This window comes from Eurosta solidaginis, chromosome 1 (genome assembly GCF_040869045.1).
Source record: "Eurosta solidaginis isolate ZX-2024a chromosome 1, ASM4086904v1, whole genome shotgun sequence".
NCBI classification, from domain to species: Eukaryota; Metazoa; Arthropoda; class Insecta; order Diptera; family Tephritidae; genus Eurosta; species Eurosta solidaginis.
Genome location: NC_090319.1, coordinates 167,605,378 through 167,714,056, shown reverse-complemented (window position 1 = coordinate 167,714,056; position 108,679 = coordinate 167,605,378). Strand labels below are relative to the sequence as shown.

General features: G+C 37.8%; 1 protein-coding gene and 1 pseudogene across 1 annotated transcript; one reads left to right on the top strand and one right to left on the bottom strand.

Moving 5' to 3' along the window:
• Positions 1 to 53,987: 53,987 nt before the first annotated feature.
• LOC137238705 (rho GTPase-activating protein gacZ-like) lies at positions 53,988 to 81,583 on the top strand (annotated as a pseudogene).
• Positions 81,584 to 83,928: 2,345 nt separating this feature from the next.
• Positions 83,929 to 98,052, bottom strand: LOC137238703 (cysteine desulfurase, mitochondrial-like). The gene is given in 4 exon segments (XM_067763799.1): positions 83,929 to 84,206; positions 84,288 to 84,655; positions 97,803 to 97,955; positions 98,012 to 98,052. Coding segments are annotated over 4 exon segments (840 nt in total).
• Between the last annotated feature and the right edge of the window lie 10,627 nt (positions 98,053 to 108,679).

Sequence of the window (108,679 nt, the reverse complement as noted above, 5' to 3'; positions counted from 1 at the left end):
TGATAAATGTATCAATTGTAGCCTCCTTTCGAATTAGATTTTGTAAATATCGGCATTTAATATAACATTTAATGTGATCTTGAGTACTTTCGTGTGCTGGCAGTTTATCGTATAGCTTCTTCCATACCTGGAATTTGAATATCCGCAGAAAAAATTTTAGGTCGACTTAAAGTATCAGTGCTTAATAGACGACATGGTAGGCAATAAAAAGCATTGCTACTGGCACTCCACACTAACCAGTCACGCTCCACGTTCTCTCCATTTGGCAAGATTCTGTTTAACAACTAGGTAGAAAATGCCTCGTCATGACAATCACGTGGAAAAATAACAGGATACTTTTGATGACCTCAACGAATTATTTCGTTGACTTCTTCAGATCGCAAAAACTCATTATTCACGGTACCGATATCGAAGTCGTTTAAATAATCTGGACTTTGATACAGAGTTCGTGGTATTGTTGGAAGACCTTTTGAAGATAAACCTTCATCAGTGTCACCACGAAAACTTTACGATTTCGGATTCATGTAAACATAAATTTTTGTTTAATGTTTTTATTGTCTCCTCAGGCCCAGGCAAAAAATCATTATCAATATTCGTTAAAATTTGCACATGGAACAACTAAAGACTCTCCTGAAAAAAAAAATGTCTTTATCCCCAAATCGCGGGCCCCCTGAGAAACACATATTTGTTTGATGTTTTTATTGTCTCCTCAGGCCCAGGCAAAAAATCATTATCAATATTCGTTGCTTTTGAAATTCGGCTTAAAATTTGCACATGGAACAACTAAAGACTCTCCTGAATTAAAAAAAACGTTTTAGTACCTCTGAATCACGGGCCCCCTGAGAAACACTTTTTTGTTTGATGTTTTTATTGTCTCCTCAGGCCCAGGCAAAAAATCATTATCAATATCCGTTGCTTTCGAAATTCGGCTTAAATTTGCACATGGAACAACTAAAGAATAAAAAAAATGTCTTAGTACCTCTAAATCGCGGGCCCCCTGAGAAACACATTTTTGTTTTATGTTTTTATTGTCTCCTCAGGCCCAGGCAAAAAATCATTATCAATATCCGTTGCTTTCGAAATTCGGCTTAAAATTTGCACATGGAACAACTAAAGACTCTCCTGAAAAAAAAAAATTTCTTTATCCCCCAAATCGCGGGCCCCCTGAGAAACACATATTTGTTTGATGTTTTTATTGTCTCCTCAGGCCCAGGCAAAAAATCATTATCAATATTCGTTGCTTTCGAAATTCGGCTTAAAATTTGCACATGGAACAACTAAAGACTAAAAAAATGGCTAAGTACCTCTAAATCGCGGGTCCTGAGAAACCCCGGGGCCGGGGGAATCCCGGGGAGCTTCCATGAGCCATATTGACGCGCTTAGCAGACGAAAAATTGCCTATGCTATAAATGCAGACGACGTTGAGTTCCAACTACAGATTGCCCAAAAGCGCGACAAAGTAATTGAATCAATAAGAAGTCGCCTAGATATGGAAGATTTGAAAGACTACGATTTAGTGGACGGACTTATATATAAGAAAAATTCAGATGGCAAGAGAACACTGTACGCACCTTACGAAATGGAGAATAACGTTATACAACTGATACATGAGAAGTTGGGTCATCTATCAGTTGAGAAAACACTGAATCAACTATGCCTATGTTACTGGTTTCCGAACATACGAACGAAAACAGAAAAATCTATCAGAAACTGCCTAAAATGCATCATGTATGCTACACCTCCGCAAGCTAGGGAAAGAACCTTACATACCATCCATAAAACTCCACTACCATTCGACATTATCCACATAGACCACTTCGGACCACTACCATCGATTAGATCAAAACGAAAACATATTTTAGTAGTAGTTGACGCCTTTACGAAATTCGTCAAACTTTACCCAACCAACTCCACCAGTACTCGAGAAGATATAGCCGCCCTTGAGAAATACTTCAGCTATTACAGTCGACCGAGACGGATCATAAGTGACAGAGGGACCTGTTTCACGTCTATGGAGTTCGGTGCTTTCTTTACGAAGTGGAAAGAGTAAAGAGAATATTAAAATCCATGATAGGGAAGTTAACAAACGAAATAAACCACGATGACTGGGTTAAAAGACTACTTGAATTTGAGTATGCTATAAACAACTCAACCCATAGCACCTGCCGGGATACACCCAGTCGCCTTTTGTTCGGTGTTGAGCAGAGAGGAGTCGTCGTAGACAAATTCACTGAATTCTTTCAGTACAAAATCTGTCCGGATGATGGACGGGATTTAGAAAAGATACGCAAAAACGCATCGAATTCCATAAAAGCTAAGCAGGAATATGATATCAAACGTTTCGGCCATGGCCATTCCGGGTAAGACATACAGTATAGGTGACTACGTTGTCGTTAGAAATGTCGATAAAACAGTCGGGAGTAATAAGAAACTTTTACCATAATATAAGGACCACTATGTGGTCCATAAAATATTGGAAAATGATAGATATGTCATTAGAGACATAAATAATTGCCAACTAACCCAACTACCTTACGACGGGGTGATTGAAGCTCACCGGATAAGGCGATGGCGGCAAGTACCCCGAGGGTGTACTGACGAACCAGAGCATGATCCCCTGCGGATTGACTAGTCTCTTTAAATCTTCTTTGATCGAGGTCGATCCGTTGTCAGAATTGGCCGAGTTGTAAAGATAGCAAATTGTAAACGTACTGTAAACATATGGTAGCTCTAACAAAAGCTAAATATTGTATTACATTCATAGATAATAAGTATCGATAACCACAGCCTACTTGACAAATGATGAGGATGAGCAATAAAAGAAAAGAGGAAGAGTCACTTCCGGTTGAACATTTAACAGAGTAACACGTCTTTCATTTAAGATAGGAATAATATCCCTCATAATCCACGTTGAATACACATAAATTTGGAGATTTTATAATATATATAACGCAAAACGACGCGAGAAGTCACTTTCCTTAAGTGAAACAAAATTCTTATCATATTTTACGTTGTTTCGTGATATAGATTTAAGGGCCTATTAATGGTGACTTATAACCATATAACCAAAACCATATAAAACAGCTGATCAAACCTACCTTATGGAAATCAATGTAATCGATTAATGGTGCCATACAATAACGCTAACGCCATAACCATACCATAGCCAACTAATTGGTTTTTGGTTTCTCGCCATATGAATAACCTAAAAATATTTGAGTTGGTGAATTTAATAACTTTTTGTAGATTTTATTCATTGTTTTGGATATGTTATGACTAAGAGGCTTATTTTTTTTGTGGAATATATTTGTAATTTTTTACGTTTTCTTCATTTTTATGAAATTTTCACGATTTTTAGTAAAGGCATCATTAATCGATCACATTGGAGATGGTTATGGATACGGGATAATGGGATATGGATAAAATAAGTTTCTGAATTTTACTATTAACCATGGATTTTTTTGAAAAACCTGAAAAACAAAAAATGTGCACGATTCTTCATGAAAATGAATGGTGACTTTAACGTTAATATATTATATCGTGACATGTATAGCTCCCATCTGTTGGAGATGTGTCTGCTGTTGGCCTTTCTTTAGTTAACTCATCAATACCAACAAGGATGGCGAATAACTGTTGTCATAGTCTGTTTGATTATTTCCTTGTCTCCCATCCGTCCTCTGTGTTAAAATTTGACCAAATATCATTTATCTCTGACCCTAACTTAATTTTGTGTTCGTTTGATTTTGATTTTGACCAGCATAATTCATTCACTGTTACATGTAGCTTCCCTGACTATCGCTCGCTTAACCTTAACAGCTTGACTACTGACCTATCTCGTGTTTACTGGGCTGATTGCTGGAGTTTATCTGATGTGAACGATAAATAAACTCAAATTTTTAAATGAAGCGGTACTCACTCTTTACTATGCCCATGTAACAATGTGTTGTTTTCAAAGAAAACCGTCTTCGTGCCAATGGTTCAACCCAACTCTTCGTACTATGATTAAAAAACGCAACAAAGCCTATGCAGTGTGGAAAAAGAATCGGATAGATTTGAACTGGCGTAGCTATAAGAATGTTCGAAATGAAACTACTGCTGTTATCAAATGTGAAAAACACAAGTATTTTGGTAAAATGTTAAATTCTGAGCTGCCAAATAATGTCCTGTGGCGTAATTTAAAACACTTTCATGTGTATGTTAAAGAGAATCCAATTTGTTCCCTTAACCCTGATAAGCTTAATGATGTATTTGTAAGTCGTACTTTTTCACCCAGTGCCACCATTTCCCAGCACATACCCTCTCCACCTGCATCGGTTCAGCAATTTGAATTTTGTCCTGTATCGGAGCTTGATGTTGTAAGATGTATATGTAAGATTCACTCAAATGCGATTAGTGCTGATGGAATCCCCGTAAAATTTCTAAAAAAAATTCTTCCTCATATTTTGCCAACCCTAACACATATCATCAACCACTGTATTGCAACTTCGTGCTTCCCTGATGCATGGAAGCTTGCAACCATTCTTCCGGTAGCTAAAAATAAAATTGCTAGTAGTCCATCTGATTTTAGTCCCATAAGCATTTTTCCCGCTCTATCTAAGACCCTGTTATCTGAGCAAATCTTCTCACACATCTGCACTACTGCTGTTATAAAAATTCTGGATGACATACGTCTATCCCATGACAAAAATTAATTAACATTGTTGTGTATGCTCAACTTTTCAGAGGCATTTGAATCAATTAACCATAGTTTGCTATGTCTGAAGCTGAAAGCCTACTTCGGATATAGGGACTCTGCAGTAAAATTAGTGATGAGCTATTTGGGTGGTAGAGGTTAAGGTAGTATTTTTATCAAAGCTAGGGAAAAACGAACAACTGCCCACCTCGTATCGACCAATAAGCCTGAGCTCGTTTCTCATTAAAGGTATGAAGAAAATCTTAGATCAGAATATCAGGGAGGTCAATCTAAATAAACGCCCTCTGTCTAGGAATCAGTTCACCTAACAGTCAGGGAAATCCACGGAGACGGCTATTCATAGTCTCACGGTAAAAATCGAAAAGGCTCTAGAGTCTAAAAATATAGCCCTCTGCGCTTTTATTGATATATCAGGGGCTTTCGATAACACAACACAGCAAGCTATCGAACAAGCTATGATTGACAAGGACATAAGCCCTATAATAATTCGATGGGTGCTGTCCATGTTAAAGAGTAGAAAAATCCATTTATAAAAGGGGAGGGACAACTGAATCAATTGCGACCACAAGAGGATGCCCACAAGGAGGTGTGCTCTCCCCTGTCCTGTAGACCCAGGTCATAGATGACCTCCTTCGGTTAATGAAAACCACGGGATTTGATACATTTGACATGACCTAGTTACTTCCATCACAGGGATGCACGAGGATACAATATCAGATCGCATGCAACAAGCCCTTTGCATCATAGAGACGTGGTGCGATATCAAGGGATTGTCTATCAATCCTAACAAAACTGTTATAGTTCCTTTCACCCGGAGAGGGAAAGTATCCATCACAGAACTATCCCTGGGGGGTAAAAATACAATTCTCAATGGAGGCTAAATATATAGGGGTCACGCTGGATAGAACCCTCATGTAGAATGATCATTTGTGTGCTTTCCTAAACAAGGCAACAACAGCTTTCTTCGTCTGTATTCGTTTCTACGGGAAAACATGGGATAAGTTCAAAAATGGTATATTGGATATTTAACCCTTAAATGCACGAGGTCAGCCCCAATTATGGAGACCCAGTTTCGCCTATGTAAAACAACCCCCTGAACACGAAATGGATCACCATTTTAAAAATAAATGAGCCTTTTTCCGGAAAAGGCGGAAAATGCGTTTTTTTTATTTGTACCTTATATGGTACGCTATGCATTGTGAATATTTTTTATAGGCAAATTATATTTCAGTGTATTCAAATCAAAGGAAATACGTGTACATATTTACATAAATAAAGTCAATTAGTGAAAATACTTTATAAATTTACTTCGTATAATTATTTTGTTTTTTTATTCTTTATGATAAGCAACAAAACACCCTTCAAGACGGAGGTGACTAGTTCACCCACACATTCAAACCTTTTTTCGCTCTCCACTAACACATCCACGTTTCATGCTGTCATCGAAGTGACATTGTCTTCTTTAATGACAATTTATTAATTATTCCGGGAAAACATTGAAACGAATAAAAAATATAATTGTGATAATAGAACTCTTACAAGTTCTCGCTTAACCTGGTGTGTAAAAAGAAAAAAATCTTGTGCTACGGGCATTTAAGTTGTGACATGTGTTAGCTGTTTAGGCACTTCTAAATTAACCTGGTGCTTTAACTAGAGGCAACCAAGTCCTCTTGCCACCAATTGGAATTGGAAGATTCGATTTCCAAAGCCAAAAAAGGTAACCTTCTACAAGACAGTGCACAACCTAAACAAAGGTGGTTTTCAAAAGACGCGTGTCGAGCTCCATTTTTAGAATTCGAAAGCGGAAATAAAAAATTTTGTTGCACAGAACACCTTTTTGCGTAGGTGGCCTTCGCCCAAAATAATATTAAGCGTAACGTTTTACAAGACGGTGCACCACCTAATTTAAAAATTATCAAAATTATGTTTTTACAGAAATAAAAATTTATATTTTCTTTTCGGATTCTAAAAACGGAGCTCGAGGCGCGTCTTTTGATTCCACCTTTGATAATTTTTGATAAATATTAGGTGCTGCACCGTCTTGTAAAACGTTACCATATTAAGTTGTATAGAATCGACGGGATGGCCTAGAAGGTTTTATGTCATGCTAAATCGCTCCCGAGATAGTCGGGCTAGTACTTTAATGGTTCCCGGAACGTACCCGATCTGCATCCGACAAAGGACCAACAAAGTCGATAACGGGAGTGTCCTTATCGCTACAACAACAGCAACAACATTATTTACTTTCTGCTTTTCATTCATACGTATGTGCATTTTTAAATAATAAAAAAGAAAATGTTATATTATTCTAATAGACAGCATCTCTGCCGGGGTGCGATTCAGCTCAGAATATGCCAAAACCAGAGGAAACCTACACTTAAATGCAGATTCACGTGTCATTTACCGGTATTTACCGGTAAACAAGGTACTTTACACAACCAACATGCTTTGGAATACGGTACCAAACTGGTTAGATGTATTTCCCTAAAAAAGAGTGGAACTACGCATCTTGGTTTGCCAGTATTTGTTCGGTAATTTATATTGATTTGTATTGATTAAAAATTGCAATACTAGATAATGTAATGTGAATTAAAATTGAATTTGAAGGTAGCCGGAGCAAAAAAGGCAACTGATCCGCATGCAACTGTTATTTATGTGGCGCAACCGGGAGCTGCTGCTGCTATCCTAGAAGCATTAGAAGCAGAAATTTCTTTGATTGTTTGCATCACCCAAGGTGTCCCATAACATGATATGGTTCGCGTTAAGCACGCTCTTTTAAAGCAAAAAAATCGCGTCTAGTCAGGTGCAATTGTCCAGGAATCATCGCACCAGAAAGGGTAAGTAAATTGCCTACCATATTAAATATATAAACAACATGTAAGAATTTGTTAGTGATAATTTGTCATGCTTTTGTTGATAATCAACTGAAGAATGCAAATACCACAGAGTTCGAAGTTCATGTAAATACCAACTGATTTTTTGAATTAGCGTTTGGAGAGCAAAATACATATGTATGTGTGCATAGAACTGCATAGAAAGGGAGGAATTAATTAATTATCATCAGTAGATTTACAAGATGTTTGTCATTTTCCCTGCGTCGCAGTTGTCATGACACTGCGTTAAGAGAGGACATGAAAACCTTATTACCCACAGCCAGTTAAAATTTTAGTAAATTTTGCTCTTTTAATCACTGATTCAATACGTGGAAAGTTATATATAGAGCATTCCATGGAGAATGGTAAATTTTAACAGACTTTCGCATTGCGGTCATTATTAGTATTCAATCCCTAGAAGCTTTAATGTATTCATATCAATATTTTCCGAGATGATCGGGCTAGTACCTCAATGGTGCATGTTACCGGAACGTAGATAGATAGATAATTAATTGAGGATTGCACAGTGACTTGCACATCTCCTTCACAGCACCTCATTTTAGCCGAATTCCTTGATGAACCAGTGTTCTTGGTTTGAGGGATTAAATGTGGGTATGCTCTGGCCATGGTGAGCCCATAAACTTAGCCCTACGTCTTGAGATTGCTTAGCATTCTAAGAGGATATGGTCCACCGTCTGCTGATCGATCACAAAATCGGCATATGTTGTTCGATATTATACCCAGCTTTTGCATGTGACTGTTCAGTCTACAGTGTCCTGTCAGAATAGCCGTTAGGATTCTTAGGTTATCTCTCGAGAGGCCTATTAATGCCCTATGTCGAGTTGTGCTGTAACCCACTAACAGTGACTTAGATTATCCCAGGCCTGGCATATTGCGCCAGTGTTCTTCTCTCTTTTCCCTCCCTTCTACTAATAAATGCCCGTGTGAGCCAACTGGCAGGAACGGCTCGGGATCGATGGGTCATGCAGTTGTTGCCTCTCTTTTTGGGTTGTCCGCCTGCTGTTGTTGTTGTAGCAGGCGATCCGAACGATCACAAATTGTCATCAATGTCCTCTAACGGGAGTCCAAGGAAACTTTCTGTTTCAACAGGGGCGGACCATAATGAAAGGAGTGTTAGAGGCGTTGGTTCCACAATACAGCTAAAGAGATGGTTGGTGTCATGTGGGGACACATTACAAGCAGGGCAACGTTTTGTGTATCGGCGTTGATTCTGGATAGGTAAGAGTTTAACCTGTTACGGTATCCAGATCGGAGTTGAGCTAGTGTGACTCGCGTTTCCCTAGAGAGAGTGCGTTCCTCCTGTTGTTGTTGTAGCGATAAGGTTGCTCCCCGAAAGCTTTGGGGAGTGTTATCGATGTGATGGTCCTTTGCCGGATACAGATCCGGTACGCTCCGGTAACACAGCAGCGTTAAGGTACTAGCCCGACCATCTCGGGAACGATTTATATGGCCACATTAAACCTTCAGGCCACCCTCCCTCCCCACCCCCAAGTTCCTCGCCAGAGACTCGTCTATATTCTGACCCTCGGGTATATTCTGACCCCCTAACCCGCTGGGGGATTGCGTTTGCTGCGTTCCTCCTGTACTAGTTTTGTTCTTTGAGTACAGGATTAACCGGCATAGAGGTCCCATGCCTGTTTGTGGAGTTCACTGAAGATATGCTTGTGTTTCTTGTCTTCATACGGCTGTGTTCTCAGGTGGCGTATTTCCTCATAATGTAATGAGGGCGTGAACAACAAGAAGCCACAAAAGATTTATAAAAGTTACGAGGACGCCGGAATTTGGGATCTAGCCCAGAACAACCTGTCCGATGCAACCATCCCTTGCACGTGAAACACTGAAAAGAGTATGACCGTCCTAAAAAGATTATTTTCCGGCAAACGCAGCAAACCCATTTCTCAGGACCGGGGTCAGGAAAAGGGCCCGTATTGGGGTCGATACCTTCCCGAAAGAGGAAAGTATGGCGGAGACCCGCTGCAAGGATCTGCTGGGAGGATGAAAATTAAGTGGGAGGGACGCAACAAATTAAACACTGACTCCGCCTGCTCATTATCCTCTACTCCCCTGTGGCCTGGGACCTAGGGCAACAGCACTACGTTGTGTGCTCCTAATAGATTCAGCTTTTCTACGCACTCAAGGACCAGTGCTGACTTTATTTCGAACGCCGCAATTGCCTTTAGCGGGGCCTGACTGTCTGACTGAGTATGGCAATTGTTTCATTGGGGTATTAGCGCTGAAGGTTCAGCTTAGCGCACTAACTTATGGCGAATACTTCCGCTTAAAAAATGCTCGGATGTGCTTTTAGAGGTACTGATATTTTGGCTCTGGGTCCGAAAACTCTGGCTCCAATCCCCTCTGGCGTCTTCGAGCCATCTATGTACCATACGATCTTGAGTAGACTAGTAATACATTGCACCCGTCCGTACTTATACAGCCGTACCAAGAGACGGAACAGCCCATTACATATTGGCACAATCGGAGCACTGCTGGACATCCAATCTATATTAAAGCTATGCATTCAAAAGTGTTTGTACCAGTAGCTAGTGCACACCGAACTGGACCAATGCATGCTATATTGATGCCTGCACAAATACCAAGCAATGTTACTGTAAATAATGTTACTGCTAATGTTAATTTGCACGATTGAGCACATACAGTACCTACGTTTATACAAGGTGGAACACCACACTACCTACATGGCGATGTAGCCCCCGATCAGGTTGTTGTAAGAGATTAATTTAAATATGTTTTTCATAAGCACTGATCCTTATATTTTCATTATCATTAAACTGTAGACTGTAGACTCATGATGGGTATTCTGACTGGTACACTGCCTTCTGGCATCACATGCCTTTAAATTAGGCTTGGTCAGTGATAGAAGATGTAGGAAGTGCGGATTGGAGAAGGAAACGATCGATCACGTTCTTTGCTCGTGCCCTGCGCTTGCTAGGCTAAGACCCCAGCTATTAGGAGTGATACAGCTGTCAGATCTAGAAGCAGCAAGTGGTTTAAGTCCTAGGAAGCTTTTAGTATTTGTGAAGAGGACGGAGTTATTTTATAACATAGGCCCTGGTTGTTGATAGGGTTTCCAGCTTGGTCGTTAAAACAAACTTTTGGTAACCCTATGGACTCATTCAGTCTATGTGAGGTCCTCATGAACCGGCCAGTTCAACCTAACTTATATTTTGTTTTGGTTTTTACTTTAGAATCAACCGGTTAAGTAAGCCATGTCAGCTAACTAAACGCCTTCAAATGTAGATCCATAAGGAACATGAGGTCGCCAGAGCCTCGTTAAAGAAAGAGGATTCGCCACGGGTAGGTGAGGTTGACAATTGGGTTGGAGAAGCTATATATTGTGCTGGCAACCCATTGAAAGGGTTGCGATACACAACCCCTTGAACCAATTTGGTATTTTAGTCGCCTCTTACGACAGGCATACCTACCGCGGGTATACTCTAAGCCCCCTTGCTAAAGAAGTCATATCAATTCGTTCCCGGGTTATTCGGGGAAAGCAATTTTAGCAGTACTTTGCCCTTTTCAATTTGCGCATCCATTCAAGAAATTTTCATAATGGATCAAACAGTCATCTGCATTTATTTGTTTTTGTTTTTGTAGCGAGCCTAATTTACTTCATAACATCAATTAACCCTTGTTATAAAATTATGCTTTCTATAAATGCAACAGCAAAGTATCTTTGGGTACCCCTGCCATCGGAAGATACCTTGGCATGGTGGAGGTTCACTTGAAGGTACTTTACAAGGGCCTGATTCAGGTTACCTGAAATCTAATTGACTCCCTTGAGCCTTTGGCCTCTCAGGAAAGAGCTAATCGTGGATTCCTATTTATAGAGCACTTTTCCGATTATATTAAAAACTTTTAATCTATCCTTACTGATATTAGTTTCTTTTTCATTCTAGGTAATTTAATTTTGACGATGTGCGCATAGCAATATTCCAAATATTTCAGCTGTGGATGTAAGAAGAACACACATTTGCTCAAATAACAGGAAAACTGCGACAACTATCCCTCCGCCTTTTTATTACCACATATATGACCCTACCAAGCATATTATGGGAAAGGGTCAAGGCCAAATGCTCAACATCACCTGTAAATTGACTTTGAAAGCACGAATTGGGACTGCCTATAGTCCGGTATTTTACCTACAAAACTCATATGGCTCTGAAAACTGATGTTGAACAACACCAGCACAGGAAAAATTGAGCAGCATCACTCTGAGCTTCGAAATAAGGTTGCAGAATGGGCACGACTATGAATGGACGTTAAAGTATTTATGTAGCTAGTACATATCAATATTTTATTTATTTATTTATATGTTTATAAATTATAAATATGAATTATATAATTATATTATTAAATCAAAAAGGACGCGTTTCATTCATGGAAAAAGCAAATTGGCAGAAGGTAACCGGTACGGGCAACCGGCTAGCCAGTTACCGGTGTTGTTGTTGTTGCATATGTTTTGGTTAGCGATAACGAAAACATACCTAATGAAGTAACTTCAAAATGTAAATAACATCGAGCGAGAAAGCGAGTCACACGTGCATTACTTTTTTCACGACATCAATGTAAAAGTGATTAACCTTCACAAAACGCGAGTACTGCATAAATAATGTAAGGATTACTCCTTTGGGAGTATAGGAGTGTTCCAAAACTAATCTGTATTCATACGAAAAATGTGCTCCAATTAACATTGCGATGTCATAGGAGAGGAGTAGGTGATCCCTCTCTCGCTTTGTTTGTGAGTATTCCATAGAGTACATACGTGAGAGTACTTTCCAAAGTACTTTCACTGTAGTACTCCATGGAGCACCCACAGATGATCATATGCCAAAGTACAAAAGAGAGTTTTTGTCGGAAAGAATTATCGGAGTGAATTTAATTTAAAATGAAAGTAAATGAAGAGGGGCAATACAAATTTTATATTTTTTACTACGAATAGTCTTATGTTAGTTAGCATTTGCGTGAATAAAGAAATTAATATTTCTTTATACTATAGTATGTATACATAAAACCAGTGCGCGATTGCATTTTATCAGAGTTGCATTAGTAAAATTTTATTATCAGTTATTTGTATGCAATATTTTACTTTTGCCAACTCTGTTCGATCGTCATCGTGTCGTGATCACGGTCGTTAAAAAACGAGCAATGATCGGCTGATGGTGGTCCGCAAACGCAATGCAAAGGAGTATTGTTAGATTACTCCAACATGAAGAAAATGGAACACGTAATCCAACAATTTTTGCAGGATAAGACGATAATTGGTGACCAAGTTATCGGTGACGATTAGGTAATCGATTAGGTAACTAGTACCTGTCTTGTAGGACAATTACGTTTATCATTCAACCAGAGATGTACGTTACACTTTTCACATTGGAATATTGATCGATTTTTCACGTTCTTATCACCAATATTACTAGTCTCGTTTTTGCATCTGGCACGACCTTCAACTACGGGATAATGATGGATGCCGTCGAAACGTAAATTGTGTGGGGGTCCACGTTCATCTTGCGCACGAGAGGCTGTTGTGTGTACACCAGACCGGTTTTTGTTTGTTCCCATATTCGTCAGCACTTAACATATTTCCTGACGGAACGCCTTTTGAGTCATTGGAGTACTAGCATTTGATTTTTAAAAAGTAGCCAAGCATTTACCATGCATATATCCAATAGGTGATAAGATATTCTAAGATACCATTTTTGGATTTTCAATACAATTTTTAAGCGACCAAGGTAGGAATTCATAGATCCACACCTCCCATATGCAAATTGTACTATTGTGGATTTAACACCGGTTTCATCCCAACGAAAGTGGAAACAAGGTTGACTACCCGATTACCCTTCCATGATATAGATGTTTTTGGTATAACATGTATTGTGGTTAAGAACTCTGCTGATACTCCTAGATTCATTTTCAACATATCCTTCGTCTCTGGAAATTTGCAATTTTTGATCCTATTTCGGTTGATGGTACCAATACTCTGTACACATTGGGTTCGTAAATAAATCAATAACGGTATGGAGGTATAATAATTATCCATAATTATCCATGTAATCCACGTGTCATGCGCACAACAATATTAGCCGAGGCCTTGAAATCTGGTTCTCCACGCATTAAACAATGAGCTTCGCCAGTATAAATTGCAAACTTGTATATAAAGCCGGATACGTCACAAAGCGCATAGAACTTCAACCCCCATTTTATTGGGTTTGTTGGGGAGATATTGCTTCATAAAATTACGTTCACAACGTCATCGTTAATTTTTTTTTTTTTAATGAATAACTAATCGAATCTTCATCAAACATTTCATAATCGGTTTCGGCTTGATTTCTAATTCGCTTTGGTCCATTAGATCATCGATTGCATCTTCGGACTCATCTTCATACGACCGTGACAGGACTGTACAGTGAAGTCCTAGTTTTTATAAAGAAAATACAAAGTGAAAGTGCCGTGCTTTAATAAAAACAAAAACAATAAATTGTTAAGATTTATATGAATTATTTCAGGCTTGGCTGATCCATTTTTTTTGGTGCAAATGAAAGAATTCAATTCACCATTCTGCCCAACGTTTCGCTGACAAATTTCAGCATCATCAGGGGCAACTCTGTTTATTTTTAAAAAACAAAAGACATGTATCAATTATACATTCGCACAAACAGAAGAAATAAATGCACTTGAATTTTCGCAATACTCACTACAATATTAAACAATTATATTAGAGCTTAAAACTAGTACCATCAGTACCACTTCTTGTGGTAGTCTTGTCTAAACTAAATTGCTGTTCATTTTTATATGCATAATAAGTAAGCTGAAGCTATATTATCGGTGTCCTCTTTTTTGTTTATCGTCTCCTCCCTTCTTTGTAATATTCTTAGACTCTCTAATGTGTATCGCGTTATTTCTCTCTTTTCTTTGTCGATGATTCTGGTGTTGGTAAAGTCAGCTGCGTGGCCACTACTTAAAATGTGTTGAGCTAAGGCTGTGCTTTGTTTTTGCTTCTTTATATCCGATTCATGTTCGGCTAAGCGGACGCCTAATGCTCCTTTTTTTTGTTCCGATATACACTTTATCACAGCGTTCGTCGTCGTTGCCTTTGTATTTTATTTCATAAACAACGTTGCTTTGTTGTTGTTTTTCTATTGGGCTTTTCATTTTCGTATAAATGCTGGATATTGTTGCATTCGATTTGTATGCAAGCGTAATATTTTGTTGCTTTAATATTTTCTGATCAAAGTTCTCGCTGAGTTTTGGTATGTATGTGCGCTATAATATTTTTTTGACGCATTAGATGTTTCTGGGTTTTGTTGCTTCGTTTTCTGTTCTCCTGTTATTATTTTCTCTTGTGTGATCAGTTCGCGTATCAATTGCACTGGGTAGTTGTTGCTTTTTAATATGTTGTATATTTTTTCTATGTTAGCTTCGTGGAATTTTCTATGGCTTATTGTCAATATTTTACTAATTAAATTTTTCGCTGTGTTGATTTTATATTTCCTAGGTTGGGAAGAGGAATAGTTGATCAGACGTCCAGAGGAGGTGGGTTTAGAGTACCAGTTCAGAATTATATTGTTTTTGTCTCTATGTATACGGACATCAATAAAGGGGATGCTTTCGTTTTCCTCCATTTCTATTGTAAACTTGAGTTTTGGATGATATTTGTTAAGTGTCTCTAGAATCTTGTTCGTGTCGCTTCGTTTTGTTATTTCAAAAATGTCGTCTACATATTTGTTGATAAATTTGATGTCAATATTGTAGTGTTGTTTCAGCTCCGAGATGGTGTTGTTAAGTAGTTCGTCCATAACAATGTCCGCAATGGTTGGGGAGAGGGGATTGCCCATTGGCATTCCAAATGTTTGGAAGTATAACTTGTTATTGCACTTAAAATAATTGTTGTCTTTGAGACAAAAGTCCAGGATTTCTTGAAATCTTTTCTTTGGGATTTTTGTTGTTTCTTGTATTCTGTCCCATTTGTTCATTATAATCTTGGTTGCAAGTATTGTCGGTATATTTGTGAACAGGGAAATGACATCGAATGAGACAAACATTTCATCATCGGACAAACATATATTAGTTAGTCTATCTTTCAATTCATATGCATTTTTCACATTAAATCTTTCTGAAATAAGTGGCTTAAAAATTTCTCCAACATATTTTGACAAATTATAACAGGGGACCAGGACAGACGAGGCGATGGGACGTAAAGGAACTTGAGGTTTATGAACTTTTGGTAGTCCATAAAGCCTTGGCGCGATGGCTGCTGTGCATGTGAGAAGTTGTTTTCTCTTCTCGTTATGTGTTGTGATTTGTAAAGCTCATCTACTATTTTATTGTTTTTTCTCTGTAGAGTGTTCGTTGGGTCTACCCGTATGGTTTTGTATGTGTTTTTGTCTTCTAGTAATTCGTTTATCTTGTTTGTGTATTCCGATTCGTACATTGCTACCGTTTCTTTGCCTTTATCAGCATCTGTTATGACAATGTTTTTGTGGGATTTCAAAAACTCCTTTGTGTGGGCGAATGATGCTAAAATGAATTTTTCCGCAGCGTTATGTTTTATGTTTCTTTTAAAGAGTGTAATTCTGTTACTTAGCATATTTCTTGCCGATTCTTTCTCTCTTTCGTCTTTTATAGCTGTGAAGACAAAAACACATACAAAACCATACGGGTAGACCCAACGAACACTCTACAGAGAAAAAACAATAAAATAGTAGATGAGCTTTACAAAGCACAACACATAACGAGAAGAGAAAAATAACTTCTCACATGCACAGCAGCCATCGCGCCAAGGCTTTATGGACTACCAAAAGTTCATAAACCTCAAGTTCCTTTACGTCCCATCGCCTCGTCTGTCCTGGTCCCCTGCTATAATTTGTCAAAATATGTTGGAGAAATTCTCAAGCCACTTATTTCAGAAGGATTTAATGTGAAAAATGCATATGAATTGAAAGATAGACTAACAAATATATTTTTGTCCGATGATGAAGTGTTTGCCTCATTCGATGTCATTTCCCTGTTCACAAATATACCGACAATGCTTGCAACCAAGATTATAATGAACAAATGGGACAGAATACAAGAAACAACAAAAATCCCAAAGAAAAGATTTCAAGAAATCCTGGACTTTTGTCTCAAAGACAACAATTATTTTAAGTGCAATAACAAATTATACTTCCAAACATTTGGAATGCCAATGGGCAATCCCCTCTCCCCAACCATTGCGGACATTGTTATGGACGAACTACTTGACAACACCATCTCGGAGCTGAAACAACACTACAATATTGACATCAAATTTATCAACAAATATGTAGACGACATTTTTGCAATAACAAAACGAAGCGACACGAACAAGATTCTAGAGACACTTAACAAATATCATCCAAACTCAAGTTTACAATAGAAATGTAGGAAAACGAAAGCATCCCCTTTATTGATGTCCGTATACATAGAGACAAAAACAATATAATTCTGAACTGGTACTCTAAACCCACCTCCTCTGGACGTCTGATCAACTATTCCTCTTCCCAACCTAGGAAATATAAAATCAACACAGCGAAAAATTTAATTAGTAAAATATTGACAATAAGCCATAGAAAATTCCACGAAGCTAACATAGAAAAAATATACAACATATTAAAAAGCAACAACTACCCAGTGCAATTGATACGCGAACTGATCACACAAGAGAAAATAATAACAGGAGAACAGAAAACGAAGCAACAAAACCCAGAAACATCTAATGCGTCAAAAAAATATTATAGCGTCACATACATACCAAAACTCAGCGAGAACTTTGATCAGAAAATATTAAAGCAACAAAATATTACGCTTGCATACAAATCGAATGCAACAATATCCAGCATTTATACGAAAATGAAAAGCGCAATAGAAAAACAACAACAAAGCAACGTTGTTTATGAAATAAAATGCAAAGGCAACGACGACGAACGCTGTGATAAAGTGTATATCGGAACAACAAAAAGAGCATTAGGCGTCCGCTTAGCCGAACATGAATCGGATACAAAGAAGCAAAAACAAAGCACAGCCTTAGCTCAACACATTTTAAGTAGTGGCCACGCAGCTGACTTTACCAACACCAGAATCATCGACAAAGAAAAGAGAGAAATAACGCGATACACATTAGAGAGTCTAAGAATATTACAAAGAAGGGAGGAGACGATAAACAAAAAAGAGGACACCGATAATATAGCTTCAGCTTACTTGTTATGCATAAAAAAATGAACAGCAATTTAGTTTAGACAAGACTACCACAAGAAGTGGTACTGATGGTACTAGTTTTAAGCTCTAATATAATTGTTTAATATTGTAGTGAGTATTGCGAAAATTCAAGTGCATTTATTTCTTCTGTTTGTGCGAATGTATAATTGATACATGTCTTTTGTTTTTTAAAAATAAACAGAGTTGCCCCTGATGATGCTGAAATTTGTCAGCGAAACGTTGGGCAGAATGGTGAATTGAATTCTTTCATTTGCACCAAAATAAATGGATCAGCCAAGCCTGAAATAATTCATATAAATCTTAATTTGAACTGATCGAAAAAATTACAAGAATAAATTGTTAAATTTATACGCATTGCTGCGGCAAAAACAAAATTATTAAATTTCTAATCACTGCTGCGTGGGTGTAACAAATAAATAAATAAAACATATAATAGTGATACTGTTGCTGGTTGCGGTGAAAAATAGATGCAGATTTGGTGGTACATGTGGAGTTGTTGTTGATTGCCTGGTAGACTCCTGCTGCTGAAGACAATTGAGTTGGGTTCTCGCTGGTTGATACGGCTGTTGCTGATTGCTGGGATTGGTAATCCGAATTGGCTGATGTGGTGGCTTGCGGCCAAATTGTGGTGCACCTGTTGTTGCAGTTGGTTGGTGAACACGTAAGAAATGTGCGTAGGTTTGGATGAGGTATGTAAATTTGAAACTTAAAATATATTGCGGGCGTTAAAACAGAAAAATAAAGAATAAAAACGAAATTTCAAAGTTAAAAAAATGTGAGTAAAGGATTCATTAGGAAATGGTCATAATAAAGACGGTGCATAAAAAGGGAAAATTAGTGGATTCTTCTAGAAACCCAAAAGGCCGAGCCATTAAAAATAGCGGCAGTTTTGTATATAGGTCCCGGTAACTTTTATATAACGCCACCAAAGAGTTAGCAACAGGTATACAAGAGAGCAGGAATATATTTATATAAAGAGCGGTAAATGTATAAGGGCTGACTATGTAAAGAACGCATAATATCGCGGTGTTCAAAATTTGCACATATAATTTCAAAGGTATGCCTTAAAGTAGTATATGTACATATACATATACATAAATATATGTTTTTCAATAAAGACGAGTTAGCGGGATCATACGATTTTAATAAATATATGAGACTAATATGGTACTATGAATGCAATTATGCTAGCAGTAAAACCCAATATTGAGTTGGTATACTAATGTGGCATTAGGGTGGTCATATATTTAACAAAATTGATTTTCAACTTCGATAAGTTGACAATGCGCTAATATTAGCATTCAATTAATAATTTGATGGTTTAAAATTGGGTTATTGGAACCCAATTTTTACATCGGAAATTCTTGAGCAGAGTTGCTACTAAATTAAATCGAAAATTTATTGATATTTTCGAGCCAAAGGTTTATTGCAAACCTTTTCATAAATTTGAGAATAAATCGAAACCAAATCAAACCGAAAAGTAAATTTCATACAGTTCGGGCTGGGTGTGGAACAAGGGTATATTGAATCCCTGTTCAATTGTTGCTTATTTGTACATTTCGTTAATTACATTAAAGTCACTTTGCTCAAAATGCCTCTTTCAAGCGATAACACCGGTGATTCAGTAGCCAATTCTCTTGCTACTCTGAAACAACAGCGTGCTTCTTCTCGCAAAAATATAACTCGCATCAAGAATCTTCTTGATGATTCTTCAGCTGCTAGACATTCTAAACTCGTATATGAAGCAAGTTATGGCATATCAAACGGAGATAGAAAAAATTGACTCTGAAGATGAGAAACGAGGTGAAATTGAGGAATTATGTGTTTCGACAAAATCCAAGTTGCTTTCGTTGTTGGGTAGATGATAACACAGCACTGGAAACTACGTTTAGTGCTACAATTGCACCTATAAATCGCTTGCCAAATTTAAAATTGCCAAATTTCAACGGCAAATATGCGGAATATAAAAATTTTATTGAAACTTTTACAACTTTGGTTCATGATGAAACGTCCCTCTCGAATATTGAAAAGTTTAACCATTTATTGAGCAGTTTATCTGGTGAAGCTCTACATACAGTAAAAGCGTTTCAGATTACTGCCGAAAATTACCCGAAAGCATTAGAACGTTTAGCGGAAAGATATGACAAAAAGTGTCTAATTTTTTTTGACAGTGTAGAGCAAATGTTTAGCATACCTAAAATTTCTCAGCCAAACGCGTCCCTTCTCCGCAATGCCGTTGATACTATATCTGCCACATATGATTCATTGCATTCGTTGGGTAACGATAAGGACATAACAAATGCGCTACTTATTCATTTAGCCATGTCTAAAGTTGATGGTGCAACAAGGGCAAAATGGAATGATCAACTCGATTACTCTAAACTGCCAACATGGAATGATTGCGCTAAAGTTCTTATAAGGCGCTGTCAGTCTCTAGAAGTAAATGACCATAAAAATTATAAGCCCTCATCGCTCAAAGAAAATAAGCCATCGGAAAAGCGATCTAAAAGATCTACATTTAGTATTACCGAAGCTAAAGTTAACAAATGCGCATATTGCAAATTAAAAGGTCATTTTATCACTAATTGTGGATCATTTGCTAATTTAACGGTTACCGATCGATTTAATTTTGCAAAGAAAAATGCGCTTTGCATTAATTGTTTAAAAACAGGTCACAGCGTGTCTAGTTGTCGTGCTGGACGATGTCGGGTTTGCCAACGCCCACATAACTCACTGCTACACAAGTACCAAGTGGCGTCCGTTTCTGCAGCAAGTAATGATGCACCCGTTGCGTCTCAGGTTGCATCAAACACTGCTTCTGTAACCTATCCGACCAATGGTGCAGTCAGTCATGCTTCGGCCTCAGATGATGTAGTAGTATTAGCAACTGCAGTGATCCAAATTAGAAGCCAAAACGGTGAATACATGGTAGCTAGAGCGTTATTAGACTCAGGGTCGCAAATCAATTTAATCAGCGAAGAAACGGCCAAAAGACTAAAACTGAAAAAAGATCACAAACAGTTGCAAATAGCGGGTGTTGGGCAAATTGAGGCAAATATCAAGGGCAGGGTGTCAACCTTTATTAAATCTCGTGTAAATGAATACGAAGCTACTGTTGATCTTTGGGTTATCAAGTCAATTTCAGGATATCAACCACAAGGCAATATTACCACGACAGATTGGAACATACCTTCAAATATAAAATTAGCCGACCCATTCTTCTTTAAACGACAAAAGGTTGATATTTTAATTGGAGCTGAAATTTTCTTTAGCCTCTTATCAGTGGGTAAAATAAAGCTGAACGATGAGTTACTGACTTTACAAAAGACCCAATTGGGATGGATTGTTTCAGGAAAATGTAAAGCTAGCCCAAAATGATAAGAGCGGGTTGCTATCTAACAGTTGCCACTGTACAAGACCTTGATGAAAAAGATAACACCATAGGTGAGGCGTTTAAAAAATTTTGGGAAATAGAGGAGGTTGCAAGTTGCGCTTCAAAGTTAACGCCAGAACACATAGAATGTGAAGCCCACTTTAAAGAGAACGTAAAACTGTTGCCCAGCGGGAAATTTGAGGTAAAACTGCCATTCAAAAAAGACCCATCAAACCTCTGATTTACATATGAAATTACCCAAAAAAGATTCCTTTCATTAGAAAGACGATTACAAAAAACGCCTGAAGTTTATAACATGTATAAAGAATTTATGAATGAATATATTAACTTAGGTCATATGACTCAAATCGAAGATATTGATATAAATTCACCACATTATTTTATTCCGCATCGATGCGTTTTAAGACCAGACGCCGCAACAACCAAACTACGAGTAGTTTTCGATGCGTCATGCAAAAGCTCCACAAAAGTTTCATTAAATGATACGTTAATGGTTGGCCCTACCATTTAACCAGAATTATTCAGCGCATTGATACGCTTTTGCTGTCGCAAATATGCAATTACCGCTGATATTACGAAAATGTACCGGCAAGTAGCCATAAATGACGATGACAAAAGTTTCCAACTCATTTTATATAGAGAAAGCCCATTAGATTCAATCCAAACATTTTGCCTAAACACCGTCACATATGGTACAGCGCCAGCGCCATACCTAGCCATTCGATGTTTGAAAGAGTTAAGCGAAATGTACGCTCAACAATATCCGCTAGGATGTAAGGTAATACGCGAAGAAGTTTACGTCGATGACATGTTATCGGGCGCTGACAACATAGATGATTTGCAACTAATTGAAAAAGAGGTCGTTACGATTTTAAGGGCCGGGGGATTCAGCCTTGCAAAGTGGCATCCCAATCATCCAAAATTATTTAGAAACGACGATAAAGAAAAATCGTTGGAAGTGGATGACAGCGGCACAATCAAGGCCCTCGGAGTTACTTGGTCTCCGAAAAAAGATACAATAAAATTTAAAATCGACTGACATTCACTTAAAATAAAGGCCACAAAAAGAAATATACTGTCAGTGTCGTCACGAATATTTGACCCATTAGGTTTGCTCTGTCCAATTATAATCAAAGTTAAAATACTATTGCAAGAATTATAGCTATTAAAGTTGGCTTGGGATGAATCAATTCCCCAAAGTATTGAGACAATATAATATAATTGCTCAAATTTCAATCAGTTTCTCCAACCCTTCTGTAATTTCAGACTTGTTTTGCAACAATTAAGGGATGTGGCCAACCTTTTCAACTGGGAGGTGTCGCACCGCCCGCAAAAGCTATCGGAAGATTTGGCTCAAGTAGACAAGATGGAAGTATCTCGGTTTGTTAATATATCGCCAAATAATGGCATACAAGTTCATGGGTTTTGTGATGCTTCGCAACGCGCATATGGTTGTTGCATATATATTCGAAGCTCACATAATAACGTTGTAACATCACGGCTTTTAACAGCCACATCTAAAGTAGCGCCTTTAAAAACAAAAAGCCTTCCGCGGCTTGAACTTTGCGCCGCGTTACTGCTCACAAGACTCTATAAAGTAATTGAGCCACTGTTCAAATCTTTATTAGTTCAAAGCGTATATTTTTGGTCGGACTCAGAAATAGTGCTATATTGGTTGAAAAAGCACTCATCAACTCTATCAACATTCGTAGCGAACAGAGTAGCTGAGATCCAAGAAAAAACAACCAATGTTGTATGGAAACATGTGCAAAGTAAACAAAATCCGGCTGACCTCGCCTCACGCTTATGTGACATTGATCAACTTATACAACCTCTGTGGCGTGAAGGGCCAAATTTTCTATTAACAGATTCGACGAATTGGCCAAAAAACCCAAAATTTGAACTAGCAGAGAGCAACGCACAGTTAGAAATTAAACAGGTTAAAACCACACTGAATCTAGGATTAAAGGAAAATATAATATTAAATATTATTAACTCAATATCATCCCTTAACAAAATTGTGCGAATCGTGGCATATCTTTATAGATTCATAAGGCCGTTAGCAAATACAAAAAATACAAATATAACTGCAACTGAATATAATTGGGCATTTTTAAAAATTGTAGAAACAGTTCAAAAATTCGAATTTGCAGAAGTAACGGAGCAATTGAAGAAGGGCGAATATCCAAAAGCAAACCTTTTCATAGAGGAGCATAGCGAAGAAAATCGAAGTTTGTCTCTGATTCGCGTTGGAGGCCGCCTCAAACATTCAGAGTTTCCAAACGATGTAAAATTTCCATTGTTGTTGTCAAAATCATCAACCTTTGTGCACAAATATATTGAACATTTGCATAAAAAGAATTGTCATGTAGGTCCAAAGATTTTAATCGGTTTGATGCGACAAAAGTTGTGAGTCATAAATGCCAGAGATGTGGCTAGGAAGGTAGTTCATGAATGCGTTCGCTGTCTTAAATACAGGCCTAAACTGATGAGCCAAATAATGGGTGACTTGCCACGAGATAGGTTGCGCTCCGTTAGACCGTTTCTTATTTGCGGAGTTGATTTTTGTGGGCCCTTTTATACCACACACAAGTTAAGAGGCCGACCACCTTATAAATCTTATGTTGCTATTTTTGTTTGTTTCAGTTCAAAAGCTGTACATATAGAACCCGTTTCTGATCTTTCAACTAATGCATTTTTATCTGTATTTAAAAGGTTCGTCGGACGTCGCGGAATACCGGAGAATTTGTATTGCGACAACGCAACGAATTTCGTCGGCGCCAACGCACGCCTCAAAGAACTCAACAAACTAAGCGAAGACGACGCCAAACGCAAAGAAATATACCTATTCGCAGCAGAGAAAGGCATGGAGTTCGTTTTTATACCCCCACTCACACCGCAATTCGGCGGACTATGGGAGGCAGCCGTGAAGAGCGCCAAGCACCTATTAGTGCGCGTAATCGGCGACACAGCACTAACCTTCGAAGAGCTAGGCACCGTGTTAATAGAGATAGAGGCAATCCTCAATTCGCGTCCAATCGCAGGCGCATCCGACGATCCGAACGATGGCGAAGGAATAACTCCGGCACATATGCTCATCGGAGACTCGCTCACAGCAATGTCCGAAACCCACAAATCAACCGAGAAACTGCGCTTCTTAGATCGCTGGCAGCGGCTCTCGTCCCTGAAGGCACAGTTCTGGTCCGCCTTCCAACGGGACTACATACTGAGCCTGCAGGCGCGAACTCGATGGGACAAGCCGCAGCCCAATTTGGAAATTGGCACCCTCGTACTGCTGCACGAAGACAATTTGCCACCCCAAAAATGGATGGTGGGAAGAGTAATAGGTATCAAAACCGGCGTCGACGGTAAAGTGCGTGTGGCAGACGTAAAAACGGCAACCGGTGTGTTACGCCGCGCAATTCACAAACTAGCGATGCTCCCAACAAGCGTATATTGAAGACCGCAGATCGTTCAACGGGGCCGGAATGTTGGAGAACATCAACCATATGTATTTCTCATATTTCATATATAATATTACTACTATTATCGTACACTGCATATGTCCATATTTCATTTCGCTGTTGTATTTCATCTTTAAAGCTCGCATGTAATTACTAACTTGTATCAAATGAATTCATAATCACAAGTGAAAGAATTGTATTAACGAGTTTCTTAAAGTAACCAAATTTGTATAAACGTATATCTGCACTCTATACATACCTTAAGTATTAAATTTTATACTTTTATATTTTATATGAATGCCTCTCTGCATAGTTACAATTACTTATACATTCATTCTCATGCAAATTTAAACACTCATTTTCTCATTTGAATTATATGTATTGATTTATTGAATTCGCTTTATGCTCATGAATCACAAATACACATATAGATGCGCTCATTACTGTCTTTATATTTAACCTATGTACATACATATTCATATGAACATATGCAAAGAAACAAATGTTTGCTGGTAAGCTTCTAATTTGAATCAAATGAATTATTATATGTTACACCACCCACGCGGCAACATTGATTTGATTGCGACGGTAATTTGATAGTGACAGTTTTTTTTTATCTAGGTGCACAAACGAGTGCAAATACAGGCACATTTCCGTTTTTGGGTATATCTGATCCTACCTGATCTTCGAAATCATCACATAGCACATCTGCCACTTCATCTGCATTATATATCTTTCTGCCAATTATATATTCATCCGTGACTGAAATAGAAGTACTTACAAAGTGCAATTTTTTATTTGGCTTAGATGCATGAAGTACCATATATGGTACATACGCAAAAAAGCCAATAAACTATAAATAAATAAAAAATGTAAGGCGCGATAACCTCCGAAGAGATTTTTGGCCGAGCTTCTCTTCCAATTTGCGTCGTGCTCCTTTTTAATTTTTCCTACAAATTGGCGGGACGGTACCTACTTGTTTTATGCCGACTCCGAGCGGCATCTGCAAGGCAGATGAGTTCTCACTGAGAGCTTTTCATGGCAGAGTGCTTGCCAAACACTGCCGAGGGGCGACCCCGCTTAGAAACATTTTCTTCTAATTGAAAAACCTTATTTCTAAAATTTTGATGTTGCTTTGCCCGGGGTGTGAACCCAGGGCTTTCGGTGTGGTAGGCGGAGCACGCTACCATCACACCACATTTGATAACATTTCATTTTAATTTTCTAAAATAGACACTAATGTACTTACCTGGAATATTTATTTAACACAAAATAAATTTTATTGAGGCATAAAATTCCCACTTTGATTTTGTTGTAAAATTCACGTCCTTTTGCCACGTCTGCTCACCGACAACTAACTATAATTATCTGAAGGCTGTGGTAATATTTACAAAAAAGGTAGATTTTTTAAGGTGCACTAAGACTTCCAAATATTCCTGAGTTGAAGCAAGGAAATATGATAGGGCATATGAAAGTAATAAGAAAATTAATAGGAAATCCCTCATTACAACTGCGTGACGTAATGTACCCTAAGCTCAGAATCTCACGTAACTTTGAATTGTCCATTGTGGACAGGACTCACTGGGAAAGAGGGAATCCTTATAACGAACCTGACTCAGTGGTCTGGTTCACTGATGGATCGAAATTGGATGACGGAAGAATGGGAGCTAACATCTATGGGCCGAACTTCCAGAAATCGATACCAACGGGATGCTACCCCACCACATTTCAGGCAGAAATTCATACAATAGAAGTCTGTGTTGTATGCACTGAAATTCTTAATGCCCTGGGAGCCAAAAACAAGGTTTTGTTAGGATGGGTTCTCGGACATCAGGGACAAGAAGGTAATGAACATGCAGATTACGTAGCAAAACAGGGTGCTACAGCAGCATTTTATGGTCCAGAGCCCTTTTGTGTACTTACAAAAGCACACACCAGGGAAATTATAAGTAACTGGGAAACTAAATAATTCAGACGTCACTGGATTGACTGCCCAGGGAAAAGGCAGGCCAAACTGTTTATTCTTACGGCAACGAAAGTATCAGCCAAACTCATTAATCTAAGCAGGGAGGACTTAAGAATTCTCACTGCGGTCTACGATATCACCTAAGAAAGTTAAATCTATCCGATACCCAAATTTGTCGTTTCTGTGAGCTGGATGATGAAACGCCGGTTCATATTCTCTGCGAATGCGTCGCTCTAGCTAGGCAGAGACTATACCATCTACGTGGTGGGACTCTTAATCCCTATGTTATATGGAGTAAAAAGCCTGAAGAGGTACTTGGATATATCAAAAAGCTCCAGATACAAAATTAGGCTGAAAGATCTTGCACAATAAATCTGCACAAAGGTCGTAGTGCTTCCAGAATTATTAATAATAATTTGGGTAGTAGAGCACAGCGTGTTAAGTTTGGAACGGTATTATCTGACATTAGGCCATTGTCCGCTGGTGTACTCCAAGGTCTATATTATATTTAGTCTATTTTATAAATGAAATTTTCTACACCTGTCAGCATGCGCAAATACATACCTAGGCAGATGATATACAGATCTATATGTCAGCGATGCTGGGCAAGCCTCTGAACTTTGTGCTAAGTTTAACAGTGACCGGCCATCCTTATCCCTTTGGGCATCTACGAATATCCTTGCCCTTAACAGTGCTAAATCGTGTGTACTTCCCATTTCAAAAAGACATATTAACTTTCAGGATCTACAAATCTTTACATTAATGTTAACTGTCTGAAATATGTTTATAAAGCGACGAATCTGGGGTTCTTCATTAATTCTAATCTGTCCTGTGTTGATCACTTGTATAATGTATCAAAGGTTTTAGTTTGACAGAGGCACCATTGAGTGCCGGATATCAGAAAAGTTCAAAAAGATTATTATTGTGGGTAGAGGCACCCTCGAGTGCCGAATACCAAATCTTCTTTATTTTAAAAACTTTAGTGTATTTCTACTTTATAATTCTTTCATTTCTTATGCGCTACTTAGTTACTACATAAACATATACATATTTACTCTAATTCTTACATTCTTACTAAGCCTAACAAAAGTCATGTAGCCAAGCGGACGCTTACACATTCGTACACACATTCATAAGCTGCTTCAATTCACTTCCAGAAGAGCGTGTGAAAATGTTGGAATAGAGGAATACGCGGTGTCAGCAAATTTTTAGTTACAGACTAAACAACTTAGATACCGCGCGTGTTATGCATTCACTTTGGATACATTACACCTCCCTTTTCAAAAAGAATCGTTCGCGGTTCTATTTCACTTAATGGCTTTTGGTAATTTTTATTTATTTCAGATTTTTATTTGTTTATATATTTGTTTATATATTTTATTTTTAACGATTTGTGCCTATTTTGTGTACAATAATTTTCTTGATTTATATGTTTGTTTGTACATATTTAGTAGAAATTTATGAGTGAGTTAAGTGAACATTTAAGTCGAGAAAAAATGTATTTATTTAAGTAATTTAAGTCTATTTTTGTGTATTATAATTTTCTTATTTTCATTTCTTAAAGCGTAATTATTATTATTTTTATCTATGCTTTCTACCTTATAGGGTATTAGAGTAAAATTATTATTTTTATCGATATTTTCTACCATATAGGGCCCTTTATATCTACTATCTAACTTATGGCCTGCTTCATTTTTAACTAATCTTTTATTGTTAGTTAGCTTCTTTTACTAATTTAAAGGCTCTATCCTGTGCTATTTGTAACCTATATTTCATTTTTTTATCTTAAACCTCATAACTGTTTAATGGGCTCACCGTATTTTCTTGTAAAAATTCGTAAGTCTGGGGTTTTTTACCCAAAACTAGTTCGAACGGGCAATAAAAATGAACTGTAGATGGGGTTGCATTGTAACAATATGCCAAATATTTAAGATACTCATCAAGGGCGTAGGAACGGGGCAGGGGGGAGGAAGTGCCCACCCCTAAATTAATGAAGTCTTATAATTTTTTTTATTTATACAATTACTTTTATTTTTTGTTTGCCATTTTTAATTTTAGTGGGATGAATTTTTTTATTTTTTTGCGCTTGACAAAGCCCCCCTTTCTTACACCTAAATCCGATAACAATTTACCGAAAAAAAGTAAAAAAAATGGCAAAAGTTTACAGATGTTTTTATCGGTTCAACTTTTTAGTTGGAGTACCAAATTTTGGTGAAGTTGAATGCAATTGATCACCCTGTAGTATTTCATGTCCAAATATGACTACTTGAGTAATAGTTTTTATCACGTCGTTATTACAATTAAATTGTATTCTTGAAGTTGAAAGTGTGTAATTATTACAATTACTTGGATTTGAATACAACAGTCTTGCAATACATTTATGCGTAGATTGCTTTAGCTACAATTACTTGGAAATGAATACAACATTCTTGGAATACATTTGGTTTATGGAGACTTAGTTTCTCTGTCATTGGTTTAAAGTTCAAAAAAAAAATTGAATCGTTTTACGCAAATTTTTTAAAGGTAAGATGTTTACTACTGATAACCTTAGCACTTTTAACCACATTGGCTAGCAGTTGGTTAAATTTAGTCACATTTCTATAAAATTGCAGTCTTCAATTAACCTTGGTAATTCCAAAAAGGGGCGCAAACACGTTATTCGGGCAGAGTTTGCTGAAATTTTGGATGGTGAATTTTCTGCCGCCAGCTTTTGAAATGCATTTTACACACTTTGTTTCGAGATATTGTATTAATTAATAAATCTATTCTAAATTTCATAAAATCGCAAGGCGCAAGACGAAAACTCCAGAAAAATGCAAATTACCAGCGGGCGCCAGAAAATACATCCACCGTAATACATATATGCACAAATGCGTACAAATATATATATTACGATGATAGTACAAAATATTCCTGAACTTTGCCAGGGACATGGCACTTAAACGGGTTTGACATCCACCATAATATATATATGCACTAGCGCGTACAAATATATATATTACGGTGATACTAAAAAATCTTCCTGAACTTTGTCAGGGACCCGGCACTTAGCCGGGTTTGACATCCACCGTAATATATATACGCATTAGCGCGTACAAATACATATATATATTACGGTGATACTACAAAATCTTCCTGAACTTTGTCAGGGACCTGGCACTTAGCTGGGTTTGACATCCACCATAATACATATATGCACTAGCGCATACAAATATATATATCCGGGGTCATTTTGTGTTTTTTTGGTGAGTATCTTTTGACAAAGCAAAATTTTGGACTCCCGCCTCCGGAATAATAATACTGAAGTCAAAACGCGTCTTTCGACAACTTTCCAGATATTTTTGGAAATGTTTTTGAAGTTGATCCCTGTTCTAGAATATTACCAAAATAAGTTTTATCAATTAAAATTTTTCAACTAAAAGCCAGGCTAAATGAGTTAAAGTATACAACGCATTCCCACACATAATCACAAAACTATTCAAATTGCAGGGATTCGCATTTGAAGCTTATCTTCCTCTAAAAGTTTTGTTCTTGCTTCAACCCAAATTGTATACTTGTGTCTTCACAGCACCAGTACGAAAAATTGTGGAACCCGCCACGACTCGGGTTGAAGAAGTTGCTGCTTCTTGTTTGAGTCTGCAAGAGAAGCCTACATGTTCAAAAGGTTTGAATGAATGATACAAATTTTTTGTGTTTTTACCAATCACAATATTTATTAGCATATATACGCTGGTACTGTTCTACGACAGTGGCCGAGTGCTAAAATAATATCTAAAAATCAGTACCCAAAAACGCTTTTTGACCCCAGGATCTCGAATCCGAAACCATAAAGCCGATATCTCCGATATTCTCGAAATTTTTGCAAAACAAATTTGAAGTTTTCATGTTGTTCTTTTGTTTTTGTTGTACACACATAAAAATAATTGCTCCTATTTGTAGAAAATTTGACAGATATTCCCTCGAACGATCCTAAAGAATGCACTTCGAAGTGTGATGAAGGCCAAACTTCGGCCTGTAGTCATCAACCTACAAATTCCTCCGATCGTGTTAAAAAAATTTCTTTCACTTCAGCATGAAACATGTTTGGAAGTATATCACTCACACGATTTAGGTTTTTGTGTTGGACGATCATCACAGATATCAACTACTGACAAGATGGAATTTCTAAAGAGATGTTGGGTACCGTCAGAAAATTATAATTTTAATGACGACATCAAAGATTTAGGCCGAAAATTTAAATTTGAATTGCTGAAAATGTATTCTCTTTGGCTTCAGTATTCGAAAAAACTGAAGGGAGCATTGTGTTTATATTGTGTTCTTTTTCCGCCGAAAAATGTTCAAGGTGTTCTAGGATCATTGATAAAAAAACCAACCAATGCATGAATATTGCAAAAAGCACTCTACAAATCAATGGAACCTGGGAGCAGTCAGAGAAGCAAAGAACTTTTTGGAAATAACACCAATCAACCTGTCATTACAAATAGGGCACGAAAAAATAGTGGAGGAGAATAGAAAATTCATATCGCCTATTATAGAAACTGTTATATTCTGTGGCGGCCATGATCTGCCACTGAGAGGAAAGAACAATGATGATATTACCTTCATATTTTGAATTTTATGTATAAGGTAGAAGTATTTATTTTTAAACAAACACCAGTTTTTAAATCGTATCTAAAATTTTGATTGTGATAATATATATAAGCACTCTTCTCGCAAACAAATAAAAATAAAAGTATCATTTGAGACTTGGGTGTTCTAAATTAAGCGCATTTTGATTATCCTGTTCAGTAATGCGCACTTTGCAATGCATTTGTATTATGGAGATCAAGACTCATCCAGTGAAGCTTCGTAAATTACAGATTTATATAGAATTTTGTAACTTTATCACTTCAGCCAAATATCACTTTTCATTTTCAGTTGTGATAGAATAGAGGTGTTGTAAATAAGGCAAATCTGAATATTATTGCTCAAAGTATATTAAACAATTGAACTGGACAGTTCTCCCTTCTCTGTATGGATTGTTGTTTCAAATGAAAAAAAATATTTAACCCGTGGACTTCCGAAAAATTTAATTTTTTTCGTAAACACACAGAACTTTCAATTTGAATACTTTTGTTGAGAAAAAAAACAACAACGCGCATCCCTAATAAGTGATATCCTGGAATAAATCAGTGTGGGAAGACATTCATTAGCTGTGCTGTTAACGGAGTTACTCAGAATATCAGTTGTTCAATTCTTTAAGGCATCTAGTTCGGACGAAAAGCGACTCCAAGGGGCTCACGTTAAGGAAGTTTTCGCATATTTCCGACCAAGCTGGTTATATTTTTTTGCGAAACCTGGTTGCCAAAGTGACGAAATATTTAGTTTGAAATCTACAATTTTCTGAAAATCTACTCGCATTTACGAATTTGCTAGCACTACTACTACTACATACTACTTTAAGTCTTTTCTATTACAATTTCTTCTGAGAAAGATATAATTTCTCCCCCCTTTCCATGCTAAGTAAAAGCAACCCGTACTGATTTTTGATTTCGAGTGCTTCGAGTGAGCAAACCTGCAGTAGTTGAATCATGTGTAGGATCCAAAATATAAGTTAACACAAGCTAATGCTTCTCAATAATTCTGTCCGCGCATGGCCTGTGTCAGCGAATATCCATTCTCACGCTGACGGATAGCCACAACGATTGCGTAACATGAGCAGTGCTATGAAACAACAATTTGCGCGCATGGCCTGTATCAGCGAATATCAGTTAACACAAGCGAATGCTTCTCAATAATTCTGTCCGCGCATGGCCTGTGTCAGCGAATATCCATTCTCACGCTGACGGATAAGCCACAACGATTGTATAACATGAGCAGTACTATGAAACAGCAATTTGGCCTGTGTCAGCGAATATCCATTCTCACGCTAGCAGGTGCAGCTCAACGCTGGCAGCGATTAAGAACGCAAGCGTCTGTGTAGCTTTGGCTGCCTTCAAGACTAAGGTGCAGGGTTTTTAAGTAGGCACTTTAGAATGTAAGTTCAGTTAGTTTTTGGCATGACAATGAATAAAACGTATTATTGTAAAAAACTCTAAATTGCAAATGACTTTTAATGGATTACCATGAAACGGTAAAACTGGCGCTCAACAACGGGAGAAAAAACGGATAACACCAAGCAGCAGTATCAACAAACATTTTTATCATTTTTATTTTAAATTAAGTGGAGCAGAAAACAAAACCAAGCATAAGATGAAGAGAGTATTACCAATAGTTGTAAAACAGATGTAAGTAGAGTGTTGCCAAACAAAGAAATCTGTGTCAATGTTTATAGTATTATCAATGTTTATAAACAAAAAACTTGTATTTATAAAATTTTTTTTTTAAATACGACCCTCTAAAAAAAAAAAAAAATGAAATTTTCTTTTAAAGCATCAAATTATCTGTAAATCTTTGCACGGGTTGAGGTAGAATTAGATGTGTTGTGGACCAAATTTATTGGAATAAAATCAGGTAACCTGTTTCAGTTGTGCTGTAGGCCTATGAGTGACCAAGAATTAGATCGGCTATTTGAGAACATAGTGGTAAACAGAAGACAGCGTAACAGTGGTCAGGATAATTGGTGGACGAATAATAGGGTAACGACTGAGGAACGAAAAATGGCTATAGAAGCAGATCAATTGAAAGCTCTTGTCGACACTGCAGTGGCTCATGCACTTTCAGTGCAAAGAGAAAGTTTCGAACAGAGACTGGCGACCATAAACCAGCGTCTAAACGACGTTAGCATTAGTGCACCCACAATAGAAACATATTCTGAAGCACAAATTGTCCCAGGTATCAAATGTGAGGAACCCCTTGACATCGTTAAATCTCTACCAGATTTCGATGGTAAACAAGAAAACTACGTATCATGGAGACAGGCAGCACACACCGCCTACAAAGTTTTCAGGAATACGAAGGCAGCAGCAAACATTTCCAAGCTGTCGCCATCATTAGAAATAAAGTAAAGGGTCCAGCCGACATGGTTTTGTCCTCATTTAACACCGTTTTGAACTTCAAAGCGATAATTAACCGCCTTGACTTTAGTTATTCCGATAAACGACCAATTTACTTGATCGAGCAAGAAATGTCAACCCTCCGCCAGGGAAATTTATCTCTTCTCCAATACTACGACGAAGTAGAGAAGAAATTGACGCTTCTGACCAACAAAACCATAATGACTTACGAAAAGTCAATAGCTGCTTCACTTAATGAGAAATACAGATTGGACGCATTGCGCGTATTTATATCAGGGACCCAGAAACCGCTTAGCGATGTACTATTCTCAGCCCGGCCTAAAGATCTGCCTTCGGCCTTAGCACTGGCACAGGAGGTTGAATCGAACCATGAGAGATACCGATTCGCAAGCACCTATGCCAGGAGCCTAGAAGATAAGACACAAAAGCTAGACTCAAAACCACAATCTGGGGAGAAAGTTACAGGGGGAAGATACCAAACAAACGATATGTATCACTCAAAAAACCCTTACTTTAACAGAACTCGGGACTTCAACAACAAGAGTCCCCAGAAACTGGATAAGGTAGAACCGATGGATGTCGACACGTCACAACGCTTCCGTCAACCTACTGCAAGGCAGGAAAACACTGGCTCTTATCGATACCAAAGTAATCCAAATCAAAAATATCCGCAGGCAGTGAAAAGGCCAAACAATGGCTCTGGAAAATTTACAGGACCAAAGCAACAACGAATAAACTGCCTTTCAAGCGGAAATTCCACTTCTAATCTGGAAGATTCCACCTATAGCGATGTGGCAAACGCGGAAACATCAGCAATCGAGGGCGACCTTAACGATCCCGACCAGATAAATTTTTTAGACAGAACTCCCTGCTACCGTTCATTGAAAGAATAGTTGCAGGGAAGAAAATAAAATTACTAATAGATACGGGTGCATCTAAAAATTATATAAAACCCTTAAAATTCCTTAGGCACATTACACCGGTCGAAAAGTCTTTCTTGGTAAAATCAATTCATGGTTTTACTAACATTAAAGAACAATGCGCGATAAACCTTTTTAACATAAATAGTACCTTCTTTATTCTTCCTTCTCTTTCAACGTTCGACGGAATAATAGGTCTGGATTTGCTTACGCAGGCAGACACGACTATAGATTTAAAGTCAAAAAAAATAATAACCAATGTTGGTTCAGAGGGTATAAAATTTTTAAAGTGTGCTAATGTAAATTTCACACGAGTAGAGGACAGAGAGGTTCCTGAAATTGTGAGGGTGAAATTTCAAAGAATGGTAAAAAATTTATTGAAAGTTTTCTCTGACCCCAACGAGGCACTCCCATTTAACACAAACATAGTCGCCACTATTCGCACCGAGAGTGACGATCCGGTTTATTCCAAGCTATACCCCTATCCTATGGGCGTAGCAGAATTCGTGAATACTGAAATTCGCGATTTACTGAAGAACGGTATCATCAGACCGTCTCGGTCACCATATAACAACCCAATCTGGGTTGTTGATAAAAAAGGAACGGACGCACAAGGAAATGTAAAAAAAACGACTTGTCATAGACTTCAGAAAACTGAACAAAAAAACTATCGACGACAAATATCCCATCCCGAACGTAACGGTTATACTATCAAATCTAGGAAAGGCCAGGTATTTTACAACGCTTGACCTAAAATCAGGATTTCATCAAATAATGTTGGCGGAATCCGATAGGGAAAAGACCGCTTTCTCAGTAAGTAATGGGAAATATGAGTTCTGCAGGCTTCCCTTCGGTCTGAAGGATGCACCCAGCATTTTTCAAAGGGCGATGGACGACGTACTAAGGGAACAAATAGGGAAATACTGCTACGTTTACGTCGATGACGTTATTATATTTTCAGAAACCGAGGAGGAGCATGTCGAACATATTGAGTGGGTCTTAAAAAGGTTACTTGAGGCTAATATGAGGGTTTCTCGCGAAAAATCGCAATTTTTTAAAGAGGACGTTGAATACTTGGGCTTCGTAGTATCTAGAGGAGGCATTAAAACAAGCCCTAGCAAGATATATGCTATTCACAAATATGAGAAACCCTCCACTCTTTTCAACGTTAGATAATTTCTGGGTCTGGCAAGCTATTACCGTTGCTTTATAAAGGATTTCGCTTCAATAGCGAAACCACTAACGGATATGCTGAAAGGAGACAATGGCAAGGTTAGTGCCACTCAATCAAAAAAAAATAAAAGTGGAATTAGACGAAAAACAATCACAAGCTTTTAATAAATTAAAAGAGGTCCTTACATCAGAGGACGTCATGTTACTCTACCCAGATTTCAGGAGGCTATTTGATCTAACGACGGATGCCTCGTCTTTGGGTTTGGGGGCAGTGCTCTCACAGGACGGTAAGCCAATTACCTTTATTTCACGAACTCTGAAAGATCGTGAACAAAACTTCGCAACTAACGAGCGCGAGCTACTCGCGATAGTCTGGGCCTTAAAAAGTCTTAGAAATTATCTCTATGGCGTAAAGAATTTAAATATTTTTACAGATCATCAGCCACTGACATTTGCGGTTTCAGACCGAAACCCAAATGCGAAAATTAAACGATGGAAAGCGTTTATCGACGAGCACAACGCTCAAATCTTTTACAAACCCGGTAGAGAAAACCATGTTGCCGATGCTCTGTCACGACAGAACATCCACACTCTAGAAGAGGAAGGTCAATCAGATTTAGCTACAGTTCATAGCGAAATATCGCTATCTTATACGGTGGAAGCATCCGAAAAACCGCTAAATTGTTTCCGAAACCAAATTGTTTTGGAGGAAGCCAACTTGAACCTAAAACGGAATTTTATATATTTCGGCGAGAAAACTCGTCATGTTATTCAATTCATAAATAAAGATAATCTCATTGAAGAAATTAAAACAGCTGTGAACCCAAATGTGGTAAACGCCATACATTGCGCTTTGCCAATACTGGCCAGCATACAACATGAACTTATAAGGTGCTTTCCGGCAACAAAGTTCTGGCACTGTAAAAATATGGTGACCGACATTGTAAATAAAGACGAACAGAGGGAGATTGTTCTTGCCGAACATAATCGAGCTCACAGAGCTGCCCAGGAGAATGTCAAGCAAATCCTTCGTGATTATTACTTCCCAAAAATGACCAAACTGGCAAACGAAGTGGTCGCGAATTGTAAGATCTGCAGTAAGGCCAAATACGATAGGCACCCACGAAAGCAGGAGTCCCATCCTATACCGGAGAAATTTTGCACATTGACATATTCTCAACAGATAAAAAATACTTTTTGACATGTCTCGACAAGTTTTCGAAATTTGCTGTGGTACAGCCTATACCATCTCGAACAATCTCAGATATAAAATACCCAATTATTCAACTAATGAATATATTCCCAGGGACAAAGACTGTTTATTGTGATAACGAGGCCTCTTTAAATTCTGAAACGATAACCTCGCTACTAAAAAATAGCTTCAATGTTGACATCGTCAACGCGCCACCTCTTCATAGCACCTCGAATGGGCAGGTTGAACGCCTCCATAGTACACTTTTGGAGATAGCCAGATGTCTGAAATTGGACAGAAAAATCTGCGAGACGACAGACCTTATATTACTGGCAACAATTGAATACAACCGAACGATTCATTCGGTGACCAATGAAAAACCGATTGATATAGTTCACGCTACACCAACCGACATGAAAAATGAGATAACCATGAAAATAACGAAAGCACAACAAGCACAATTGGAAAGAAATAATCCTTCCAGACAGAATAGGGTGTTCGACGTAGGGGAACGCGTACTAGTAAAGACGAATAGACGACTGGGAAATAAACTGTCCCCTTTATATGTCGAAGAAAGGGTTGAGGCAGATCTAGGAACCACGGTTCTCATAAAAGGGAGGGTGGTCCATAAGGACAACCTGAGATGAAAACCTTGGAATATCTTTCAATATTATAAGGTAAATTAAAAGAAGGTTATTTTCCCCCATCTTTCAGGATCCCCATTATGATGCTCTCCATCCAAACGGCAATAGCAAAATTGACGGACTACTCGACTTCCGATTATATACCGATCCAGGATGGCGACGTAATAGTTTGGACACACTTCGGTTATCTTAAGCATAGCACCAATCTTACGGTATATAAAGAAATAGCAGAAGAAACGAAAGGACTAACAACGCATTTCCCCTTATCCCATATGAGAATGCTACTCGACTCAGACATTTCACACACAAAAGTTCTTTTAACAACACTGGACATTCACCATAGACAGGCTAGGAGTATTAACATTTTAGGTACTGCTCTAAAGGTGATTGCAGGAACACCCGACTTCGAAGACTTTGAAAACTTAAAATTTCGGCATCAAGAGCTAATAGAATCAGAGGGACATAAGATAGAAATAAACACAAGGATACAGGAAAAATTAAACCAGCTAACGGAAACAGTTAACAAAATTATTAAAAACGCAAAGGCTGTACAGATCGATACTCATCATTTGTACGAAACGCTGCTTGCGCGAAATAGAATCCTTATAACCGAAATCGAGACTTTAATTTCAACCATAACCCTTGCAAAGATAGGAATCATAAATCCCCTGATGCTAAACTCGGAAGATGTAAAAAATATTTTTGAGGCACGCTCTACAAATACAACAATTACTGACCTAATGGAGGTATCATATATCAAAGCCCTTTTAGATGGGAGCCTTCTGCATTTCATAATAAAGTACCCTAAACCTACATTAGTTTGTAAGAAAATTATTATTTTCCCTGTTCAACACAACGGAACTATCCTGCACCTTGGGAACAACAACAACGTTGCTGACTGTGGGAATCAAAATTTGGCGATTGGGAACTGCAACACAACACTCACAACAACTTTTTGCAAAAGATTGCAGCATCCCACATGCGCACAACAGCTGTATTCGAATAATGTTGCTCACTGCAGTACTTGCCCTAGCAACCTTGAACCTATTACTGTGGTTGACGATGGCATTATCATTATAAAGGATAACACCGCTTTGATTAAAACTGGCGAAGACTCCGAAAAAACAATAAGGGGAACTTATTTACTTTCCTTCGACGATGAAGTTTACGTTAACGGATCTAACTTTGTAAACCGAAACGGCATGTTAAAGAAATTACCAGGGCCAGCGGCGACCGTTCTCCTTAATATCACCAACCATCAAGAAGTATTGAGTCTTCCATACCTTCACAGGATAAGTATGGAAAATCTGCGCTTTATCGCAAAAATTGAATCAAGAACTATGACGGGGCCAACAATATCAGGCTTCGCTAGCATTATATTGATTATCGTTTGTTACACTCTAGTTAAAATATGGCAGAGGAGAAGGAAAAGACGCCAATTCCAAGACCTTCAGCATGTCATTGATAACTTTAAGAAGTCCGTGGACGGCCTTCACTTAGAAGGGGAGGAGTTAACACAAGCTAATGCTTCTCAATAATTCTGTCCGCGCATGGCCTGTGTCAGCGAATATCCATTCTCACGCTGACGGATAGCCACAACGATTGCGTAACATGAGCAGTGCTATGAAACAACAATTTGCGCGCATGGCCTGTATCAGCGAATATCAGTTAACACAAGCGAATGCTTCTCAATAATTCTGTCCGCGCATGGCCTGTGTCAGCGAATATCCATTCTCACGCTGACGGATAAGCCACAACGATTGTATAACATGAGCAGTACTATGAAACAGCAATTTGGCCTGTGTCAGCGAATATCCATTCTCACGCTAGCAGGTGCAACTCAACGCTGGCAGCGATTAAGAACGCAAGCGTCTGTGTCGCTTTGGCTGCCTTCAAGACTAAGGTGCAGGGTTTTTAAGTAGGCACTTTAGAATGTAAGTTCAGTTAGTTTTTGGCATGACAATGAATAAAACGTATTATTGTAATAAACTCTAAATTGCAAATGACTTTTAATGGATTACCATGAAACGGTAAAACTTATATGCTTAGGCGACAAAGGGTTAATGCGCTGGTTCGCAATTTTTTTAAGTAAGAATTCATGCAAAACTAAAATTTTTCAGTTGTCAATTCTACCTTGTTTAATTTGCCTTGTTACTGCTTATCGTTTCAACACTTTTACTTCTATACTCATATCTCGTGATTTGGAGCAAACTTCGAAAACTATTTTATGTTTAAGGTGTATTTTATGACCTACTCGGCCTCCAAATCAAAGCGTGTGATCAGCATCTTTAGCAGAAGGGGAAAAATGCTACTTACACCTCGCCCCAAATCCAGAATGAAATCATCACTTTTTGTGGACAGGTTATTCAAGATTACATTATAAACGATGCAAAAAAAGCTACAGCATTCAGTCTTATGGGGGACGAAAGCGGTGACAAACCAGGAAATGAAAAATTATCAATTGATATCAGACTCTACGATGAAGAAAAGTAAGTTATTCGAGAAGAATTTGTAGGTTTTGTTCAACTAGACGCTATGGATGCTAAAACAATTGCCACCGCGATAGATAATTTTATCATTGAAACAGGACTTGATCCTATGAAACTTAAAGGACAAGGGTATGACATTTGTTCAACAATAGCCGTGTTTTTTAACACGCGTATATCCGTTTACGCTTAAACTTTATATTGACTGCTAAGAGACAAACTATAAATACACCTCTGAAATTGCTGCGCATAAATTTTGTCCTACTAAATTTCAATACGCATTATACTCAGATGTAACTGAAATATGTGTCTTTGTTTCACCCTGTACACTAATTCTATGTATTATATGTGTGTCCACAATTCATCGCAACTGATTCAGCTATATGTTATACCCTATGGCCATCAGAGCGTTGCGTCTCCGCTTTTCGCTACACCCTGTTGCTGTAGCTAGTTGTTTTACCACAGCCGCTAGATGGGTCTCCTAAGCATTATCTAAGCGAAGATAGGCGTTTTTTAACACGCGCAAACGAAACGTATACGCGCGTGTTAAAAAACACGGCTAATGTCAGGAAAAGAAGGACAAACACTTAAAAGCTGAAGAACTTTATAAGTTAGACCTGTGTGATGTTCAAGAAGCGGAAATGTTTTACCCAACAACGAAGCTTGCTTTGTATATTGCTATCGCAATATCTTGTACGACAAGTTCCATTGAACAGACCTTTAGCACGTTGAGTAGATTAAAGACTTGGCTTCGCTCAACGATGGTCGAAAATCGTTTGAATGGTAAGAAGAGTGATGAAAATCCAAAAGCTATTCTCGGATTGTAATGATGAATATGATTAAAATTATATTACCATATGTGATTGCGCCATTGACGCATACTTTAAATTTTGAGAGCTTTTCCAAAATTTTTGATAAACAGGGAAGAATACTTTTTTGGAAAAGGGTAATGCTTCCCAACCATTTGATTTTCGGCCAATAAGTATTCTTCCCTGTTTATCAAAAGTTATGGAAAAGCTCTTATCGAACCAGATTAGGAAATATCTGACTGAAGAAAATCTGCTTTCGGAAAATCAATCAGGTTATCGCATTGGACATAGTTGCTCAACCGCTATGCTCAAGGTTTTAGAAGACATACGAACAAACTTTGACAATGGCGAACTCACAATTCCTACGTGGTTAGACTTCTCTAAGGCATTCGACACGGTATGCCACAGAACTCTCCTGCATAAGCTAAAAAAAATATTTTGGATTCAGTAGCGATGCTTTAAAGCTACTTGAGAGGTATTTGACAAACAGGTACCAACGGGTAATATGTGGGGATAGTGGACGCAGGTTATTACCAGTAAAATCTGGGGTACCACAGGGTTCTATTCTTGGTCCAATTTTATTTAGTTTGTACATTAATGACATAGAAAAATGCTGTCGTAAAGTATTCATTCATCTCTACGCGGATGATACTAAGATATACCTTTCTGCCCCTCTTGGCTTAATGGAGGATTTAGTTTGCCGATTAAATGAAGATTTAGAAGCTATATTTCAATGGCCTAAAAAGAACAAGCTATGCCTTAATGCATCCAAGACACAGGCGATCGCTATTTCACATTTTTCCTACAATCTGAATGGCATTTCCCCGATGGTTATAAATGGAGGTGTTGTGAAATATGAGAAGAATGTTAAAACTCTTGGATTTATCTTAAATAAGCATCTTACTTGTGTTGATCAAGTGAATTCCTCAATTAGTAGGTTATATTATATGTTAAGGCATTTATGGAAAACGGCTTATTTTATTCGAGAAGATATAAAACTTAAACTTGTCAAAAGTCTATTAATACCAATAATATCTTACCCTGAATTGATATACGGTTGCCTGGATAAAGCTTCCATGAACAAATATGAACTACTGATTAATAACTGTGCCAGATATATCTATCTTAATCGGAAATATGATCATATTTCGAACTTCTCAAAAACTATTCTTGAATGCAGTTCATCAGCGTTCTTTGACCGTCGCACAGTGGCGCCTCTGCCATTAAAGCATGGCAAAAATCAAAAAAATCATGAAAGCGTTCGCTAAATCCAATACATGTTTCTAATAGAGAATTTGCCAGGGATCAAGAATATACAACTGTTTTTTCACAGTTTCATTGTTTTTTTTTTTTTTTTGTTAAAAGTTGCGGGTATACCTGTTTTTCGAAATGCCTATTTTAGGCCCTTTTTAAAACTTTGATGGAAAAAAAATGTTAAAATATGTGCTCCGTCAAATTTACAGTAGTTATTTGTGAAATATTCAGTTACCTAAATTCATAAAGTATACCTGCGTCCAGCTGCAACTTCACTTTTTACATCATATAAAGTTAAACAACCTTGGGCATAAATACGCGCCTGAGAAGGTATATATAATTCAGTACGGCCGTAAGGTCGTTTTTTTATTGGAACTTGTTAAAACATAAATTTTTTTAGTTACGAATTGTATATCTGAAGCTATCCATCATACAATGCACATTATCATTCGAATTTTGGAGATTAAGGAACTAAGTATTCTGTTTACTTAAATAAAGTAAATAGTATTTTTAAATATAGTTCACAGATTAATATTTAGTCAGATACACTCGAAGCCAATTCTAACATGTATCTAGAAAAATCGAAACTATTTGCGCTCTTTAAATCTACAAAGTCAAGACGTGACTTCATTTAGGGTATTATGAGAGAATTAGCGAGTGAAACAAGCATTAAAGGAAAGGAAGGCCTGGAAGAAAAAATTGGTTTACAATACATTATGATAGAAAGAAAATGGAACGACGTCTATCGTAACAATTCAAAATTTCTAAGTAAGCATGAAAAGTGGCTAGCTGACAAAACTTTTTTGGACGAAGGAATGCCTAGCACGTCAACCAATCCAACTAGAGGGACCCCAACAAAACCCATAGAAGAGTGTTATACCTACACAAGGAAAAGGAAGCTGTCTGATACCACAAAAGCTATGGCCACGACTCATCTTTCAGAAGCACTGGCTATTAAATACAAAAAAGACAAAGAAAACGTGAAGTCTCATATAACAGAAGCAGTTGCGGTAGCAAGTCCAGTGCTACTGACGGGGATCAAAAACAGCTTTCCCACACCAACAAATGCGCTACCTAGGAAATACACTCCCGAAGAAGCTTTGGCGCTGTTAATAGATATCGGTTTAACGAAGAAAAAATATATTATATTGCGTAAGTCATTATTGCAACGTAATGCCGATATTTTACCTGGATACAAAAAAATTACTCAAGCCAAGAAACAAGTCCCAAAATAACCGAATTATCAGCTGAAATTGAGCTACAAAACCTAATGGATAATACGTCTACACGACTCCTTCAAAGTTTTACTGAAGAAAAGTTGAAATCACTGCCAAAGGAGCTAGCATTGATAACTAAGTGGGGCTGTGATGGACCATCAGGACAAAGCGCATATAAACAAAGAATAAATGTAGACGATGAAACAATTACAGATAGTAATATGTTTATGGCTTCTATTGTTCCATTACGATTAAAAGATGAAGCTTCAGAATATTGGAAAAATCCACGTGCATCATCAACTATATTGTGCCGCCCGATATTATTTAAATACGAGAAGGAGTCTTGAAAATCTTGATGATACAATAACTGACTAACTAAATTATGAGTATGGAATATCTCCTTTGCATGCTAGGATAAGATGTATGGAATTTGGTTTGAAGCTGGCTTATACACTACCACAACAAGGAGAAGTTTTCGACGACAATACAACATGTAAGGAGAAACAAAACAGGAGAGTTGACTGTCCAAAGTATGGATACCGAAATACAAATGATGGTAACTCCTCAAGAAGATTTTTTGAAAACGATGAAGTGACTGCTCGCATAACAGGAGTTGATAGAGTTATTGTGAAAAGATTGGGAGTAATTTTAAATATTTTAAACTGCCATGAACCAGTTAATGGACCCAAATTTGGAGAATATGCATCTAAAACTTCAGAGTTGCTGCATCAAAAGTAACATAAAATTTTAGCACATGGAAGAGATTTAATAGAGTACCAGTGCTTACCATTAGGAGAATTGTCTGAAGAAGCTCAAGAATCTAAGAACAAGGACTACAAAAGATATAGATGTATGAACACCTGCAAAGTATCACGAGTTAGACAAAACGAAGACCTTTTCAACATGTTAGCTATCTCTTCTGATCCAGTCATATCATCTATGAGGTATGTAAGAACACAAAAAGATCTTACAGATGCGTATAGCTCAGAAATGGCTCCAGTGACGATGACTATGTTAAGATAAAATAAGTTTCTCACTTCTTATCACAACAATGAAAAAGAGATTTACTAATCAATTTTGTTATTTTACTGAAAAATAAGATATCTATGTACAAGTTAATTTTTTATTTCAAAAAAAAAAAAAAAGAATTAATTTAGTAATTTATAAATATATACTTTTGGTTATTGCATTTCTCTAAAGTTTATCAAATTTTTTTTTTAAAGCTGAGGCATTTTGCCTTCAAACGAGTATTAAATTTTTATAGAAATCAATACGTCTATAGAGTTTGGTACAAATTGGTAAAGCGGTTTAATGTTTAGCTCAAATAAAATTTAATTGAACCACTTTCAATAACTTTTAGTTATTAATAAAATACATATTTGGCTTATAAATAAAAAAAAAACATGTAAAATTTTACGATGAATTTTGAAGCACCTTGTTATTGTGGCACCAAAAACGGACATTTGAGTTTTATAAGAGTATTGCCATTTAAAAGTTACAATACGTCTATCGATTTTGGTAGTTATTGATTACGTGACTAGTTAGATACAACTTTTTATCATAAGTGGGCAGCGCCACGCTATCTTATCAAAATCATTAGTTTATCTTATTTAATGCTTAAATACGTCATTATAAGACAAATTTCATTTTATTTTTTTATTTTTTACTAAAAACATTTTGTTTTTGTATTTTTCAAAAAATTTTCGATTTTGACGAATTGAAGCACCCTTTATCTGTGACATTCTGAGCTTTCACACAAAAAACTTAGAATAATTAGCTTTCATTTGCATTTTAAATTTTTAAAATATCTTCATTGGTTCAAAAGTTATGATTTTTGCAAAGAAAAAACTCAAAAGGCGCCACTGTGCGTCGTTTGCTAATATTCATACATAAGATTATCTTTTCTCGTACGCCGGAATGCCTTTTTGTAAAACTTACTTTCGCACAATCATCCCGTACTTGTAATCTAATTGTACCGTATTTTAAGTATTCAGTAACATCGAAGCGCTTCAAATTAGCTGTACATCGCACCCTTTGTTCCTGAACATTCTTATGTGTTTTCCTTTTTCTTTTTCTTTTTTACTTACCACCATGGAACATATTCTGTATGGTTTGAATGTTACTTCTATTTTTGTTTCTAGCTTTTAAACTTAATTTGTACTAGTAATAAGAATAATAACAAATATGACACTGTAAAAGACTATGTGTTATATGTGTATTTTAAATAAATAAATACATTTTTTTTAGGATTATGCATGATGAGTGTACATAGGAAAATGGTCAAGGATAAAGGAAAGGGTATGGTACTCAGAGTATTGGAACGATTTACACAAGATCCACGCCGTTTGGCACTTGTATAATTCACTGCTTCTTGTTTCTTGACATTAAATTGGATGGAATTGCGCAACCTGCCCCGACAGACGTAGAGCTTAGTGCTCAACCTACCTCCCGACGGAATACTTGACTGTGGTATATGGTACTCAGACAGTAGGAAGTTTAGTGCGGTTAAAGTCCCACACTAACTTTGAAGCTTTCGATGCTTCCTCCTCGTAAAAAACATTAAATTGGATTGCGCACCCCCCTGATTGTTCAAAAATCAAATCCTGGCTACGCCCTTGATACTCATCCCAATCATCTTTAGTAATGGATATGTAAGAACGCACATATTCATTGAAAGTTCTATGGCTACGTTCAACAGTGCCTAAAGTTTGGTGCATTGTGAGTGATAACTAAGTGTGATATCTTATCTGTCAACTGCCTGATAGGATGTTCAATATGGCTACTTTTTAGCGTTTTGACAGGGTGTTCAATATGGCGCGCCTATCTACAGCGGGTGATAGAAAGAGATACAGAATGAGACAGCGATAGTCAATTACAAATCAGGTGACCCAATCACTTTGGAATTTTTACGTCTATGGAGAAGATATCACACTTTGTTATCATTCACAATGGTTTGTTGGTGATACGACGTAGATGTTTTGTGCTTAATATTGAGAAACTTACACAGTTCCTCAAAGAAGCTATTTTTATATTCAGATCCCATATCTGTTATTATCATTTTCATACTTTCGTAAATTAAGATAAAAATTTCGAATATGGCTCTGGCTACTGCTTTTGCATGTTTGCTCTCTATAGGAATTGCAACTAGGTATTTAGTCAAATCACATATCAGAGTAACAGCGTATCTATTTCCATTTAATGATTTCGGTAATGGTCCAATTGTATTTATTTGTACTATTTCGAACGCCTTCGGTGGTTTTCAGTCAAAATCATTGGTTCCTTTAAATTTTTATTAATTTTATTTTTATTAAAATTTACGCATTTCTTTATATATTTTCTTATTTCATTTTTCTTATTTTTCCAGTAATATTTTTGTCTAATTTTATTAGTTGTACGATTGATTCCTGGGTGGCCACCATTAACAGGATCATCGATATATTTTCGAAGAATTTTTTAAATTTTATAATTTTCCGTCACATGCACAACCTCCGGAGTTAATGCAAAAGTTAAATTTCTGAGAACTTTGGTACCAATCTATTTAAATGTGTTTACTCGAGTATACTTAAACAATAAGGACAACTGTATTTTATTTATTTTTAAATTGCCGGCTTCTTTCATAAGCCTGGTAATAAATTGATCTAGGTCAATCTCTCCTCAACAATTTGATTATCTATACTTATTTCACTACAAATTTTCTTTCCTTTTTTGAAATATAATTTCGGAGGATCGAAAACGAGCTGGACTAGTCTTTTTACTTCACATTTATTAAGCGCTTCATATACAATAGGGTTCGCTTTGTGACTTTTCTTCTCTTCATTTTTATTACTGTTATTACTGGAATTCTTTTTAGTTTCAGATCTTGTCGTAACTTTCATTGTTTAAATGCCTGTACTGACATTTCTTCCAAATCATTGATATCTATTCGTGACAGAGCGTCTGGCATTTCCAGCTATGTACTCCACCCCAAAGTCATACTCTTCCAAATCTAATCTAATTCTAGTTAATTTAGATGAAGGGTTTTTCATTGAAAATAAATCGATTATCTGTTTTCACTGTGAATTTTCTGCCATAAACATATGGTCTAAAATATATAATGGCCCATTATATGGTCGCCAATTCTTTTTCGATCGTGGCTTTATTTATTTCGCATTTTGTAAATGATCTTGAGGCATAGGCAGTTGGTAATTGTTTTCCTTCATACTCTTGGCTTAGCACAGCACCGCAAGCATAACCACTTGCGTCAGTTGTAATACAGAACTCTCTATACAAATTGGGATATTGTAGGATATTTGGACTAATTAACGCATTTTTTAGGCAGTTAAAAGATTTTTCGCAGTTGTCTGTCCAATTGAAAATGACATTTTTCTTATTAAGCCTTGTTAGTATCCTAGCGTATTCCGCGAAATTTGGTATGAATTTTCTATAATAATTACAAAATGGGACATTTATTTTTGCTTCATCGGCATTTTTAGGAGTTGGGTAATTTTGAACAATTTTAAATTTATTTGGCTCTGGTAAAATTCCATCACTTGTGCATTTATGTCCAAGATAAGTAACTTCTTGACTGAAGAATAAACATTTATCGGGATGTAATTTTAAATTATATTTTCTGAAAGTTGAAAAGACATTTCTTAAATTTTGTATCATATGTTTTTCGGAGCAACCCAATACGACTAAATCGTCCATGTATAAAAATGCTTTTGATGGTTTTAGACCTGCGAATGCCAATGTCACCATCACCTGGGAAGAGTTTGGAGCTACTTTGAGGCCATAAGGCAATCTTTTGAAACGATAAGTACCGTTATCCGCTGTAAAGGATGTGATATCCCTTGACTCTGGGCTGAGTTCTATTTGATGAAATCCTGACATTAAATCTAGGCATGAGAAATATTTCGGTTTCCTAATTGATCCAGAATATGATCTATTCTAGGCAAAGGGAATTTATCAGCTGTTAATTTTTTATTTATTTGTCTGAAATCAATAGCTAATCTCCACCTTTTTTCTTGTTTACCCGGAAGGGATTTTTTAGGTACCAATAAAATAGGGCTGTTTTACTCTGAAGTTGATGGCTCCACAATATCATCTTGAATTAGTTTATTACTATTATTACTCACTCTTATGTGCTTGAGGTAGTCTGTAATTTTTAATATAGACAGGAGTATTTTTTATTTTAATTTTGTTTTTAAAAATTGTTGGTCGTGATTTGTTCTGTTTCTAATGAAAATATATCAACGAAAGCTTAGCATAATGTGTTGAGTGATTTACTAGCGAATGGCGAGAAATTTTAATTCAATCTTTCTAATTTTTCTTTATTATTAGCTTTATTGTGAGGTGTATTTTAAATTATTACATAATCCTCTAAATTTCCTGTTTTAATGTCATAAGCTTGAATGATTGCATATTTATCTGTTGTATTTATTATTCTTATTAAAGCTTGATTTAAGTTTACTATCGTGTTGGCTACAAAAATGCCATCAGTCAGTTCTTGGTGAGGTATTAATAGTTCCTTATTGTTACTGTTGATATGAACCTGTCTAATTACTTCGGATGTTGCGGGTATTATAATGCTATTGATTGTTGGTTTATTCGTTATTTGTATAACTATATCTTCTGGGTAATCATATGTGCGTAGTATTAGGCTGTCCCCATTTTTATTATAATCTGAGATGCAATTATATTTTTTAATGAAATCGAGTCCCAAAATTCCATCACATGGGATAGGGAAATCATTTTATACTATGTGAAATGTGTGTCGTATTAAAAGACTATCATCTGTTAGATCTGCTTTTACTGTTCCAAGTGTGCTTGTTATGGCTCGGCCAATACCTTTTAAATCCGTGATCTGTGAGTTATTTATTGTGGCATTACTGTCAATTTGACCCTGCTTTATAATTGAGATATCCGCTCCGGTATCTATCAGAAACGTTGAAGTTGAATTATTTAGAGTAGTATTGGAAGACAGGTAGCTTTTCAGATGCAAGTTGAATGTACATACTTTATTACCCTTGGAGTTTACTGTTGGAGTGGAGTTTGCTGGTTTTCCTGTTGGTTTATATTACGGAGATTTCGCGTGTTACTTTGATTAGATGATCTTGACTGACCTCCAAAATTGCGCCTTGGGGAATTATTATTTTGTCTATTATTATTATTATTATACCGATTAGAGTTACTATAATATCTTCGGTTTTTATTACCTCGATAATTATTATTTTGGTAGCTTCTTCGGAAGTTACCCCGGTAATTACCTTGAGAGCGCGTCAGGCGTAACACTGTATTTGAGTTACCCGTGACTTCAGTACAGCTATTCGTACATTTTGAAATAGACTCCTTCATTAATGTGAACGTTCCTACTTGCAATATCAATTTAACTCTTTCGTTAGCCGAGTTCTTGCACATATCCTTTACAGCTGATTGTGTGGAATATTTGGTTGCCATATCAGGTGCAAGACCATCAGATATGTAAACACCCTCTAACGATTTTGTTAATTTCTCAATTTCTGCAGTGTACTGATTAGCTGTTTTACTGCGCTGTTGAACGTTTAAGAGTTTTGCCGTCAAAACCTCTACCGATTCACCTTTAATTGCTGAACTCAATTTTTGTTTTATTGCTAGTATTGAATCTTCAGTGCACAAAAGATTTCTATCCGTGTCCTTCAGCTTTGTTTTTATCATGGAGACTGCTATGGCCTCATGAGTATCTTGAATTTTTTCTAGGATATCTAGGGCGTCTAAGAAACCATGTAAGTTTTCAGGCTTACCATCAAACTCAGGCAGAATTGACGAAGCCGTTTTTAAAAATTCTGCTGTTGTTTGCGCCGTCTTAGTTTGAAAATCTTCTGTTTGGGAATTTTTGTGTTGGATTTCAATTTTCGGAGTGTCCTCAAAATTGGATCGAGATTCCAAGAGGGTACTAAAGTCTATTTCTATTATGTTCTTAAATGTGATTGGGACAGTTGCCTCTATATTATATCTTGCTAGTGAGGATAATAATTTATCCCTAACACTGGAAAAAATTTGATGTGCTTCCAGCTGATGATTGTCTGTTAATATGCTATTTACCTCTTGTATAGCTTTGCCTATGTTATTCAACGACGGTAATATTATCGTGAGATGCTTCAACACAGTTTCATTTCTTATGCTTGAATTTTTATTAATGCATTTATAAGCCTTTTCGGCCAAAGCTTTTTCTTCCACAAGTATGTTGAAAATAATTTCCCATTTACCCATTGAGGTAAAGGGAGAAGAAAAAAATAGTAGATTTCTATATTTTATCTATGCCGTCAGCACGGCTCTGATACCTCTTTTTCAAAGTTTTGTTATGTTTTGAATAACATATCAAAAATAAGTTCACAGCGCCAATAAAGACAATAGCTAGAAGATACATTTTTATGGTTTCCAAGGCTTCAGTGTGGTCTATTATTTGGACTGTGTTTACCACGTTAGCATTTGGATTAGTGACTCTCGGTTCTTGGCCTCCCATTGTCAAAAGATAGATATAAAAATTGTTAATATTTTGTTTTTGTTTTGTTTATTTATTTATTATCTGTATTGTTATATAATATCATCATACGCCTAGTTTCTTCCTCCCTAGATGTAGGATTAATAACATCATTAATAGTTGGCTCTCTAGTCATTCCTATAGTTTCCCAGAATTCTTTAAGCCATTTTAATTCTTTTTAGTAATATATTATTTCTTTTTCACTTATTTGCAAATTTAAACTTAATCTAATTACTTTATTAAATACTTGGTCAAACTAGCTTTGATTTTTTATGGCCTCTTCTGGGAACATAATTCAAAAATTAGAAAAAAATGTTACAGCAGCCATTAGGTTGTCCTATTATTTTTATGGTTATGTTACTTAATAATAATGCCTAAATTTTTGTTGTATGTTTTTGTCGTTCCTGTTGCCGGTTATCTTCCTCAGCGTGTGTGAATCAGCTTTTCCTCTTCATTTGTGTCCTTCCTCAGTATTATTCCACTTCGTATGCCGCTGTTATTTTCTGTCTGTTATTACGTTAATGGATGTTCAATAAGAAACCTTGCATTATGTCCCTTCAATAAGAGTAAATGCGTTGTGTACTGTGAACGCTTTTGCTTAATATGTAGGCTCTATTTTAATCCCATTGGGTTTTGATTCCGTCACTCTCAGGGACTGCGCACGTCTATATAAATTACCACCTTACTTTTCGAAACCGTCGCTCTCAGGAACTGGGAATGTTGATGTCCTTTATTGGTGGCGATTGTCAAGTGGCAGCATCGCCATGTATAATGTATCAAATGTTTTAGTTCGACAGAGGCGCCATTGAGTGCCGGATATCAGAAAAGTTCAACAAGATCATTATTGTGGGTAGAGGCACCCTCGAGTGCCGAATACCAAATCTTCTTTATCTTAAGAACTTCAGTGTATTTATACTTTATAATCCTGCATTTCTTATGCGCTACTTAGTTACTACATAAACATATACATATTTACTCTAATCCTTACATTCTTACTAAGTCTAACAAAAGTCATGTAGCCAAGCGTACGCTTACACATTCGTACACACATTCATAAGCTGCTTCAATGCAGTTGCTGAAAACGTATGAAAATGTTGGAGTAAACAACTTAGACACGGAGCGTGTTACGTTTGTGGATATGTATGCATTCACTTTGGATACGTTACACACGTTAATTCTGTCATCAGTAAAGTTTACTATACCCTACGAAACTTAAGATTATCGGCGGCCTTTACCCCGCTAGGAATAAGGAGAAAGCTGGCTATACAATTAATATTGCTAATTATTTGTTATGCGGAATGTGTATACAGCAAACCAGATTCCAGGTCTGCACACAAAATTGATGTAGCCTTCAATCATGTAACGCGATATGTTTTTGGCTTAGCACGATTTGACCAAGTATATGAATGGAGGAATCGTCTGTTAGGTTGTGAGGTCTCTGATTACCTTAGAGCGAGGAACTGCATTTTTCTTTATCGTATCATGGCAGATAAAGCGCCCATTTACTTATATAACTAGTTGACCCGTTCGCAGTTTGTTCGCATATGCGACATAATTTTACCAAACTACAACTATTTGAACTCTGTAAGGCTATTCTTTGTCAATGCAATCCGCATATGGAACTCCATCCCGAACTCAATTCGCAATAGCTTAATTAGCAACTTTAAGAATGTTATATATTCCTTCTTTCGTTAATGAATTTCTTGATTCGATACTGGGTTTGCCTACATATCTTCTAGTCAATTATTATTATTACAATTATAAGTATTCTGGTAGCAATTCTGTTTTTGAAAATAACTTATTGCAAACTTTATGTATATTTACATATAACCGCTTTCAATACTAGATCCATTTTTATTTTCCTAATTATATTTTGCAAGCGAATATTTGCTAATGTTTAACTTTATTATTTTCGAATTGTAATGAGCATTTCTGTTATGAATTTGTTTTGGTTTCCATCATATTTTATTTTATATACCTTAAGGAGGTAAGGTTAATGTTTTAATTTTAAAGCTTGAATATTATATTACTATCCTTTTATTTAATGTCTGTTGTACTATAAAAGATCATACAGGATCTTATTGTACTAATATATATTTTTCATTTTCATTTAATAAATGGAATTAAATGAAAAAAATGCTATTGGTGTCTCCGGGATCCTATACACTTACACCTAGAACAATTAAAAAAAAATTATAAGGGATCACTGGTTTTAACTCATAATTAAAACTTTGTTATAGTTCTATCACTATTCCACGGCAATTATGTTGCCGAAGTGAACAAACAGATGAATCAAATGTTGAACGCTCACGTCTTTGTCGCTGGATGTAACGTTCGACAGTAATCTTACCTTCAAGACGTATGCTACCGAAGTTGCATTTGAAGTAAAGAGCCACAACAAAATTCTCACGCCGCTTCTCGGCAGGTAAAGAAACGTTGCTAACTGCACGAAAAAGCTGCAGGCCTGTGAAAACACTCCAATAAAAATTTACATGGAATGCTCCTTATGATCCCTGAACAGCATTGACATAGTGCGGCAAAAGAGCTCAATATAAAGGAGCCTTTGATATGCTTCAACTTTTGTTGGATTTTCACCAACCAAGACACACCAGAAAGCAACTAGTTGATCTAGCCCCGCTTCCCAGGCAGCTAAGAAGATATCTCCACAAGTACTACGATGAGATTCGGACTTACTCAGCCGTTAAAAATATAATATAATATATAATCCGCACAGGAAGGGTAAACACCTTTACCTGGTCCCAACCTGTGATCCCCGTTATCAATAAAGTTTATGCAACTCTTGCAAAAATGGAAAGCAGACTAGATTTTTACGTTCCAGGCTCAGCACCGATCTAAGCAATGTAGGTCCCGCATTTGATATTTCCCCACATGTTACCAACCATATTTTCAATTGTAATGTGGAATCAATGCCTCAAACAACAATGCCTCTATGCTACTTTGATGACAATTTCGGAGTAGTGGCTCTTAAAGGATGCGGAAAACCACCACTTGGTTTTGTACTAACTACAGAATTACAATCTTCCAATTATTCCTTATTTACCAATAAACGTCCGTTTACTTTATATCACTGTTAAAATAAGTCTACAAATTTCTAGTTTGATCTCGGTATCAATAATATGAAGGCGGATATAAAAAATTTTGCTTCGGTCAAAAGATATTCACTAAAGCCTAAAAATTACGCAGACCGTTCTGAAGTCGATGCTGCGATCCATGGTAATTTAGAATTGAACACCTCTCTGCATTAGAAGCCGCGCTTTACTAATATAACCCTGGGTGAGTTTAACACCAGATACGCGATCCAAAGCATTTCAGCGTGGAGCACCTTTATGAATACTTTTTTTGGCAAATATCTCTGCATTCAAGGTGTCTTGGCTGGGCCACAGCTCAGGGATGGTGCCAGTCAAGATATAGTGCCGAAAAGAAGAAAAGTTTGGTATTAGAGTTTTAATTTAAATATAAATATCTTTATTCGAAATAAAGATTAAGTACAGTAATTAACTAATACATATATTTATACTCAGTTGAGCAGAGCTCACAGAGTATATTAACTTTGATTGCATAACGGTTGGTTGTACAGGTATAAAGGAATCGAGATAGATATAGACTTCCATATATCAAAATCATCAGTATCGAAGAAAAATTCGATTGAGCCATGTCCGTCCGTCCGTCCGTCTGTCCGTTAACACGATAACTTGAGTAAATTTTGAGGTATCTTGATGAAATTTGGTATGTAGATTCCTGGGCACTCATCTCAGATCGCTATTTAAAATGCACGATATCGGACTATAACCACGCCCACTTTTTCGATATCGAAAATTTCGAAAAACCGAAAAAATGCGATAATTCATTGCCAAAGGCGGTTAAAGCGATGAAACTTGGTAGATGGGTTGACGCTATGACGCAGAATAGAAAATTAGTAAGATTTTGGACAATGGGCGTGGCACCGCCCACTTTTACAAGAAGGTAATTTCAAAGTTTTGCAAGCTGTAATTTGGCAGTCGTTGAAGATATCATGATGAAATTTGGCAGGAACGTTACTACTATTATTATATATGTGCTAAATAAAAATTAGCAAAATTGGATGAAGAACACGCCCACTTTTTAAAAAAAAATTTTTTTTAATTCAAATTTTAACAAAAAATTTAATATCTTTACTGTATATAAGTAAATTAAGTCAAAATTCAACTCCAGTAATGATATGATGAAACAAAATACAAAAATAAAAGAAAATTTCAAAATGGGCGTGGCTCCGCCCATTTTCATTTAGTTTGTCTAGAATACTTTTAATGCCATAAGTCGAACAAAAATTTACCAATCCTTCTCAAATTTGGTAGGGGCATAGATTCTATGACGGTAACTGTTCTCTGTCTTTCCGCTCGGCCGTTAACACAATAACTTGAGCAAAAACCGATATATCTTTACTAAACTTAGCCCACGTACTTATCTGAACTCACTTTATCTTGGTATAAAATAGCCGAAATCCGACCATAACCACGCCCACTTTATCGATATCGAAAATTACGAAAAATTAAAAAAATGCCATAATTCTATACCAAATACGAAAAAAGGGATGAAACATGGTAACTGGATTGGTTTATTGACGCAAAATATAACTTTGGAAAAAACTTTGTAAAATGGGTGTGACACCTACCATATTAAGTAGAAGAAAATGAAAAAGTTCTACAAGCCGAAATCAACAGCCCTTGGAATCTTGGCAGGAATACTGTTAGTGGTATTGCATATATAAATAAATTAGCAGTACCCGACAGATGATTTTCTGGATCACCTGGTCCACATTTTGGTCGATATCGCGAGAACGCCTTCACATATACATCTAAGGGCCACTCGCTTTTAAAACCCTCATTAATACCTTTAATTTGATATCCATATCGTACAAACACATTCTAGAGTCACCCCTGGCCCACCCTAATGGCGATATCTCGAAAAGGCGTCCACATATAGACCTAATGCCCACTCCCTCTTAAAATGCTCAGTAACACCTTTCGTTTGATACCCATATCGTACAAACATTCTAGAGTCACCCCTGGCCCACCCTAATGGCGATATCTCGAAAAGGCGTCCACCTATAGACCTAATGTCCACTCCCTCTTAAAATGCTCAGTAGCAACTTTCGTTTGATACCCATATCGTACAAACATTCTAGAGTCACCCCTGGCCCACCCTAATGGCGATATCTCGAAAAGGCGTCCACCTATAGACCTAATGCCTACTCCCTCTTAAAATGTTCAGTAACACCTTTCGTTTGATACCCATATCGTACAAACATTCTAGAGTCACCCCTGGCCCACCCTAATGGCGATATCTCGAAAAGGCGTCCACCTATAGAACTAAGGATTACTCCCTTTTAAAATACTCATTACCACCTTTCATTTGATACCCATATCGTACAAACACATTCTAGAGTCACCCTGGCCCACCCTAATGGCGATATCTCGAAAAGGCGTCCACCTATAGACCTAATGCCCACTCCCTCTTAAAATGCTCAGTAACACCTTTCGTTTGATACCCATATCGTACAAACATTCTAGAGTCACCCTTGGTCCACCTTTATGGCGATATCTCGAAAAAGCGTCCACCTATAGAACTAAGGATTACTCCCTTTTAAAATACTCATTACCACCTTTCAATTAATACCCATATCGTACAAACACATTCTAGAGTCACCCCTGGCCCAGCCTAATGGCGATATCTCGAAAAGGCGTCCACCTATAGACCTAATGCCCACTCCCTCTTAAAATGCTCAGTAACACCTTTCGTTTGATACCCATATCGTACAAACATTCTAGAGTCACCCCTGGCCCACCCTAATGGCAATATCTCGAAAAGGCGTCCACCTATAGACCTAATACCTACTCCCTCTTAAAATGCTCAGTAACACCTTTCGTTTTATACCCATATCGTACAAACACATTCTAGAGTCACCCCTGGCCCACCCTAATGACGATATCTCGAAAAGGCGTCCACCTATAGACCTCATGCCCACTCCCTCTTAAAATGCTCAGTAACACCTTTCGTTTGATACCCATATCGTACAAACATTCTAGAGTCACCCTTGGTCCACCTTTATGGCGATATCTCGAAAAGGCGTCCACCTATAGAACTAAGGATTACTCCCTTTTAAAATACTCATTACCATCTTTCATTTGATACCCATATCATACAAACACATTCTAGAGTCACCCCTGGCCCACCCTAATGGCGACATTTCGAAAAGGCGTCCACCTATAGACCTAATGCCCACTCCCTCTTAAAATGCTCAGTAACACTTTTCGTTTGATGCCCATATCGTACAAACATTCTAGAGTCACCCCTGGCCCACCCTAATGGCGATATCTCGAAAAGGCGTCCACCTATAGACCTAATGCCCACTCCCTCTTAAAATGCTCAGTAATACCTTTCCTTTGATTCCCATATCGTACAAACACATTCTAGAGACACCCCTGGTCCACCTTTATGGCGATATCTCGAAACGGCGTCCACCTATGGAACTAAGGATCACTCCTTTTCAAAATACTCATTAACAGCTTTCATTTGATACCCATATCGTACAAACATATTCTAGAGTCACCCCTGGTCCACCTTTATGGCGATTTCTCGAAAAGGCGTTCACCTATAGAACTAAAGCCCATTCCCTTTTAAAATACTCATTACCACCTTTCATTTGATACCCATATCGTACAAACACATTCTAGAGTCACCCCTAGTCCACCTTAATGGCGATATCTCGAAAAGGCGTCCACCGATAGACCTAAGGCCCACTCCTTCTTAAAGTGCTCAGTAACACCTTTCATTTGATACCATATCGTACAAACAAATTCTAGAGTCAGCCCTGGTCCACCTTTATGGCGATATCCCTAAATGGCGTCCATCCATAGAACTATGGCCTACTCTCTCTTAAAATACTCTTTACTACCTTCCATTTGATACACATGTCATACAACCACATTCCAGGGTTACCCTAGGTTCATTTTCCTACATGGTGATTTTCCTTATTTTGTCTCCGTAGCTCTCAACTGAGTATGTAATGTTCGGTTACACCCGAACTTAGCCTTCCTTACTATTTTAGGTTACCTTATTGATGCTTCTGGAATTGCCGGTGGGATACGTCCGTACACGTTGATGTTAAAAATCCAAGAAGCACAATAACAGAATTTGTTAAGCCCGCTTGCCAGTCGAACTGTTTATTTATTCCTGCGATGTTTATTTGCATGGTTAACATAAACGGTTCGACTGGCTCTGTTAAAAAATATAAAGCGAATGCGAGGGCGACCCAATATGTTTTAGAGTTTGGGCTGTTGGCCTAAACATGCCGCCCCCCTTGCGAAACGAAAAATCTATTCGGACATATCCCGAAGCTGGTTCGCAGAGTTTGCTTAAATTAAGCTTAAGCCACCTAAAGGAGAAAATTGCAAAATAATAAATGAAGTTACACATGGTTCGAATTCAGTGGCACATTTATTTTCAAATTTCATATATGTATGTAGGTATAAAACGTAGTTAAATTTACTGTTTCGTAAAAAATGTTTGTATATAAAGGAAGTTCATTTTATGAATAACTTTACAATGATTCCAATGAAGGTTTCAAAAACCAAGTATGACAAATATTTAAAAACCATTTTATATATAAGTATGTAAGTATATATATCTTATGTATATAAGTATATATATATGAAAAAAGGTATTTAAAATTACTCTTCGGTAAACATATGAAAATATAAATTTAAATTGACATATATAAAGCCAATTTAACAGGCGCCAGACAATACCCATTCAAAGATGGTATTCTGTGCCAACAGGGGCCCCAAAGTACCGGCCGGTATGGCGCCCAGCAGAACCTTTGGGACCACGTCGGCATCGATCACCAATTGGACTGGGGCGGCGACGTAGAACCGCGGGTCTGCGAGCCTGATGTTGGCATATGGCGTGGCTACCGTTGCGTCCAGGCTTGTCAGTGGGGTTTGCCGCCGGAAATGAGGCAACGCCACGGCATAAGTGGTGACGGTGGCCGTCTGCCCATGCTTGCCCCGCATCTTGATGAAGCACCCACGCCGATCCCCCAGAATCGTCACCTCAAGGCTGAGTCGGCGGACGAGCTCATCCGCGATGATGGACGTTGCAGCGCATGGATCGAGTAGAGCTCGAACCAGGTGCAAGCGCCCACCCGACTCAACCTTAACAACGGCCGTGGGTGCAACCGTCCCAGCCCGGAAGGCACTCGTTAGATGGAGGTAGAATGCAGGTGATTCCACTCTCCTTGCGGCGCGACTATGATGCGCTTGCTGCTTACATCGATTCCTCTTCCGTTTTCCTTGGTAGCTATTCTTCTGCGGTTGGAAAGTTTGCATTTCCAATCCGCTCGCGATCACCTCATGTCGAAGCATAGGTCGAAAACGGCGCGGTTTGAAAGTTTTGATTTCCAATCCGCTCGTAGAAGGTGGGTGAAATGCCGATGATTCCACTCCACGTGAGACCTCCGGGTGCAAAGCGGACGTTTCCGCTCCAGATGACTCTGTTCCGACCTCGGATGCAACGATGGAGAGGATGTCGCTTTCCTCGGTGGTTCTCTGTGGCCTGCTGCGTCTCCAGGAATTGCGTTGCCGCCGCGTGGTCTCCTGCACGTCCTCAATGTGCAGCATGGTGTGGTGGTCGTCTTAGCACTTCCTGCACCTCCCCTCATGTGTGCAGTGTGCTGCACTATGCAAAGAGGATAGGCAGTTGGTGCAATAGCGTTTTTTGATTACAAAATACCACCTTCTTTCCGGCGTACTATCGCGGAAGATCGGACACACCCTAAGTGGGTGTTTCTTTTCACATAAGCGGCAGGCCAGAGAGAACCCCTTAGCCTCAGATGTTTTGTGAATTGCAGCGAATCGCGTCATTTTTCTGAAAGGAAAATAAGTTGTTCTAATTTCATCGACGTAGCGAGCGTATTTCGGTTGGCGAGCAATTCTGGCAAGGTAAATGTAGAATTCACCTTATAAGGGGTTGTTGGTGTGTTATGGATACGCATTTTCTAAGGGAAGCAGTAAGGAAGGCGGTCAATGTCATATCATGCCTTAAAAAAACTCAAAGCTGTCAAATTAAAAAAAACCGACAGAAGCGCAGAGACCGACTCAAAACGCTTATAAATTCAAACTAAAACAACATCCGGACGAACCGGATGCCACGGACAGACTATTAAGCATTCAAGATTTAAATTCAAAAAGAAATAACCACAAACAAAAATTACCGAACCGGACACGGCCGGTTACTAACGCTGAAAATCAAACTCAAAAAAAAAAAAAAACGCTGAAAATTTAAAAGAAAACAAAAAAAAAGAGAAATGGGCCGAATATAACTTGGGGGCGCCGCGGGTGTTGTTGCGACGCCCGGTGCTTATACCCACCCTCAAAATCCATGGCCACCGACGCACCTATTTTTCGGTGGCCCCTTACCTGTTTCCTAAGTGCCTTCTAAATAAAGGGCGACGTCAGCATTCCCATTTTATAATACAATATTTATTTAAAATTCATTATGCAAGTAACTTATAATTAAGCGCAATTGTTAATTAATAATATGCCCAACATACAAGTAAAGAAAAGTGTTTATTGACAAAAGGATTTGATGAGGGGTTGAAGTTTTTGTAAATTTAGGGAGTATACCTTTTAATGTTCTTAGTTTCTAAAAGAAATATTGTTATTTTTAAATTTTCCAGATGACCTACTAACAAGTCGCGAAAAGATGTGAAGTTTCACCTATGTGCAGAATGATTATTATAATTTATTTGTTGTAGTTGTTGTAGCTACACATTTTATTCCGTTGTGGTACTTTTTGCCTTATTTAATTGTTTATTCATTTATTGTATTTACCGATTTATTCATTTATTCGTTGGATGTATTTATTTTACGGTAACTTTATTTTAATTAAATTTTAATTAGTTTAACATTGCTTCCATTTTTATGCAATTCCCCCTTTTCCCTAGGTGTAAAAAAAAATTCTTATCACTTTCTTCCTAGTGAGCAGGGTTTTCAAATTAATTGAATGTGAAATAGATTTTCACACGCCTAAAGTTATTTATCTACAGCTAAGAATTTAATCAACTTGGAATATTTATGCATAAATATAACCAGATATAAACCAAAACTACTTTCTATATCTTATATGCCATACTTTACTTCGCTACTATCCCGCTAGCCTAAACTTGCTAGCCTCACATAACATTCTCAATTCTTCCTTTCGACTTCCGAACCTACCACTTTGCGCTTCTAAACGTTATACTAAAATATATTCCATATAGCCCTAGCTTATTATCGTAACTTTTAACAATATGTTCAAGTTTTATTGTTATTTTTTAATTTTTCTAAATTTGAAAAATTGTATTTTGTTTTTGGAATAGTAAGTAGAAAATTTTTCAGACAACCTGCCATAGCTGCGCAGATAGATCCATTTCGAAGGGTGCTAAGCCTTCATCATCAGTACGCTTTAGGCATGCTGCGCTAACCATTTAGCTATACAGCGGTGGTTTGTTTGACTGGCAAATTTGCTACTTCTATTCCTTTTTACCAACTATATTTATTCAGTGTTGCGCCATCTGGTGCAAATCACTGATAATGCTGGATTTTTGTTTATTGTCAATTAATTTGTTTGACATTCCCAAGTGCTCATGGTTTATTAACAATTGTTTTTGTTTTTATCGGCCTATTGATAAATCATTCAAGGTTCGAATCGAGCTCAAGGCCAGAACAATAATTTTTTTCTAATGATAATTATTGTTATTTCTTAATTTTTCTAAATTTGAAAAATTGTATTTTGTTTTTGGAATAGTAAGTAGAAAATTTTTCAGACAACCTGCCATAGCTGCGCAGATAGATCCATTTCGAAGGGTGCTAAGCCTTCATCATCAGTACCCTTTAGGCATGCTGCGCTAACCATTTAGCTATACAGCGGTGGTTTGTTTGACTGGCAAATTTGCTACTTCTATTCCTTTTTACCAACTATATTTATTCAGTGTTGCGCCATCTGGTGCAAATCACTGATAATGCTGGATTTTTGTTTATTGTCAATTAATTTGTTTGACATTCCCAAGTGCTCATGGTTTATTAACAATTGTTTTTGTTTTTATCGGCCTATTGATAAATCATTCAAGGTTCGAATCGAGCTCAAGGCCAGAACAATAATTTTTTTCTAATGATAATTATTGTTATTTTTTAATTTTTCTAAATTTGAAAAATTGTATTTTGTTTTTGGAATAGTAAGTAGAAAATTTTTCAGACAACCTGCCATAGCTGCGCAAATAGATCCATTTCGAAGGGTGCTAAGCCTTCATCATCAGTACGCTTTAGGCATGCTGCGCTAACCATTTAGCTATACAGCGGTGGTTTGTTTGACTGGCAAAGTTGTTACTTCTATACCATTTTACCAACTATATTTATTCAGTGTTGCGCCATCTGGTGCAAATCACTGATAATGCTGGATTTTTGTTTATTGTCAATTAATTTGTTTGACATTCCCAAGTGCTCATGGTTTATTAACAATTGTTTTTATTTTTATCGGCCTATTGATAAATCATTCAAGGTTCGAATCGAGCTCAAGGCCAGAACAATAATTTTTTTCTAATGATAATTATTGTTATTTTTTAATTTTTCTAAATTTGAAAAATTGTATTTTGTTTTTGGAATAGTAAGTAGAAAAATTTTCAGACAACCTGCCATAGCTGCGCAGATAGATCCATTTCGAAGGGTGCTAAGCCTTAATCACCAGTACGCTTTAGGCATGCTGCGCTAACCATTTAGCTATACAGCGGTGGTTTGTTTGACTGGCAAATTTGCTACTTCTATTCCTTTTTACTAACTATATTTATTCAGTGTTACGCCATCTGGTGCAAATCACTGATAATGCTGGATTTTTGTTTATTGTCAATTAATTTGTTTGACATTCCCAAGTGCTCATGGTTTATTAACAATTGTTTTTGTTTTTATCGGCCTACTGATAAATCATTCAAGGTTCGAATCGAGCTCAAGGCCAGAACAATAATTTTTTTCTAATGATAATTATTGTTATTTTTTAATTTTTCTAAATTTGAAAAATTGTATTTTGTTTTTGGAATAGTAAGTAGAAAATTTTTCAGACAACCTGCCATAGCTGCGCAGATAGATCCATTTCGAAGGGTGCTAAGCCTTCATCATCAGTACGCTTTAGGCATGCTGCGCTAACCATTTAGCTATACAGCGGTGGTTTGTTTGACTGGCAAATTTGCTACTTCTATTCCTTTTTACCAACTATATTTATTCAGTGTTGCGCCATCTGGTGCAAATCACTGATAATGCTGGATTTTTGTTTATTGTCAATTCATTTGTTTGACTTTCCCAAGTGCTCATGGTTTATTAACAATTGTTTTTGTTTTTATCGGCCTATTGATAAATCATTCAAGGTTCGAATCGAGCTCAAGGCCAGAACTATAATTTTTTTCTAATGATAATTCTTGTTATTTTTTAATTTTTCTAAATTTGAAAAATTGTATTTTGTTTTTGGAATAGTAAGTAGAAAATTTTTCAGACAACCTGCCATAGCTGCGCAGATAGATCCATTTCGAAGGGTGCTAAGCCTTCATCATCAGTACGCTTTAGGCATGCTGCGCTAACCATTTAGCTATACAGCGGTGGTTTGTTTGACTGTCAAATTTGCTACTTCTATTCCTTTTTACCAACTATATTTATTCAGTGTTGCGCCATCTGGTGCAAATCACTGATAATGCTGGATTTTTTTTATTGTCAATTAATTTGTTTGACATTCCCAAGTGCTCATGGTTTATTAACAATTGTTTTTGTTTTTATCAGCCTATTGATAAATCATTCAAGGTTCGAATCGAGCTCAAGGCCAGAACAATAATTTTTTTCTAATGATAATTATTGTTATTTTTTAATTTTTCTAAATTTGAAAAATTGTATTTTGTTTTTGGAATAGTAAGTAGAAAATTTTTCAGACAACCTGCCATAGCTGCGCAGATAGATCCATTTCGAAGGGTGCTAAGCCTTCATCATCAGTACCCTTTAGGCATGCTGCGCTAACCATTTAGCTATACAGCGGTGGTTTGTTTGACTGGCAAATTTGCTACTTCTATTCCTTTTTACCAACTATATTTATTCAGTGTTGCGCCATCTGGTGGAAATCACTGATAATGTTGGATTTTTGTTTATTGTAAATTAATTTGTTTGACATTCCCAAGTGCTCATGGTTTATTAACAATTGTTTTTGTTTTTATCGGCCTATTGATAAATCATTCAAGGTTCGAATCGAGCTCAAGGCCAGAACAATAATTTTTTTCTAATGATAATTATTGTTATTTTTTAATTTTTCTAAATTTGAAAAATTGTATTTTGTTTTTGGAATAGTAAGTAGAAAAATTTTCAGACAACCTGCCATAGCTGCGCAAATAGATCCATTTCGAAGGGTGCTAAGCCTTCATCATCAGTACGCTTTAGGCATGCTGCGCTAACCATTTAGCTATACAGCGGTGGTTTGTTTGACTGGCAAATTTGCTACTTCTATTCCTTTTTACCAACTATATTTATTCAGTGTTGCGCCATCTGATGCAAATCACTGATAATGCTGGATTTTTGTTTATTGTCAATTAATTTGTTTGACATTCCCAAGTGCTCATGGTTTATTGGTTTATTAACAATTGTTTTTGTTTTTATCGGCCTATTGATAAATCATTCAAGGTTCGAATCGAGCTCAAGGCCAGAACAATAATTTTTTTCTAATGATAATTATTGTTATTTTTTAATTTTTCTAAATTTGAAAAATTGTATTTTGTTTTTCTAAGTATAACTTATTTTAGGGTATTCATAATTAATTGGTTAGTGTCAATTTATGTCATTAATAGTTTACATAAGCGGTTGCTCGCTACATACGTATTACAAATATATCATGTACATACAATGTCAAAAGCATTGGAGCTTGAGTTTTTATTGGTTGTTCACAATGTTCGTATAAATTTTTATTCAGTATAATAATTGGTTTACCAGTTTCTTGATAGGGTCTGGCTAAAAGCAATTCAGTTGTTGCCAATGCAATTCAATAGCCTTTAATGATAAAAAAAAACAATAGAGAAAGGAAGAATGTTGAATTACCTACAGCAATGCTATTTTGAAGGTTACTAGCAATTATTTTCAGTTATCATCTCCCTTCATTTATCTTCGTTCGAAAGCTCAAAAGTGTTCAACATTCTTCATTAACATCTCAAAACTCTCCAAAACAATTTCGGAACCGTTTTCGAAGAGAAATAAACTCCAAAGTTGGAAAAATGTTTATGAAAGTTTCGCAGTTTTATTTGGAAGGGTCATGAACTAGTTGAGTTTTGCTAATATAGCTTCTCGAGGTTCTTTAAAATTCGCACGGATCTTTTACAGTGAAGCTTCAAGGACATTTTCGAAAACTTTCGCAGTCAAAGTGTTCACCAATCTTCTAAATCTCGAAATATTCCCGAAACCCATTTTGGAAAAAAAAGAACAAACTACTGCTTGGAAATGTTTACGGAACTATCGCAGTTTTACTTGGAAGTATTTCGAAACGAGCAGTGATTCCCCCACTTTTTTTTCTAAAAAAACTGTGAAACATCCAACAAAACTCGATGGTCAAAGAAACGAGTCTGGAAACCCACGTAAAACTTCGAAACTTTCTTAAAACACTACTCAAAAAAAATCGACCCCTTTTCAATTATTTTGACCGCTTTTATGAACATCTCTAAGGCTTACTTAGAAGTTTCTTTAACTAATTATTTATTTATTTATTTACTCATCTTGAAATTGTTACATTTCTTACAGACTAATGACATATATAAAGACTTAACCACTAATTTAGTATTTGGTTAAGTAACAATTTAAAAGTATTTTCAGAGTAGGAAAAGTCCAAAATTGACGAATTTGAGAGCAAGTTAAACTCTTTAAGAGCTCTGGAAAGAGGAGCATTTGCAGCATAATTAGTTATTGCCAATCCCACAAAAAAATACGCATTATTTCTTAGGCATATATGTGGAATAGCAAGGAAAATGCGTTCTAACAGGTACGGACAATCAACAGCCCCACGGATTAAATTAAAAACAAATATTAAAGAGAGAAAAGTTCTCCTGCATTTCAAAGTCTTAATATTGATAAGCAAACATCTGGATTCATAGGAAGGAAAAGGAGGATCAAAATGAAGGGGACGTAGAGCGTACTTAATAAATACTTTTTGAATTTTTTCCAGACGATAAATATGACAAGCACAATACGGCCGCCAAATAAATACGCCATATTCCAATTTCGAACGTACGAAAGTAGTATATAGTGATTTTAAAGTATATGGGTCAGTGAAATCAGAACTGAATCGTCGAACAAAAGCCAACATCGAGTAAGCCTTAGCTATTGTAAAGTTTAAATGACTATGAAAAGAAAACTTAGAATCAAAGACCACCCCAAGATCAGTGACCTCGGACACAGTGCTTAGTTGCGCGCCCCCAATGTGGTAGGAAGTAGGAATGAGTAAACGGGATTTATAATAAGTGACATGATAGCATTTTTTAATATTTAACGCAAGTTTATTATTTTTGCACCAAGTAACTACATTATCTAGGTCCTTCTGAAGTTTAATTGAATCGGAGGGGCAAGTAATCTTGTTGAAAATCTTCATAGCATCTGCGTATAGCAGGAATTGCGAAGATTTAAAACAGCTGGCAATATCATTAATGAAAATCACAAAAAGAATAGGGCCCAGTATGCTTCCTTGAGGAACGCCTGAAGAAGCTATGAAGGGATATGAGGTCATACCATCAACTACCACGGTACAACTACGGTTGGAGAGATATGATTTAATCCATTTCAAAAAAACAGAATGAAAACCAAAACAATGTAATTTCGATAGTAGAATACTATGATTAACTTTATCGAAGGCTTTTGAAAAGTCGGTATACACGGTATCTACTTGGGCTCGATTAGTAAAAGCGTTGATGCAGTATTCCGAAAACACTGCCAAGTTAGACGTGGTTGATCTTCCCGACATGAAACCATGCTGATCTACAGAGATTAGACGACGTATTGAGAAAATAATTTTTTCTTTTACAATACATTCTAAAATTTTTGAGACAGTAGATAATTTAGAGATCGGTCTGTAATTAACAATATTGTTTTTATTGCCAGTTTTGAAAATGGGAGTGATAAACGTAATTTTCCATGCATCAATGAACTCCCCTTGCGCGAGGGATTTATTAAAAAGCAGCTATAGAGGGTAGGCGATAGCAGAACTGTTTTTGAAAAGGAGAGACGACAATCCATCAACATCCGTCTGTGATGACAATTTACTTGTTGAATCCCCCTTTCAACATCGTCTAGAGTGAGCTCGAGACCACCAAAATTTAACATAGAATCAGCAGGAGGAAGCCAGTTATTACTCACGGCCGAGTCTGGGTCAAAATTTGAACTAAAAAAATCAGCGAAAAGATTCGCAGCATCAGATGAAGAGTATGTTTGCTTATCAGTGAAGAACACAACGGAGGGAATACTTGAACAGGATTTTATAGACTTAACATAACACCAGAAAGCCTTGGGATTCAATTTTATATCTGCCTCAAAGTTACGCACATATTTCTTCTTCAAATCCTTGCTCAATGACTTAAACTCTTTTAAGTACTGCAAATACTTTTCTTCATGAGAAGGCAAGTTTGATTTTTTAAATTTTTTATAAAACTTGTTCCTTAAATTCTTAAGTTTTTTCAACTCCTTAGTAAACCAAGGAATTTTATAAGCCCTTTTTTTGGCTCTCGGGATGTTGTCACTACAGATAGTGCTTAAATTATTCTTAAATATATCAAAACGACCTGAGACTTCAACCCCAGTAAATAGCATATCCCAGTCAATATAATCAATTGCCGTATTGACAACATCGACATCGTAATTTTTAAAGCACAATTTTGAAAAAGAGTCCTCACAATAAGTATTAAATTCATAAAATTCCAAATGAAGAACAAGCGGTACATGATGCAAACCAGGAGTAGACAAAGGGTCGAGGCACTCCTGGATAGAAAAATTTATATCGCTTAAAAGATAAGGTCCAAAATTCTATGAAAAGTATTATAAAAACTGTTGACTTGACTAAGGTCACATTTTGAAAAATTATCAATCAAGTATGTTTCAGCAAAAGTATTAATAGATTTTGGGTAGACCATTCTAATTTGCTAAGGTTGAAATCTCCGATTACGCAAACGTTTTCGTGATCAGATGCTAAGGCTACAATATATCTAAGTTTATGCATGGCTGGTACTTACATAGCCGTCAGAGTACGTACCGTGGGCCACTGCCGGCATGGTCATTGGTGATGTTGTTTTTGCTGGTGAAGTTGTCTCTGTTGTTGGTTGTGGTGCGCGGTCTTGGGCGCGCTGTGTTGGTACTGTTGGTGGTTGTTGCGCTCTGGTCCGAGGTGATCGAGTGAACCTGGTGGCAATAAAACTTTGTGTTGACCTTTACGATCTGGATGACTTGGTGCTAATTTTGGCGTTCGTTGTATTACGCTGCAGCGTACTGCTGGCCCTGGAGGGGGAGGTGTTGGTTTAAGAGTCTCCTGTTGAGGAAAGCAGTGGTCGACGGCAAAAACAGATATTCGACATAACAGCTGATCTAGTTAGTTGGCTTCCTACTTGATCACCTAGCAATTTCGCTTGTGCTGGTACTATCAAGTTGTTTGAATTCGGACTTGTCGATGCTGTCGTATCAGCAAGATTCATTAAATGTTTCTTAAATGTCCTTTTTGGTCCGCAGGAAATTGCAAAAACGGAAGATTCCAAACTGTTCAATACTAGTTAAAAGCTTTGCCACAATTAGAAAGCGTAAAAATATTCACAAAAATTATTTTGCCAATGTGCTGACCGGGTAGTTGGTCGATAAGTAGGTGGGACTCAGTTAAACGGCAAGCAGCGTGCAATTAATAGGAGCGCAGGAAGAAATCAGAAAATAAAGAACGATGTAAGAAAGTTTTAAATTATGCAAAAAAATTGTGGGGAGAAGTGGCAAAATCGTGTTTAGCTTTGCCATCTGAGCATTTTGTGTGATTTTTTTTGTTTGCGTTTATGCCTGCTACTGGGATTTTGTCTTTGCAAAACGGCTGCTTGTACAGATGTTCTTGTTACTTTTTACAAGTCAGTATTGGTGGTTTTTCACTGCTGTCGGCTTTGTGTGTTGCCTCCTTTTTTCAGGTGAATGTAGCTTTTCTTTTTATATATATTTTAATGTTTCTTTGTCTGCGTTGTCGTTGAGCAAAGAAATATGTATATTTTCAGACTTTGCTTATCTATTCCCTGGATTTGTTTAACCACCTGCTTCCCATCTTTCGATCTGGCAAACGGTTGCGGCTGCTGTCTTTTGTGATGGTGGCGGCAGCTGCACTTAAACTTTCACTAAAAAAGATTGTTGCAAATTTTTCTGCTCTATTTTTCTGTTTCTCACTTCTTGGTTTTCCCACTTCTTGGGTTTTTTTACCGCCGGAAAATCGTGGCAATTTTTTCGCTAGTGATCGCAGATCTTTTCTTTCCTGTTTTCGATACATTTGCATCGCAACTTTTTGGTCCCATCACTAGTCACTAGGTGTGTTCGCAAGAAAACGCTCCCAAGTGGACCGTAACCGTAGACCATAACAGCAGACTGTAACGGGTGGAAGCATGAGATATATAAATACGCTATGGATGTATCGTATTGTAGTATAATTGATATTCATTTGTTTTGCAAATGATACCCTCGGACCCCCAAGACAGAAACAACGCCAACCCAAACAGTAAAAGGAAATATTTTCTCAAACAATGTCTAATTGATATATTTCCAAGCATTGATAGCATCTATTTTTGATTACTAACTCATTTCTCAAAAATGTAAATGTCTACGTCATGCTTTTCCATATGTGAAGCCTGTAGCCTTACGGATAATTGATGATAATTATGCTACCGTACTAGTGAATCGATTGTTTGCAATATCGATATATTGCATGTTTCACTAACTTCAGTTCCGGATTAATTAATGAAAATGAAAAACGAAAAAAGAAGTACGGGAGTGAATTTTTTCTTAAAAGTGTAATTTTAATTAGTGCGTGTGCGGGCGAGTAATGTAAATCGTGGACATTTAACTTTTCCGTCATTAGTGAAGTGTTTTAGTGCAAAAATGAAATATGCATATATTGCAAATAAAAAAGAGAGGAAAAAAGATGTGTTAATGAAGACCTATGAAAGGTCAAGCAAAAAAAAAACCTCCACCAAAGCAGAGTAACTAACATAGTGAAAAGTGTGTAATTGTGTTTTGGTGTTGCTACGATTCGCAATAAAATCATACGATCGTACATTATAGTAGGGTGTGCAGTGATTTTTTTTTTATTGTCAAAAAAAGAAAATTTGTGAGTGGTTTTTTTTTTTTTGTTGAGGTGTCCGAAATTTCTCCTCAATTTTTTTTTTGTTAGAAAATTTTTGTTCCTTGTTTTTTTTTTGTTTGTTTAGTATTTAAAAACCTTTTACTTCGAAAAGTAAAAAAAGAATTGTTTTATGTGCCGTACATTATATTAGGGTGTCCCTAATTACAAATTTTTCATTTCCGTTTTTTAATTATAAGATCGCGGGTTCGAATCGAGCTCAAGGCGTAACAACAATTTTTTATCATTATTATTGTTATGATAAATTTTTTCTTAATTGAAAAAATTTTTAAATTAGAATAGAAGAAAGAAAAATTTAGACAACTGCCACAGCTCGTTGTATAGATCCATTTCGGGAACTGCTAAACTCCTTCATCGGCAACGTTTAGGCGCCGCTGCTATAACCATTCAGCCATCACAGCGGTTTTTTGTTTGTCTTCATTAATCCTACTTCTATTCTGGTTCGTGCCAATTGATATTCACAACACTGCTACATCTGTTGCAGAATGGATGTGAAAATTGGACTTGTTTGATGGCAATACTGCCATAGTGTCATATTTTATTGACACTTTTTCCCCGTGCTCTGGGATGTATTAACAATTTTTGTTGTTATATCGGCCTATTGATTTGTAAGATCGCGGGTTCGAATCGAGCTCAAGGCCTAACAATAATTTTTTATCATTATTATTGTTATGATAAATTTTTTCTTAATTGAAAAAGTTTTTAAATTAGAATAGAAGAAAGAAAAAAAAATTTTTTTTTAGACAACTGCCACAGCTCGTTGTATAGATCCATTTCGGGAACTGCTAAATTCCTTCATCGGCAACGTTTAGGCGCCGCTGCTATAACCATTCAGCCATCACAGCGGTTTTTTGTTTGTCTTCATTCATCCTACTTCAATTCTGGTTCGTGCCAATTGATATTCACAACACTGCGACATCTGTTGCAGAATGGATGTGAAAATTGGACTTGTTTGATGGCAATACTGCCATAGTGTCATATTTTATTGACACTTTTTCCCCGTGCTCTGGGATGTATTAACAATTTTTGTTGTTATATCGGCCTATTGATTTGTAAGATCGCGGGTTCGAATCGAGCTCGATTGAAGGAATTTAGCAGTTCTCGAAATGGATCTATACAACGAGCTGTGGCAGTTGTCTAAAAAAAAAATTTTTTTCTTTCTTCTATTCTAATTTATAGAATTTTTCAATTAAGAAAAAATTTATCATAACAATAATAATGATAAAAAATTATTGTTAAGCCTTGAGCTCGATTCGAACCCGCGGTCTTACAAATCAATAGGCCGATATAACAACACAAATTGTTAATACATCCCAGAGCACGGGGAAAAAGTGTCAATAAAATATGACACTATGGCAGTATTGCCATGAAACAAGTCAAATTTTCACATCCATTCTGCAACAGATGTCGCAGTGTTGTGAATATCAATTGGCACGAACCAGAATAGAAGTAGGATTAATGAAGACAAACAAAAAACCGCTGTGATGGCTGAATGGTTATAGCAGCGGCGCCTAAACGTTGCCGATGAAGGAATTTAGCAGTTCCCGAAATGGATCTATACAACGAGCTGTGGCAGTTGTCTAAATTTTTTCTTTCTTCTATTCTAATTTAAAAATTTTTTCAATTAAGAAAAAATTTATCATAACAATAATAATGATAAAAAATTATTGTTAGGCCTTGAGCTCGATTCGAACCCGCGATCTTACAAATCAATAGGCCGATATAACAACAAAAATTGTTTTTTAATTATTTTATTTTTGTTTTTATGTTTATTTTGATAAAAATGGGTGTATGCAATGGAATTGGCAGCGATTTGTTTAATTTAAGTAACGTTGCCTTTGGCATTGTACTATCCTTTTTTTCGTTTCTTCGTAACAAAAATAAAAAATTATGTTTATGTGAGCACCCTTAGATATAATGCATTAGGCAAAAAGAACAAAGAAAATATTTATTTGGGGGAAATTTCATTATTTAATATGTGGTTTGCGAACCAACGAACTTTCTTTTGTTTGCCTAAGCAGACCCGAAAAATTTCTTTCATGGTTCCATGCAGTCCAATGCACATGGCCATTGTGTACATGTTTGTACACATGTTTTCGGTGGCGACTACCTGATAACCTCAATGGGTAGTGAGTGTGTAAAAAATCGCATTAAAAATTTTAAGATTCAATAATAAAAAGTGTTCATAAATTGTAGCAAAATATTGTTGCTTTTGTAAATGAAAATCACACCACCCATGTGCGCAAGCATGTACATGTACATATGTAACATTAGGCTGGATCAAAAAAGAAAATTTTGTTTCCACTATGAGTTTTGTTGAAGTTGCTTAGTTTTGGTTAGGAGAAGTTTTGATGTTGTGTGGAGATTTTGTAACTCCACTTGTAGCGTTACTGCTGAAGATTAGGGTCTGTCGTGTTTTCGGTTTCCGCGGTATATGGTGGTAGTAATATTAGTTTGACAAGTGGTCTTGTGACTTGCCCCCTTTCAGTCCTTATATCCACAACGCGAACCCGGTTGTCTGAACCAGGGTGTAACTTAATCACACGCCCAATCTCCATTCGTTGGGAGGAAGATTGTCTTCCCGTATAATCACCATATCTCCGACTTGCATATTTGATTTAGGATGCTTCAATTTTATCCGTTTCTGTAGTTCCGAAAGATATTCTGATTTCCATCTTCTGCAGAAGTTTTGATGCAACGCCTTAAATTTCTGGCAGCGATTGACAATTGAGGCAGTGTTTTCACCAACGGTGATTTCCGCTGGTGCAAATAAATGTCCTTTAAATTCCCCAAAAGTGAATTTGTTATTTAAGGCCGCTTTTTTGAAGTGGCTTTTAAAGCTTTTCACTCCCGCCCATGTGTGGAGCTCCTGCTGGTATGAAATGCCAATTTAATGCCTGATGGGAATATTTTGACAGGGTTTGATTTCTTGCATCGGCAAGAAATTCCTTAAAATCCACTTTTAATGCGCGAGATGCACCGACAAAGTTTGTTCCATTGTCCGAATAAATGTTTCTTGGACATCCTCGTCTAGCTACGAATCTTGAAAGCGCGGCTAGAAATGAGGAGGTGCTCAAATCACTAGTGGCTTCTAAATGTATAGCTTTAGTAGAAAAGCAAACGAATAGACAAACGTAACCCTTTGAGGTACGACACCCACGGCCACTGTAACTCTTCATGTCGAAAGGCCCTGCGAAATCTACCCCTGTATTGGTAAATGCACGCGAAAATGTGGTGCGTTCTTGAGGTAGAATTCCCATGAGCTGACTCTGAGATCGTTTTTTGAAGATCGTGCAGATCTTACAATTATGAATTACGGATCGTATCATGGTTTTAACTTTTGGTATCCAGTATTGAGTTCTACTGATGCGCAGCATTAATTCGTTTTCACCATGGATAGACAAACTGAACATACAGACGTGTAAACCTACAACTGTATGGAAGTATTATGGGATGGCGTTCAGATTCGGTAGTATCTTTGTATGCACCAAGCCGTCCACCCGTTTTCACTACTTCGTCTTCATCAAGATATGGAGTGAGCGAAAGTATTTCGCTTTCAGATCCAATTGGTGTTTTGGATTGCAAGCTTGAAATTTCTGATTCGTAATATTGCTTCTGAGCAAGTTTTATTAAACGGGTTGTTGTAGCTTTAATTTCATCTGAGGAAATTAAATAAGATTCAGGTTGACTACAATGTTTATTTTTAGGATGCGTTCTATGAAAAAACCTGAACATGTATGATATGACTCTTAAAGCCCCAGGAAGATTTGAAAACCTATTGAGAATATCATTAATATTGCTTGAAATTGCGGTTGTATGTACTTGCACGCGTTTTTCTTCAATATTTGTGGTAAGGGTCAAATCTTGTGGTGGCCACTTTTCGTTCTCTTCTTGGAGCCAAGAAGGACCCTGCCACCACAAAAATTGTTGACTAAATCCTCGGCTAGTATTCCTCTACTGGCTAAATCTGCTGGATTTGTACCTGAATCCACGTGATACCACGATGAACTTCCAACTTTGTCGACGATTTTTGTAATTCGATGCGCAACGAAAGTTGACCATGAGCAAGGAGGTTTTCGTATCCAGGCCAGCACGATTGTCGAATCTCTCCACAGGTGAATGTTTTGTTGACCTAAACCAAGGTTAGCGCAGATAGATTCGGTTATTTCCGCTAATAATACAGCTCCGCAAAGTTCCAGTCGACGAAGTGAGATGGTTTTGACTGGAGCTCCTCTTGTTTTTGTCAAAAGCAGATTCACAAACATGCCGTCGTTGGTTTCCACTCTCAAATACAGGGCTGCACCATACGCTTTCTCGGAGGCGTCGCAGAATCCGTGGATTTCGACCTTTTCTGTTGGAGAAAAGGATACCCATCGCGGAATTCGTATTTTGTCGATCTCCTTGTACGTATTGGTAAAATTTGTCCACCTGTCTAATGTTGAAGGCGAAACGGTTTCATTCCAGCCAGTACCCTCTAACCAGATATTTTGCATACTCATTTTCGCCACTATAATTGTTGGAGCTAACCACCCTAATGGATCAAAGAGTTTTGCGATAGTAGATAGTATCGCTCTTTTTGTAGTCTCGGTATTCTCTTCTATAGATTTTGCTATGAAGTAAAACTGATCGGAATGAGCATTCCACCTAATACCGAGCGCCTTTACACTACTTGAATCTTCAAATTCTAAGAAATCTTCGCTCAGTAGGTGAGCTCTGGGAATACCCTGGAATTGGAAGTCCATTTTCGTAATGGAAAACCAGCTGAACTTAAAACCCCGGAAATTTCATCTCTTGCTCTGATCGCAGATGCTATAGTATGCTCTCCCGAAAGAGCGTCGTCGACATACATATTTTTTCGTAGGATATTTGAGCCGATTGAATGAGATTTTTCGGAATCATCAGCCAGATTAAGTAATGTCTTTATTGCTAGATAAGGAGCACAATTAATACAAAATGTCACCGTTTTGAACTCATACAGACTGATTTGATCATCTGGACTTGAGTGGAAAACTATTCTTTGGTATTTTGTATGATTATCATCTACTAGGATTTGCCTATACATCTTCTCAATATCGCTATTGAAGACGTATCCGAAAAGTCGCCAGCGAAGAATTAATGTTGGTAGATCAGCCTAAAATACAGGACCAGGAAAAAGAACATCGTTCAGGCTGACACCATTCGAAGAGCTTGAAGAAGCATTGAAAACAACTCTAACTTTGGTAGAGATGCTTTCTTCTTTTATTACTGCATGATGTGGTAAATAGTAATTATCGACTGCATTGGCCGATTGAATTGAATCTATTTTTGACATATGCCCCATAGTCTCGTATTCTAGTATGACTCTATTGTACTCTTTCTGTAAATCGAGATTTTTTCTAAGTCGGGTTTCATTTTTATAGAATTGAGAGCACGCTATTCTTAGTGATGGGCCTAGATTTATCTCTCCTGGGAATTCTGACCTGAACGGAAGCGACACAATGTATCTTCCGTCAGAATTCCGCTGCGTTGTTCGTTTATACAATTCCTCACAAAATCTATCTTCTAACGTGGAGGCTTTAGCTTTCGGCGTGTCTTCGAGCTCCCAAAATTACCTTAGCTCCTTGTCTAAAGCCATTTCATTGTAAAAGGATACCCGATTATGATTGGTTGGACTGGCTGCATCAGCACGACCTGTCAGTAGCCAACCAAGGACAGTTTCTTGAGCTAAAAGAGTGTTAAGATTATTTTTTTTTGATACCGTCTAATATGATTTGCTGATAAATATCTCCGCCCAGAACAATATCAACTGGCTCATTCACGAAGAAACGTTTATCCGCAAGCAAGAGATCATTGTTGTGTTAGTGCAATAACATCGCATGTTGGCAAATTACCTGTCAAATGTGGTAGAACTAGAACTAAAGCGTCAATAGAAATTAGTGGGTAAACTGGGGACCGCAACTGAATGGCGCATGCCCCTTTTACCTGCGCAGAAACTGAATTATTGATGCCCGAAACTTGAGCATGCATATTTCGACTTGGCAGGTTGATTCTTCGTCTGAGTCTTTCAGTGATAAGAGAGAATTCACATCCCGAATCTATGAGAGCTCTGGCCGAAAAATCTGTACCATTATAATGAATGGTGACGCGAGCTGTGCCTAGTAAAACACCTTTACTGGTATTAATAAAATTAGATTTTACTGTAGTTTTATCTTTCTGCTTTTTTTGTTTTGCAGATTCATTTTGAGATTGAGCTTGCTTTGAAGTGCACGGTTGCTCATCCGATAAATCTGCAGAATTATTTGCCTGTGTAGGTTTTGCCTTACTTGTCTGTAAATGTAGAAGGGTATTATGTCTTAAATGACAGTTGCTGCAATTGTGCGCACTTGTGCATTTTGAAACTGAATGCCCCGATGGCAGACAGTTTAGGCAGAAGTGATTTCGTTTTATGAAAGCAATTCTTTCATTCGTGTTCAAATTTTTGAATTTTGAACACGCACAAATTTTGTGATCATTGATTTGACACATTTTGCAAGTGCCTTTAGCTACACTTGCTTGGAAAGCGCCAAGTTTCTTTGGGGGATATTCAGAGGCCTGCTTTGAGTTTTGTACCTTTTGAGGTTTTGTACTCTTTCTACCTCTTAAACCTGAGACTGATTCTAACGTTTGAAAACGATTTGTCAGAAATCGGTCCATATCCGCCCACTTGAAAGTTTCTGTCTTGTTTTCTACTGACTGTTCCCATAGCGAAAGGGTCACATCAGGAAGCTTAGTTGAACATAAATATGTAATAATTGGATCCCAATTAGATATGTCAATATGATGAATTACTAACGAGGATATGCAATTAGTTATGTCCCTTTGTAATCTTTTGATTGAATTACCGCATTCAGTTTCGACTGATTGTAGGTTGAAAAGAATCTTTAATTGGGTGTTGACTAATATTCTCTTATTTTCATACCTGTCGCACAAATTTTTGCAAGCTATATCAAAACCATCATTCGTTAATTCGCCTTTCTTAACGATTTCTCTGGCTTCACCTTGGGTTTTTTGTATGAGATAATATAATTTTTGTACTGGCGACAGGCTTTTATTTAGAATATAAATGGCCGTGAACATGTCACGAAAAGTTGGCCATGACAAATAATCACCTTTGAATATATCAGTATCACAAGGTGCTAAATGCAAATTGCGTGGCGTGAAGGCAGCATCGTTTTCCTTCTCTACCTTCTCAAGTTTTTCTGCCAGGTCATTTATTTTTGTCATGCACCGCACAAAAACAGTATAGCCCGACTTATTTTTTTTTTTTCTAATTGCCGTAACATTCTTCTCAGATATATTTTCTGATTGTAGTAACGCATCAAAAGCTTCTTTAGCTTTTTACCACATCGATTTCAACTCCTGCTGCTGAATTTTCAGCGAATTTATGGAGTGTTCGCTAGTGGCTATGCTTAAAAATTCGATGTCGAACTCAATAATTGTGTCAACTAAGCGGTCATATTTCGGCCGTCGAATTATTAATAAGTTTCACACTTCTCCTACTTTTTTGGACGTAGTACCTAATGATCCTCTAATTCTGAGTACTAGGAAAATCATAGAAGAAGAGCCACAACAAAATTCTCATAGGGACAATAAAACGTTGTTAACAGCTTGATTTATAAAACCTACACTGTAAAAGGCTGCAGCTAAGTATGTTTTGCATTGGAAAATATAACAACTCAACACAAATACAACATAACGAAAGGCTGAAGAAACAGTTTTTGCTGAATTGCCGCTAACCGGGACATCCCTACAAACAACACCTTCATCAAGGGCTATATTGAGATTCGACAATTGCCAACACGGGTTTAACCTAAAAAATTGTAAGGAGCCCCGTATTAGTAGAGGGCAACAAATTGCCCATGGACTATTCACTCTGGCCGAACTTCGCGATGGATACTGTAATAGATTAAACCCGCACTTGTAGACTTCGACATACATATTGTTTGTTTGTTGTTTTGGTGAACTTTTCAGTGCAATTTTTTCGGAATAAACGAGTTCACAATACGCAGCGGAACATCTGATAAATGCAAGCATTTAAACAAAAGTGCTAAAGACGGACAACATTTCTCCAAAGTTTATCTCTGTTCTTGTTCATGAAAAAATATTACGCAATTAACAAGGAAGCGGAGCTGACACGAGTGACTTCCGTAGTCCCATGGACTTTTTTGTGAAATAATTTGGACTTGCTGTTGTAAACCACATTTTATGTACATTGGGAGTCAGTAGAATAATGTCAAAATGCAAGTTGGCTGGACAGAGAAGCTTGATGTGTGATAAATTTAAGGATTTTGAGGGAGAGAAAGTGGAAAAATTTATGTAGTTTCGTAATAGTGGTGCAGAAACCCGTGGTTGGATTGTAAATAATGTACCCCCATTTTTAAACGTTTTTTTTGTACCCTACAGGGGTAGAGGGGTCCTAAAAATCACAAAAACGAAATCCGTAGCTCTAGGGAACTTTCAGTTTATGAAAAAAAGATATTATTTTTCGAAATTTAGTAATATGGCAACGTAAGTTCAGCACCTAAAATGCGGTTCGCACATGTCGATAAGGGTACTCAAAGATGCATATTTTTTATCAATATTTAGAACCTAAAAGCTGGAATTATATTTTTTAACCGTTTAAATGTTGTTCGCAAAAAACTGGTTGAAACTATTGTCGTTTTTTGGTGATGAAATTAAACACATGAAGGTGGGGAATAATGTTGCCAGTTTCGTAACAATAGAAACTACTTATGGTTTTCTCTGGGCAGAATATTATAAGGTAGTGGCAGATCGACATAAACAAATATACACTATGTTGTTGTTGTTGTTTTAGAAGTGCTTCGCCCCGTCCAATAGGTGCGACCATGGTACAATAACCAGGTAAAAGCATCTGAGTTGCATTTTACATGTTTTTTTCATTCGAAGCTGCTATAAAATGTCAAACTTTGTTTATGTTTACGTTTTTTGTTTATTTACATTTGTTGTGGAAATTTAATATTTTGAGGTTGTTTTCAAACTAATTAATACAAAAGAATTTCTTTTTACACGGAAATAAGAAAACTTTCCCGCACTAGGCGGCAATGATGGAGGTAAGTAATTATTGAATCAAAAGCTTGCAAAGTTAATTATTTTCCTTTTAATTTAGAAGTTGGTAATAATCGCGCACAAAACGAACAGCCAGCACCGCCTATATCACCGCGGTGTTGCGTAAAGCACCAGCTGTTTCAACAGGCACTATCATTCGCACAACGCGCAATGCTGGGAACAGCACAGGGCCAAGCGCTGCCTCATCCGGTATGGTACTTCATGTATCTAATCAACCAACATCAAGTAATGCACATCAAAATATTGGAGTGGTAGCAAAGAAATCCAATGCTATGGTTTTCCCACCTTTACCAACAACGGGAAAATCAAAAAAGAGTGCAACACCACGTACACCAGTAGATGAAGATATGCTGCCATCTGGTGTACATATTCCCATGACAAATATAGCTGCTAAACACGCACGCTCCTCAATGACTTTGTGTCGGTAGCGAATCAAAGCAATTTCCAAAAGCTGCAAACTGTACAAAAAAAAAGAACTTGAAGCCAAAAATAGAAAAGCTGCAGGTCAAGCAAATGCGCCAAAATTAACAGTGCAAGATTTTCCTTCATTGGGTGGTGGAGCGCCGGCAAAAGCAAACCACCACTATGAATTTTCCCAGAATTGGGCAAAGGCACAAAATCAGTCAGAGAAAAAACTGCGTGAATTGGAGAATCGCAAAGCAAAGGTTGCACCACCACCAATATTGGCAACAGAAAAAATTAATAAACAAAACACTAATGCAACGAATAAAAAACAATCGGCAACAACAAATGGTAAAACCAATGCAAATGTTGTCGATCAAAATCACACCAAACAAAAAAGAGGAAAAAGCAAATATAGATAATATCATTTAACAGCAGCAAATGGTAAATGATAGGAATAAAGAAACCAAAAACAACAATAATAACAGTAATAATAATTCAACGAAATGTGAAAATTTAGACAAAAGCTATCTCTGGTGAATGGTAATGACGACGATAATAACGCAACGGAAACGCGCCCACCACTTGGATATGGCATGCAATCTTCAAGCTAAGCACAATAACGGGGCTTCAGTCAACCAACATTACGGTAAATTCTATAGCAAAGTCTCCCAATAATCCAACGTTTACAAATTCATTTGGGGAGGGGTATAGTACTACCCGCACTCATTCATACATACATCCACCAGATGTAACTTCAAGAAATCAGGTAATATTAAAACACATTGTACATTATACGCTTTATTATGTATTCAAATATGTGTATATATTTTATATATTATCTAGCATTGTAATAACACGTTTCGCTTTTTCAAGATGCTTTAAACACGCCTGAAGCAATGATAGAATTTCGTTACATATCACAAAAGTTTCGTGAACCTACTATGAGCATTGCCAAGCCTTAAAGATCGTTTTGACTACATTTTTCCTGAATTATTAGCGCTTTTGCCAGACATAAATAAACAGCAAGTAAGAATAATTGGCTTATTTTTTTAAGTACTCAAATAATATTCTTACGGTTTGTATCATTCACCAGGAATTATATTTGGTGCACTCATAACAACTGAACAAACTTCCACCAAATGAACGAAAAGCACATAAGTTAGAAGTATGTACTGTATGTAAACAGGTATTGATAAGCGGCAATTTCTTAAGACGGCCCATACATGACACAAAAGCCATGCGCAAATATAAAACGACGGAATTTGTGCAAATGAAAATTTTGACATACACGGCTCAAAAACACTGCGCAATATTCATTTTTAATGTAGCGCACCAAATGAAACATGTGTTTTAATTGTATAAAAAAGGCACTAATTGTATAAAAAAACACTATTTATTTTCCACAGTGCTGGTAATTCACAGTATAAGTGGAAAAACTCGCACCAGAAGCGTTTATTTTCCATAGTATTTATAATTTTTATATTTTAGTTGCAAGACCAGCTCAACTCATTGCAGCACTGCGCAATATTCATTTTTCAACTAGCGCAACAAATGAAACGTTTTCTAATTGTATAAAAAATTATGATTTATTATTGAATTTGTGTGAATTCCTGTTGCAAGCTAAGATGGTCCTTATGCCTTCGATATTAACATTTTTAAGCAACAATTACTGATGTTTTATTATCAGAAACAACGGGTAAACTGTGTAACATTCACCACACACGAAGAAAAAAGCATGTGCAATATTTGCAGACATGCGTAAATATCAAAATCGTTTTGATTTTAGCGCAGTTCTCTGCGCAAATAGCGCAACCAGTGCACACACCGGGCAAATCCTTGTGCAAATTGCTAATTGGCACAAGGATACTTGAGCCGTGTAATTGGCGTATAAGGAAAACTTCCCTGAACTTGGTGACGCTATTGTTAATGGCCATAATAAAACACATGTTAGTACAATGCAACGTAAATAGTTGAATCAGGCATGTTGAAAATAAAACAAAATCAAGGTGTCATAACAACAAATGTAAACAAAAAGTGTGAACCACAAACATACACCAATGTGTGCATTTTAAATTTTGAGATTGAATTTTCTATATAATTTTAATAAAAAAAAACTGTAATAAACTATACCTAACCAACATTAGTGCTCAACTTTAAGGAGTACCTATTTATGTATCCGCCCACCCTTAACCACGCATCGCATCTTTAATTTACTGTTAGTGTGGTGTAAGTCATTAAGATTTCATTTTATAATAACATAATTGAGAAAACTAAATAAATTTGCGAAATAGTAGCAACATTTTTTTTTATTATCTGCAAACAAGATTAAAGTATTTAATTAGTCCAAATGAAATTACTAAAATGTAACTTAAAAAAATGTACTGGAATACATACCATATACATAATATAATCAAAATCAAAAAAAAAAATAAAATAAAATGGTGCCATACCATAACGCCCTAGCCATAACCATACCACAGCAAACCAATTGGTTTTTGGTCTTTTCACCATATCCATAACCTAAAAATATTTGAGTTGGAGAATTTATTAACTTTTTGTAGATTTTATTTATTGTTTTGGATACGTTTTGACTAAGATACTTATTTTTTGTGGTATATGTTTGTAATTTTTTGCGTTTTCAGTTTTATGAAAATTTCAAGTTTTTTTGGTTAATGCACCAATAAATGATGGCAATTGATATAGTATGATAAGTAAAAATATGGTTATGACTATGGCGTTATAACTATGTCAACTTTGCCAGACCTCTTAGATACCAGCCATGGTTCAACTATTCAACTATATGGTTGGATTATCTCTACAGTAACAACCAAAGAGACGTTGTGTTGCTGAAAGCATCACAAGCAGTGGTTGTTCCTGATAATCTATTGTACTTTGCATATGTTTTCAAGACTCTCAATATTTTCTCCGTTAACGCTTTTTATTACATAACGAATACAAATCTTCATACTAAATACATATTAAATACATGTTCTTATTATTGTTACATTAAAATATATACATCGAATTTTTTGTAAAAGTTTTTGATTTACTGTATATAAATATGTACTTAAATATTGTGACGAATGTTAGCAGCACTAAGGGATACTATCATCTCTAAGCCGATTCTAAGCAGTCACTTGTACATTCACAAATCAATCATTATGTCTACACATATGTACATACAGCAGCGGAGAGATTCTTACAAAAGTATGCAATCATCAGAAAAGTGGTTCTCACACATACACATGCATATTTCTGAGATACTCACAAAAGTATGCAATCTTCAGCGAACTGGTAAATTCTAGAAGGAAAAACGCCTAGAAATATGCGAACGAGGAAACCGAAGAGTATAAAAGCAGCACCATCTGGGGCATGAGCAATCAGTTTGATTTAAGCACGCTATCAGTTGTGAAGTATAAGTGTTATTGTGAAGTACTCTAATAAAGACATTTTGCATTATTGAATATTGGAGTTATTTATTTAACAATTTAGCGATACGAACGTTAGTAGAAGGTGTAAAATAAGCGGAGTTTCACTTAATTCGTTAAAATATATAAATGATAAATTTTAAGAAGAGTAGAATAGCTTTTCCTTCTGTTGTAGATCCAAAAATTATTGGATTTCAATTTGGTGTCAACCTAGCTATTAAAACTTGGAGAGGCAAAAGCCTTTTGTTGTTTCTTCTATAGGTCTAGAAAAAAATCCCGAAACAGTCCAGAAACGATCCGAAAATGGTCAAAAAATGATAGCGCAAACAGTGGGGCGAAAAAAAACCTTGGTACGATATACCTCCAAGCAGATTAAGATCCAGTTTGTGGTATTCTGCTTTTCACTTTTTTAAGGCAGAAATACATTCGCACGGCATGAAAACCACTGCCGTGAGCCAACTCTGTTTTAGGAAATAAAGTCCACTAGCAAAAACATTTCCAATCTCATTTTAATACTTCAAAGTAAGGACCTTAGGCAGATAAAGTAAGAACTACATACTTCCTAAAAAGTTGTATCTTGATTTGCATTAAATTGGAACTTACATTCAATATTTAAATATATACATAAAAAGATGCATACAATACAAAACAGTCCCTTATTTATATATCATAAACAAAATTAATATTGCGACCATTGGATACTTTTCAAATCAATAGGTAATGGAGAAATTTCTCGTAAATGTTCGACATATTTGATGCATTTATCGGCAATATAATCAACCTCTTCAGTGATGGTAAAACGACCAATACAAAACCTATAAACAATAAATTGCTTTCAAACTATCTACATAATTCAGTACGGTAAGCTCGTATTCCTCATTGAACTATGTGCCAAATCCCCATTAGTTCCAATCGCACGTAGTACGTACAAAGGTTCCAGTGATACTGAAGTACATGCTAAGCCACTAGAAAATGCCACATCTTTTAAGGCCATCAGTAATGATTCACCCTCAACATAGGCAAATTATAAATTTATACAACCACTATACGTTTGCTCTGGATCAAAATTACATATAACATGTGATAATCTTGAAATTATGCGATCATATAAACGTTGCGAAAGAAACTCTATATATTTCTTATCATATTCCATTTCTTTGAGTGCAAGATCACATGCAGCAGTATCGGTACGTATACCACGCTCTTGTCCACCACCACTCGGTATACAAAGTGCGCCAATACCCTTTGGACCATATAATTTATGGCCAGATATTGACATTAAATCAATGTTCATTGCATTAATTGGAATTTTGCCAACTGCTTGTGCTGCGTCGGTGTGAAAGAATATATTTCGTGAACGGCAAAGAGCTCCTATATCAGTAAACCAACTTTTACTAATTAATTTTCTGTTTTAGTTTTCGGTTTGTTGACAAAAACTACCAATGACATTTTTCTTCTTCCATCACTTTTGACAGAAGATTTTGAAAGAACGATTGACAGTATATGTACGAGCGGCAACAACAAAATACACAGGAGGGTTGCATTTTCACTTATGCTTCTACTTGGTAATTGTACCGTGGGTGCAACCGATCACGAATTCCCTACAAGACAGGTACTAGTTACCTAATCGATTACTTAATCGTCACCGATAACTTGGTCACCAATTATCGTCTTAATCACTTTTACATTGAAGTCGTGAAAAAAGTAACGCATGCACTCTCTCAAAATAGTGTACGCGTGACTCGCTTTCTCGCTCTTACCTATTGTGTTTTCGACATTCCTTCTCGCTCGATGGTATTTACATTTTGAAGTTACTTCATTACGTATGTTTTCGTTATCGCTAACCAAAACACATGCAACAACAACAACACGGGTAACTGGCTTGCCGGTTACCCGTACCGGTTACCTTCTGTTAATTCACTTCTGCCATGAATGAAACGCGTCCTTTTTGATTAAATAATATTTAATTAACAAATAATTCATATTTATAATGGTTTTTACAATTTAAGTTATTTCCTTACGACCCTCATAAACTTAACATATAAATAAATGAATAAAATATTGATATGTACAAGCTACATAAATTAACATCCATTCATAGTCGTGCGCATTCTGCAACCTTGTTTCGAAGCTCAGAGTGTGGTGCCCAATTTTTCCTGTGCTGGTGTTGTTCAACATTAGTTTGCAGTGCCATATGAGTTTTGTAGGTAAAATACCGGAATATGGCAGCAATTCGTGCTTTCAAAGCCGATTCACAGGTAATGTTGAGCATTTGGCCTTGACGCTTTCCCATAATATGCTTGGTAGGGCCATATATGTGATAATAAAAAGGCGGAGGGATAGTTGTCGCAGTTTTCCTGTTATTTGAGCAAATGTGTGTTCTTCTTACATCCACAGCTGAAATATTTGGAATATTGCTATGCGCACATCGTCAAAATTAAATTACCTAGAATGAAAAAGAAACTAATATCAGTAAGGATAGATTAAAAGTTTTTAATATAACCGGAAAAGTGCTCTATAAATAGGACTCCACGATTAGCTCTTTTCACCCCAGCGGATTGGGGGATCAGAATATACCCGCGGTAGGTATGCCTGTCGTAAGAGGCGACTAAAATACCAGATTCAAGGGGCTGTGTAGTGCAACCCTTCAGGTTGCCAGCGCAATATATAGCTTCTCCAAACCCAATTGTCAACCTCACCTATCCGCGGCGAATCCTGTTTCACTAACAGACGAGGCTCTGGCGACCCCAAGCTCCTCATAGAACTTGGGGGTGGAGAGGGGGAATGGCCTGAAGGTTTAATGTGGCCACATAAATCGTTCCCGAGATGGTCGGGCTAGACCTTAATGGTGCTGTGTTACCGGAGCGTACCGGATCTGTATCCGGCAAAGGACCATCACATCGATAACACTCCCCAAAGCCTTCGGGGAGCAACCTTATCGCTACAACAACAACAACATTAGCTCTTTTCTGAGGGACCAAAGGCTCAAGGGACTCAATGAGATTTCAGATAACCTGAATCAGGCCCTTGTAAAGTAATTTCAAGTGAACCTCCACCATGCCAAGGTATCTTCCGATGGCAGGGGTACCCGAATATACTTCGCTGTTGCATTTATAGAAAGCATAAAATTATAACAAGGGTTAATTGATGCAGCCTCGCTACAAAAACAAAAAAAAATAAATGTAGATTACTGTTTAATCCATTATGAGAAGTTCTTGAATGGATGTGCAAATTGAAAAGGGCAAAGTACTGCTAAAATTGCTTTCCCCGAGTAACCCGGGAACGAATTGATATGACTACGCCTATCCTTCTTTAGCAGCAGTGCCGTGCACCAGTTCTGTGTTGGACAGGAAAATAAAACTTTGATTTTCTCCAAGTTGATCATATGGTACAGAATATACTCGTTTGCTACATCTAATTTTCCCCGATTTTCTGGGCTCAGCAAGGGTATCCTACTGAAAGGTGCATTTGTTGCACCCTGCTGTCTGGCCGCTCACCCAACAACACCAGGCACGACGGAACTTGTCTTGGGACACCCAAAGTGCACTTATGGTTCTCATGGCTCCAGCGGGTTAGGGGGCTTAGAGTATACCCGCGGTAGGTATGCCTGTCGTAAGAGGCGACTAAAATACCAAATTGGTTCAAGGGGTTGTTAAGCGCAACCTTTTCAATGGGTTGCCAGCGCAATATGCAGCTTCTCCAACCCAATTGTCAACCTCACCTACCCGTGGCGAATCCTGTTTCTTTAACAGCCGAGGCTGTGGCGACCCCATGTTCCTTATGGATCTACATTTGAAGGCGCTTAGTCTACAATTTAATGATAATGAAAATATAAGAATCAGTGTTTATGAATAATATATTTAAATTAATCTCTTACAACAACCTGATCAGTGGCTACATCGCCATGTAGGTAGTGTGGTGTTCCACCTTGTATAAACGTAGGTACTGTGAGTGCGTAGAAAAGCTGAATCAATTAGGAGCACAGAACGTAGTACTGTTGGCCTGGGTCCCAGGTCGCATGGGAGTAGAGAGTAATGAGCAGTCAGACGCAGTGTTTAATTTGTTGCGTCCCTCCCACAAATTGTCATCCTCCCAGCAGATCCTTGCAGCGGGTTTGCGTCATACTCCCCTCTTCCGGGAAGGTATCGAACCAAATCCGGGCCCTTCTCCTGACCCCGGTCCTGAGAAATGCGTTTACTGCGTTTGCCGGAAAAGAATCTTTTTAGAATGGTCATACTCTTGTCAGTGTTTCACGTGCAAGGGATGGTTGCATCGGACAGGTTGCTCTGGGCTAGATCCCAAAACCCGGTGTCCTCGTAACTTTTATAAATCTTTTGTGGCTTCTTGTTGTTCACGCCCTCATTACATTATGAGGAAATACGGCACCTGAGAACACAGCCGTATGCCGTGAACTCCACAAACAGGCGTGGTACCTCTTTGCCGGTAAATCCTGTACTCAAAGAACAAAACTAGCAGAGGAGGAACGCATCAAACGCAATCCTTCAACGGGTTAGGGGGTCAGAATATACCCGCGGTAGGTATGCCTGTCGTAAGAGGGGACTAAATTACCAGATTCAAGGGGCTATGTAGCGCAACCCTTCAGGTTGCCAGCGCAATATACAGCTTCTCCAAACCTAATTTTCAACCTCACCTATCCGCGGTGAATCCTGTTTCACTAACAGACGAGGCCCTGGCGACCCCAAGTTCCTCATGCAACGTACCGGATCTGTATCCGGCAAAGGACCATCACATCGATAACACTCCCCAAAGCTTTCGGGGAGCAACCTGATCGCTACAACAACAACAGGAGGAAGGCATACTCCCTAGGGAAACGCGAGTCACTCTAGCTCAACTTCGATCTGGATACTGTATAGGTTAAACTCTTACCTATTCAGAATCAACCCCGACATACAAAATGTATGCCCTGCTTGCAATGTGTCCCCAAATGACACCAACCATCTCTCTCAACGCCTCTAACAACCCTCTCATTATGGTCCACTCCTGTTGAAACAGCAAGTTTACTTGGACTCCCGTTAGATGACATTGATGACAATTTGTGATCGGTTGCACTTATTGGATGGGGCGAAGCACTGCTACAACAACAGCAGGCGGACAACCCAGAAAGAGAGGCAACAACTGTATGACCCATCGATCCCGAGCCGTTCCTGCCAGTTGGCTCACAGGGGCATTTATTAGTAGAACGGAGGGAAAAGAGAGAAGAACACTGGCGCAATATGCCAGGCCTGGGATAATCTAAGGTACTGTTAGGGGGTTACAGCACAACTCGACATAGGGCATTAATAGGCCTCTCGAAAGATAACCTAAGAATCCTAACGGCTATTCTTACAGGACACTGTAGACTGAACAGTCACATGCAAAAGCTGGGTATAATATCGAACAACACATGCCGATTTTTTGATGGATCAGCAGACGGCGGACCATATCCTCCAAGAATGCTAAGCAATCTCAAGACGTAGGGCTAAGTTTATGGGCTCACCATGGCCAGAGCATTCCCACATTTTATCCCTCAAGCCAAGAGCACTGCTAGGGTTCATCACGGAAGTCGGCTAGGATGAGGTGCTGTGCAGGAGATGTGCAAGTCACTGTGCAATCCTCAATAAATTATCTATCTATCTACGTTCCGGTAACAAGCACCATTGAGGTACTAGCCCGACCATCTCGGGAACTATTGATATGATTACATTAAAGCTTCTAGGGATTGAATATTAATAATGACCGCAATGCGAAAGTCTGCTAAAATTTACCATTCTCCATGGAATGCTCGATATATAACTTTCCACGTTATGAATCAGTGATGAAAAGAGCAAAATTTACTAAAATTTTAACTGGCTGTGTGTAATAAGGTGTTAATGTCCTCTCTTAATGCAATGTAATGACAACTGCGACGCAGGGAAAATGACAAATATCTTGTAAATCTACTGATCATCGAACTCTGTGGTATTTGCATTCTTCAGTTGATTATCAACAAAAGCATGACAAATTATCACTAACAAATTCGCACATGTTGTTTATATATTTAATATGGTAGGCAATTTACTTACCCTTTCTGGGGCGATGATTCCTGGACAATCGGGCTTGACTAGACGCGATTTTTTTTGCCTTAAGAGAGCGTGCTTAACGCGAACCATATCATGTTATGGCACACCTTGGGTGATGCAAACAATCCAAGAAATTTCTTCTTCTAATGCTTCTAGGATAGCAGCAGCAGCTCCCGGCGGCGCCACATAAATAACAGTTGCATGCGGATCAGTTGCCTTTTTTGCTCCGGCAATTTTAATTCACATTACATTATCTACTATTGCAATTTTTAATCAGTACGAATCAATATAAATTACCGAAGCAAATACTGGCGAACCAAGATGCGCAGTTCCACTCTTTTTTAGGGAAATACATCCAACCACTTGCGATCCACCTTTTAAGGGGAAGGGTAGGCCCTTCCAGGTCTTGCAGTAACGTGCCATGGTTGACCGTATCAAAAGCTTTTGATAGGTCTAGCGTAACGAGTACTGTTCTATGGTGGGGGTTTTGATTTAAACCGCACTTTATCTGGGTGCTAATGGCATTTAGCGCGGTGATGTTGCTATGGAGTTTTCTGAAGCTATGCTGATGACAGGCTAGCTGCAAATTTGCTTTGAAGTAGGGGAGCAAAATGGCTTCAAGCGTATTGGCTACTGGCGATAGTTGAGATATCGGGCGATATGACTCCTATGTAAGCTGGTTTCCACACACATACCGCACTCTAACTGTTTCAGTATAAGAAAATCTTTTATTAATAACTTTTTATCGTTTCTTAAACACTTTTAGTTTTAGATGTAAAATCGCGCTATTACGCTTTAGTTCTCAAATTCAATATAAAACACTTTAAATTTAGGTTCTTTATATGTTCTATAATTTAGTATTAAACTTTTAGGTTCTTAGGTGTTCTTAATTTTACAACTTTTTTAGTTCATTCACTTTAAGTTGCGGGTTTTAAAAATTGCGCGTGTCTATCAGGTGCCGGTTCACTTTAAAACTGACTCGAATAAAAAATTGACGCTTTGAAAGCAGCCCTGCCGCTATGCAAAAGCGCATAGCGGTTAAATCGCATGAAGAAGTCGCATAACGGGAGATTCAGCCAATCAGAAATTCTCCGCGTTATTCGACTTCAACATTTTTAGTGATGCCAAGTGCATCTGATGCATGGTTGCATATTGCATTTGGATGTGAGGGGGAGTTGCCAGTTTTAATTTAATTTAATGCAGTGATTTACTATGGCACTACATCATCCCCTTTAGAAAAGAAGAATTTGGTAAGATTAGTGATTAGTGAACCGGTTTTTCTTCTATTCTTATTGTAGAATCTTACGTAGATTCTATTATATATTTAATTGTTATATTGAAAAAAAAAAAAATCGTTTTCTTTAGCCTTCATTGGCGGATTCTTAAAATAGATTTATATCTAAAGATTATTTAGTAAAGTTTATAGTACTAAAAGTACAGGCTATCAATTTAACTAATTTTTTGTACTCTATTTTTATGTACAATTTTTTCAATATTATTAATTTCATCATAAATCTTTATATTTGGTCCATCAATACTTTTTACAACGTAGGGACCTTGATATATATTTTTATGTTTATTTCTAGGTTCTGTTTCTACTAACACTCTATCATTAACTTTAATTTCTAAAGGCTTAGCCGTTTTATCGTATAAATCTTTATTTCTAATCTTATGTTTATTAATCAAATTTTTTGTCATTTTATGCGATGTTTGCATTCTAAACTTAAGCTCTTTTGTGTAATTGTCTACATTATAGATCGGATCAATTTCTTCTTTTTGCAATTCATGTCACATTTTAGATTTTCTGCCAAATATTAATTCAAACGGAGTAAATTTATTATTAAAAACCGAACTACTTGTAGTATTGTGTAAAAATTTAAAGTATTTTAAATATGTATCCCAATCTGAATACGTTTCGTTTAGATATGCACCCAAGTATTCGTTAAATACTATGATTTCTTTCAACAGGACATGATCAATCTTTAAAAGTTTTTTCAATTCAGAGAATAGTTGGTTTTTATACTCCGTTCCTAATTCGGATCTAATAGCTTTCATTGTACCGTATGTTAATATAAAGGTTTCAAAAATAGCACAAGCAATAGTTTTTGCTGATTTATCTGGTACAGCTACTGTTACCAGGTATTAGAAAAGTCACAAATCATAGTAACATCGAACTTGTTACCATATTTGGATTCCGTAAGTGTAACTATTGTATCGACAATTACTATGTCAAAGGGTTTGCAGGGCGTTGGAGTCAAGACAAGATTTTCATTTGTTTTTGGTTTTACTTCATTTAAAAGGCATTTATTGCATTTTTTTACAATTTTCGTAATGTCTCTTGTCATATTTGTCCAATATTATTTTGTTCTTAATTTGGAATATAATCGTTTTGTACCCCAATGACCGCCTAACAAAGGGTCCTCATGATAAATCGTCATTAGTTTTTGTTTTTCCTCTGTTTCTATTACAGTTTCCACCGGGTCTGTCAATGTTATTTGGAAGGATTTTAAAATTTTATTGCCGCTGATTTTAAAATTCGTAATTGAAAATTTATTGAAAAAAGTATCATTTTTTGGCCATTCTGACTGCTTAATATTGTGACTGCCGGCTGCTTTTTCAAGCCTCGAAAATAACTCATCTAAATTGGGTTTTCCGTTAGCATTCACAAAATTAAGTAGGTTTAGTTTATTTATGTTTTAAATGCGCCTAAATTTGTATATTGGAGGTCTCAATATTTTTATTAAATTGTATAGTCGACTTTATTCGCGATATCTTTTTTGAAAAATCGTTTGTAAATTGGTCATAAACTTGTTCTTTAAGCGTATCGCAAAAAGTATCAGTGAAATTATCGTCTTTATTTTGTAATTCCTTTTGTTTGGTTTGTAATCGCAATTGGACTGCTAAAACATGCTTTGTATATTCTTTTATTTCGTCTATACTAATGCGTGAAAAGCATCAGGCACAACTTTAGATTTTCCTTTTATATATTCTATTGTAAATTTATATTCTGACAGTTCTAATCGAATTCTAAAAAGATAAACTAGTGGTCTATAATCGGATTTTACTATGAAATTTGTACCGTAAACATATGGACGAAAATGCTTTATAGAGAAATGTATTGCTAGGAGTTCTAGTTCGATAATTGCTTTTTCCTGTTCTCCTTTATTAAAATATTTTGAGGAGAAACAAATTGGTATAGCGTTATCATCATGCTTTTGGCTTAATATAGCACCACAGCCACTCTTAGAAGCGTCTACTCTAATATAAATTCTTTTGTGAAGTCAGGGTATTGTAGAAGTTGAGAAGACATTAATGCAATTTTTAGTTTTTCGAAAGCGTTTTCGCACGCTTCATCCCAAACAAATTCAACTTTTTTACCGATTTAAACGATTTAAAGGCGCTGCCAGAGACGCAAAAGTCGGTATAAATTGCTTGTAGTAATTTGCAAACGCGACAAATCGCCTAACCGCATCTTTGTCGTTTGGCTTAGTATACCTTTTAATAGCGTCTATTTTCGAATCAACTGGCAGCAAATCTTTTGACGTGCATTTATGGCCTAGAAAAGTTACTTCGGAACGAAAGAAATTGCACTTGTTTTGATTCAGCTTTAAATTAAAATTTCTACAGGTTTCGAAAACTTTTTCTAAATTTTTAAGGTGGTGTATCTCACTACAACCAATGACGATAAGGTCGTCAACGCTTCCCAAGGCAGTCGGTTCTATGTACCGGAGCGACTCGGGATTTTTCCCGACCAAGGACTGTCATTTCAGTGTGACCCCATTTAATTTGTTTCGTCCCTCCCTCAAATTGTCATTCTCCCAGCAGCTCCTTGCAGCAGGACTGCTACATATTCTCTTACTCCGGGAAGGTATCGAACCCAATTCGGGTCCGTCTCCTGACCCCGGTCCTGAGAAATGGTTTTGCTGCATTTGCCAGAAAAGAATCTTTTTAGGACGGTCATACTCTGTTCAGTGTGTCTTGTGCAAAGGATGGTTGCATCGGACAGGTTGTTCTGGGCTTGATCCCAAAACCCGACGTCCACGTAACTTTTATAAATCTTTTGTGGCTCCTTGCTGCTCACGCCCAAGGGCGTCCCGTAGTCTACGCCTAAGCGCCCCCCCCCCCCCCCCCCCCCCCACTACCTTCCAGCAGCCCCGCTGCTCAGCAAGCCACAACAAGTACCCGCTGCTGCTCGCGCCCCACGGCGCCAACAACTCAAACAGCTGATACCACTCATAACTACTACCTTCGTAGTAGAGCTGGTAGCAATGCTGAGCATCAGCCCCTGCCCCCGTCTTCTTCTCCCCCCTCTTTTCTGGCAGCAATCGTGCAGGTCAGGGAAACATACTCTTAGTCCCTACCTCCGTTTGCACCGTCTGCCAGCACAGAATATATAGGTTTGCGACATCCGCTCAATGCAGCTCCTGCCTTGGGTGGTGCCACTTTTCTAGATGTTCTGGTCTCCGCGACGGCAACCCCTCGACGGGTTTCATCGCGCCATGTTGTTAGGTCGCAAACCCAAATCATCCGGGTACCCCAATGCTTGCCCAAGGGCGCCCAGTCCCAAGGCCACAACAGCAATTGCGTCCTGGCATTCCACAACCTAGGCGTAGTCACCCGTCACTTACCCCTAGAGTGGCGGCGTCACCCCTCATGTACTTCAGAATTCTGCAGTTAAACTGTAATGGACTAACTGGGAAGATTACGGAGATAGTCGATTTCATGAAGTGGCACAACATCCGCTTTGCTGCGATTCAAGAGACTAAACTCACAGCAAGATCTGCATTGCAGACCTGCTCTGGGTATAATGTCCATAGGAAGGACCGCGAGAGCGGAAATGGAGGCGGCCTCGCGTTTATTATACACCACTCTGTGCAATATCATATATTTGATCCTGGCATCGACCGCAGGGACAATGTCTTAGAACGTCAAGGCCTATCTGTCCGGTCAGGCGATGCAAATCTAGAAATCATCAACATCTACATCCCTCCTGTCACCTGTTGACCCAGTGGATACCGCCCTAAAATCGAGGCCTTACTCACTGGCAACAATCGCATTATCTTAGGCGATTTCAATGCCCATCACGACCTATGGCATTCAAACTTGCCGGCGGACAGTAGGGGTGAGATGTTGGCGGATCAAATAGAAGAAACGACGTTCTGCACAATAAACGGAGACGCCCCCACACGTATGGTAGGAAGTTGTCATAGCTCGCCAGATATCTCAATCGTGAGCGCAGAACTCGTAAACTGCGTCAACTGGCAGCCGATGGTAACATTGGCATCCGACCACCTGCCCATACTTATTTCGTTCGAGCGTACCGCCGACTTCATCGTCACCGAAAAACGCACTTTCATAAACTTCAAAAAAGGAAAGTGGGAAGAATATAAATCTGCAACAGACAGCAGCTTCGCTGCCCTCCCTATCCCGACTGATGCCCGCCAAGGGGAGCGTGCCTTCCGTAAGGTCATTGAATCCGCCTCGGCACATTTCATTCCCGCCGGGAGAATTCCCAAATCCGGCCCCACTTCCCGGCGGAGGCCGCGAGCTTAGCGAGGGAACGCGACCTTATAAGACAGCTTGATCCAGGCGACCCCCAAATAAGGGATATAAACCAACGCATCAGATTGCTTGTGGACGAACACAAGCGGGCGAAATGGGAAGAGCACCTAAGAGGTTGTAACCTCTCTACCGGTGTAGGTAAACTTTCGTCCACCGTAAAGTCCCTATCGAATCCGACTAAGCACAAAGACAAAGTTTCCATCGCCTTTGGCGATAAGGTGCTGTCGGATGCAAAAAAAATGCGCGAGCGCTTTCTGCCGACAATATATAATGCATCCTACGGTCGACAAAGATAGACGGAGAGCCAATAGACACGCACATAAACACAAATTCAGCGCGTCACCAATCACCATCACCGCTAGAGAGGTTGAGGATGCCATTGGTCGCGCTAAACCATCCAAAGCAGTGGGCCCAGACGGCACAGCCATGCCGATGCTTAAAAACCTAGGGAAAGAGGGTTTCAAATATTTAGCGCATGTCTTCAACCTGTCTCTCTCCACCTTTGCCATACCCGAGAAATGGAAAATGGCCAAGGTAGTCCCGCTACTAAAGCCTGGGAAACCAGCTAACGTAGGTGAGTCATATCGTCCGATATCTCTCCTATCGCCAGTGGCAAAGACGCTTGAAGCCATTTTGCTCCCTTATTTCCAAGCACATTTGCAGCTAGCCCCTCATCAGCATGGCTTCAGAAAACTCCATAGCACTACCTCCGCGCTAAATGTCATTAGCACCCAGATAAGTTGCGTTTTGAATCAATACCCCCACCATAGAACAGTACTCGTAGCGCTAGACCTATCAAAAGCCTTTGATACGGTCAACCATGGCTCATTACTGCAAGACCTGGAAGGGTCTACCCTTCCCCCATGTCTTAAAAGGTGGACCGCAAATTATCTGGGTGGTCGGCAGGCATCGGTGCAATTCAGAAACGAAACATCAAAACCAAGGAGAATTAAACAAGGGGTGCCACAGGGTGGTGTCCTATCCCCACTTTTGTTTAATTTCTACATATCTAAGCTACCTTCACCACCGGAAGGAGTCACAATCGTTTCCTACGCCGATGACTGCACAATAATGGCCACAGGCTCAGGCCCAGAGATCGATGAGCTATGCAATAAAATAAACGGCTATCTCCCTGATCTCTCCAGTTTTTTCGCCTCGCGAAACCTGGCATTGTCACCGACTAAATCTTTCGCGACCTTATTTACAACCTGGACGCCCCAAATGTCGACCATATTGAACATCCACGTCGATGGCACTACGCTACCGACTGTCCTACACCCCAAAATCTTGGGTGTGACGTTTGATCAGGATCTACATTTTGGTGCGCACGCAACCGCAATTGTTCCGAGAATTCAGAGCCGTAATAAAATCCTCAAATCCCTTGTTGGCAGTACCTGGGGAAAAGATAAAGAAACGTTCATGACCACATACAAAGCAATTAGCCAGCCGATTACGTGCTACGCGTCACCCATATGGTCGCCAAGCCTAAAAAGTACCCACTGGAAGAAACTACAGGCCTGCCAAAATACTGCTCTTAGAATCGCCAGGGGCTGTCTTCTTATGTCCCCAGAACACCATCTGCATAATGAGGCGAGAATACTCCCCATCAGGGAGAGAAATGAGATGCTGACCAAACAGAATACCCAGAAACCTGGGCATCCCAACAGACATCTGATTGACGAACCAGCACCGCCTAGGGGCCTAAGGAGTCATCTCCGTAAGCATTTTGAGGAAATACGGCACCTGAGAACCCAGCCGTATGAAGCGAAAAAACACAAGCAGGTCCTTGGTGAACTCCATAGACAGGCGTCGGACCTTTATGTCGGGAATTGCCCGGTGAATCCAGTACTTGAAGAAAAATATCCAGAACTCACGGAAGAGGAACGCATACTCCCCAGGGAAACGCGTGTCACTCTTGCTCAACTTCGTTCTGGATACTTTAACAGGTTAAACTCTTACCTATCCAGAATCAACCCCGATATACAAAATGTATGCCCCGCTTGCAATGTGTCCCCACATGACACCAACCATCTCTTTAATTGTAATGTGGAACCAACGCCTCTAACACCCCTTTCCTTATGGTCCACCCCTGTTGAAACGGCAAGTTTCCTTGGACTCCCGTTAGAGGATATTGATGACAATTTGTGATCGGTCGCGGCTATTAGGTGGGGCGAGCATTGCTACAACAACAACAACAACATAAGGTCGTCAATATACATAAAAGCCTGATTTGGCGAAATGCCTGAAAATGCTATTGGCATCATGCGGGAAAAAGAGTTTGGTGCTATATTTAACTCGAAAGGTAAAACTTTCCAACGAAAAGCTCCTCGATTTGTAATGAAAGAAGTTACGTCTGTAGATTTAGGGTGAAGGGGTATTTGGTGGAAACCAGAAGAAAGATCTAAAGTTGAAAAGTATTTGGTCTGCCAAGATTGTCGAGTATGTCATCAACGCGTGCTAGTGGAAATTTGTCGGCTATAAGCTTTTTATTGACTGCTCTGAAATCTACGCTCATGCGATACGAGTTTTTGCCTGTTGGATCTTTTTTCGTTACCAAAATTAAAGGACTGTTATAATTTGAAAAACTAGGTTCGATTAAATCATTCTGTAATAGGTTTTCAACTTGTTTATTTATTTCTTCGCGTTGTGTGTATGGCAAAGGGTAATTTTTAATATAGACAGGAATTTTGTCAGTTAATCTAAGTTTTTGTTCCTAGAAATTATTAAGCATCATAAATTCGCTTTTTAATGCAAAATATCGGAATATTTCAAACACAAATCAAGTAATTTCTTTTTAGCATAAGAAGGAATTTGTTTTGCTAAAATTGATTTAAGCTCTTCTATGCGTTTTGAATCGTTAAATGTATCATTAATGCGGTAGGCATTGAAGTTTTTTATGTCTTCAGTTTTAATAGTGAAATCTTTTACGTACTTGACCTCTTCGGTGGTGTTGATAACTCTTATTATTGAATTTTTTGTATCAACGATACATTTTGCTGTGAAAACACCATTAAAGAGTTCATGAGAATCTACAAAAACTGGACTTGTCGAATTTTTCAAACTAAAAACACGAAAAACTTCGCATCTTGGTGGAATGACAAGAATATTTGTTGAAGTGCTATTCAAAATTAAAATAATTACCTTTTCTGTCCCTTGTCCGAATGTAATTGTCTCATTAGCATAATTGATTATGTATTTGCAAGTTTTTACCGTCCGAAGGAATATTGAAGTTGTCATTGAAAACGTGAAGAGTCGGAGGAAAAAGTGTATTTACTGCGATTATACTTGTACTAACTGTTCCTAGTGTTGTTACCGTGTCTGTTGTTACGCCTGTTATATTTATTACGTTACTGTCGTCTACTATTACATTGTTTGCCAAACTGGAAATTTTTATTAATGAAATGTCTGCATGTGAATCTACTAAAATAGAACATATTTTATGAGAATTGCTACAAGCAACTTCGACGAAGTCGGAAAAACTTAAATTTAGACAATATATTGACTGGGAAGTATGTAGTCGAATTGGTCCTGCTCCCTCAGCGTTCGCGCCTGAAGGGCTTCGGCATTTAAAGAACGAACATTGGCTGAATTTCTAGAATTTGAACCCTGATTATTGGAATTTCTGTTATTTGCGGACCGATTATTATTGGTATTGTTGGAATTGCTTTGCCTCTATTGTAATTGCGATTATTGCCTCTGTTATAGTTGTTATTTCGGAGATTTGTATTATTGTGTTGCCTATTTGCATTACCGTTAAATCGAAAATTACTATTGTTGTTATATCTGAAATTACTGTTATCTCTGGAATTCCCACGGAAATTACTGTATCGTATCGGACGTGACCGAAACGCTATCACTTGCCGCTCTTTAACTTCCTGTTCTCGCTCTATAATAATTTTCGTTACAACGTCCTTTGAATCTTTGAAAGTTGTTGACCCAAAGATCGATTTCACCATATCTGACCTACTATTTAATCTACAAACGCTAATGGTTTGCTCAACCGCCATTCATAGGCTTTTGCCTGCGTCATACCTTCAGTGATTAGAGAGCACTCTAACGATTCAGAAAGCTCTTCTGCCTGCTTAGAAAATTCTGAAAAATTGTTATTGGTTACTCGTAAGGCTGCAATTTTACCCGCGACAACTTTCGAGTTGTCTGGCCTAATTTTACTAAATAGCGCTTCTTTAATTTGGCTAACTGATTCTATATGCGTTGGTAGGGCTTCGCGAGCTTTGCCATCGAGCTTTGATTTTATAAAAGCGATAAAAGTAGTGGTTAACGTTTCATCGGAGAACTGTTCTTGTCATTGCATGATACGAAACAAGATGGCATCACTGTAACTTGACGAAAGACAAAGCAAAAGTGTATGTCATGTAAGCGCCAATTTTCATTACAATATCCTCAGTGCAGCGGGCAAGGCACCAACTTTGAAATACACAGCCATACAACACAAGGTCATACAAACACAACGTCAAGCAACAACACAATAATTAAGTCAAGTGAATTGTCATTTCAATAATTGTACTTTTTAATACTTGTACTCAATCTTTAATAATAAATGTTTTAATGTAAAATATAAATCGTTCGTTCGCTGTCGACATAAAAGTTTTAAAAATTGCCTTGCAGCCCGCTGCCATTTTGTGATTTTCGTCTTGTCTTGTGATTGCGCGTTGGTAAAGTTAAATTTTCCGTTCACAAACAAATAACAAATGGAAATATCGTTCCTACATATTGCTGTTTAATTATTTGTGTGGTTAACAAATATATTTATATATATATTTTTTTTTTAACAAATATATTGTATTGCAAAAAGTATATATATAGATTTTGCCAGAAACCCACTACCATTTGTGAGTGTGTGTGTCTCGGTATACAAGTGTGGAGTGGTCAACGAAAGAGGCAGTCGTTGCTTGACCGCCGTTAATACGTTAACCGTGGACGCTTTTGATACATGCTTTCATAATATATATTCGCTTTTCATATACTTGTATATTTAACTACCTGCCATTTATTACCTAAAATATATATGTACTTCACTCTCTATTTAAATAAAATCCTACATTTGGGGGCTCAATCGGGATTTGCGCAAGCGTAAAACAAAAAAAATTGCGCTTGTTTTTGTAAAGCGAAATATAATTTGTTATTGGCATAACGGAAGAAATATCGTGCATGGTGGTGGCCTGATTTGTATGACAAATATAATGTTCGGCCTGGGTGCGTCTGAAACCGGCAGTGGGTAGGCGCACACGGGTCGATCTCGGAATGGATGGGTCACTCGGAATAAATAAAGAAGAACGCAAAAGAGGAATTCCTCGTTATAAAATAATGTTTAATTCCAAAGTGAAAAGAAAAAAATACAATAGGTATATTGTTACCTTAACGTACAAAATGCTGGCGGTGATGATCCTGGGCGATGTGAACTGCTTGGCGGTTAATCGAGAAAGAGGCCGGTTATCCCGTTGAGGACAACCGCTAAGCCGCGAAAAAGTCCTCTGGTATTAAGGAGGGGAAAAAAGCCACACACACAACAGCCCCCACATATACGTGCATGGGTGCTGACAACCTGCACACACACGTGCTTGCGTATGAAACGCATGCATGTGCATGCATGCACACAACTGCGGCGTGAGTGTGGATGGCTGGAAATCTTATTAAACAGTTAGGGACGGGCGCCGTCAATCAAGTAAAAGTTAGGCCTTGGGCCTAAACATGCCGCCCCCCTTGCGGTACGCAACATCACAGTCCGCCAAGGATCACCGACCGTGAAGAAGAGAAGAAAACAATAAAAAACTTATAACTAATTATATCTAACTTAACATAAACGCCGGTCAGTCCGCCGGCTTGGCGGCACGCAAGATGGTCTGCGCAATGGGTGAGCTTGGTTGCTGATGCCTCTGTCATTCGGCACTTTTCCCGTTATGATTCAAGGCCTAAGCCAGGTTTGCCTAGAGCTAGGGATTGCGAAAAGAAGTAAGAAGATATACGTGTTCATATTTCTTGCCGTTTATTACAAATTCATTGGAAATTCTATGCTTGTGAATTTTGTATGAAGAAAATTCAATAAAAAATAACTTATTGTAATGATACAAGCTTTTAAAACGCACCCCTCCATTGTGAATTCATACAAGTGGCGAATTTTCGATAAAACGTTCACAATAGTGAACAGCGAGTGAGTATTAATATGTAGTCTGATTTTCTGTATATAAATTTAACGGAAAAGCTGATTTGAAACAAATGTGCAATTCATGGCACTTCAATTTAATAACGGCTAACACAAGAAAAAGAAACCTTTCTTCCATTCTCTGACCCTTCGCGACAGCCGTTCTCCCTGTCAGCTATGATTTGACACGTAGGTATGGCAAGGGAGGGATAGAAAGATTTTTCACTTGTACGAAATCACAATGCACACCTCTTGCGACTGTGTACAGCAGAAATTCAATAAAAATAAAAAGTTTAAAAATTCATGGATTTCGGTCGTTACCGAACATTTTCATGTTAGGTCTTGGTTGTGCCCGAGAGTACCCAACCGAAGATAGTACTCTGATCCAGCAAAGGGCCAAACGTGGTGGGCAGAATCCCTGGTAGCATTATTTCGGCATATACGTCTGTCCCTAGTACGAGGCGGATCGGGGCGGATGAATAAAACTGTGGATCCGCCAGACGGAGATGTGCGTACGGGGATGCGATGGCGCTGTCGACGCTGGTCGTGGGGGCCATTCGCCGAAAATTGGACACGACCGCCGCATGGGTTGCAATTCGTTTATTTTGGCCGTGTCTTCCTCGTATGCGTAGCAGGCATCCTGCTTGCCCGCCAATGTTGCTGGCAGGGAGTTGGAGCTCCTGGGCGAGCTCATATGCTATCACGGTGGTGGGGGAGCATCCGTCAATTAAGGCCCGGACGAGGTGTAGCCGCCCCCCAGCTTCTATCTTCACGACCGCGGTGGGTGTGATCGCTACCGTTGGGATCATGGTGGCGGTGGCCGCTGGATGCTGGGCTACGAGCCCTGACCGGAAGGTGGACACGGTGGTTAGCTGCAGCGTGTTTCCTCCGTGGCTGCGATCTTGTAGCTGATGTCGTTGGTGCAGGCGAAGAGGCCGTGTCTCCGCTCTGCGGTCGCGCGAATGTCGTCTCCGTTGGGGGTTCCTGGGTTGCCGGCGAAGAGACCGGGTCTCCGCTCGGCCGTTATATGTATGGCGCTGGGCTGTCGCTGTCCCTTGTTGGAGCCGCTTCCTCTCGTGCTGCAGAAGTGGTCGAAATGATTTGGCTGTAGGCGTTATGGTCGGGCGAAGAGACCGCGTCTCCGCTCCGGTTCGGCTGGCATCTCGGTTTCGGGGTGGACGAAGAGGTCCAGTCTCCGTTCCAGCGTCCGACGCATATAACGAGATTGAGTCGTCTATCCGCCCTCGGGGTGAATCTAGTTCCTCTTCCACTTGGATGCTCCATGGCTTGGAGCGGGCTTCTCGTAATAGCTGCTCCTCTTCGTCGATCGAGGCGATGTGCAGCATCGTGTGGTGCTTCTCGCCGCACCGTTTGCATCGCCCATGGCTTGGGCACGCGTTAGAGCGGTGATCAGGCGCCAGACAATTTCCGCAGTAGCTTTCGCGAATGGTTACGTAAAGGCGCTCTTCTGGCCTTTTCGCCCGAAAGGTTGGGCACAAGCGGATAGGGTGTCGCTCAAGACACACTCGGCATTCCGACGAATAACGCGCTGCGTTCGTGGCAGCATTACGTTTTAAAGCGGCAAAACGACCCATTTTCCTGAAAGGAGTGAAATGGGTTTCAATGGGTCGGGTCATTGTCAAAGTGCAGGGGCGAGTGGTCCTTCCTTAATTGTATTGTTGGGGATTTGGGAAATTTTATTAGCGCGCGCATAAGGGCAAACATCTGTCGCTGCATAAAAAAAAATATTCATATGTAGCGTGCATTATATGCGTGGCCTCTTTCCCCGCACGTTATGTGCCTGGGTCTTTAGTGCCTTATTTTGTATATTTTGTGTCACCCGGTAGCGTTTTAGTTGGCCACGGGCACACTAGTGCTGCAGAAAATGAGCATTTACGATTTTTCGGTTCGCACATTCTGGTACCGAACCGGGTAGAAAGTGTATAGCGTGGGCTCTTTTGAGTCGCTGTTATTTGTGTTGTTGATGCTAAAAACCAACAACTTCCCTGCCCGCCACAAAAAAAATGTTTGGACAGCAAATTGTATGCTATGTAAAGAAAAAATAAAAAATCTTCGTTTTGGGCGAAGGGAAAAATTTGTAGAATGAATCATTTTTTTTTTTTATTGCCCTTCGCTTATTTCTTCAACTTTTCCCCAAGTACGCTTATAGTCCTGTTTTATTGATGGCCTTTAGCAAACGCCACGGTTCCCGAAGGGTATTTGGCTCCGGTACCGATTTTTCCGGAAACGGGTTTTTGGGTACCCGTTTGTATCTTTTTATGCATCCCTAATACAATGTGCATTTAAACTCGGCATATATATGTACATACGTTGGTATAAGTATATGGACAGTCAGTGCACGGACTTCACCGCATTGGTAGATTGACCAACCTTTTTGACCCATTTTTCATTTTCTACTACTTTTACGACTTCCGCCACCAAAACTTATGATTCTACCGATATTTCAGTATTTTCGCACTGAAAACGTATACTGCATTACAGTATTGAATGGTCTAACTCAACTAATGTTAGGAGGCGATACTGACCAAATCAGTAAATTTTGAAAAATTTGTGAAAAACTTGAACAGGAAATAAATTTTTTTGAGTAGATAAATATAGTCTGAGTACGCGAATATTTTCTGCGCTATTTTTTTCTTCGAGTTTTTTTTTTTTTTTTTAATAATTGGAACGAAAATAAAAGGTTCTACGTAAACGATTACATGCCGAATTGGTTATTTTGTGGCAGTATTTTGGTACTTTGGAATATTGTTGCGGTTGTCAGACGTTTTGGTATGTGATTTATTTTGAGAGTTGTTTGTTTTACAATGAATTGGCAACTTATTGGTTACCAATATAAACCGTAGTTATTGTTTTCATTAAACCTCTACTGCTATTTTCATTTCCTGTTTACCAACATTTTTGCCTTTTTTAAAAAAGGTCCGTGCACTGGTAGATATTTACTAGCAGCAAGGAAAAGAAAAAAAAAAAATTGTGCACATTCATACACACCCGTGAATAGAATGTAAATTCCTCTGAATTGAAGCCAACGGGACTAATTGAAAGACTTCTTCCGTTGCTTCATTCTTTCATTTTTTACGCGTGGTTGAATACGGTTTGCTTGCGTTGACGTTCCACAGTGGAAAAAGTGCTTGTGCTGTGCAATTTTCATAAAGTACAGAGGACATCGTCGGTATAAGTACTTTGAAATGCAATTAAACTTTATTAACCATTCGATTAAGTAATCAATCAGAAGGATTTGGTACAATTTTAAATTTGTACATTGCTTCAGGTGCTTAAAAAAAAATTATTTGATCGATTATTGACTGTAGAATAAACTATATACAGCTGTCCAAATATCTGTTTTAAAGGAAGACATGTTTTCACTTGTACGAAACTTAAAATCAAGACATATTCAATTGGCAACTGTATTATACAGGATAAATCGCATTGCTAATTTAAATCATCCACAGCTAACCAAAACAACTGGATCGATTGTTGGCGCATCTGCATTCAGAAATCAAAGAAGCTTCTCGGGTGAGTGATGACGTTGCGGCGTCAGTTTGAATGTGCTTCTCTAGGTACATATGGGTGTGCGGAGACACGCATAGTTAAGACAGCATACACCGTCTCTTCTTAATTTACTTTAAGCACACGAAAACTACCTGTATGTATATAGTGCATTGTTTGTTTAGGCTATACATTTAAATCTTAATTTTGCTTAGTTATTGCAACAGCATTTGGGGGTAAAAGCTGTGAACGCGGTGAACGTTTTCCATAACAGTTTGGCAAACCGAAATTTTTACGCTTTCGATGTTCGTATGTGCATATATATTTGCACTCGCATACAAAGCTACCAATAACCGTTCGCTAGATTTGCGACTCAACGTTTCAGGGCGATCGGTCTTTATTTGCAGAGAAGCGGTACATAAATTTTACTTTTAAGTTCTTTACATGATTCCAGCGGAGGCACGTTGTTGTAACTACGCGTTCCATCTATGGATGACGTTACAATGGTGCTGATATTCAAAGTTAACGTGTGGCGCTGGTAAATTACAAAGCTCACGTACATACTGTATGTAACATCGTGCTTCCCATCTGGGGTACCTCAGAAATGATAATAAAGATGACCCAAAGCGAGGTTAATCTGGAATGTCACCAGATTCATGCCAAATATATTGAAAAGGGGGCACTTTAGCAACATAGTGAGTACACTATCGGAAACCAAAAAGCAGCCCATCGTATGGTTACGCGCGGGATGGACTAGGAGGTTGAAGGTGGTCATATTAAATCATTCCCGAGATGGTCGTGCGTATAATACTTTAATGGGGTTTGTTACCGGAAAGGACCAGATCTATATTCGTCAAAGAACCATTGACCTCGATAACACTTACCAAAAACCTTCGGAAGAGGTCTTTATTGCTACAAAAACACTAACTGTTATAATTTATGTAAAACTGAGGTTCCAATAAATAATGTGGGTATCTGCATTTCTTTCATTCATAAGTAATTTACAAAAGCTTCATTCAAATTCGTGTACAAGGAATTCAAATTTGAACCCGGTTTTTTTTTCATCAATGAAAAGATCACATCCAAATTATACCCTCAATCTTTTTTAGGACGGCAATATATGGTTATAAGTTTTTGAAAAACGTAGCGTCAAAGATGCGCTTCACTTTCTAAAATCTCTGCGAAACAAAGCAGGTACCTAAATCGTACATTAAACTTATCGGTCCAAGGCAATGAGTACGGTTTTTTTAAAAAAACACCACGGAATAGTGCCACAGGAGACATAACACAAAAACAGATTCCATCAGCTGTTACTGTGACGGTTCGTAGCCGACAAGAATTGGGTGCAAGATCTCATTCATTTTTCGACGCAGTTCTATACGAAGCTGTTTGGAGAGTGTACCTTAAAAATAAATGTTACTCGTGTAGAGGAGAGCAGTGTGAACCAACATTGTGATTTTGAACATTTATATTATTATTTTATACCCTTATAAGCTATGGCCGAACAATATTTACGATACATATATCCTTACTACATACATACATACGTATTTATAGCAGTACAAAAGAATTTCTTTGAGAATACTTTATGTACATCCGCGGCTCAGTCCCATAATTTTAAAGTGACTAGAGCGTTTAAAGCTTATGCTCACATGCATGCCTTTCTTAAGTAATATGCATATCCTGTCTTAATATATCGATAGATATGCAGACATATATCCTGTTTCTTCAAAAAATTACATTTCTTGCTTAACAACTTTTCATAAATCTTGAATAATCAAGTCCTATAATTATATCATTCCATTGCTTAAAATGTTTTGTATTAAAACAGTGAATAATTGAAGCACATTTGAATTATTCGTAGCATTGTTATCTATTTATTACAAAAGTAAAAAAAAAAAAGATGAATTGTAAAATATTTTGTGGACCAAGCATGTATTTAGCAATTTTCCTCATATACTATATATATATCCTCCGCATAAATGCGAATTTTGTAAAAACAAAAAAAAAGGTTTTGAAATTTCGAATGCGCAGAGTTGCGCAATGGGAGAGACAATACTCGTATCCGCTTTTAGTTGCCTCTTTGTTGGTTAGATTATATGGCTAAAGCCTCGATTCGTAAAACATCGTGCTTCCAGCATACATGAGGATGGCAAAAAAAAGATGAATTGTAAAATATTTTGTGGACCAAGCATGTATTTAGCAATTTACCTCATATACTATATATATATATCCTCCGCATAAATGCGAATTTTGTAAAAACAAAAAAAAAGGTTTTGAAATTTCGAATGCGCAGAGTTGCGCAATGGGAGAGACAATACTCGTATCCGCTTTTAGTTGCCTCTTTGTTGGTTAGATTATATGGCTAAAGCCTCGATTCCTAAAACATCGTGCTTCCAGCATACATGAGGATGGAAAATTTCAGTGTCCTCTATGCCAGGATGAATTTTAAAATTACAAACCAAAACACACATTGGGCAACTAATAAAAACTACAAGCAATGGTTAAAGAGTTTACTCCTCAAGCGAACCGTATTTGAGATGAGGGAGTAAGGAAAGCTGTCATAGTTATTAAACTTTTTAAATGTTTGACAAAAAAAAATTTTTGCAGAACTGCCATGACAATTATGACGCTGTCTTCGAATAGTTTCCGTATTTCTCATAAAATTTAGAGCATAGTCTTATCCACAATGATTTAGTGCTGAACATGTCCATTAAAGACGTAACAACAATCCCAAATGAACACGACAATTCTCACATTGCCCATTCATTTAGAGAAGAAACATTTTTACGTCGAAATACGTTGTTGAAAAGAATCGAAGGTGCCACGGATCTATGTACAAAAAGGTATCGCCAACCCAAGCAGCCCGAAGGCACTCTGGGCGCTTTATTGCTGCCGTACGTGCATTTCACACACAACGGTCATCTCGACCTGTTGCAGCTGTTTGTGGAGGAGCTTCAACAATTCCTTAATGCTGCCAAATATTGCGTTTATGCGCTTGTTGCTTCGATAAGCAATCGGTGAGGTTGCAGTAGACAAGTATTTTGGTAGTATATTAGTAGTGATAATAAATTTGAAATACCAAAGGTTTTTATGCCAAGGGTTTTTGGGGAAATAATTCAGTTTCTACTAAATATTTCGTGAACTGATAAAGTCATGTTGTTTTGGTCATTCTTTCAGAAATTGTTTGAAGAATGCCGTACGTTAGAATTTTATTCAAAAACGCACTATCTCAAATTTGTTGCCAGACCTCCCAGTATGAGCATGAGTGCGATGCATTTTGTCATAAGAGAAGTTAATGGAACGCATTCCGAGATGCAGCGTTCCCCAATCTAACTCTAATATAGGGCGGTTTTTGGGGTGATACGACGACCCTCCGCAGCCGCAAGGAACTGGCAAAAACAAAACTAGAAGAAAATGGCTTATTGCTTCAGAACTTCATATTCCTCCCTTGACTTTGACAGAAATGTTAAGCTTTGTGCGGTCCTGCTACACGGGGAGTATTCACCTTTTTATTCTGGAATTTTGGAAAGCTCTGTTCCGTTAAGTATTCACGGAAGCGTTCCGGATAAACCGTTAATTTACCATATTTGGAATACGTTCGCTTGATACTACCTCACGAGGTCTGAATAAGCATAATATTTCCAAATATAAGCCAATTCTCCAAATTCTCAGATGGAGACGAATGTTCCGAACATACGGAATTAATAGAACAGAAGGTCGACTTTTAATACGCGCCCAAAAATCTTTCTAATGTTTCTTAAATTTATACAACAAACAATGTTTCGACGCTGCATGCAGTCGGATAGCATATGTGGGCACGCAAATTCTTGCGCTATTAAGCTGAATGCTCAGAATTTTAAAAATTATTTGAAAGTTTTGGGGGTTTTCATTCGAAGTTTGGAATAGTCAGGTGGTTCCAAATTTCTAAAATTATTAGCAGTGGGCTAATATCTGGGGCAGATGAGTTTTCTCTTCTGCGGTAGGCTTTTCTGTTGTCCTCGTTATGGGATAACGAGTGAATTGGGGTTGCTTCTTGAAAATTGTAAATAATATAGGCCGAAGGCCTTTATGTTCTTTGGCAGATAGCGGGTCTGCGTTAGGGCTTCTGGTGACCTCGCTCGGGTGAGCGAGTGAATTGT